General features: G+C 40.2%; 1 protein-coding gene across 10 annotated transcripts; it reads left to right on the top strand.

The window, feature by feature from the left end:
• Positions 1–35,595: 35,595 nt before the first annotated feature.
• Positions 35,596–113,407, top strand: KATNAL1 (katanin catalytic subunit A1 like 1). Of its 10 annotated transcripts, none has more exons than XM_045978398.1 (12): positions 37,218–37,334; positions 41,952–42,025; positions 56,537–56,712; positions 58,701–58,861; positions 79,428–79,596; positions 86,923–87,050; positions 87,645–87,750; positions 92,162–92,320; positions 93,472–93,598; positions 95,804–95,938; positions 110,990–111,116; positions 112,690–113,407. In XM_045978398.1, exons 3-12 carry the CDS (start codon positions 56,551–56,553, stop codon positions 112,886–112,888), a joined length of 1,473 nt encoding a protein of 490 aa, XP_045834354.1. In that variant the 5' UTR covers positions 37,218–37,334; positions 41,952–42,025; positions 56,537–56,550; the 3' UTR covers positions 112,889–113,407. The 10 variants fall into 10 exon arrangements, with proteins under 10 accessions (XP_045834361.1, XP_045834351.1, XP_045834354.1 ...); XM_045978402.1 differs by lacking the exon at positions 37,218–37,334 and adding an exon at positions 37,435–37,516; XM_045978403.1 differs by lacking the exon at positions 37,218–37,334 and adding an exon at positions 37,435–37,516 and having other exon boundaries at positions 41,952–42,038.
• Positions 113,408–144,179: the final 30,772 nt, after the last annotated feature.

The following is a 144,179-nucleotide window of genomic DNA, read 5'->3' as shown; positions in this document are numbered from 1 at the left end:
TGAAGTAGGAGCCCAACGAGCCGGGAGGGTCATGGAAGTGATGCTGCTCTTTTCCTGTATTTATCTTTTCATAATTATTGATCCTACAGCAGAGAGAAGGACATTCAGATAAGAGACAATATCCACAAGTGTGTTTCTCGCAAATGGAAACCACACGATTCTGTCCAGGACAGAAGGGAGTCGAGGGAACGAAGACTCTTTCCTCAGCTGGATGGTCATCCAGCCGACTTCATGGCATCTCTGCTGCCTCTCTGCTAAGTAATACATCTGGACAGCTGGACTGATGATGACACAGTGTAAAAAATATCCCAGCTGCAAAACTTCTGCCGCGCGTGGCAGAGACAAAATCGGACGTCAAAAGGTGATAGCCAGAAAAAAATTTTGGAAAATAGAGCATCTTCTATATGATCTGTCCCCATGTTATTTTTAAGAATTGGTGATACGGTGTAACTGGGGGCAAACATTTAGTGTTGGCTCTTATTAATCCAGTGATTTGAAATCAGCCCAGGAAGAGCAGACGGCCCTGAAATTTGCCCCCTGTAGCCACACCAACACAATTTGCCAATTACACATGGACGTGCGGATTCTCTAGCGCTAGGGAGAACTCAGGTGGAGAGAAAATGTCCTTACAGATCCTGAGCAGAGAGACTCCATGGCCGCCTGATGCAGAGAAAGCCTGTGACCTGAGAAAGTCTGTCTGTGTCTTCCCAGGGACTTCAGGCCAAGAGGATGGGGACAATTTTTCAATGGCACCCAACCCCTTTACAGGGGAAAACATCAGGACCTGGTTTGTACCCAGGCCTCTCGGCTTTTTCCTTTTTCCTGTTCAAAAATCTTTCAATAGTAATGGCAGCTCAAAAAACTGGAATTATTTCAGCATTAAAATGCAGGCTTTGTGGCTCTCTTCTGCTGGTAGATGTAATTTCAAAGGGAACTTCTTTTGCTGGGTATTCAGTGTTACACGGGGATTTGGAGAGTTAGTCTTCACTGTCTCTGCTACCAGGGAAAAGGAAAGAAGAGCTGCTCTTTCTATCCCCTCTTCCCTGTGGGCATCTGTCTCTTTTTGTACCCTGGAATTATGGCGACGGGGGAACCTCCGGGTGATTATCCCCCCTAGCCTCTGGAGGCAGGCTGGGCTCTCCTTCAAACCTCCGAAACAGATGCTTGTTGGTCGTGGTTGTAAAGTTCTCAGGATAGGCATTCTGCAGCCGCGCTTGTTAATGCATATCAGTGCTTAACCTTCTTTCATTTGAATACTTTAAAAAAAAAATTACACTAACAATAGTAGAAACTTAAAAATGAATACTTCAAAAACCCATGCAAAAGCTCTCCATCCCAATAAATCATCTGTAACCATGTTGCTACGTTTTAAGTTTACTGCAGACAGAGCTGGAATTTAGGAGATACCATTTTATAAAAATGGAGTGTTTTCGAGGGAGAGTTACAAGTAAAATCAGTTCTCTTCCTCTTGGGGCAGGTAAGGCTTCAGTAAGGGTCTTGCCTTCAGAAACCCCAGCTAAGAAGCAGGCCCAGCATTCTGCTCCTAGCTTCCAGAAGAAAATACCTCCATTGGCTCCTTCCCTTACTCTGTTCCACCCAGGACAGGCTTGCAGTCCACAGTTCATCAGCTGTGTCTTCTGGGGGGTGAGATGTTTCCTTCTGGCAGGTTCCCACAGTATCTGCAAATGTCTCTCTTGGGTTCAGGGTTGGCAAATCATGGAAAAGAGGCCAAACCTGGCACACTGCCTGTTTTTGTATAGCCTGTGAGCTAAGAATTTGTTGTCATTGTGTTTGTTACTTTCTAAGTGGTTGAAAAAAGTGAAAAGATGTGAAAAGCACATGGGTTTCAAATTTAAGTGTCCACAAATAGTTTTATTGGAAAACAGCCTTGCTCATTCATGTATGTCTCATTTGTCACTGTCCATGGCCACTTTCATGCCATAGATGACCGTTTTGAGTGTTTGGGACAGAGACCGGATGGCCAGCAAATCCTACAATATTTATGATCTGGCCGTTCACAGAGAAAGTTCACTGGCCTCTGTTGTAGAGCGTCCCATCACTTTGGAATCCATTTCCTCTCTTTCCCAAAGGGAGGGTCAGTAATCGCTCCTCACGGATATTTGCTGGCCTCACTCCCAAGGCAGTAGACACGGAAGACTGTCTTCTCTTCCCCAGTCATCTTGTTGTGGGGTTGATCAGGATAGGGCTGGTTCAGGCAAGGTCCTATTTGGAAGTCAGGAGTAAGGGACAGGAGAAGGCACGGGGCAGGAAGGAGGGAGGGGTCTGTTCTGGTTCTGGTCATTTGCAGTAGTCTTTAGGATGTGAAATAATTAGCTCCTGCTGTTTTTCAGCTGTGAGATCTAATTCTAATTCTGGAGAATTAGAAGCAATAGGGCATGGGATGCAGGAACCAAGGACAAGTCCTCTGTGTGAGCTGTTTGGTGCTGTGTACGCTGCTGAGAAAGACTGGAGAATAGGCAGTTCTGGGCAGGAGAAGACTCAAGATTTCACTTCACATGAACCAAGTTTGTGATTTGTTGAGGGAACAAGTAGACAACTGGTCACCCCAGTCTGGGATGGAAGTCTGAATTGTGAGTCACCAGCAGATGGGTGGTATGGAAAGTCTTAGTGATGGATGACATTGCCAAAGGAGTGAGTGTAGATAGAAAGAGAAGACATCTAACGACTTGTAGTAGGCTCTTCAACCTTTATAAGTCAGGCAGAAAAAGAACAATCTATGACGGCAGGACTCTGAATACAGTGCCTAGAACATACTCTGTGCTCTAGATAATTCCGATTAACTAGGATTTCCCATTCCTAATATGTAGCACAGCAATTTCAACATCACACTTACCTATCACTTCTCCCTTTCTCTCTTTCTCATCCTGCGTTTCCTTCTCTTTTCTTCTGCCTTATTGCCTTCTTCTGGTATGTGTTAAGCCCATCAGGGGCACCCAGGCACCCCTACCATGCTTCAGCATTGCTTACCTGCCTACAACTCTGGGTGAAACTGGTTGATAATCCTGTGAACTAGTCAATATCTATATCCTTCTTTCTGTCTATATAGTTGCTTTCAAAATACGTTATACTTGTTCCTATCGAAACTTGCCCGCATTATGAACTATTTCTTTAGTCAACTAATGGTATTGTGACTTCTAGTCCTCCTCTCTTACTCATACCTCGCAACCCGGTGTCATCCGTGATTTTTTTTAGGAAGTTCTCAGTTACATCACTGGAGTAAAGATAGAGAAGCTTAGCACCGGCTCCCGCTCTGACACGAGCAAGATCACACGGGATCCTTACAGGTTGAGGCTGAGTCATGGATACGCCACCTTTTGGGTGATATTATTCAGCTCTTGGTGCTTGCACCTACGAAATAAGTCTGTCTTCTTTCTTTCTAGCTCATTGGTTAAAAAAAAGTCACTGGCAATGGAATTCGAGGTCATACTGGAGTACAGAGAGATTGTATCTCTCACTCATTCTTTATCTACATGGTGTATCTCTTCATCAAAAAAAATTAAATTGGTCTGCCAAGATTTGATCTTCACATACCATTGAGGTGAGTGCAAATTGATCGTGTGCTCATTTCACTCATTCACTACCTGGGGAGCGGACTCGTGCTGTGACTTGTTTGGGAGCTGCGGGGAAAGGGGGAGGGGCTAGGGAAGTCAGAGACCTGCCGAGACTCCAGACTCGAGGCCATACTTAGCACCAGGCAGTACACCAGGAGCTTTACAAGGATGTTCTCGCTTCTTACTCGCAAGAGCTCAGAGAGATTGCTATGATACTTTCCGTTTTCCAGGTAAGGAAAGTGAGGCTCAGGAGGTAGATACCTCCTGCAAGGCCACACAGCTGGTGAGCGGCAGAGGTGGAACTTGAACTTCAAGTCGTTCGTGTGGACTTCCAACAGTTAGCAACGAGCCATACCCTGGGCAACATCACACTCTGGGAAAGACTTTTAAACTCCTAAGGCTCCAAACACCATCTGGGTACAAATGACTTCAAAATTTGTAACTCTGCCCTCTGAGACCCAGTCCCCATCTCCAGCTGCCGTCCCAGACATTCCCACTTGGACATGAGGCCAAAAACTGTAGCTCTATGCGTAAACTCAAACCATCTTCTTCCTCCGGGGACCCAGGACCCCGACTCTTCCCATCACTGCCCTGTGTTTCTCAGTGGCGCAATATTCTTTCAGCCTTCTCCAGATCTGAGTTCTGTTAAGATCCTCCCCAGAGATTTTTGCTCAAAAATAGTTCTTGCTTCATCTCCCATTTTCTAGCTTCACCACCTTTAGCCTGTCTCGCCCGGGGCGTAGATTATTGCAAAAGCTACATCCGTCTTTCCCCAACCGCTGCAGTTTAGACACTGCTTACTCAAGTCAGTTCCTTAAATGTATGGCCCTCAATTTTGTCTGTGCATGGGAATTACCCAGAAATGTACAAAGTACTATCTGAAGTTTGGGGTCTCATCTTTCCAGCATTATAGGGTTACTCATATCTCTGAGACCAGTGATGTTGTCCTAAGGCTCTGGGGATCAGAGGCAGTATCCAGGAATTAAGGGGGGGTGGATGACTCTAGCCCGACTCCCGTCTTTTTGGACCAGACGAAGGCAAGCAGACTTGACTGCCAATAGTCAGGTAGTGAAATTCAGCAACCTAGTACCCCCCCTGCCCCACCACATCCCCAAAATTCCCCCTGAAGGGATCTGCTCTGTTTTCCAGCACCTTATTCAGGTGAATGATGCTTCCATGAGGTCTTTGACTGCTTTGCTAAATGGCAATGCTTCAGTCTTGCCAGTTTCACAGTTTACATATTTTCTGACCAGCTTTCTCAAAATTCTCTTGAGGAGGACAGTTGGCTAGCAAATCTGATGAATTAATTCAGAATATAATGGTCTAATACAGTGTTTCCAAACGTATATTCCATGTTACACTAGTACTATAAGGTGCCATCCAAAAAAAAAAAGAATCCCATGGCCCCAACATTTTAGCAAATCTCTTAAGAAGCACTTTAGCATGTTAAAGGCTCTGAGAAGGCCATCATTAAAAACTTCTGTTTAATTTAGTTTATTTGATTGCGAAATTTCTAAACTTACTTGACTACCGAACTGTTTTATTTTCAAGCACCTATTCCAACAAAACTAAAATGCCAGGACCTTTAAGTCACATTACGATTTCAGAGACATTGAAGCAAGGGAAAAAATGGTCAAGGATGATTACAAGATACACTGACTGTAACAAACATCCCAATTTCTTGGAGACATTAAAACATGAAAGAACGTGCATCTTAGTCTTAATTAAATCCAGTAACTTCCTGTGAGACTAGGATTTTGTGTAGCACCCAGTGGGGGAATCCCAGGTCAAGATAGCTGGGTTTTAATAGGAATGTTCCGAGTGCTCTCCGCTGGTAGGAAATGAGCAATGTGGTAGAAAGGAGAGGAGAAGGGATATCCAGGAGCCGCCAATGGTCTCTGGAAAGGAAGGGGCAATGTCCTCACTGCCGGCAGCGTAGGCTCTGACTAGTCGAGGAATATGCTGACACAGTATTGGAGAGAAGACAGACAGACACTGGGAGAAGGGGAAAGTGCTCATTCTACCAGGCTTTCAAATGTTGAGGAAAAGGCTCTGGCTTGCCCGTTGAGAGGTATCATGGAAAAGCAAAAGATTTGTGTATTCTGTAATTAGGTGGCAGGTGACAGATAATAAGTGTCGAATGTCAGCTGTGCCCAATTTTGGCTGTGTGAGCCCGACCAAGTTTCTGAACCTACCTGAACTTCGGTATCTTAAGACATGAGTAGAATTACCATAGTAATAACAGCGACTATATGATAGATTATACTTGGGCGTCATGTAAGAGCTGATTATGGTGGTCTAACCATGTAAGGCTTTCTTTTCTCACACTTCTTGGGAATTCTAGAAGTAGGTATTGTGGGGAGGTGTAGTGACATCAGGAGGATAACCTCTTTGATCCTGCTGGGTGATTCCTCAGTGTGAGGCTTCTGTCCTCACCTGGGTCTCCTGGTGGTCCCAAGATGGCTGCTCTGCCTCCCACTGAGTTCTCCATTCCAGGCAGGAAGGTGAAGTAAGGAAAGGAAGAAAGAGAAGCCCCAAAAGCTTTCCCAGAGATCCCTAGCCAGCTTGCAGCTAGAACCCATTGGTGAGCATCATTCCACATGGTCATTCTTAGCTCTGAGTCTGAGTAGGCAAGTGTTAGTGGGCCCTTCGCCACCGTGATTAAAATTGGGAATCTGTCAGAGAGAAAGGAGGCAAATGTGGACACTGGGTGAGTATCTAGGTATTCAGTGCTGTGAGGGCTAGGAATGAGATAACACATGGGAATATGCCCAGCTCTGTGCCTGGAAGAGAGTAGGCATGCAACAAGTTGCCTTGTTTCTACACTTCCCAATGCAGAAAATGGCTCATCTCTTCCCCCTTCTTCAGTGGGAAAATATGTTGTAACTTGTGGTCATACCACCAGGTGGCATGGAACCAGGAGGGAGCCAGAAATCCGGCTATGAAAGCTTTGGCCCAACACACACAGTGGAGAAGAATGGACAGGATGTCTTGGGACAGGAAGCTCAGGTGGACACGGGTGGATGCCAGCTTGTAACCAGGACTGCGGAGCAGTCATCCATACAAGGTTCTACTTCAGCGGGAGAAAATCTGTGTTTGGATTAAAGTCCTTGCCTGACTCTCCCGGCTGATGGGTCTTGTCCCCTGGGCACTCCCAGGGGGGAACACTGCACAAGTCACTTGTAGCACTTAATGACGCTACACCTCTTTTATTGTTATTTTCATGTGTTTACAAAACCCAGACTATGAACTCCTTTAGGACAAGGCTTTGCGCTTTGTTTATCTTTGTGATGTTGCCAGGCCTAATATTTCCAATGGTTCAGGACCTTTGGGAGCCTACCAGGTCAGCCCAGGAAGTGTGGAGTGAGTGGGCCTGGGGTAAAGATAGAGCAGCACCCCTCAGGGTAGCCAACACCTGCCTCCAGGCACTCACTTTTAAATAACAACCAAGCAAACATTGGGAAACAAAGGATTTTATGGCCACGGCTACTGGCACTGTCAACTCACACACACACACACACACACACTCTCTCTCGCTTGCGCTTTATCTTGTGCCTCCTGATAAAGTACACACTCGGGAGGATTATTGTCAAAAAAGCAAACCCGAATCTGATCGTACTTCTAACTCTAACTAGCAGTTTACAGGAAAGAAGGAGAATAGGGGAACATGTGAAATGTTACCACAGGAATGCTCTTAGTGAGATCCAGACTGTGGGAAACCCTAGGGGTCCAAAGGACCCCGTTCTTTCAACAAATCAATTGTGAGGGGGAAGAAAACATGTGAAGGGCAAACCTGTACCTTAAAAGAGACCAGTTGCAATATATGCTTTATTTGGTTCCTTATTCAAGCAAACTATAAAAAAATATTTGGGACAATGAGAGAAATTTGAACTGACTTGTTAGGGAATTATTGTTTAAGGTGTGAGAATGATATTGTAGTTTGGTTTTTGAAAGGATCCTTATCTTTTAGAGATGCATACTGACATAATTTAGAGATAAAATGATACCAGAGATTTGCTTCAGGATAACACAGTCTGTATAGAGGGGAGTGGATGGGGCGGGGGTAAGACTCACTAAAGACAAATGGCTGTGGAAGCTGGGCGACGAGTGCAGAGAAGGTCTTTGAATCATCTCTGATTTTTGCTTATGTTTAAAATGTTCATAATAATATAATAAGGGGAAATCACTGGGCCAGCCAAATCTAACCTATGGCAGACAGAGAAGAGTTTACCATGCATCTGATGGAGTTCAAGCATGTGGACCTCTCACGACACAGGTCTCTTCCAAGAGAGTTTTGTATTCATGATTTTCTTTAAAAGGGCTCCCCCAGATTGTAAAAGTCAGGCATCACAAAAGTTGGATCTACTCCTAATGGCAGGCAGCCAGCTGACTCCCATTTTAGGCATTGAGTAAGTGTTCACCAATATAATTTTTAAAAACACTTATTTATTTATTTGAAAGAGAAGGAGAACACACAGAGGGAGAGGGAGAAGCAGATTTCCCACTGAGCAAGGAGCCCGATGTAGGACTCCATCCCAGGATCCTGAGACCATGACCTGAACTGAAGGCAGATGCTTAACCAACTGAACCACCCAGGCACCCTGAAAATACTTTCTTTCTTTCTTTTTTTTTTAAATAAAGATTTTATTTATTCAGAGAAGACAGAGAGAGAGAGAGAGAGCATGAGCAGGGGAAAGGGAGAAGCAGACTCCCTGCTGAGCCAGGAGCCCGATGTGGGACTCAGTCCTAGGACCTGGGATCATGACCTAAACCGAAGGCAGATGTTTAACCATCTGAGCCACCCAGATGTCCCCGAAAATACTTTCTAGTGAAGATTTCTCAAATTTTCACAGAAGTAGGCACGATGTATAATGAACCTCATGTACCCTTCTCCCAGTTCAAGTTATGAATGTTTTGCTACATGAGCTTCATATTTTCCTTTCTCTTTCCTCCTCCTCTTTCCCCTCCTCTTCCTCCTGCTTCTTTTTTAGCCTTAAGTCATTCTATATGTTTCTCCATTTTCTTTTGTAACCACGGTATCATTATCAGATTCAGTAAAATTAACAATAATTCTTCAACATTATCTAAGACACAACCAATTTCCCCCAATTGTTTCAGAATGACTGGTTCTTAAGGAAAGGTCTCTAATCAATGCCAGAAAGTGGAAATCAGAGCCATTAATGAATTCTGTGCCCTTTTGTGTTTAACATTAAAGCCCCATTTTCCCTCCCATCACAGGTGGTACTGAATGAAAATATTGACTGAGCCTGCCCTTTTTGTAAAATGGAGTTGTGCTTGTAAAATTTGTATCATTGTGTGTGGGGTGCCTGGGTGGCTCAGGTCATGATCTCAGGATCCTGGGATCCAGCCCCGCACCAGGGGGAAAAAAAAAATCTCTGCTCAGCAGGGAGCCTGCTTCTCCCTCTCCCTCTGCCGCTCCCCCTTGCTGGTATTCTCTCTCTCTCTCTCACACCCTTTTAAATAAGTAGATAAATAACTAAATAATCTTTTAAAAAAAATCATTGTCTTTAATGATGGCCACTGAGGGTGAGTGAACAAGGTATCAGTATATTGGCTAGAAGAAGAGCTTATTTAAAATATAAATAGAACAGGGACGGCTGGGTGGCTCAGTAGGTTGGACACGGACTCTTGATTTTGCCTCAGGTTATGATCTTGGGGTCATGGGATCCAGCCTTGCCTTGGATTCTGCGCTCACTGGGAGTCGGTTTGGGATTCTCTAATTTCCCCTCCCTCTACCCCTCCTCCTCAACTACCTCTCTAAAATAAGTAAGTAAGTAAATAAATAAATAAATAAATAAATAAGACCTGGTATTTGCTGTCTGTTCCTTGTTTCTACAGACAACAGCTAGCATTTTGCCTTGAGTTGTGACCTTTATTTTTTGCCTTGCCACTCTATTTATTTCATGTATCCTTTCTATCCTATTGTTATGGACAGAACTGTGTCTCTCCAAATTCATACTTTAAAGTCCTAAACCCAAACATGACTATATGTGAAGATGGGGCCTTGGAGGTAATTAAGGTTAAAAGAGGTCCCGAGGGTAGACCCCTAACTCTCATCAGACCCCAGCCTTGGTGGCACCTTGATCTTCAACTTCTTGGCCTCCAGAACTGTGAGCAAATAAATTTCTATTGTATAAGACTTCCAGGCTGTGGTTTTTTGAGCAGACTAATACTCTATGTAGACTATGCTATGTGGAATAGAATATATATGCTACTCAGTATACTAAACATACTTCATTTTAATAGTTTCCTAGGCATCACAAGGTTAAGGACCAATAAATGGCATGCGGGTGCATGTTTGTGTGCACACGCAGACACACACATCTTCCAGATAAAGGGCAATGAGGAAGAGGGAAGGGAAATAGCCATCAGATTTGAAATGAGTGGGTCTTTAGGGACCTTATTAAGAACACTGCTTCTGTGGCATACAGAAATAAAGTATATCTTGGAAATTATCTAGAAGCAAATTGACTTGTACTGGACACTTGAAGAGGTTGTATTAGAAGGGGAAGGACATGTAGAGTCAATGTCAATTTTGGGTGGTATGTGCCTATTTTAAGCAGAGGGAATAAATGAATGAGGAACATCGAATGATATAAAATGTTAAACGTGGAAGGAATCTCAGGAAATCATTTGTCCAAAGGTGGAAGATGAGAGTGAATGCTGATGAAAAGGAGGGTCACTGAGTTCACAGTAGAGAAGGGGACTGTTCCCCCCAGTGGGTGAAATGCTGGTCCTTCAGAGAAAGCTATAAGGGAAAGTCATGATTTGGGAGGTGGAGGAAATTCCCGTGACAATGCTAGTGTGTTGGGAGCACGCGCATGACTCCGATCATTTCCAAAGACAAGTTCAGTGAAGAAGTGAGGAGGAGGGGGTGACAGGTGGGCAGTGAGGGTTGGAGTTACAGAGGCGAAGAGTCTTCCTGCGTTCTTTGGCGAGGATGACGACTTTACTCTCCAAATGGGGAGCAACAGGTATAAACCTGGCAGGTTGGAAACAAGGGCACCTGTCTCTGACCCTTTCTAAAATAATGTTGAAGAGTTTTCTTAATATCTTGCTATCCGTGATGTTCTTGGACATCAGTATGAAGTCTCTGTACACCATTGTGTCTCATTTAACTGTTTCTAACCTCAGTATTTCAGAGTCTCTCTCACTTAAACATCTCTTTTTTATACCTCTGTCCAGACGACTGCCTGCCAGCACCTTTTCCCTACTCACTGGATTCATTCCGTGCTGTCTTCTCTCTTTCTGTTCCCAAGCTTTTAAATTCTGGCCATCCTGGGTTTCACCTCATTGACTTTTGCCTACAAGATAGATACAGAGAAGGCAAAACGACCTCACGTCTGAATGGCATGGCCATTTTCTCATTGCATAAAGCTAGGAGGAATCTGAAAATCTATCTAACCCTACCTGCTCCTTTTACAGATGTTGCGGGGTGTGCGTGTGTGTGTGTGTGTGTGTGTGTAAGGGGGCCGTGTTCTGTGGTCAGATGAATACAGAAAGCACCAAGTTGAAAAAGTCAAACAGGTGCAACCACTTTAGAGAACTGTCTGGCAGTTTTTATAAAGTTCAATATGTCTGCCCTCTGGCCCAACAGTTCACCTCTTAAACATTTACCCGAGAAAAATGAAAACATATGTCTACGAAAGAACGTGCACAAGAGCGTTCATACCTTCTTATTCACGGTAGTCAAAACTTGAAAACAACCCAAATGTCCATCGAAAGGATAATGGGTAAACAAATCATGAGATGTGTATATACACACACACACAAATGGAATATGGCTCAGCAATTAAAAAAATGAATGAACTGCTGATATACACAACAGCATTGATGAAACTCAAAACTCTCATACTGAAAAAAAAATATCATACTGAGCAAAAGAAGTCAGACAGCACTCCCTCCACTCACCACTAGAAAATCCATACATGATTCAGTTTTTTTGTTGTCTAAGACGTAGCGAAACCAGACTATAGTGATGAGAAGTCAGACACTAGCTGTTGCTCGATGGGGGAATTTGCAGGAATCGTGAAATTTCCTGGGGCGTTGAAAATGTTTTCTATATTTCGCTTTGGGTGGTGGTAGATTGAGTATTCAACTCTCAGCACTCACTGAACTGAACACTTCATGGACTGTGCATATGCTAATTATACCTCAATTAAATCTTTTAAAAAGCTAAGCATATTTCTTTACTATGGGACTTCTCAGAAGTGTTAATCAAGTAAATATACATGGTACATCTTTAAGAAGGAGACACGGTAGAGAGTGTTTCTTAAATGTATTTGAAGACAGGCAGCTCTTTGAAGGAACATGAGGGAACAGAAGATATTCTAAAGGTTGTTTTGGCTTGCCCATTGATCTTAGTGCATTTCACTGTGCTGTTTCCTGTTGCTTAATTCCTTCCTTCTGCTTAACGTAGGGATGGAAGGCTCATGCCAATCCATCCGGCAGCTGGTGAGCTGTGGTCCAATTCTCCTGACTTCCCATTGGATCACCACAGTCCATTGCCTTCAGTGGCAAGAGACCCAGCTGACCAGGGCAGAGCATGGCCATCTGATGGGTTTGCAGGAATTTTTGCCTTGAGCAGTCACCTAGATCATTTATTCAGCCATGTACGCATCCATTCACTAGTTTCCAACCCACATTTTTTTTTTAAGATTTCATTTATTTATTTGAGAGAGAGAGAGAGAGAGGAGTGAGCATGAGAGGTGAGAGGGTCAGAGGGAGAAGCAGACTCCCTGCTGAGCAGGGAGCCTGATGCTCACAACCCCAAGATCGAGAGTGGCACACTCCATGAACTGAACCAGCCAGGCATCCCTATTCAATAGAAGCTGTAAAATAAGTATTAGTAAATTTAAAATGGCTCCCAACTGAATCCATACATGGCAATAAAAATTTAAAAATACAATCCTAAACTAAATAAATATAACATGGCATATCATGGACATTTTGAATATTATGTTATGAGAAACTGGATCTTGTTTAAATCCATAGAGCATGTTGATTTTTTCTTTCTTTTTTTTTTTTTAAGCAGACAATTGACATCATCGTGCTTAGGCTGCAAGTTCTGACCAGATTTCTGTGGGTTGTGGTTCCAATGTCAGTTCCATTGGCAAAGTCTTTGCAGTGCTAATTTAGATTTTTCCTGAATGCTCACCATCTCATGGTTGGTCTGGGGTCCAGATGGTGATGTATGTGTTAGCTCAGTCCTCAAAGTCTTTGTCTGCTGTTTGTGGTCAAATTTAAGCACGCAGAGCGTGGGGTGAGACCCCCAAACTAGCAAAGAACTTCATGGGTTTGTTTTCCCAACCTCCTTTCCTTCCCTGATCGCGCCGGTATATTCCAGTTTTTCCTGGGTGTCCTCCTTTTTGTTCATCCATCCAGAAGTCTAGGGTCTCATGTATCCTGCTCTTCTGCGTGATTCCTGTGACTCTGCCCATGGCCCGGGCCAAGGGGTAAGGGCACCCAGGGAAGAAAAAAGCATGGTCTTGGGACCATCCCTTCTTTAACTAAAGAGGAAGATTCCCCTCCCTTAGCATTTTCTATGCTGTGGAAATTCCATGCTGCGGCCATCACCGCCTGAAGACGTCCTTCTCACGTCCTGACACTGACCTAGCAGGCTTCTGCTAGAGCTCTGTTCACAGTGGTTCTCGCTTCTGGGTTTCAGACGGCCTTGAGTCCTGTGCAGGGATCACCAAAGGAAAACAAGGTAAATCCACAGGCAATTTAAAGGTTCTTTGAATTCTTGTTTTCTTCCCCAATTGAGCTGCCACTTTTTACTCTTTAAAAAGTTCTCCGATAACAGCTCTGCATTACACACAGTTCTTACAGCTGTATTCAATGGGACAAACAGGATGGAGTGTGCTTACCCCATCTTACCTGAAATAGAACCCATGCACTGACTTCTGCTGAGCCATTTCTCCAATATCCTCTGGGCTCAGGACCGGGGACACTTTCCTAGCTACAAAAGTGGAATGGATATGTCATGATTGGCATTTACGCTGGTAATTGTCAAATACGTGAGTTTTTATGTTTGTGTGTTTATGGTGCTAATTAAGTGCTGAAAAAAGATGTGGCTGGCTATTCTAGGCAATACAAAAGGGGTCAAATCCTTGTCCTAGACTATGGTGGAGGTCACAAGGCTCTTATTCCTAGTCACTGCTGATGCGACCACAGCCCTCTCCCCGGTTCAGCAATTACGGTACTGCGGGTAACAGCGGGTCCTCAGCTCTATTCCTAATGGTCTTTGGACACATCAAATATTCTAGATGTGTTCTGTCAGCCCCAAATCTCTTTGTAGGTCCCTTTGAAACTTTCTTTTCTTCTCTCTTCCTTTTATCCATTTCTTCCACCAGCGCTTTTATGGAGTAATATGACTTTAGTAAAAAGTGATGGAGCCAAACAACAGAAGGGGACAGTGGAATGTCTATATGAAGAAATGAGGTTCTTACATGTTGCACGTGTGGTGATCTAGGCTGGGGCAGTCTCTGGTGCGAAAAAAAGCTGCAGTGCAGAAAAGTCTTAACTAATAAAGATATAGTTGTTCTTGCCAATGTCACCCAAGGGATAAACACCCTGGCAGCCATAAAATCTCATTAGTCCTGCCAAGGTGAATGAAGAAATGTAAAGATTTGTAGCCCTGGTCTAACTAAGCCATTATCCCGAGAATGTCTCAGCTATGCGTTATGGGTCTATTTGAGGATTTCAATTTACCTGTAGTAGGTTTGCTTCCTTTCTTCTACTGGAGGAAAAGCATTCAGTCGGGTTCATTGTTTTGAATTTATTTTCAGGGGACTGAAACCGTCATAGCACTCCCTCGAAAAAAGTAAAAATACCAACCACTTGCCTGTCATCCCCCAGGGCACGCAGCCGTAAAGGAGATTGCTGCTTACGGAGTGACAGGGGTCAGCCTGGTGGGTGCCCAAGCTGAGTCATTGGTGAATCCATCTGTGCTTGCAAAACATGCTGAGAATCTAAGAAAAAGTCAGAGTCTCTGATAAAGAGATGTTGTAAGTATTAGAATATTTCCCTTTTTTATATATTTGGTGAGTCTAAGAAACATTAATTCTCTCCACGAATGGTCACTCAGTACCTCTGAGTGACGAGCTGATGCGGCGCAAGGCACACACTAAGATCCGTGCTCTCTCAGAGCTCGTGAGGACATGATAGCTCTCTTGGGTGGCCGTGTCTGAGCCTCGGCTCAGCCACCAGGTCAGAAAGTTTAGCTCAGTCTTCAGCTGCGTGGGTTCCTCTCTTCCCACATTCAGCTGGTTGCCAAGTCCTCCTGATCCTATTTCCCAAATGCTTCTCAGATTTCCTTTGTTTTCTCTGTTCCACTGTTGCTGGGTTTTCTCAGGCTATTACTGTAATTTCCTGGACTGCAATGATTTCCTCCCAACCCAGCTCCCGTCAAGCCACATATCTGAGCGCATGCCTTCCCTATTCAGGGTTCCCTCACTGTTCTTCATTAGGTCCTGGAATAAGGTCTAAACTAACTCCTCAGCATGTTGCTCTGGTCCCAGCATCAACCCCGGCTTCTTCCCCCTTAACGTCTGTCTGCTACTGGACCTGTAGTATTAGCCGCTCTCCGGGAAGGCCATTGTATTTTCTCACCCCCACGACTTCGTTCCCGCCATTTTTCTGTTTTCAGTTCTTCTCTTCTCCTGCCTCATAAAATCAGATTTGTCCTTCAACACCCACCCCGAATGCTCTCTCTTCAGTGTGGCCAGTCAGTGGTTATAGCCATTTCTAAGCTCCTGTGCAACTTTGTTTAGATATAATTCATTCATGCACTCATCCATTCACTCATTTGATCGTTCATGTGATGTATTCATTAAATAAGACTTTGTTACAGGGCCATAAGCCAGCTGCTGAGAATGTAAAGGTAAGACATCATTCCTGTCCTTTCCGGATGTAGTCCAATGGAGAGTTGAATTTGAGTATAAACATATGCAATGAGAAAAATATAATGGCTATAAGGGATTTATGTACAAAGGTGTGTGTGTGTGTGTGTGTGTGTGTAGTCTAGGAGAAGAAGCCCCTAATCTGTCTGGGGGGTTCTGGAAGAGCTTCCAGAGTGCAAAGCATTTGAACTGAGACCCCACGGTGAGGGGGCAGAGGAGGGTTTGGCCTGGTAGACAAGTGGCAGGTGGGAATTTCGGGTAGAAGAATGGCACAAGCAGAGACACTGAGGTGTGACAGAGCAAGGCGGCCATGGGGCAGGAGAGCCCTCACGAACAGAATGCACGTGTGGGTGAGGTGGCCATAGGCTCTGTGGAAAACGGGCTGCACGTAAGCCCGCCTGCCTGACGACCACAGATACCACAGCAGAGGCTGCCGGACTCCTCCTGCAATGGGTGGGAGGTGAGAGTTTGCGCCGGGATGAGATTCCAGGAGCAAAGCATCTCGGGAAGATGTGTGCTTTTTGAGATGCAGCTAAAAATGCCAATTTATGGTAAAGTCAGTTTCAACCATTTTTAATCCGAAGCGTCCTCTCACTCCCCCAAGTGAGTGCAGTGTTAGTAAAAGAGCGAGGTGTATGTTTCTTGGTGCTTGGGCCAGTGTATAATTAGGTCTTCCCACTCGCTCTTGCTTCTTCCCTCTCTTCCTGGAAATTGCCAGAAGATAGTACTTGAGGTATGTAAGTGTTGTTGAACGTTGACTGGAAATAGTAAGTTCTAAAATTTAAAAATAATTAGAAGAATATTCTATCTTGTATATATATGGAGAGAGATATAACTAGAAAACATATATCTAAAACGGATCTATATATTTTATGGAACTATAAAAATATATCTATGAAACAACTACATTTATTTTATATTTAGCCACGTGGTTCTTCATTATGTTTCTGCTTCCCACCTGCTGTGTGGGCCATGGATTACACACACACACACACACACACACACACACACACACACAGCTTCTCCACTCCTGATGTAACACATGACTGCTGGATCTGGACACAGCAGTCTGGTCCCGCACTGGTTCAGAAGGTGTCAGGTGGGGCTTGAGCATCTGTACTTCTAGTCAGTTGCCACACAAGTCCCCAGATGACGCTGAGGCTGCCCAACAGGAGACCACCCACTCCGAGTGGGGCTGCTCTATGTGTCACTAGCCCCATCATTAAATTCAACACAGAAAACACTAATCCACGCGTTACTTGCTGAGTTGAAAGGCATTTCAAGGGATTATCAAGACTAATCATTGCTTTCAACTACTATCCAGGGCACAACTGTGTCTCCTTCAAAGAGGTGTTAAGCAAAAGCAGATGATTGCAATTTCGTGTCCTGATACTCACAGAAATAAGAAGGTGGATGCTCGGGGGCACCTGGGTGGCTCAGTGGGTTAAAGCGTCTGCCTTCGGCCCAGGTCATGGTCCCAGGGTCCTGGGATCGAGCCCTGCATCAGGCTCTCTGCTCAGCAGGGAGCCTGCTTCCCCTCCTCTATCTCTCTGGCTGCCTCTCTGCCTACCTATGATCTCTGTCTGTCAAATAAATAAGTAAAATCTTAAAAAAAAAAAAAGAAGTTGGATGCTCTGGTTTTTACATTTTGTTAATTTTGCATAAGAAATTATCCCTAATACAATGTAAGATATTTTATCCTACACATAATTAATGATGCAAACTTCTAAACCAATAGTGAATGCTGTGGGACTAAAGTAACAGTTAAACTTTTTTTTTTGTAAGATTTTATTTATTTATTGGACAGAGAGAGAGATCACAAGTAGGCGGAGAGGCAGGCAGAGAGAAAGAGGGGGAAGCAGGCTCCGTGCTGAGTAGAGAGAGAGTCTGATGCAGGGCTTGATCCCAAGACCCTGAGATCATGACCTGAGCCGAAGGCACAGGCTTAACCCACTGAGCCACACAGGTGCCCCAGTTAAGCTTTTTTTTTACTTGACCTTCAATCTGCAATTGTCACTGTTCTATATGTTCAACAAGACTGTTTTTTTCTTTTCAACTTTACCAAGGTATCATTAAGATAGAGTCAATTTCATTCATTTAAAAAGCATTCTATCCTAACCTTTAAACCTATGTACTAGGGTAAAATGAACTAGGGTAAAACCCTCTGTACAGGGTAAAATGAACTATGTATTAACTTACCAATGACTTATTAATTTAAAAATCTTCATTACTGCAAATAAAAAATAATTTAAAAAGCCCTACACAATTGGGAATACTATATGACCTTCGGAGGGAAGGAGAAACGAATATGATTTTATCTTACTGTCTGGAATCTATTGGACACAGGATGGAAAGGCAAGAGGGAGCAAATGGGAATTGGGATGAGATAGTCCACCAGGATATCAGAAGAGCTTCCTGGAAGCCTGTGGGGACTCTGTCCTCTAGCATCTAAGAAAGGGGGTGGGAGGAAGCAGCAGAGCCCAGACACCCTCAAAACCTCAGGAATGCATCCCGTGCTGAATTGGGCCCAATGTGCTCAGACATTAGAGGATTAGTCTAGGGAGAATTGGGGCTATGAGAACGGAGTGAGGGGGACAAATCTTTGTCATGCCTTTCCCGCCTGTCACTTCTTGTTCCCAATGTTCCCACCTTGGTCCAGGACCTCATCACCTCATACCTAGATTATTACTAAAAGCCATTTAACTGTTCTCCTTTCTTCTGGTCTCTGCCCACACGAAGCTGTCTTTTTTTGTTCGTTTGTTTTGTTTGTTTGTTTGTTTGTTTAAGATTTTTTATTTATTTCACACACAGAGAGGGATCACACGTAGGCAGAGAGGCAGGCAGAGAGAGAGGGGGAAGCAGGCTCCCCGCAGAGCACAAAGCCTGATGTGGGGCTCGATTCCAGGATCATGACCTGAGCCGAAGGCAGAAGCTTCAACACACTGAGCCACCCAGGCGCCCCCCCCACGAAGCTGTCTTGCACGAATCTGGGCTGGTGGCACTGCCCACCCACTAAACCTCCAGGAATCTCAGGATGAAATGACACTCTTCAGCCTGGTGTTAGAAGCCCTCAGCCACATCGCCCTGCCGGAGGAGCTTTGCTCATCCGTCTCATCTGATTTCAAACACAAATTGGCTGTTCCTGAGGAAGGGCTCTGTTTACTTACTGGTGCCTTCCCAGCTCTCCTTCCTGCTGGAACTTTCCTTCATTTTCTTCACCTGCATTTCACAGTCTATGTGCAGTTCTGTATCAACTTTACGTATACAGCAAAGACCTGATTTTCTCAGTTTTTGTAGCTCTTGTGGTCCGAACTACTTACTTTATACATAATTATGAAGCTTTGAATTTGTACTTAACGTTTCGTGAGTGTATATTCTGTATTTCAAATGCAGTATAAACTAATGGCAGTCTAGGGATGCCTGGGTGGCTCAGTGGGTTAAGGGGCTGCCTTCAGCTCAGGTCATGATCCCAGGGTCCTGGGATCGAGTTCCGCATCAGGCTCACTCCCCTGCTTCTCCCTCTGCCTGTTCTATCTGCCTCTCCCCCTCCTTGTGCTCTCAATCTCTCTCTGACAAATAAATAAAAATTTTTTAAAAAATCTTAAAAACAACAACAAAAAAATAATAAACTAGTTGAGACCAGGGACCACACTGTAGAAAGCTTCCTGGATGAGGGATTGCAATGTAATAAAAAAAATTCCCTAAGTGTGTAACTCGATGGCTTGTTGAGACTTTTCACATAAATCAACCCACCAATCTGCAAAAAATCCTTTGTTAGACCATGTGTCTTGTTTTTATTTATTTATTTATTTTAAAAAAGATTTTACTTATTTGACAGAAAGAGAGATCACAAGTAGGCAGAGAGGTAGGCAGAGAGAGGGGGAAGCAGGCTCCCTGCTGAGCAGAGAGCCTGATGTTTGGCTTGATCCCAGGACCTTGAGATCATGACCTGAGCCAAGGCAGAGGCTTAACCCACCGAGCCACCTAGGTGCCCGTTGTTTTTTTATTTTTAAAATATACTAAATATTTTTATAGACACTGAGGGAGATGCCATATGCAGTGATAATCATAGCGAATATTTTTGGAGTTCTTACTGTGTGTGCGTCAGGCACTGTGGCTTTGGCTGGTTAACTATGGTTATCCCCATTATCCAGCCTAGGAAGCCAAGGCACAAGAAGGTGAAGTCAGAGCCAAGGTCAGACAGCTGGGCCTGGTACCCAAGAGCTTACCCACAGCGCACACTATGTATCATTTGTAGAAGGAACATATGAGATGTAGACCCTGTTGAGAAATAAGTAGCAGAATTGTAATAATTAAAGGCCAGAGAAAGAGATCTTGAAGACCATGTCGGGATTTATGCCTGACAGATGGTGAGATGGAACCTATCTTCTGTATAATGAAGGTGTTACAGCCTAACGAACTCGGGAGAGACAAGAGTTCATTATCTGCAGGGCCTATTTTTAGATGCTGTTTCTTGTGTTATTATAAGGAAAATGGAAAGTCTCCAGTTTGATTATGATAGGTATGACCTTAATTATTATTTTTTTAAGATCCTTACCCAAAGTCTGTGCATTTTGCTGAGTTTTTCATTAAAAATCTCCTTTTTGGACTTAGCAAATGCTTAGTCTTTTCCCCTTCAATAGTTGGAAATTCTCCCTTGGGGGTCCTAAGCTCTTTAAATATTTTTAGGTTGCCAGCTTTCTTCTGTTGGCTCTCCGGGAAGCCAATTTGGTTACAAGCCCCTGAGAGTAGCCCAGCTCCATCTTTTGGAAACCCATTGCATCACAATAAAATGCCGCCTAATTATTGCCTTTGTGGGGTCCCAGAGGCTGGGTATTTGTCTCCAGGCTATGCTGTGGACTATAAACTCTTCTCAGATGAAAGATAAACCTCTTCATTACTTAACTCTCCAGGTCTTATAACAAGAGTTTACTCCCACCAAATTGTTTCCAGTCTTGGGAGCAAGCTGATCAAGTGAGACAATGTAATTCATCCCCAGATAATTTCTAATGGGACCAGTGTAAGAGAATTGTCCCTTTCTAGTGGTGCCCAGATCTAAAGAGGGATTCTGAAAAATCAATTCCTTTTACTTAGTTTGTTTCTTCATTTCTGGTATGAGAAGTTCAGAGGTGAGTAGTGCAGGAAGTGTTACTTTGTTTCCAATGAAGATGCAAAGTCAAAGGTCTGGATTTTTGCTGGATATTTTCTTCCAATAACGACTTCTTTAAGAAATTTCAGTCCATAGCTAAACCTATGTTTTTACTGGAAACTAAGTACTTTTGATAGACATGAAATATTGCACACCGGAAAGGTAAAGTATGCTCATTTGGTTAACCCTAAAATGAAACAAATGGAGCACTATTTGCAAGAGCACTGGAATTAAATGGAAGATTCTTTCCTTGCCATCAGCGGGAAAAATTACAGGATTGGCCGCTTACAGATTTCATGCTTCTGAGTTTGTTTGTTTGTTTGGTTTTTTTATAAAGGTATTCAATTTTGTAATCCTGATGATGTAGGAATTTACAGCAGAATGTTTTTGAGAAGCAGGTCTTCGTAGAGAAACAGTGACCAGGACGGGACTCGGTGCTGCTCAGGCTTCTCCAGGTTCACCATCTTTTCCATCATACACATACTGCCCGTGCTTTCCGCTGATACTAGCTCCAGAAAGGAGGTCAGCTATGGATGCAAACCAAGGACTTTAGGATCTTTGTGGTTTAGGGTCCAATGCCTGGACCTCTTTCCCAAGAGACCTCACACATAAGCTGCTTATGTACCTGCCAGTTCTGGAACAAACCTGAAGTCTCTACAGTGGGGATCCCCAATCTTAGCCTCAAATTAGAATCACTTGGGGAACATCAAAAAATATGGATGCCGAGGCCTTTCCCCATCTCCACCTACCCCCACTAAAATTTTAATTGGTCCCAGTGGGGTCTAGACATCTATGTATTTAAAGTAGTCCAGGTGAGGTTAACATGCTCTAACATTGAGAATGTGCTGCTCTAAGTTCACTGTGAGAAGAAAGAGCTTCCTTCTCCTTCACTGGCCTGCTGTAGAGATGGTAACAATGGGGGTATCACAAAGGAAAAATGTGCCGAAAAATTATTGAATGACTGCAGTGAAACACACCGTCAAAGTAAAAGATGCTAACAAGTCTTCTCATTATTTTGCTGAAAAAGATGGCTAAGATCAGACATCTGTGTATTAGCTTCCCAGTTACAAAGGACTTTCACACAGACCTGGGGTTCTGTCCCCATAAGCATCCTGTGAAGCAGTTAGGAAAGGTATTACTATGTTCATTTTTTATAGGTGAGGAGATACAGCTCAGAAAGGCTGAATGATAGGTCCAGGAGGACAGAGCTAAGTTGTTAGCAGCATTGGGGTTAGAATCCAGGTTTCTGATTGCTGTTCCCTTGCAATAAATCAATAGTATTATAAATTAGAATCCCATACAATTCTAGCTTCTTACTGTGTGACCCATAGGCAGTCACTTAACTACTCAGTAACCTCATCGGTAAAATGGGAATAATACTCGTACCTACCTTACAGGGCTGCTCTGGGATCAAACGACATAATGCTTCTTATAGACGATGAAACTCAAGGGCACCTGGGTGGTTCCATGGGTTAAGCCTCTGCCTTCAGCTCAGGTCATGATCTCAGAGTCCTGGGATAAAGCCCCACATGTGGCTCTCTGCTCAGCCGGGAGCCTGCTTCCCCCTCTCTCTCTGCCTGCTGCTCTGCCTACTTGTGATCTCTCTCTCTCTGTCAAATAAATAAATAAAGTCTTAAAAAGAAAAAAGAAGATAAAACTCAGTATCAATATAAGCCACTGCTATTATTACGAAAAGAGGGAGAAAGCATTAGTTTGAGAGAGGTCAGTTTATTTCTAATGCTGTTTTCTAGCATCTGGGATTTTATTTTATTTTTCAAGATTTTATTCATTTATTTGACAGAGAGAGAGAGATGGTAAGAGCAGGAACACAATGAGGAGGAGTGCGAGAGGGAGAAGCAGGCTCCCCACTGAGCAGGGAGCCCAAGGCGGAGCTCAATCCCAGCACCCCGGGGTGGGGGTGGGGGCGTCATGACCTGAGCCTAACGCAGACTCTTAATGACTGAGCCACCCAGGCGACCCAAGAATTTGGGATTTTAAATTAACACCATAGCATGTAAGTTGTTGCCTCATAGTATTTTATTCTTTCCAATATGGTCTGCATATATGTTTGGCCTGGTTTATTCATGAATTTTCCGGCCAGGATAGCAGAATTGACCTGAGAAGACTGGGTTTCCCAGAGTCAAAGAAGTGTCTGAAAGTGAGACACTGAATCCATTTTGAATTCACACTTCCCTTCCTGCTGAACTCCGGAATTTTCTGGCTCATGATGGCGTCTGCAGCAGCTGCTGCGTGTGTCCTTAACCACCCCTGAAATCTGTGACATGTCATATTACCTCATTTTGGCTCCCTGGGCCTGTTTCGGAAGGCCCTGAATGAATGAGTCACATGGGATACTTGATCAAAAATCAGTTGAACAGCTCTGTCCCTCTGCTCTACACTGGGCCTCACTGTTGGAGAGTAGACCCAGATTAGGAGAGAGACGTCTGAGGGATGTCTGAGGTTTCTCTCATCAGAGATGAAATAGGAATCAGTTAAGAGAAGGGATGCAAGAAATGAGTTCTTTCAATCCCACTTAACATCATTCAGTCCATTGTCAGTGAGACACCTGATGGCGCTTAGTTGTAGTTGTAAAGACGCTCCTTATTTATGAAAACAGGTCCTTTATACCTTTGTAGAAATGTATCACTGTCAACTTCTGCCTTTGTTTTCATGATTCTCTCTAGCATAACGCTCGACATACAATAGATTTTCAGTAAATGTTGTCAGGAACTTCTTTTCCTATGACACTCATTCATTTATTTATTCATAGGAGAAACATTTATTAGGTCTCGACTTTATGTCAGGTACTCTGCAAAGGCTGAGGATACACGACCTTAGTCAGAGTTCCCATTCTCAGGGGCACTGATTTCGGGGGAAGCAGAGATGAAAGTGGATGACTGGAAGGAGCAGAAGTGAGAGTTCTGTGGGGCTCAGGGAAAGGGACTGGGCCCAGGCAATGAGTTCCAGAGGGAAAGCTTGAGTTGATTCTTGAAAAGCAAGGAGGAACTGGTGAGGTGAGAAGGACAGTTGGTTATAGGCAGAAGCAGGAGGCAGATAGGCACCAAGATCTGGGACCATGGGGAGTTTGGAGTGAAGAGAGGAAGCAAAAACAGGCACTGTCAGGTCACCATAGACTCTGAACTATATCCTGTAGGCCAATGTTTTCCCACACTCATAAATAGTTCATGAATTCATATAAAAGAAATAGGGAATAGTAGAGAAGTAGTAAGAGTGAGTTTTATTTCAGAAACTTGCATGTGTTTGAGATCTACATTTGAGTGTGTGTGTGTGTGTGTGTGTGTGTGTGTGTCTGTGGTGTGTACATATATATGTATGCCTGTACTGACTACAGAGTTTTATGATGAAAAAAAAAAAAAGTTGGAGAACCTCTACTGGAGGCTGGAAGTGCCATTGGTATTTACTCAGAGGAGTGGCGTGACTAGATTTTCATCTTAGCACAATTATTCTGGCTGCAGTAGGTAGAATGGATTTCAGTGGCTGGAGTGCAGCATGGTGGCAAGTTCTAGAGCAGCTGTCCAGTAGGATGAGGTAGGAGCCACCAGTTGTGAATGGCAGATGAATGAGATAGAGGGAGCATGGGTCCCTGGTGATGATGAGGGACAGCGGTACCATCCCTGCACTGCCTATCCAGACTTCCAAATGAGAGAGAAATACATCTCTAGGCTAATTGAGCCCACTATCATTTGGGCCTGTAATGATGGGCCAACCAATATTCTTAATTCCTATGCCTGCCTATGCCAGATGGACTTTAAGATGGCCGGTAATTATCCCTACCTCCCGATAGTCACGCTTCTCGGTGATCCCTCTCCCTCGAGTATGCGTGGGATCTGTGACTTGCTTCTAACCAGTAGAATATACAAGATGAATAGATTACTAGATACTATCCATGAATATTATTATTCATAAATAGATTACTGAAGACTCTATCAAGTTTTGATTCTATCAAGTTTATTACTGAAGATTCTATCCTGAAGAATAGATTACTGAAGATTCTATCAATTCTATCAAGATTCTATCAAGTTTTGCTATCACAGTCTCACCTTTGCTGATGTTGATGAAGTGAGTTGGCATATTATGAGCTGACCTGTGAAGAGGTTCCGATAACAGAGAACCGAAGGTAGCTGACAACCAGCAAGGAGCGAAGGCCCTCCGTCCAACTGCTTGCAAAGAGCTGAATCCTGCCAACTACCATGGGAGCTTAGAAGTGGGTCCTTCCCAGTCAAGCTCTCAGATGAGACTCCAGCCCTGGCCAACACCTTGATTGCAGCTTCAGAGACACCTTGAAGTCAAGACCCCAGGTGAACTGTGCCTGGATTTCTGACCCACAAAAACTGAGATAAGAAAAGCCCGTTGTTGGGGCGCCTGGGTGGCTCAGTGGGTTAAAGCCTCTGTCTTCGGCTCATGTCATGATCCCAGGGTCCTGGGATCAAGCCGGAAAAAAAAAAAAAAAGGAAAGTCTGTTGTCTTGAGCCTGTAAGATTGAGGTAATTTATTATACTAGAGAACTAACATACTACCTAATTTATATCTGACTTCCTCTGCTTCCTTGGATCCTGCTTCATTTTCGTGACTTGACAATACTCGTATAGTGAAACCCACATTAAACTCAAATATACCTCGATACTTTCATACTTGTCAGGCCAGCAAAAACTAAAATGGTGGATAACTCCAAGATATGGTGAAGTAGAAATTCTCTTGTTCTGCTGTTTTGAATGTAAATGTATACAACCAGCTTAGGAAATCATTTGTAAAATCTAGGAAAATTGGAGATGAACATGCTTTGCTATCTGTCATTCTTCTTGGCATAAATCCTACTAAACCTTTTTTTTTTTAAGATTTTATTTATTTATTTGACAGAGAGATCACAAGTAGGCAGAGAGGCAGGCAGAGAGAGAGAGGGAAGCAGGCTCCCCACTGAGCAGAGATCCTGATGTGGGGCTTGATCCCAGGACCCTGAGATCATGATCCGAGCTGAAGGCAGAGGCTTAACCCACTGAGTCACTCAGGCACCCCCCTACTAAACATTTTATACATATGTACAAAGTAACCTCAAGAATATTCATTGTACAACCTTTAGATTAGTAAAGTACCAGGAGTATGGCATTGCTTTTAACAAACACTTAAAAAATGTGGAAAGGCCGAGCACCTGGGTGGCTTAGTTGGTTGAGTGTCTGACTCTTGGTTTTGGCTCAGGTCATGATCTCAGTGTTGTGAGATCAAGCCCCCCATTGGAGTCTGCATTCAGCTTGGAGTTTGCTTCAGATTCTCTCTCCCTCTCCTTCTCCCTCCCTCTCACTCTCTCTCAAATTAAAAAAAAAAGTCTTTTAAAAAAAATGTGGTGTGGTGGGGCACCTGGGTGGTTCAGTTGGTCAGGCATCTGGCTTTGGCTAGGTCATGATCCCAAGGTCCTGGGATGAGTGCCTCATATGGCTCCCTACTTAGCGGGGAGCCTGCCTGTTTCTCCCTCTTCCTCTGCTTGCCACTCCCTGTGCTTGTGCGCAAGCGCTCTCTCTGTCAAATAGAAAAAAAATGTGGAGTGGCTTTGGAACTGGGTAATGGGTAGAGGTTGGAAGAGTTTTGAGGTGCATGCTAGAAAAGGCTGACATTGCTATGAACAGACCATTAAGGGTGATTCTGGTGAGAGATCAGAAAGAGGAGAGTTGTAGGGAAAGCCTCAATCCTCTTAAGTAATCCTGAATGGAATGGTGGTGGAAACGAGATGGTAGAGGCCATTCTGATGAGGTCTTAGATGGAAATGAGGAATATTTTATTGGAGAACAGAAGGATGGCCATCCTTTATAAAGTGGAAAACAACCGAACTGTGTTCATATTCCAGTATTTTGTGGAAGTTAGAATGAGCAAATGTCAACTTAAATAAAGTGGTAAACTGAGGTAAGTTCAAATTACCTAAAATGGAGTTTATCCAGAAATAGCAGAAGAATACAACTTGGGAAATGGCAAGCTATGGGTCGGTCCATTCAGTGTCTGGGACGAATACTTATGGGCAGCAAGGAATGCAATGAAGGGGAATTTGAGCCAGATTCCAAGCAGTGAGATATTGGCTTAAGGATGGGGAGAGTTTCTTTTTGGATGTTCACTGGTCAGGCACAAAGTCTTGGTCTTGGGTAAATGAGGCATTTGGTGGAAATCAGTCTCTTGGTTCTTAAGTTCTGTTCTCCTGAGGATTCATTCTTTTTTTTTTTTTTTTAAGGCTTTATTTATTTATTTGAGAGAGAGCATGAGCAGGGGGAGGGGCAAAGGGAGAAGCAGACTCCCCACTGAGCAGGGAGTCTGAGGAGGGAGGCGAGGCTTGATTCCAGGATCCTGGGACCATGACTTGAGCAGAAGGCAGATGCTTAACCAACCAAGCTATCCAGGCACCCCTGAGGGCACATTCTTGAGATTCTCCATTTTATATCCTCTGGTTCCATTTGAGATTGAAATCCGTTCACACTGTCATTGGATATTTAGCAGAAGCACTTCCTGACTCCTTACAGTAAAATCCAAGAAGAAAGAAATGACTTAAAAATGGAATTGTTAAAAAAAAAAAAAAATGGAATTGTTAATCAAAAAGGAACCAGAACTTAAATATTTGGAAAAATCTCCGTCTGTCCCAATTGAAAGGAAGGAGAAAGCCTGTTTGGGAGAGCACACTAAGGGTGTAGCTAAGTGACCATTTGATGAGGAGATTGGAATGGATCAGCCTCATCATCAGAAGCCTATTGCTATTCCCCAAGACAATGGAGGAATGACCAAGGATTCCTCTCAGAGTGATTCAAAGATCATTAGGCCTACCATTCCCACAGAGGCCCAAGTGGGAGGGCAGGGAAGGGCAGTTGCAAAAGAGGGGTTGCTGGCACTTCTAGCTCAATGTGAGCTGCTGGGCACTGCTTCCCCTTACACTGCACAAGTGAAACCACACCTCCTATCCCTCCCCCTTCCGCACCCGCGCTCCTAGGCTGCCCCATAGGAGGAGCCAGTGGGCCCAGGTGCAATGCAGCTACAGTGGTTGCCCCACCCAAGAGAGTGCCTCCCAAGAGAATTCTGGTGGTATGTGCACAGCCTACAGAGAGTACAATCCCTGGGGACATGGCTGCCTTCTCTTAAATTTCAGAATATGGGACCCTGGAGCCATAAGAGTGGTGCCCAGGTGCGTCATGGCAGGTGAGAACACCCAAAGCCATGGGGCCAGGGCTGTTGGGAGATTTGGGGCCCAATTTCTGCTCAACAAAGCTGGGAGAGCAGGCCTGCCAGCCCAGGGTGTATGGACGGTGGGACTCTTACCCCAATGTACCTGGAGGGCAGAGCATCAAGTCAAAGAGGAATGTTCTCCAGTCTTAAGGTCTAGTAGAATTTGTCTCCTTGGGTTTTGAACTTAACTCTGGACCTCCCTCCTTTCTTCCTTCCTGTTTCTCCCTTTTGCAGTGGGAAAGTTAGTCCTGGGCCTGTCCCACCATTTTTGCTTTGGAAGCACATGGCACGTTTGGTTTCATGGGCTCACAGCTGGAGAGGAATTTGCCTCAAGATGAATATCGACTGTCACTCATAACTGATTTAGATGATATTTAGATGAGACTTTGGACATTAGAGTTGATGACATGTGAGATGGACATGGATTCTGGGGGGCCAAGGGTAGAATTCTGCAGACTGAATGCTTGTATCCCCTCCAGATTCTAATGTTCAAACCCTACCACCAAGAGTGATGGTATTTGGAGGTGGGACATCTGGGAGGTGATTAGGTCATGAGGGTGGAGCATTCATGAGTGGGATTCGTGTCCTTATAAAAGATCTCAGAGAGCTTCCTCTCCCCTTCTGCCAGGAGAGGACACAGAAGACCATTGTCAATGAACAAGGAAGATGGCTCTTACTAGACATCGAATCTGCCAGTGGCTTGATCTTGAACTATTCGGGCTCCAGAAAAGTCAGAAATAAATTACTGTTAATAGGCCATCCAGCCTATGATGTTTTTCTTACAGCAGCCCAGACATGAAAGTTGGAAAGAAATGAAATATCCATCAGTGGGAAATGGATGAACTGTATTATATGGGTGCAACAGTTAAAATGAATGAATTAGCTCTACAGGTATAAACATGAGGAAACCTCATTGTTGCTTTATTTTGAGAAATTGGCACAGCCACCCCAACCTTCAGCAATCACCACCCTGAGCGGTCAGCCACCATCAACAGCTGAAAACTCCTCCACCAGTTGAAAACTCATCTTTCAGCAATAAGGATCTTTGTATTAAGCTTTGTATTAAGGTATTTTATTTTCTAAATGTATTTTTATTTTTAAGATTTTCCTTTTCCTTTTTTTTAAATTTAAAGTAATCTTTACAACACAACACGGGGCTCGAACTTACAACCCTGAGATCAAAAATAGCACTTCAATAAGCCAGCCAGGTGCCCCAGTACATTGTTTTTTAGACATAATGCTGTTGCACACTTAAAAGATTACAGCAGAGTGTACACATAACTTTTATATGCACTGGGGAACCAAAAAATTCATTTGATTTGCTTTACTGTGATGTTCATTCTATTGTGATGTTCTGGAAACAGCCCACAGTATCTCTGAGGTATGAGTGGCCAACTCTAATTCTCATGTATAATGTAATGTTTAAAAAAACAACAACATGCCTGTTTGTCACAAAGGCATAAATCCAGGCACAGATCAAGAGGGAAGAAAGAGCAGAAAACTTACATGATTGCTGTCCTTTATTTCATTGTGATTTCACTGTCAGATGGTGAGAACAGGCAACCAGAGAGCTGGGGAAAAGGGACAGAGACGAGGATGAATAAGGGCTGTTAGAAGTCTTCATGGCTGCTGTCAGGGAGGGTTTTTTGGAAACGTGGAATTTGCAGTAGGATTTGAGAAAGGAGGGAGACAGCCTGGCAGACATAAGGTGAGGATGTCACAGAGAACTAGATGATGAAGAACAGTTTGCTCGAATAGTTACCAATTAGGAATGATTCATGTAATTAAATCCATCATCTACGCACACAAATCACAAAGAAGACCTAAAATCTAGCAGGAAAACAAGAGAGAAGAGAAGAAAAAGAATTTACCTCCCAAACCCATTGCCCCATCACTTTCAATTCCCTATAGGCCAAACTAAAACAGGACACAGGGGAGGGGGAAAAAAAAAAAGGCAGCAAGAGAAGGATTCCAGGACCAGGAACTATAGGTCTCTTGGTGGCTGGTACCTTCTTGGAGGGGGAGATGGGATCCCAGCTGCACCGCTCCTATCTTCATTCAGACTTAAAATGCTTTGTGGTTGGGTTGCTTGGCACAATCCTGCTTTCTACAAATAGAAAACCTGATCACAAGCTGCTTTTCCTCTGTGACACGCCACCTACATTGTAACGTGTTTCAGCGGCGAAATCACAAGGTGACATGATTTTCAGTTCGCTAGAAAGTGTTCTGCGCGTCACAAATGAAGTCATTTGCCAACATTCACCAGAGTAATTCGCATTTGGTTATGTATTCCTCTACTAAATGTAAGGTCCTAAAACAGGTGAAAGACGCGTTGCTAATGCATTAGCAGCTTGCAGAGTCTACCCAGTGACTGACTGCAGTTCTCAATGAAAATACGATTACTCCAGCTATCACAGAGGACTATACATTCATTCATTGAGTTACGTACTCACGACACTCCAGAGTGTTACAAATCCACTTAACAGCCTTGAGTCCTGGGTTTTCTGTCATATTTCTAAATTAGCATAAAGAAATACAAAAATCCTAAGCAGGGAGAATCCCCACAGGCGACTGCCAAGAGGTTCTGTGTTTATTTTGGCATACATAAGAAATATTTTGAATTCCCCAAATGTAGAGCAGTTCTTTTCATTAAGAATATGTGATTAAGTGAGGCCGGCTTAATAACTCTGGTCTTTAAAGAGTGTCTCCCTTTTAATGGGAGCACTGAAGCAGAAGTATGTAAGTAAGTTCATGAATAAAAGAGAGCAAAAGATTCATTTGGGCTGGATTTGGCGGAAACATCGGGATAAGGTTCTTCCTTTCCTTCTCTTGCCTATTACTTCTTCCTGTCACCTATGAGAAAAGGCGCCATCAGAGAGAAAAAGTGCACACTGGAAATCTATCTTTTTCATCCTTTTCTTCAACTCACTAAGTCCCACTTTATCAGGTCTCTGGTACACTTCCTTGCTTTTTTTTCACCAGTAACTTCTGCCTTCTGCCACTCGCAAAAAAGGGTAAAAGGGCAGCAAGTTAAAAAGCTGAGTTTCTACATATCCGAGAGGTCGGATTCCAGATGAAAGTCAGGGATCCTGCCAAACTGTGGGAGACAGCTGTCGGCTCATCGGCAATGATTTTTACAGGTCATGCTAGGTAGGCCTGGGGTCCAACGGTGACAGCCACTTCCTTGGCAGACTTGTGTCTCTGCTCTTTGCACACCTGAGATACAGAGCCCCCCCCCCCCCCCCCCCGGACAGGGTTGGGCTGGCCCCTTGGCACTTAAGGCATATTAAACCTTTTGGACTGAAAATTCACAGCAGGAAATGTTTCACTTCCCAATTCCTATTTGTCAGGGTCCACCAGTCAGGAGAAAAGAAACCAGAGAAGTAGGGACGCCTGGGCAGCTCAGTCGATTAAGCATCTGCCTTCAGCAGTCCCAGGGTCTTGGGATCCCCAGGTTGCGATCCCAGGGTCTTGAGATCCCACCAGTCAGGAGAAAAGAAAGCAGAGAAGTAGGGACGCCTGGGCCGCTCAGTCGATTAAGCATCTGCCTTCAGCAGTCCCAGGGTCTTGGGATCCCCAGGTTGCCGTCCCAGGCTCTTGGGATCGAGTCCTAAGTACTGCTCAGTGGGGAGCCCGCTTCTCCCTCTGCCTGCCACTCCCCCTGCTTGTGCTCAGGCACTCTCTCTGGCAAATAAATAAATAAAATCTTTAAAAAAAGAAACCAAGTATTTCAAGAGAAGGAATTTAGCAGAGGGAATTAAATAGATGTTGGAGGGCTGTAAAAATTGAAAAAGAATGCTGGAGTAACATGTCAGTAATGACTGCAAAGCAGCAACTGCCTCTGGGGCCAGAGATCAAAGAGTGGAGAGGAGGGTGGGGTTCTTAGAACCCAGCAGCCTAAGGAGAAGCACCAGGGATGTGGGCTCTAGACCTTTGAAGAAAGGCATGTGTGACTCATTGCAGGTAAATCTGGGTGGAGGGGGCAGAGGTATCCTGAGGCTGGTTCTGGAAGTGCCAGAAATCACTGCCTCCAGGCTAAAAGGCCATTGCTGGGGTGATGCTGATAGTAGGCTAACAGGAAGTGACCCTGGGAACTAGTGGCTTCCTCCTCTTCCAGCCTCGTGCTCTCCCCTAGTGTACCCAGGAGCCCGCAGACAAAGGAGAAATGTGGGTTGCTTAGTTCCAGCTCCACCAACACAAAGCAGTAGAGAGAGGGTTAGGTTTGAAGCTGGAAGTCCATTGACTGCTGTCTAGTACTTGGCCAGAACTATGTGCATACACTCTGCTTGTCGTTCGTAGGACTTCTGTTTGCTTCTACCCTACCGTACTCTATCTTACCCAAGCCCATTTTAGACGTTAAAAAGCTGGATAGGATGCATGAAATTGATTTCATGACCTAATAAACTTTGCTCTAGGACCTAGTAGTGACTTTGAGCATTGGAAATCAGTGCCATTCACCTCCTGAACTCCTTCCATACCAAAAGAGTCTTAGAGGAACTGCCTCTAAAGGTACCCATCCACTGAATACACATGGGGGCCCATACTTTTCCATAGCTTCAGGGATATTCATTGTAGGAGGCTATAAATGTCCTTCGTAGCACTAGAAGGGGGAGAGCTATGAGAGAGGAGGAGGTTTAATGCAAGAGAAAAGTTAAGGAGCCATCAGTCAAAAATATTGTGTCCTGGGACGCCTGGGTGGCTCAGTTGGTTAAGCAGCTGCCTTCGGCTCAGGTCATGATCCCAGCGTCTTGGGATCGAGTCCCACATCGGGCTCCTTGCTCGGCGGGGAGCCTGCTTCTCCCTCTGCCTCTGCCTGCCACTCTGTCTGCTTGTGCTCACTCTCGCTCCTCTCTCTCTCTGACAAATAAATAAAATAAAAAAAAATATTGTGTCCTTATATGAAAGGTATTATAAAGATGTGTTTGGAAATACCCAGAAATGTACATCAGGGAAGCTTGAAATCCAGTGAGGAGAAAAGACAAAAGCCAATGAGTAAACAATACAATAGCTGCCACTAGGCCGTACTGCTAGTTGTCTAAGCGGTGATAAAGGCAGGAAATTTTTTAAGTACAGAGCAAGATGATAGGATTGTGAGCAGGAATGACCAGGAGAGGTTTCCTGCCGAGGCCCGAGTTAGTTTTTGCAGATAGGTAGAATTTAGGGTAGGGGATAGCATCCCAGGTGAAGACAACATTCTGCAGAGCGAGGTTAAGGACCTGCCCAGCATGCTCGGGGCTGTACTGCAGTTTGGGGATCAGAACTAGAAAAGGGAAATCTGAGCGTCAGCCAAGGCTGAGAGATACAACCCAGTAAATGGAGAGGGTGTGTTGACTGAATGTTGGGAGCTATTTCCACAGGTAAGGAGCAGTAGAAGAGCTGATGAATAACACAGTGAAGCAGGCTTGGGGGAGAGCCAAGGTCAGGAACCAGGAGGAGGCCTGCAAAGTCAAATGCTGGAGCGGCCAAGCCTGAGAACTGAAGAAAAATGTCAAACTCTGGACCAGATGTGCTAAGTCTCTCTCTCTCTCTCTCTCTTTTAAAGATTTGAATTTACTTGAGAGAGAAAGAGTGTGAGCACAAGGTGGGGAAGGGGCAGAGGGAAAGGGAAGTGAGGCAGACTCCCCGCTGAGCAGGGAGCCCGATGTGGGACTCCATCCTAGGACACTGAGATCATGACCTGAGCTGAAGGCAGATGCTTAACCCACTGAGCCACCCAGGCGCCCCTAGATGTTCTAAGTCTCTTTAATGAGGGCAATGGCTCATAACCATATTGTCTATGTAGATGCACCTGGTATTACTTTCAGATTTGCACAGTGTATTTATTACTTGAACTGACCCAAAGTCTCCCGTGAAAACAAAAAACAATTGTCGGTCCTCATTCCTTCCCAAATGTCCATAGCCATGCTACGTTTCCTAAGGCCCTGCTTCCGTAGCTCACGGTCTTCCTTTGTGTGACCATCTTCCTTCGGCCTGCTTGGAGGCAGCTGTTGCCTTTCGCTGCTGTCATCATTCTCATTAAGTGGCTTGTCCTGCTGAGCTGCTTCTCTGGGATCCTGACTTCAAAACACAAGGAGGGTTATGCACTGGGGCCTTGAATTTGCAGACTTCTTCAAGGCTGTAGTCTGCACTACAACCCTGGCCAGCTGCCTTCTAAGTGCAAGTGACTGGTCACAAGGGAAATCAGATGAGGGCTAGATGGATCAGGTGAACCTATCAGCCGTACTACAAAAACATGTGTTCAGCTGATAGCAGATCAGTATCATCTTCTCCAGGAGTAAAGGAGACTATTTATATGCTCATTATGTATGCAGAGTTGTGATCAGATTGCTAGAGGTGACAAGTCCAGGTGTTGCTTCTTTAAGGATGTCATTATTGCTATTAAGTATTAACTCAGATTTTGTTCTGGATTTTATTGCTTGAATGCTGTGATTACTTCTGCACAGTATCACCTATGATCATGGAGACTTTAGTTTTTCTTTCTCTTAGACATCGGGTTCAGCTACTGTCGAATGCTTCCTCATTTATACTGAATAGTTTTCATAATTGAAACCATTGTGCAGGTAGCCTAAACAGGTCATATGCATAAGCTCAATATTTACTGAGTATACTTTGGGCTGAATCAAATACAATTTGCGGATATATACTGAGCTGAAACATATGATTTTAATAGGCAGCACTAGAGTTCCTTTTGGGGCAAGTACTTTGTGTAGGAAAATACTTTGATGAACAGTTTAAGAATGGAAAGTGGTCCTGAAGGTGTAGATTAGGAGACAGATAAAACTAAAAGTATTGTGTAAAGAGAGAAAAGAGGAGGAGAAAGAGATGGGACGGGGGAGATGGTGGTTAGTGCAGAGTTGCAGTTTTCTGCTGGAAAAAAAAAAAAAAAAGGGGAGTTGGTGGATACCTATGCCATTGGGATACTGAAGGCCTTCCAAGACCAGGGAGTCCTAGCGTTAGGTTATTGGCAGCCTTCATTTAAAACTCCAGTTGCTCCAAACCTTCGGAGGAGCCTGCTCTACAAACAACCAAAGAAAAGGGTTTGATTTCCAAACTGTGTGTAGCAGGAGAGAAAAGAGTTGCAGAAGGTGAGATATGAGAGAGTCCATGTGTTCAGAGAAAAACAAGAACTCAGAGCCATGACCCTGAGATTGTAACTGCCTCCCTCCCACTCTGGTGGTGGGGGGAATGTACAATCTTGGAGAGAACATTGGCCTTTCCACAGGAGGTGGAAAGGGACTTGAGTCTATTTCAACAAAATTTCTGTGGACAAGGTGACCCCGACTGAGAACTGGATGACATACACATAAGTAGCTTGCTATTTTCAGTCATAATTTCTCAAGAGGCATTTATTGGTAGAAAACGACAGAGTAATCCCCCCTCCCACTTCCTCTATTTACTTAAATCTCTAGGTCTCATTTTCCACATCTGCAAAATCTGGAGATTGGAAAACATCTCTGTGGTCTCTATTAGGGTCTACATTTCTAATTATAGTCTCACAGATGCAGAGAACAGATTGGTGGTTGCCAGAGGTGTGGGGTGGGAGTAGTGGAGTGAAATGGGTGATGATGGGAGTCAAAGGGTACACATTTTCTTTTTGAATATTTTATTTACTGATTTTGACAAAGAGAGAGACAGCTGAGACCTGGAACACAAGCAGGGACAGTGAGAGAGGGAGAAGCAGGCTTCCCTCCCCACCCGAGCAGGGAGCCAGATGAGGGTCTCCATCCCAGGACCCTGGGACCATGACCTGAGCCAAAGGCAGATGCTTAACAACGGAGCCACCCTGGTGCCCCGTACACATTTTCTGTTACAGAATAAATAAGTCCTGGGGGTGTATGTACAGCCTGGTGACTAAATTTAACAACGCCGTGCTGTTTATTTGAAAGTTGCTTAGACTGAAATTATTTTTTTGTTCTTTTCTAGAGGTTCATTTACTCACAGTGAAATGTACAGATTTTACACCTACCATTCCATGAGTTTTGGCAGCTGTACATACCTCTATAACTTAAACCCTAAGCAGGATGTAGAGCTTTTCCATCACTGCAGGAAACTCCCTCTTCAGTCACACCCACCCTCACCTCCAGGCTACCATTCCTGACTCTGATCACAAAGGAGTAAATAACTGAATGCCAGTCTTTGTTTCACAGCGCTCCCCCAGTCTCAGTGCCTTTATTTCTCACAAGCACGGCGCGCTAGACATCATCTCCACGTTGCAGGTTAAAATGTTCAGCATCAGAGCGTGTAAGTCAACTGCCCCTGGTTAACAGCTACCCAGTGTAAGGGCAGGACGTGAACCGAGAAGCGGCTTTTAGGCGCCCGCGCGCTCAACCTGTCTCTGCGGCACTGCATCTCTGAGACGGGTCTCGGGAAGAGTCCATAAACGGTTACCTCGGAAGTATGACACATCAAAAATTCAGCCGTAATCAGTGCCACTTACAAGTTCTCAAACGTCCTTAATAATCCTTTAGACCGTACGCATACGCCTTACTAAAGGATTCGTTTCCATCCCACTCCTCAGAAAGTGGTAGAAGGGTGTGAAAGATTGCAAATTCGGTCTTCCTGGTAAAAACCCCAGAAAGGGTGGTTCCGGTTCCAGAGCCGGCGGGGGATGCCCGCAGAGGCGGCGGGGGAGGGGCCGGACCGGACGACCTTTAAAGAGCCGGGCGCTGAGCCGCTCGGGCGCTCCTTCCTCTGACGCCATAGGCAACCTCTCAGAATAGAGCGGGCACCAACGCTCTCAGCCGATGGCACAGGACACGCGTCCTGCCAACGGGATTGGACGCTGCCGCGGCAGGGCTCAGTGGGCAGTACCCGAGTTCTGTTAGTCACTCGTCCTCAATGTCACCGTCTCCCTCTCCCAGACGCACCCTTATGCCTCCCTTCCCCCTCACCCGGGTGGGGTTCCCAGGCTCCTCCCCCGAGTGACTTGGAGCCTCCGCGGTCCCCCCACCGCTCGCTCGGCCTGAGGCTGCCATGGCAACTGTACGCCGCCGCCACCGCCTCTTCACGCACGTAGGGAACTAACGGACTCGGCGGCGGCGGCGGCCGGTGCCCCACCCCCACCCGGACGGCCTCACCAACGGCCGGCCGACCTGCGGCACGTAGGTAATGAATCAGAAGGAGACGGGCGCAAGCAGGAGAGCAGATGGTGGCGTGTTCAGGTTGACAGCCCCACCCGGTCTCCCGCTGCCACGGCAGTGCGGCGGCACGCGTCCTGGGGTGCCGTGAGGGGAAGTGGAGAACAGTGGGAGCGCGAGGCTCGCGGGGCATTATGGGGATTGTAGTTTAGCGGCTCCATAGGCTTGCGGCCTTGGCGGGATGGCCCGGACCGGCGAACTACAAAGCCCGGCGGCCCTGACCGCTGGGAAAGACCGATAAACTTTAAGCGGACCGGGAGAGAGAAAAATCTGTCTTTGTGGTGCAGGGGCTCTTGGGTGGTCGCGGAACTGGGCTCTGCGCTGGGAAAGGGAAGTGGAGGTGAGACTTGGGCTTCCCGCCCTGCCGTTTGGCCCGCCCCGGCTAACTGCGCTCAGCCCCACCCCGACGGGGCTGGGCCACCGCCCCGCCTGGTCTCAGGGATGAGCAGCCGCCCCAGCTGCAGGGCCTCGGGCCTGCGGCGTCTCTGACCCTCCCAGGTTGCTGCCTCTGGGTGCCGAACCGTATGTATGGCAGGCATTTGATGTGAGACCCGAGAAACTGTTTTTGTTTTTGTTTTTTTTTTTTTTAAACTGGCCTTTCTCCTTTCCCTAATACGTTTATTTCTAGGTATTTAATTATATTTATTCTTAAGTAGCTCAGAGGTGTTTGCATATTAAATCCATTAATAATTACTCAAAGGGCGTTAATGCTTAAAGATCAAGTGTAGAAGTAGAGATGCCATTATATAGTAGCATCTTTTTTTTTTAACCGTTTTGCCTTTTGCATTTTATTTATTGAGGGTCAAGATTGCAAAATGAGTACCCCTACACCCCTACTTACTAGCTTGAATATTGCCTTCACATACTTTGATTCTATTTTGAAGATTAGTTTAACTTTAACTTACTAGTTATTATTGTTATTTTTAGTAGTGATTTTTAAAGCACAGACTTTTTTTTTATTTTTAGCAGTGGGTAGTAGTAATTATTTTCTTTGGTATTTCATTGTTCTCAGAATTTCTCAGGAGCATATTTTCAAAATGAAAAATGCCATGTTCTACTTAAAAAAAAATTATTCTGCAGTACACCTTAGTCCTTAGAGTTTGCTCAGGTCCTGGTGGTAAGGAAGCCAACACAGATTTAGAAAACCTGCCTTAATTACCCTTTAAAATTTTTTCAACAGGGAGATGACCATCCTAGAAATTAGGTATTTTATATAATATCTAGAAAAATTGTTGATAGGACAGTGGGCTTATTTTGTGTGTGTTAGGTTTTTGTTTTTGTTGTTTTTTTTTTTGTTTGTTTGTTTTTTTTAAATTAGAGAGGGAGCAGGGGAAGGGGCAGAGAGAGAGGGCGGGAGAGAGACTCTTAAGCAGACTCCGGCTTTATCTCAGGACCCTGAAATCATAACCAGAGCTGAAACCAAGAGTCGGATGCTTAGCTGACTATACCACCCAGGCACCCCTGTTTGTGTTTTTTAAACAAGAAGACAACACAAGGCCACTACAAAATCCCCCTTTTCTCTATTACAATGAGGCTGACTTGTAAGTTTTACTTAAAGTACCATTTTTGTACAAGGAGTTGGAAAGTAAATTTTAAAAGACCCTTAGGAAAAAAAAATTGAGGCCTTAATGGCATATAGTACAGGGGTTGGAAGCATATTATTTGTTTATTCAAGATTTGTTAAGAACCTATGATATTGTAGGTGTTATACCTGGTAGTGGTAATAAAAATATAATAGAAGATAGTCTGTGTTCTGCCTGAGCAAATAGTCATGTTATCACAGTAGTATGAGAGGAATAGGTACAAGTTGCTAAAGGAGCCCAGAGTGGAAATAAACAGTAATATAACAGTAATATTTATTGAATACTTTATTTCAGTGAGGCACAGTACAGTATTTTGCATGTAGCCCATTATGTAATCCTCATAAAAATCCCTAGCTACTGTTACTTAGGTTGAAGAAACAGATTTAGAGATCTTGTTCAGAGTCATAGCTGATAAGGTTTGAACCTGGGATTTCAACCCAGGTGGGTCTAATTTAAGTCATGATCTCAACCACTGATGCCATTCTCTGTACCCATTGGTAGAAAGAACTTGACCTGTCTAAGGAGATTGAGGGAAGTTTATAGTATGATGTGACATTTGACTTCAGCTAAGTTAAGTTGACTAACCTTTCACTGGGAGAGAAGGTGAGGAAAGTGATTTTTTTTTTTTAAGATTTTCTTTATTTATTTGACAGAGATCATAAGTAGGCAGAGAGGCAGGCAGAGAGCAAGAGGGGGAAGCAGGCTCCCTGCTGAGCAGAGAGCCTGATGCGGGGCTTGATCAGAGGACCCTGAGATCATGACCTGAGCTGAAGGCAGAGGCTTAACCCACTGAGCCATCTAGGTGCCCCTGAAGAAAGTGATTTTAGGGACATGGCACAACAAAAGCAAAGGATAGATTCCAGAGTTTTGTGTTTGGAGAATCCTAGGTCATTCTGATGCCTGAATCCTAGAGTACTTGTAGTGTAGTTGGGGGAGAGGTTAGAAGAGAACTCGGTACCGTGACTTTTTTTTTTTTTTTTTTTTTTTTTGCCAACATAGGGCAACCATTGAAGAATTTCAAATGTAGTGTTAATTGGGTTTGTATTTTAGAATGGTAACTCCAGCTGAAGTTTGGAGAGGGGAGAATAGAGTGGTGTAGGGAAACCAGTTTTAGGGGAAAAAAATGTACAATAGGAAAATGAAGATACGTCTGAACTAAGCAGTTGAGGTTATGGTAGACAGGGATTGTAGAAACATTTAAGGGATAAAATTGATATCACTTTACTTGGGGGCTAGAAAGTTTTGGAACCCTAAAATAAATGATTTCTAATTTTCTGGCTGGGATGTTTGTGAGGATAGTGAAACCATTTATTTGAGAGGAGGAAGAGCAGGATTTTGTTGGAGTTAAAGATCCGTTCAGTTCTGAGCATTTATTCAAAGTTCCTGTGGGATATTGAGGGTAGGATGCATTTGGATCTGGAGCTCAGGAGAGAGCCCATTCACGGTTGGAGGTGGGGATTTGCATGTGTGGAAGTAGTTGAAATTACAGGAGAAAGTGGATCAGCTCACATTGGAGAAATGCGTAGAAATGAAAAAGGAAAAATTTTAATATGGAACTCTTGGGAAGGAACAGCATTTCGGGTGTGTGTGCATGTGTGCCCATGTGTGTGTGTTGGGGCGGGAGAGTGGGACCATGTTTGAAAGGAAGTGGGAAAAGTGCCTACAAATGAGACTGAGAGGTTGGGAGGCAGAGAATAATCAGAGTGAGCATGCATTAACAAATGACAAAGGAGAGGAAAGAAAGAAGCAGGAATGGACCAGAGTATCTTGTGTCTCAGAGAGGGCAAGTGAGGTAAAGATTGAAACATGTCCAGTGGATTTGGTGGCTGTAAAGTACTTCTAAACTTCTTTGCAAAAATGAAGAGGAATGTGAGCATAGGCTGCTTGAAAAACAAGTTCAAAAAGTTTAAAAATTTTCCTTGATAATACATATACAAGAGAAAATAAAATAATGAGCTCCCCATGTAGTTGTCACTTTCCTTGAAGAATGAACACATAACCAATTTTGTTTCATCTGTTACTCCTTCCTGCAAATGGATTATCTTAAAGCTAAACTCAGATATTACATCTTTTTATCTGTAATTATTTCAGTATGTATCTTGAAAATTAAGGGGTTCTTGGCTGGCTCAGTCAGTAGAGTGAGCAACTCTGGATCTTGGAGGTGTGAGTTCAAGCCCCACGATTGGGTCTAGAGATTACTTAAATGAATAAACTTTAAAAAAGAATTAAGGATTCTTAAAACCCTGTGATATTATGCTACTTACTTGACAGTACTTCCTTACTATGAAATTTCCAGGCACACTTCTCTTTTTAAAGAAGTTTGACTCTGAAGAAAAGAAACAGATGAGGCAGTAACTAAAAAGGGTTTGTAGGTTTTCTGTTTTCTGTTTTTGTTTTTTTAAAGACTGATAAACTATTAGGGAAAGAGCCAATAAAGAGGAAGTGTTTGCAGATGTAGAAAATAGAGGAGATAGCTGTTAGAGGACTCTGAAAATTCAGGCAAGGATGGGATGAGGAGGGTAAAAGAATGTCTAGAATTAGTTATATTGTGTAAGTATCAACTAAGTGCCCACTGTGATCCTAGGCAGTGTGCTGATGTAGACAGGAGGAGAGAGGCACTGAAAAGGAGAGAAGTGAGAATATAGATAATTTATAAGTTAGAGAGTTCAAACTTACGATCTCTAAGAGGTAGATAGGAATCAAGGTCAATTGATGAGAGGAGATTGGGTTTAGGAAAGGAGAATGGTGGAGATTTGGAAAAGCCACTGTAGAGAGCTAGAACGGGTTAAGAATGGTTTTGTCAAGCTGAGATTAGAATTCAGTAATTTTCAATGACAGCAAAACACAAGGTTGTGTGATTTCCGCGCCCCCCCCCCCCCTAAATTTCGATTTACTATGGGAGAGCTTAAAATACTGAGGAAACCAGTAGCTTAATGTGTTACTGAAGAGAAGAGAATCCAGGCCAAGAACTTACAATTGAGTATTCTTAAACAACTTTATATTTATTCATTTAACTGATAATTATTATCTATTTTGTATAAATATCACAGTGAAATTAGAAAACTCCTATGGATCCTTTGGATTAGTACTTTATACTTTATTTTCTCAACATGCACAGTGGTATTCTTTTTTTTACTGACTATGGTACAGTGGAAGGGGTCAGATATATCTGTTGTCAATTCTGGAACTACAGCTTCTTTTCTATGTAATCACAGGCAAGTTTCCCAACCTGTCTCCTTACTAAAAAAAAAAAAAAAAAAGAGAGAGAGAGTAATACTATTTATAAGATTTTTGGGAGGAAAAGACAGTTTAACGGAGGTAAACCCTAAGTGCCCAATGACTGAACACCTTTCTCTTCCCTCTTTCCCCCATAGCAACGATGTGCCAGGATTGTCAGTCCTGTTTGACGAGAGGCCTTGTTCTGTGACTACCTGATCATATTAAGCAGGTAGTTCAAAGCAGTAGGTATATTACAAAATAATGATTTGTTCTATAAAAGGATTCATCAATTACTCTTTTAAGTGAGGCTTCCTTAAATGCCATAAAATGTTTTTTTTGTGTAGACCATTAATAATATTAACATCTTTGCCTTGGTTTCATCTTCAGAGAAATTTGGAATTCTGCTGCATGATTTTCCAGTAGCTCTAAATTTCTTTGACTATATCTCATTTCTGGACTGATTTATATTATGATGTCACTAATTTTGAACCTCAGTTTATAATATGGAAATATATATATTTTAATGTACTCAGCATTATTTCAAACACTTTTTTCCTCCTAGATAATTATACTCATATATGGCAGGCCTAGTGAAATACTGCCTTAGAATACTTAGTAACTTAGGTGTATACAGGCATTAGCTAGAAAAATTAAGGCATAGATTGTGAGAGGAGTGAAAAAAAAAAAGTGTTTTCCAAGGCGAGTTGTTTAATGTCTTTAGATGTGTTTAGATGTCTTTGTTTCTTTTGCTATGGATGGTTTGATTATGGCCCTATTTGAAGGTATGGAGATGGAATAAATGACCTTTTAAGTCCCTTTCCAACTTTGTAATTCTTAATTACTGATTGTCCATTAATAATTGTTGACTAAAAGCTCCTGTTAAGCAGCCTGTTAAAAAGTGAGTTTTATTTATTTTTTAAGTTTTTAGTTAAATTCCAGTTAGTTAGGGGCACCTGGGTGGCTGAGTCTGTTAGGTGTCTGCAGTTGGCTCAGGTCATGATCCTGGAATCTTGGAATTGAGCCCCCTCATGAGGCTCCCTGCTCAGCAGGAATCTGCTTCTTCCTCAGCCGCTCACCTCGCTTGTGCTCTTTCTCTCTCTCAAATAAATAAAAATCTTAAAAAAAAATTACAGTAGTTAACATATAATGTGTTATGAGTTTCAGGTGTACAGTAGTGATTGGACACTTCCACACAACAACTGGTGCTTAGCACAAGTGCATTTCGTAATCTCCTTCACCTGTTTCCCCCGTCCTCCCGTCCATTTCTCCTCTGGTCGCCATCAGTTTGTTCTCTGTAGTAAGAGTCTGTTTCTTCCTTTGCCTCCCCCTCAGCTTTTTCCCCCTTTGCTTGTTTTTTGTTTCTTGAATTCCATCTATGAGTGAAGTCATGGTATTTGTCTTTGACTTATTTCGCTCAGCATGGTCATGTCATTTCAAATGGCAAGATTTCATTATTTTTTAAAAGTGAGCTTTAGTTTGAAATTTTTATTCTTTCTAATTTTTTTGGTATGAAGATATTTTTTGTAAATGCTTCTGTAACTTATAATCATGTCTGTGTAACTTCAACTTCATTTCATTTATTTCAATAGCATGTTCCTTCATTCTCTTTGATTTCTCTGTACCCATGAGTATCTTAAACTTAAGTATTTTTACCTTTCTGATGATTTTCCCTTCTTCCATTTTTCTTGGTGAATATGGGCCTTCTGTATACGTGGGTGTTTGCTAAATGGGGTAGGTGTTTACTGAATAGTATAGAATGGATGATGGATGTATGAGTGAATAGATATGATAATATTAATTGATTAATGACTACTTGGTAAAGTAATGTGATGCAGACAGTGTTTTGAAAGGTTTCATGTAATATCTTTCAAATACCTTGAAATTAAGGGCAGTAGTATTTAATTATATAGACAACTGGAATAAAATACATTATTTCATCTCTACTAGCTAGTCTTTTATTTTTTATTTTTGGATTAACTATATAACTTTGAAGGAGTTGATGTATTTTGAAGGAATTTGAGCGGTAGAGTATAATGACCCAACAGTACAGGCTCTGAGTTTAGACACATCCGGGTATAAATCCAGCTGGGTGTTTAAATTCTTTAAAGCCTCAGCCTCCTCTTCTATTAAATGGGGGGAACCATTTTTTTTTTAGTAGTGGGATGCGGATTAAAGGAGATAATGACTAGACAGCCATTTTTATCATATTTCCTCACACGGAATAAACATTCAGTGAATGTTATTTCTATGTTAAAAGGGTACTTAAGTACTTAAGATAAAATACATAGTTGAAGCTGCCATCTTGACACAGAATGACGGGTATAAACATTGTCGGTGCCTCAGTGTTGTAAAGAATTGAGTACCTGGGCAGAAATTACTGTTGAGGCTACTTTTTTAGAAACTTAAGCTCTTACAATGATCGCTTTAGATTCTTTTATTTTGTACGGACAGTCATTTTTCTATTCCCTGAGCATTTGAGAAGTGAGCTTAGGTAAGGAAACAAATGAAAAGACTTGGTTGCTACAGACACTTTTCCTGTTTTCTCTGAGTTTGTGATGAAGTCCTATTCTCCATTATTCACGGCAAGCTACAGTCCTTGAGCATATAGCCCATTATCAAGAAATGGGAGGTATTGTGGCTTTCAGAATAAACTGTTTTGGTGACTAGTATTCACATAGTGGATTAATTTATTGCTATGAAAACATAGTTCAAAATGCGGTAATTTGAGCTGTTGTGGTTATGTGTTTTTTTAATTACTTGAATTTATAGCTGTCATTGTGTGAAATAGACTGGACTTTGGCGATTTCAATAAACTTTTTATTTTTTTAAGTATGTAGAGGCTGAACATTGGTAGAATTCAACATGATACAAAATGCTTAAAATCAAGTTTGATTTGTTGTTTTGCTACCACAGTTCCAACTTGTATTATTTTGTTCACATTACTGTAGTTGAGGCTGCTTCAGTGTTTTTGAAATAAATATTTCAGGAATTTGCAACTCATAGAAGGAAAAGGAACATTCTGAGAGAATTATGGAAGTGTGAGAATGAAAATAGCTTAAAGCAATATTTTTTAAAGCTTCACACACATTATAAGTATAACTGAATTAGATATCACTCGCTCATCCTAAAAAATTAGTTTGAAAAAAATCTTTTCTTTCTCATTTTAAAACCACAACTGTGGAGACAAAAGAATTATTTGTGACATCTTAAGCAGTTTAGGCTTCTCAGTATAAGCTAGTTTTTTTTTTTCCCAAACATGTGCCTTAGTCTTGGTATGAGATAAAAATCCAAGTATGTTGGGAGAGAAAGCTCTGTGTGAGAGAGACAGAGAGAGAGAGAGAGAGAGAGTGTGTGTGTGTGTGTGTGTATGTATGTGTGTATTGTGGGAGAAGGTAGTTCAAAAGAGAAGAAAGTGTGGCTGTAGATGTAATGTAGCTGAAGAGAGATTGGAACCAGGATTTTATTTGATTTGTTAGCGTTAGATATGAGTCTTAAAGAGATAAGTCATAATTATGTAGGACCAAATGAAACAATATTCTTATTGGTCTGAGCATGAACTTGAAGAGTTCTTCTCATTCTGAGCATGGAACTCTCTTTGAACAAAGAACTCTCTTTGAAGATACTCGTTGGATCGTTCTGTATAGGACAATATTACTGGATCAGTTCAGTAAATACTGTAAGAAGATGCTGAATTCATTTTTGAATAAGTGATAATCTCAGAATAAGAGAAGTATTGTCAAGCATGACATTGCTTAAAGCAGTTCATGCTTTTTTTAGATGTTACCTGACATTTTAAGTCCTAGAAACTTCTGGGGCACCTGAGTGGCTCTGTTGAGCATCTGCCTTCCGGCCCAGGTCATGAGCTCAGGGTCCTGGGATCAGCCATGGCTCAGGCTTCTTGCTCAGCGTGGAAGCCTGCTTCGCCATCTGCCCCTCCCCACTGTTTGTGGTTTTTTTTTTTTTTCTCTCTCTCTCTCTGTCAAATAAATAAAATCTTTGGGAAAAAAAAGAAAGTCCTAGAAACTTCTAATTTATATTAAAGGAGATTTTTTAAAAACCCTCTTATTTCAAGATTATGGTTCAGAGTAACTAAAATTGTGGTACAGCTTCTAGGAATTTATTTCTTCTTATTTTTTAATATTTGAGAGAGAGAGAGCATGCTCTGAGAGAAAGTGTGAGTGGGGTGGGGGGAGGGGGAGAAGCAGGCACCCTGCTGAGCAATCATGACCTGAGCGGAAGGCAGCCACTTAACCTACTGAGCCACCCAGGCTCTCTGCTGGTAGGCGTTTATAATGAAAACTGGGTCAGTTGATTTCTTGTTGAGGAAAAATTAGCTGCTCTAAACCTCTGTATTAATGTTGAGTGTGGAGTAAAGATAATAGCTTACATTGATTCACTGCTCTTTATTTGCTAGGAAGGATGCTAACTTCACATTTAGTTTTTAACTTTATGATGATAAATATTGTTTTCCTATTGTATAGATACAGAACTAAGATCTAGAGAAATTACACGTTTGCCTGAGGTCACAACTAAAAATTTGTGGTGCCTACATTTATAATCAGTTTTTTCTGCTTGCAATTTTTATATTGACTTCACACTTGAATAGTTTAGTTTGGTATACTATTCAGTGTTGCAATTCCCTCACCCCCACCCGCCTTTAGCACTTGGAAGTTGTAATTTCACTGACTCTAGGTTTCCATTGAAACCTAACTTTTGAAAAGTTAGCTGTCTTTTTTTTTTTTTAAGGTATTGTAGTATTTCTTTTTATTGCTTTTAACATTCTTTAGTTTTATTACCTTGTCTCTAGGTGTGGACTTATTTTTATTTATTTAAATAGTTAGTATTGTCCCTAGATTTTGGAAATTTCTTAGTCATTATCGCCTGGATATTTTCTCTTTTTTTCCTTCTGGAATTCATAATAGACATATCATGGACCATCTCTTTCTATTCTCTGCATTTCTTATCTTTGCTTACTTACTTTGTCTCTAAAAGCTGAATTCTGGACAATTTCTTCAGCTCTGTCTTCTGTTTCTTGATTCTTTTTTTCATCTGTGTCCAATCTGCTATTTGCTTATTAGTTCATTGAGCTTTTAATTTCAATGACTATTTTTTTAAAATATTTTCTTTATTTATTTGACAGGCAGAGATCACAAGTAGGCAGAGAGGCAGGTAGAGAGAGAGGAGGGGAAGCAGGCTCCCTGCTGAGCAGAGAGCCTGATCATGACCTGAGTGGAAGGCAGAGGCTTTAACCCATTGAGCCACCCAGGTGCCCCTATTTTTTTTTAATGCTAGAAGTTTTGAATCTTTTTTGTATCTGTCTATTCATTTTTTAATGTGTTTTCTATGCTTTTAAATATACTTATTTTGTAGTAAATAAAAGGTTATCATGTGCTTTAGATAATAACATTAATTCTGCTATACGTTGTACCGTTTAACTCTGTCTTATGGTAGATTGTATCTTTTTTTTTGTATCTTGAAGTTTTAGATCTAACCTCCATGGAAATTCTGTGAGGCTTGGGAAAAGAATATGTGCTGTACTTTTTTTTTTTTCCCTTGAAAAGTGCCTATGGAGAACTGATGAATAAATAAATTTTAACATTTCCATATAATGAGGTACTGCTCAGCAGCAAAAACATGCAGCATTTTCTTAATGAAAGAAGCCAAACGCCAGAATACACACTGAGTGATCTATTCATGTCACATTCTAGAACAGACAAAAATATGTGAACAGAAGAATACATCATGGGGGTAGAGATTGACTGCAAAGTGGCAGGAAGGAATTTTCTGGGGTGATGGTAATGTCACAGTGGTGGTGGATATGCAACTGTATACATTTTTCAAAAGAAATCAAATCCTACAACTTAATAAAAGTTATAGCTCAATAAAACTGATTTTTAAAACTCAGGTAAGGGGTACCTGGGTGACATAGTCGGTTAAGCATCTGACTCTTGGTTTCAGCTCAGGTTGTGATATCAGGATTGTGAGATCTTGTCCTCTGTTGGGTTCTGCACTCAGCATGGAATCTGTTTGAAATTCTCTCTCCTTCTTCCTCTGCCCCTCCCACTTGTGCATGTGCTCTCTATCTCTCAGATAAATCAATAAATCTTAAAAAAAAATTTAAAAAGCAGGCAAAACTCATCAAGGATCCTTCTGGAGTACTGTAAATGTTCTGTGTTGTGATGTGGGTGTTACCTGGATGCCCCAGTATTAAAATTCATTGAGCTGTACATTTAAGACTTTTGTACTACTATATAAGTTATATACTTCAATAAGAAAATGCGGAAGGAAAAAATACTCTAGAGAAAAATCAGAATGTAAATTGGAGAAAATCTTGAAGAAAGTAGAGCCAGAGGACAAAGAGATGGAAAATAGGAGAGAAGGGGTAAGAAAATGGGAGGACCAACCTAGGGTCCAACATCTGAATAAAAGGTGTTCCAGAAAAAAAAGAAAAAATGGAAAGAAATCATCAATGGAATAATTCAGACATTTTCCTAAAATTAAAGACATTAATTTCTAGATTGAAAGAGTCCCAAATAGACCATTTCAAATACATCATCAACAGTTTTTGAAAGCCTGTGCAAAAGAGAAGATCCCACAGACTTTCAGAAAGGGGAACAAAACAGATGATGCATAAAGGATCAGTCTTTTGAACTTAATTGAAGCCTAGAAGGTAGTAGAGCAGTACCTTCAAAATTCTGAAGGAAAATTATTTGCAAACTAGCATTCAGTAGCCAAACTATCACTAAACTATGAAGGTAAAATAAAGGTAGAATAAAGGCTCAAAAACTGTACCTCCCATATATGGAAAATGTGTTCCATAAAAGTAAGGAAGCAAACCAAGGAAGAGAAAGACATAGACCAAAATAATTAAGTAAATAAAATCAATCAATCAATCAATCAATCAACACAGAAGAGGCAAAGGGACTCCACTCCCCAGCATGAAACTGATACCAAGTTAAACAGTTTTGAAAAGTAGATAGAGTGTCTTCCTTCAGAGCAAAGGTTAGGCTTGCTTATAGTCTTGGAAGAAAGTGATAGTATCTTCCTTTGGAACAAAGGATAGGTTCCGTATAATAGATTGGGTTCCCTAAACTGAGGATTCCTCTCCTGTAATGCAACCTACTGTATATGATGATATCAGCCAGTCCATTGTGCATTGCCTTATGGCAACTGGGGCTTGAGGAAATGGTGCCCCCTCCCTCCCTATGCCCTGGGTTGTCTTCTGAAAGTTTTATAGTTTTAACTTATGTTTTGGTCAATAATTCATTTTGAGATAATTTTTGTATCTGATGTTAAGAGTTGAGGTTCAGTTTCTTTTTGCATATGGATTTCTGGTTGTTTCAGCACCCTTTTTGGGGAAAAAAATTGTCCTTGTTGACTTGCCTTGACAACTTTGTGAGAAATTAATTGGCCATATATGTATGGATCTGTTTTGGACTGTCTAATTTGTTCCATTGGTCTGTGAGTCTTTCTGTATGCCAATACCTCACTGTCTTGATTGTTACAACTTTATAGTAAGTCTTGGGAATCAGATAATATAAGTTGTTTTACTTTGGCAAACTGTTTTGGCTATTCAGTGCCCTTTGTATTTCCATATAAATTGTGAAATCAGCTTGTCAGTTTTTACAAGAAAGGCTGCTGGAATTTTATTTGGGATTGTATTGACTCTATAGATCACTCTCAAGAGATTTGACATCTTACCCTATTGAATGTATCAGTTCATAAGCATGCTCACACCTGTATATCCACTAATTTAGGTCATCTTTAACTTCCCTTAGAAACTTTTGGTTGTTTTCAATATGCAGATCTTGCATGTATTTTGTGTAAACTTATCCCTGAGTATTTAATATTTTTTAGTGTTTTCATTTTTGATTTTTGTTTTCAATTATTCATTATTAATAAGTAGAAATGCAGTTGATTTTTTTGCAGTTGATTTTTTAAATATTGACTTTGTGTCCTACAACATAATAGCTTTTGAGTTACAAAATAAATTTTGAGTTACAAAACTCACTTACTAGTTCTAATAACTATTGTAGATTCCCTAGGATTTTCTCCACTAATAATCATGTTGTAGATGAATAAAAGCAATTTCTTTTCCCATCCGTATGCCTTTTTTTTTTTTTTTTTTTTTTTACTTGATTGCAGTAGTTAGAAATTCTAGTTCTAATGTTGAATAGAAGGGATAAGAGCAAATATACGGGCCTTGTTCTTTCTTGATATTGGGGAAGAGCATTCACTCTTTCACAGTGAATATGATTTTAGCTGTGGGTATTTCACTGATGCTCTTTACTGGGTTGAGGAAATTCTCTTCTTATTTTGCTGAGTTCTTATGAATGGTGTTGATTTTTTTGTCAAAGCTTTTTATGTATCTATTGAGATGATCATATATTTCATTTCTAGTCTTCTAAAATTCTATTGACTGTTTTTTAAATGTAAACCACTTTGAAAAAAAACCACCTTGAATTTTTGATATAAACCCCTCTTTGGACATAATGCATTATTCTTTTTATATATTACTGCATTTGACTACCTAACTTTTAAAGATTTTTCTGTTCCTGAGTGGTACTTGTGTGTAAATTTCTTTTATATAATGTCTGGTTTTGGTAGCTGGATAATATTGGCCCGAAAATACAACTTGGTGGTTTTTCTTCCTCTTCTTTTTTTTCTGAGAGTTTGTTTAGAAGTGGTTTTATTTTTTCCTTAAATGCTTTGGGAGAATTCACTAGTGAAACCATTTGAATCTGAAGGGTTTGTTTGTTTTGTTGGGACGATTTTAAATTATAAGTTTTGGGGCGCCTGGGTGGCTCAGTGGGTTAAGCCGCTGCCTTCGGCTCAGGTCATGATCTCAGGGTCCTGGAATCGAGTCCCGCATCAGGCTCTCTGCTCGGCAGGGAGCCTGCTTCCTCCTCTCTCTCCCTCTGCTTTCCTCTCTGCCTACTTGTGATCTCTCTCTGTCAAATAAATCTTTAAAAAAAATAAATTATAAGTTGCATATCATTGATTGATATAGAACTATTCAGATTAATCACTCTATTTCTTCTTGAGTAAGTTTTGGTATTTTGTGACCTTTATAGAATTTTCCCATTTCATTAAGTCCTCTTTTGCCTTTTAATATTTCTAATGCTAACCCCTCCTTCATTTCTGATTTTGTTAATTTGTGTTTTCTCTTTCCCTTTCCTGATCAATATTACTAGAGGTGTATTCATTTTAATGATATTTCTAAAGAACCAGCTTGGCTACATTGAAATTTTCTATTCTTCTGATTTCGGTTCTTAAATTTATTATGTTCTTCTTCTTTTGGGTTTAATTTGCTTGCATGTTCCCAGATTTTTTTTTTTTTTAATTTTTAAAAGAAATTTTATTTATTTGAGAGAGAGAGAGCATGAGCAAGAGGGGAGTGGAAAGGCAGAGTGGGAGGGAGAACCAGGCTCCCTGCTGAGTAGAGAGCCTGATGTGGGCCAGTTCCAGGACCTCGAGATCATGCTAAGTGGAAGGCACAGGCTCAACCATCTGAGCCACCTAGGCACCCCTTCCCAGATTCTTAAGATAGAAGCTGAAAGCAGGAGTCAGCAAATAACAATCTGGGTACCAAATCTAGCCAGCCACTTTTTTTGAACGGCCTATGAACTGAGAATGGTTTTTGCATTCTTTTAATGGCTAAAAAAGTCAAAAGAGGGGCGCCTGGGTGGCTCAATGGGTTAAGCCTCTGCCTTCGGCTCAGGTCATGATCCCGGGGTCCTGGAATCGAGCCCCACATCGGGCTCTCTCTTCAGCAGGGAGCTAGCTTGCTTCCCCCTCTCTCTGCCTACTTGTGACCTCACTCTCTGTCAAATAAAATTTAGGAAAAAAAAAGTCAATAAGTAACTTGCATATCACTATTCTGTGACCATTTACTGTGGTCTTTACCCATCACGTTGAAACAAGAAAAGATGAGAAAAAAATGGACTTGGCGTATTATACTTCTAGAGTACCTTAGAGTATGGATTGTCAAATTAGATGAAAGAGTATTGATTATTATGCAGTGATACCATAGCTGTGCTAAAAGATACACAGTATACACTGACATTACCAGACTAATCACTCATCACAGTATTCCCATCTCACAGGAAAGTAATGTTTGGAAAAATTAGAAAATTTAAAAAGGAATATCTTATCATAGGAGAATTTCTTCCCCAAATTATTAACAATGAAAATCAGGCTGCACTGAGGTTAGGTTTCTGAGTGTCTCATTTGTTAGCCAAGTAAGGAAGTTGTTTACTGATGGTGGCTTAACTAAATCCTGTTTGATTGCAGTGGCCAAAGAAATGTGTCTGGAGAAAATAAACTTGTTTAAAGCTATTAGCCTTTTGGTGAGAACAGTTGCTGGAAGAGTTGAGAACATTGATAATCAATTAAAAACCAAAGCAGAGGATTTTGAGTGGTTTTCCTTGGCTTTTCTGGATTGACAGAGGTTACCAGTACAGCTCAAGCGTTGTTATTCAAGAAGTCAATTCTAAGTTTGAAGTTTTTGAAGAACTAGCTTTAAAAACAGTATTCATGGAATAATTGCAAACAAAAATATTTACAGAAAGTTCAGAAAACACTAGTTGTGTACGACCTGAGGTGGATCTGCCAGGGTTGCCAACTGATGGTGGCAAAAATACATGTAGAGCAGAAAAAGGCTTAGGTGAATGAATTTACAAAACTGTAATTTACAAAATTGTAGAGTGATTAAAAATCTATGGCTTTTTATTGTTTTATTGATCAGCAGGTATTTTGCAGAGAATATATGAATATATTGTGCAACATAGAACTTGTCATGCCTCAAGACTCAAGAGTGTTGCTCTTGTGGACTTAATCCTTGTCAGCTCCATGAATTTTTATCAGAAATAGAAGCTGAGTAGCCTGACTTGCCCTACCACACTGCAGTTCAGTGGCTTGGTAGTGGTAAAGTTTTAATTTAGTCTTTTGAGCTTAGGGCTGAATTGAGGTTTTTCTGAATGAGAGGAATTGCTCTCAACCACTGTTACTGAACATTGAATGGCTTTGGAAATCAGTTTTTGCTGCAGACTTGATCATGTTTCTTAATGTACTCAACTTAAAATTACCAGCAAAACAGTGGTTATATGGAGCTGTTTTGTGTAGCTCCGTAAAGAAGTGATGTCACTCAGATTTGCTAGAGATCATTTCTGAGCTCCATTTCAGCAGCCTTCTGAGAGACTTCGATGCAAATGCAAAGGAAATTACCATTTTACAAAATCCATTGAATTTGCACCTTAACCTTTAATTGGAAGTGATTAATCTGCAATGTAAGGACATGCTGAAAGACAAATATTAAGAATAAAGTCTGTAGATATCTTCCAAACAATGAACATGCTGAATTGAAATCATATATATGCAGTGGCACCTTTCTAGGTAAAAAGACATTTTCAGGGGCACCTGGGTGGCTAAGTGGTAAAGCCTCTGTCTTCGGCTCAGGTCATGATCCCAGGGGTCCTGGGATGGAGCCCCGCGTCGGGCTCTCTCCTGCTCTGGAGGGAGCCTGCTTCCCTTCCAACTCTCTCTTTCTGCCTGCCTCTCTGCCTACTTGTGATCTCTGCCTGTCAAATAAATGAATAAAATCTTTAAAAAAAAGACATTTTCAAACATGAAATACATAAAATCTTATTTAAAAGTAGCACTACCATATGAATGTTTGCAATTAATTAAAAAAAAAGATTTTATTTATTTATTTGAGTAGAGCAAGAGTGCGAGAGAGAGAGAGAGAGAGAGAGAGAGAGAGCGCGAGCGCGACCAAGCGCACAAGGGTTCGGGGAGGGGCAAAAGGAGAGGGAGAAGCAGATTCCCTGCTGAGCAGGGAGCCCAGTGCTGGTTTCAGTCCCAGGACCCTGGGCTCCTGACCTGAGCTATAGGCAGCTGCTTAACTGACTGAGCCACCCAGGCGCCCCTGCAATTGATCTCGACGATAGGGAACACAAATTTTGAATCTCAACTAAGTGGAATATTATACGCCTCCACAAAAGAGCTTCATTCTTACCAGGAGATGGGTTTTACAAAAAGTTGTACTCAGCAGTTATTACTATAATGTTTTGAATTTTATCAATAAAAATTACGGAAAATTTTCGCATTATTTAAGTATTTATATAATGTCCTCAATTTTACCTGTTGGCCCTTAAAGCCTAAAATAATTACTGTCCGACCCTTTGTGGAAAGAATTTGCTGGGGTGCCTGTGTGGCTCAGAGTGTCTGCCTTGGCCTCACGTCATGATCCTGGGGTCCTGGGATCGAGTACTGCATCAGTCTCCTTGCTGAGTGGGAAGCATGCTTCACCCTCTCCTCCCTCTGCCTGCTGCTCCCTCAGCTTGTACTCTCACTCTCTGTCAAATAAAATCTTAAAAAAAAAAAGGTTTGCTCACCCCTTTATGTCAAGATATTTTTATCCTGCGTAGTTGTGTACCTGCACATATTAGCAGAATTAATGTTTTGTGTCACAGTGACTTTACAAGAAAATAATACATGGAGCATCTTTGTTTCTACTGGATTTATTAATTACAACTCATTCTCTGTAATAAGACTTTATTGCTTGGTGTTAGTGTTCTGATTTGAACAGGAGGTTTTCCATGATTTCCATGTGGGTAAATCTACTGAATGCTTTGGTTTCTAACTGCAAAAGTAGTGTACTCTTTGCTGCGGTTTGATTCTCAAATAACATAGTTGCATTCTTCCAGGAACTTATGCTGGGTGAAGACAAATAATATGTCAAAAAAACATAAAGGAAACAGCTTTATTTTTAAGAATATAGTGGAAATGCCTAGAACTGGATGTGCTTAATTTTGAGGAAGAGTTTTTGAACTACTTAAGAATAGAGAGGAGGTGGAGAGAAAGGGCTAAGTAACACCAAGCTATAATTCCCTCAGGAAGGCATGGAGAAATATTTTTAAAATTTTTTAAATTCAGTTAATTTATACATAGTGTATAGTTTTAGAGATAGAGTTCAGTAATTCCTCAGTTGTATATCACACCCAGTGCTCATTACATCATGTACCGTTCTTAATGTCCATCACCCTGTTCCCTCATCCTCCCACCCCCCTTCCCCTACCAGCAACCCTCCATTTGTTTCCTTTGGTTAAGAGCCTCTTCCGTTTGTCTCCCTCTCTGATTTCATCTTGATTTATTTTTCACTGTCTTCATCTATGCTCCTCTGTTTTGTTTGTTAAATTCCACATATGAGTGAATCCATAGAACTGTCTTTCTGTGATTGACTTACACTGCTTAGCATAATACCCTCTAGTTCCATCCACATCATTGCAGATGGCAAGGTTTCATTTTTTTGATGGTTGAGTAATACTCCATTGTGTATGTACACCACATCTTCTTTATCTGTTCATCTGTCAGTGGACGTCTGGGCCCTTTCCATAGTTTGGCTATTACAGACATTGCAGCTATAAACACTGGATGCATGTGCCCCTTTGTATCTCTACATGTCTATCTTTGGGGTATATACCTAGTAGTGCAATTGCTGGGTTGTAGGGTAGTTCTATTTTTAGCTTTTTGAGGAACCTCCATACTGTTTTCCAGAGTAGCTGTACCAGTTTGCATTCCCACCAGTAGTGTAAGAGGGTTTCCGTGTCTTTGCATTCTTGCCAACATTTATTGTTTCCTGACTTGCTAATTTTCACCATTCTGACAGGTGCAAAGTGATGTGTCATTGTGGTTTTGATTTGTATGTCCCTGATGCTGGGTGATGTTGAGCATTTTTTCATATGTCTCTTGTCCATTTGTATGTCTTTGGAGAAATATGTGTTCATTTCTTGACTGGGTTAGGCATGGAGAAATACTTTGATTTTCTCTACTAAGTGGATTCATTGGTTTACTGTTCTATACAATAAGAGTAGGGCAATTTGGACTCTTCCTGGATGTTATTCTACTGTATCTCTGAACTTCCTATTCTTTGTTGTCTTGGACAGAAAGTATCTTTGCATAGGAGCCTTGGATGATTCTTGGATGGGTTTGGGAAGTCAGGAAGAAAAGTCAGAATTACTGGGCTGGACAGCTTTGGTGGAAACCGGAGGTTCAGATGATAACTCTTCTTCCTAGCATCTGTCGAAGGGAAAAGATCAGTGATAGTTATTTGCACAGACAGAAATTATAGACAAAATCATAGAATATTACAAGTTGAGGAGCAAAAAGGGCTTAGCTAGTTTAATTCTTGTTTTTTTGCTTAGATTTAAGTTGTGTGGGACAATTAAATACATATAAATTGTGCATGGACAACTATAGGCTATTCCTTTAAAATGTATTCCTTAAGTAGGACTTCTGGTTTTGGGGGCCAAAATGTTTTAGGACTAATTTCTGCAGTTTTTTCAGTGGAAAAAATATGTGATATTCAAATATTTATTACTAAATTGTCAGGAATAAATTGAATATGATCAAGTTATTTTTATTGTTATTACAACTTATGGTAATTGTAAATGGGCAGGAGAACTAGTGTCCAATTTATGTACCTTTAACATAAGTCAATAGTTCAGAGCTGTGTAATTTCTCTCTGTGTAATCTCCTTAGGTGTTCTTTCATGATATCCTTTGTACTTCCAAAATTAGAAACTTTGTTCAGTATTATAAAATGCATTCAGATAACCTCAAAGAAAGAGAACCATTTTGACTTTGAAAGTAGTTTTAAGCAGATATTTTAAAGAATAAGAAAAAATGTTCTGAAGTTGGTGCCGAAAACTCAGTAAGAAGACATTATGTATTCTGTGTAGGTCTCTGGAGGAAGATGAATTTGGCTGAGATTTGTGACAATGCAAAGAAAGGAAGAGAATATGCACTTCTTGGAAACTATGACTCATCAATGGTGTATTACCAGGGGGTGATACAGCAGATTCAGAGACATTGCCTGTCAGTCAGAGACCCGGCTGTCAAAGGCAAATGGCAACAGGTAAGACACATTCCAGTATTCAGTGAGTGAGGGCAGTCCTTCATTGTACTTGAGAGACTAGAGTTGGAGAGTTAGTCGGAGGTTCTGTAAATAGTTCTTATTTGTCCAAATACTGAAATATATTAATATATATTTAAAATGTACTCTGAATAATTTTGTCTTACTCAGTTAATATTTTATATATTTTTCATAGCTTCATGAGACATATTTTGAAGGTATTTAATTCTAATTGAATCTACTTTCAGTTTTTTAAAATTTTCACGATCAGTCACTTAGTTTTGTACAATTACAAATTTTTGATATAAGGTATTTCTACTTGCCCTTTTCCCTTTCATTTTTACATGTAGTTTTGACCCATTTCATAAAACTTTTCCTTTAAGAGAGTTTCCTCTTCTTTTGAAAGTCTTCCTACAAATACAAAGGAGTCAATAATCTAATAAAACTAATATATTTGCTGTGTCTCTTGACTGTACAACTTGATTATATACTAGTACAGTTAATAAAAACTTGAATTAGAATTTCCCCACTTATTCTTAAAACTTAAAATCCTTTTAAAATTAAAAGTACAAAGTCAAGCATTTCTTTGAAGTTTCCACTTAATGTCCTAATGCCTTTCAAGCGTTTCTTTTAATTTTTCCATGTCAGAAATTGATGTTTCACTAAGTTTTCAGGGTAAATTTGGCTTATTTTCCAACTTAAGCACTACCAAATTATTTTGAGTGAGAACAATATACTTGCTTTAACTCGAGTCGAATTTTTAATTGTGTTTTTTTTCTGTCCTACATACTAGCCACAGGCAAGAGTGGTTTATTAGCTTGGAAATATTTTGGAGAGTTTCTCAATTGTGTTAAATAGTGACCATTTCTATTTGGATATTTCTACTATGTTTATTTCCATTAGGTTCTGTAATTTCATTTCTCCCAAGTATAAATTGCAAATATTAGCAGTTGAATTTTACCTAGATTTTTCTTTTCTCTGCTTTACAGTCAAGTGTGCTTTCTGGTTAAAAACAAATTAGAATTGTTAAAATGAATTTGTAAATGTAATTTTCAATCCATTATCTGTTTGCCTTTGAAAATTAGTTTCGTCTCAAAGTTTGAAAACACAAGAATTTCCACATAGTAGGTACTCAGTGAAGTTTCTTAAATATGGAAAAAATCTTGCCTGTGAACTCAAAATGAACTTTATCCAACACTTGAAAGAATTTAAACAAGTCCAGAAGAATTCAAATTTTAGATGAAGGAGAATTTAAATAAAAGTTGTAAATGGGTGATGCTTAGTATTCGAGCACCTAAGGTTTTCAGATGCTTATGACAGGCATTTCATACTTAATGATATTAGGAGTAGGAAATGCTGGTGAAAATTCTGGCTGATAATTTTTTGAAAGCTATTTATAAATATATTAAAAGGATTTAGCGTAACATTTTAGATTTCTGGGAATGGTTAACTTGTTACTGACCTAGTTGCTTGTTTTAAATTATATTAATGGTCATCACATTCATTTAGTAGAAATAAGAGTTCCATTTTGAAAAACATATACTTTGCCTGCAAAAAAGTATGTAATGTGTTTTTTCAATCCAATTCCTACCCTCCTATCTATATTACTTTAAATAGTTTTGTTTTTTAAATATGTTGTAATGACTCAATTTGCATAGTTTGAGTGACATTGAGAAAATGTGCATTCTTTTTTTTTTTTCTTTTAAAGATTTAGTTATGAGAGATGGAAAGAGAGTGTGCCGGTGTGTGCAGGTGGGAGGGGCAGAAGGAGAGGGAGAATCTCAAGCAGACTCTGCACTGAACACAGAGCCTGACAACGGGGCTCAGGCTCATGACCCTGAGATCAGAACCTGTGCCAAAACCAAGAGTGGGACACTCAAGTGATGGCACAACCCAGGCGCCCCAAGAAAACTGGCATTCTATAGCAATTTATTACTTGACATTCATATAAACTTTAAACAGTTTACAGCATAGAGGTTATTTTCTTTAAGGTTCGGCAGGAATTATTGGAAGAATACGAACAAGTTAAAAGTATTGTCAGCACTTTGGAAAGTTTTAAAATTGACAAGCCCCCAGATTTCCCTGTATCTTGTCAAGATGAACCATTTAGAGATCCTGCTGTTTGGCCGCCCCCTGTACCTGCAGAACACAGGTAAATGGGACTTTATATTCTCTTTAGGTACTTTATAGTTAATTTTGATATTCAGAGTGAAGAGAATGAAGCTTTATTTGAATGAAGTATGAAAAAATATTTGGGGGTATGCAAATTTAATACTTGTTCAGTTTTCACACTGATAGTTTGCAGAGTTTATTTTTGATACAGAAGTAAATCATTTGTCGTGTATCTTTTAGAATTTTTACTACTACAAATCATAACAATAGAAATCTGCTGCTAGTCCTAAAATTTATCAGTTATGTGAGGTCTTTTAAATTTTCTGTCAGCATCAAAACATGGATGGCTTTTTTGCTTTAAAACTTTTTGCTTTAAAAGATTCTGACAACTTTAGATGAAATGGTGGACAAATTGGATTCATCTGGTCGGGCCTACAGCCAGTTTCCAGAGTCCTAGTGTAGAAGGAACCTTTCCATTCCTTAAAAGTTAAAGGTCAGATTCCCCAGTGTGGCATATCAGGCTCTAAGTTTATTTCCCTGTAGTGCAGCCTACGTGTCATCTACATTAAACCTGCTTCTCGTTTTTTCCTGTCTTTTTGTTTTTGCACAGTCTGTTCTTTGTTAAGGGGATTCCCATGATCCCCATCTGGGCTACTCATATTCATATTCCTTGTTCCATTCTCAGCTGAACTGTATTTTCTCTCTGCAGCCTTTCTGAGTTTGCTCAAACACAGAGCTCCGTGCATAGCAGTTACCATGTTGCATTTCTTTGTTCACAAAACTAGGAGCTTTGCTAGGGCAAGGGCCATGTTTTTATTTTCTCAAAACAAAACAAATAACAAATAACAAATTTTATTGCTAACACAGTGTTTGGCGCATAGTAGGCGTTCAGTGAACATTGAGTGAATAATTCCATTATTTTCACAATGAGGAAACTGAGGCCTGAGTTAGGCCTCAGTTAGGGTAGGCCAGGATCCGACTTTAGGGCTTTCTGGCTTTCAGTCCCCTTGATTGTGAAGTGGTATTGTGGCCAGAGTGTTGCATCATAGAAAATAAATTTTCTTTGGTCAATAGCTGTGATCATGTATTTAACTTGTTGATTTCTTGAAGTTTTTAAAAAGCATTTAAAGAGCTGTGAAAAGTGGCTAATTTATTCCTTCAGGGTTTTTTCCATTGAGTTACGGATAATTTTATGATTCCCGTTATAAAAACACTAGATGATGATTCTGAGGTCTACAACAGTACAGCCCTTTTCACAGATGTAACCACTTTCAGGTGTTTTGCATTAAGGTAACCATTATCTTCTTAAAAGGCAACATTTCAGGAGTCAAAGGCTTGTTACCGTGGAAGTTCCAAAGTAAATACCAAGGAAAAGAAATAATGCCATTTTGATTTTTCAGAACTTGAAAATTTTGTGTGATAAAATACCTGTTTTTTTCTGGAAGTCATTACTTCAGAAATATACTTCTAGTGTACAGCTAAAAGCTTGCAATAACTTTAGCTATAGCTGAGATATAACATTATATGAGTTAAGGTGTAGAGTGTGTTGATTTGAGATATATATATATATATTTATTTATTTATTTATGGTAGTTTTGATTACCATGGTAGTATTAGCTAACACTTCCATCATGTCATGTAATTATCTCTTTTTTTTTTTCTTTTCCTGGTGGGAACAATTAAGATCTAGTCTCTTACCACCTTTGAAAGTTATAATACAGTATTGTTGTATATGATCTCTGTGCTGTGTGTTAGATTTCCAGGACTTATTTATCTACTAATTGCAACTTTGTACTCTTAAACATCTTCCCAATTCTCCTCAGCCCCTGGTATTTAACTCTGTTATTACAATTTTGGTTTTTTTAGATTCTGCTTATAAGTGAGATCCTATAAGTGATATCCTATAGTATTTGTCTCTGACTTATCTCACTTAGCATAATGCCATCAAGTCCATCCATGTTGTTGAATTGGAGGGAGGATTTCTTTCTTATGGGAGGAGGATTTCTTTCTTATGAGTGAATAGTATTCCATTACATATACATAAATGTATGTTCATTCATCTGTTGATAGACACTGTATGTTATGTTTTACCTCTTCATCCATCTGTTGGTAGACACTTAAAATTGTTTTCATATTTTGGCTATTGTGCATAATGCTGCAGTGAACATGGGAGTGCATGTATCTCTTCCATATCATGTTTTCATTTCCTTTGGATATATACCCAGCAGTGGAATTGATGAATCATTTGATAGTTCTGTTTTTAATTTTTTTGATAAACCTCCATACTGTTTTCCATAGTGGCTGAACCAGTTTACATTCCCAGTAAGAGTGAAAAAGGGTTCTCTTTTCCACATTCTTGCCAACACTTTCTTCTTGTCTTCTTGATGATAGCCATTCCAACAGGTGTGAGATGATATCTCATAGTGGTTTTTATTTGCATTTTCTTTTTCCTTTTTTTTTTTTCATTTCCTTGATGATTAATAATGTTGAGAATTTTTTTCTCTAACTGTGGGCCATTTTGGATGTCTCCTTTGGAAAAATACCTATTTGATTCCTCTGCCCATTTTTGGTTTTTTGTTTTCTTTTTTTTTTAAAAGATTTTATTTATTTATTTGACACATGGAGAGAGATCATAAGCAGGCTGAGAGGCAGGCAGAGAGAGAGGGGGAAGCAGGCTCCCTGCTGAGCAGAGAGCCCGATGTAGGGCTCGATCCCAGGACCCTGAGACCATGACCTGAGCCCAAGGCAGAGGCCCAACCCACTGAGCCACCCAGGTGCCCCCTCTGCCCATTTTTTAATTGGATTTTGTTGTTGTTGTTGAGTTGTATGGATTCTTTATATATTTTGTATATTAACTCCCTTATCTGATACATGTTTTGCAGATTATTTTTTTCTATTCATAAGGTTGCCTTTTCATTTTTTGATTTGTTTCTTTTGCTGTGCAGAAACTTTATTTTGATGTTAGACTCACTTGATTTTTGCTTTTGTTTCTTGTGCTTTTGATATCATATCCAAAATATCATTGCCAAGACCAATGTCAGGGAGTTTCTTTCCATTTTTTTTCTTCTAAGAGTTTTATGATATCAAGTCCTATGTTTAAGTCTTTTAAATTCAGTTCATTATTATGACTGGTGTAAGATAGGGATCCAATTTTATTTTTCTGCTGTGGGTATCCAATTTTCTCAGCACTATTTGTTGAAGAGACCATTCTTTTCCCATCGAGTATTCTTGGCTGTCTTGTCAACTATTAGTTGACCATAAACACAGGGGTTTATTTCTGCTTTCTCTGTTCTCTTCCACTGGTGTCCATGTGTGTATTTATGCTAGTACTATCTTGTTTTAATTACTAAAGCTTTGCAGTATAGTTTGAAATCAGGAAGTATGATGCCTCTGGCTTTGTTCTTCTGTTTTGGCTATTTGGGGTTTTGTGGATCCATACAAATTTTAGAGATTTTTTTGTTGTTGTTTTTGTTGTTGACTTCTGTGAAGAATGCCATTGGAATTTTGATAGGGATTGTTGTGTTAAATGTGTAGATGACATTTTACCAATATTAATCTTCTGATCCATGAACATGGGATATCTTTCCATTTTTGTTTTCTTTAATTTCTCTCATTAAAGTTTTGTAGTATTCAAAGTATTCTCTAACTTCTTTGGTTAGATGTATTCCTAAGTATTTTATTGTTTTTGATGCTGTTGTGAATGGGATTGTTGTCTTTCTTTTTAGAGGTTTCCCTGTTAGTGTATAGAAACACAACTGACATCTGTATGTTGATTTTATATCCTGCAACTTTTCTGAACTTGTTGATTAGTTCTAAGAGAATTTTGGTTGAGTCTCTAGGGCTTTTTATTTGTAAGATAATATCATCTGCAAATAATGACAACTTTTGCTTCTTCATTTCTGATTTGGATGCCTTTTATTTTTTTGTCTTGCCTAATTGTGCTAGCAGGAGCTTCCAATACTATGTTGAGTAAGAATGATGAGTGTTGGCAGCCTTGTCTTATTCCTGATCTTAGAGCAGAAGCTTTCCATTTTCACTTTTAAGTATGATGTTAGTTGTGAGTTTAATTGTGTGTGGCCTTTATTATGTTGAGGTATGTTTCTTCTATACCCAATTTGTGGAGGTTTTTTTTTTTTTTTTAAATCACAAAAGGCTGTTGTGTTTTGTCAGACTCTTTTTTTTTTATTGTACCTATTGAGATGTTGATATGATTTTTTTTTCATTCTGTTAATGTATTGTATCACATTTATTGATTTCTGTATGTTGAACTACCCTGATGTTCCAGACATAAATCCCATTTCGTCATGGTGTATAATCCTTTGAATGTATTGTTGAATTCATATTCAATGGGAATATTTTGCTAATACTTTGTTAAGAATTTTTGTATTCCTGGGGTATCTGGGTGGCTCAGTCGGGCTCCCTGCTCACTGAGGAGTCTGCTTCTCCGTAATTCTCTGCCCCTCATGCCCTCCCTCCCCTGTTCATCTGTTCTCTCTCAAATAAAGAAACAAAATCTTTATTTTTTTTTTTTGTATTCTTTGGGATATCAGTCTATAGTTTTCTTGACTTTGATATCAGGGTAATGCTGGCCTTGTAAAATGAGTTTAGAAGCGATCTCTTTTTTAAAAATTTTTTGAAAGAATTTGGGAAGGATTTGTGTTAACTCTTCTTTAAATGTTTGGTAGAATTTGCCAGTGAAGTCATTTAGTCCTGGGAATAATTTACAATATAGGAAATATCTGTTCTGAATTGCTAGAGCACCATGATGTATTTCAAAAAGCAGTGGCCACAGATAGTAACTCTAATATTTGTGGCTCAAACTGAATAAAAAAATATGGCTGGCATTTGCCCATTGATGAACACTTACCTGAAAACTTCTCTTATTAGAGAAACATTAACCCATTATTTCCTTTTATTTGTCCTCCCTTAGCTGCTTATAACACAGATCTTACTTATTTTTGTGCTTGTGTTTTTAATCCTTACTCTTAATGAAAGCAACAGATGAATGGACCAGAATGTATTTCTCTGAACCTCCTTTCTCCATACTAAATTAAAAAAAGTTTTCCCCGTATGTGGCCGTTACATACTATATATAGTATTTTTTTTTCTATGGATCAGAATAAAAAGCAAATCCAAGACTGTATATTGTCTGTTGAAGGGGAGGACAAAGATTCCCATTCCGACATGTATCATCAACAACCATGGAAAAACACCTAACAACTTCACATGGTTCTACTAGTGAAGGAATTCTGTATAATACCTTGAGTATTCATGGGCTAATAAAATAAATAAATACTAAGATTGTAAGTTCAGTGTTGAAAGTTTTGGGAGGTTAGAGTTGTATGACATTTTTCTTCTTTTACAAGTTTGTGTCTTCTATAGGTCACATAAAACAAAACATAATGAAATTTTCACCTAGAGATAGTGGATTAGTGGGTATATCCCTTAGTTCAATGGGAAGACACTTAAGTCTATGAGACTGAAGTTTGAATTCTGTTCTTGTCACTTACTTGCTTCTGGACCTTGAACGAGTTATTTAATCTCTCCAGATATTAGTTTTGTCATCTGTAAAATGGTAATCTGTACCTCATGGAATTAATTAGAAGAGTTTAATGTTTAAGACAGTAACTGACATGGGACGCCTGGGTGGCTCAGTGGGTTAAGCCTCTGCCTTTGGCTCAGGTCATGATCTCAGGGTCCTGGGATCGAGCCCCACATCGGGCTCCCTGCTCAGCAGGGAGCCTGCTTCCCCCTCTCTCTCTGCTTGCCTCTCTATCTACTTGGGATCTCTCTATATATACCAAATAAATAAAATCTTAAAAAAAAAAAAGACAGTAACTGACATGTAATGAATAATTAAAATGAATGGTCAACTCTGGAATAAAACACTACCATTTTTTTCAGATAAATAATAGGGGAATAACAGAATTTAAAAAGGATAACTTTCCTCTCTGCTCATTCTGCATAAATCCTTTGTTTTCTGAAATATTTGTAATAATTCTTGTAGAGAAGATAATTGTTTTTTAATTGTCCAGTTCTTGTGAAGTTGGTAGTCATTTTCAGGGAAGGGATGACAACTAATTATTGATCACTAACCATATGTTTTATAAGCATTATCTTATTTAAACTTCCAGTGATCCCACGAAATAGCTACTATTATTGTTTGCCCATATTACTATTGCTAACTTACTATTATGAACCCCATTTGCACCTGTGGTTCATTGAGATTGAAGCTTATAGAGTTTATTTTCCCAAAGTCATCTGAACAAATGGCAGAACCAGGATTTGAACCCAAATCTTCTCAAATTATTATTATTTTTTAAGATTTTTAAAAATTTATTTGACAGAGATCACAAGTAGGCAAAAGGCAGGCGGGGTAGGGGGGAAGCAGACTCCCTGCTGAGTAGAGAGCCTGATTGTGGGGTTCGATCCCAGGACCCTGGGATCATGACCCAAGCCGAAGGCAGAGGCTCCAGCCCACTGAGCCACCCAGGCGCCCCTCAACTTATTTATATCGATTTTACTGCATTACTTTCCTACATACATTCAGTGGTATCTGTGGGTTTTAATATATATATATATATGTCCTAATACATATATAGATCTGTAATCTACTTGGTTAAATTTTTGTTAGAGATTGGAAGAGAGTAAAGGAGCCGCAAATACTTAATGAAATAAGTATTGATATTTTAAATATACTTAATTTTTTTTTCCTTTGGAACACCACACTGAAATTACAGTGTGAATCAGTAGGAAAATGTAACTTAGGTTGTTTTATATTAAGTTTCTGGGATGCGTCTGATGTATTCAGCATTAGCTACTAACTTGGTAACCCTGTCCTTTTCACTTAATGGACTTTTTTTTTTTTTAAGATTTATTTATTTATTTGTTTGACAGAGATCACAAGTAGGCAGAGAGGTAGGCAGAGAGAGAGAGAAGGGGAAGCAGGCTCCCTGCTGAGCAGAGAGGCCCATGTGGGGCTCAATCCCAGGGCCCTGAACAGAAGGCAGAGGCTTTAAACCACTGAGCCACTCAAGCCCACCCCCACTTAATGTACTTTTAACACAAAACTTCTCTATCCCTGTTTCTGCACACCAAGGTAATCTGTAGACTGTGGTCTCCTGCAATGGTTTGCCACATTGTTTTAAGTTATACCTTATATGTTATGCCTCTGCTGAGTTTAATCACCATCCTGTTTTAAATCACCAGCCCCTGCTTGGATAAATCAAAACAGTCTTTGAAAATGAATTAGATTCATTGTCTTAAATGTGAGGAAATTGAGCTATAAGCGGTTTATGATGGGAGATAGTGGCAATATTAGAATTAAACTCCAGAGAGATGAAGCTTCCAGATCATTCTTAGTGTCCTAAGTTAAAGGGTACTTTGTGTTAATTAAATTACTTATGATATTTTCCATTAAGTTTATTAAGTGCATTCCCTTTATTTATTTTTTAAATTTTATTTATTTGAGAGAGAGAGAACAACAGTGGGGAGGGGCAGAGGGAAAGGAAGAAGCAGTCTTCCCGCTGAGCAGGAAGCCCCATGTGGGGGACTTGATCCTAGGATCATGACCTCAGCTGAGACAGATCCTTAACTGACTGAGCCACCCAGGCACGCAGTTGAATTCTCTTTAAAGGAGACCATTTGAAAGAGGTCTCTCCTCATGAGATCTGAAGCAGTGGAACAGATTTCCTGCATTGGAGCAATATTTGAAATAGCATATATTCAGTAAACCATTCTTTATTCGACTTAAAAAATAAATATGTTAGGTCTTTTTAAGTTACAGCTTTTGGGACAGATGGCAGTAAGAATAGGAGCCCTGAAATTAGTCATTCGGCTTATTATGTATAGGTAAAATAGAACTCTAATAGGCCCTCCAGTGTTCTTTTATCTGGAACCAAGGAAAATGGCATATTGTGTTTCTCTGTATATAGAAATAGTAAGATTGTTTTTTATCCAATTTGTGCTATTCTCTAGAATTTCAGCAAAGAGGAAATTCTTATTGACTTGGTATTAAAGTTGTTGCTTTGTTTCTTTGGGTACCCAAATAAATTACGTTACTGCTAGTATTTTAAGTCCCAGTTTGTAGTGGAAAAAGATCAAGTAAGGCCAGTGTCAAGTACCAATAGAGGGTAGGCTACCATCTCATTCTGACGGCATTTCATCCAGGCTCTTGCTGTTATTTTCTTGGGATTAAGAGGCAGGAGAGCAAGTTTTCTGTATGTGTTTTGTTTTTAGCAGTTCCACCACTACTTGAGTAGTCCTTCACATTAAATTCCCTTCTCCTTGCCTCATTGCTCTCCCTATAAAATGTATATTATGGTGAGATTGTTTTGTAAAATTGTTTTGAAGGCTTGGGAAGAAAAACACGATATCATTGATATAGCCAACATATATCTTTACGAACATTCATCATATGCTAGGCATGATCTTTGGCCTTGTGGAAAATATGAATGTAATAGACACTCCCCACAGACCTTGGCCTCCAGAAACCAGTAAGAGAGAATAATGCAGGCATCCTGGGAAGCTTTAGCTAGGATGCTGGCACCTATTATATGACAAGTACTGTGTCATATATTATGCTGGTACTATGCTGGGGATATGGTGGGATTCAGAATCAGACACAGCCCTTGCTCTCTTAGGCATACGGTATTGAAAATGAATGTGAACGCCATTAGTGAGATAGAATGGATAGGATTTTGTGATTAATGAAATATAGAGAATTGAGGGAAAAATTGGAGCAGATGATTAAATTTTTAGATCAAGCCGTTTAATAGGAACTAGAAATGAGAACCAGAACTTGGGAGAGATTGGAGTTAGTGTTAGTTACTTAGGAATCATCAGCAAGTAAGAAATTTTAAGAAGGACATTTTAATGTCTTTCTTTATATGGTGAAATAGGTTATTTGTCTAATATGATTGGCAGGTTGAGATTATACTCATTTTTTAAAAACGTTCTAGAGTCCTTTCTCTTCCAAAATTCTGTTTCTGGAGGATAAAGTGGGCTTTATTTTTAGACTGTGGGTAGAATGCAGCTAGCAGTGTTGATTAACCACACTGACATTTATTGAGTTCCTAATTGTAAATCAGGTACTGTGCTCACAAATTCTTTACATGCTTTATTTCTTAATTCTCACAACCATCCTTTAAAATAGATACTATAATTATCTCTGTTTTTTTTTTTAAGAAGAAATTGAGGTTCTTATTCTATTAAGCAACTATCGAATTCTGAATGTAGGTAAAGATAAGAATTTGAAAATTGTATTGAATCTGGCAACATGGAGCTCATTAGTGCCTGTGATAAATAGTTTTCATGGAATGGTGGTGAATAGTGGAGTGGGTTCAGAGAATGGGAAGAGACAGATTGAAAACAATGAGTACATGTAACGCTTCACTGAATATTACTGACAAGGGGGGGCGCCTGGGTGGCTCAGTGGATTAGGCCGCTGCCTTCGGCTCAGGTCATGATCTCGGGGTCCTGGGATCGAGCCCTGCATCGGGCTCTCTGCTCCGCGGGGAGCCTGCTTCCTCCTCTCTCTCTGCCTGCCTCTCTGCCTACTTGTGATCTCTCTCTCTGTCAAATAAATAAATAAAATCTTTACTCCCCTTGTCAGTAATATTTTTTTTTTTTAGAGACATTGAGTGGTAGTTGGGGAAGACACAGAGTCAAGATTTGTTATTTTAGAGAGGAGAGGACTGGTAGGGTGATTGTAGGCTGGCGAACATCCAGCAGGGAAGGGGAAAACTGTTGATGCCAGGGATGGAGGGGAAGACATCAAGGGCAGTGTGCTGGAGTGGACAGGGAAGAGCCGGTCTAGTGTACAAAAGCATCTGATTCAAAGTAACTGCAGGGAAGGCCCCTAGTTACACAGTGTGTGGGTGTAGAGAAGTGGCTACATACAGAGTGGGGAGCGTTTGTGGAAGTTTTCTTCTGGTTATTTCATTGAGGGGGAAAAAAGCAAGCAGATCATTTGAGAGTGAGGACAGGGGAGCAGATGTTTTCCAGGGTCTAAATCCTAAGAGTGGGAAGTCCTTTCATTATTTTGTTTCTTTTGTGTAAGTTTTCTCTAGTGAGCATTTGTCTTATTTTGTAGAACTCAGTCACTCATCTGAAATCTTTATTTTGGAATTCTAGACTTTTATTACAACAAGTGCCTAAAAACTTGGTATTTCTACTATTTTTTTTTATGTTACAGAACGGACAACTGAAAGATAGAAATTTTAATTCATTAGAGATAAACTAAGGAATGGGAACAAGGTAGTGGTAAGTTAGTCCCTATCCCTCTGCTCTGTCTGTATTCAGTTCAACTCAACATACCCAGCACCCACTGTATACTAGGCCCTATGAATGCAAAAAGTAGGGGGAAGATTCCTGCCCTCCAGGAGCTCAGATTCTAGGAAGGCTGTTTCCTTTGCCAGGAGCTTGATAATTAGCCAGACTTTGAGGGTTCATCCTAAATTTGTCACTTAGTGTCTGTGAGGACAAGCCATTCAGTCTCTCTCTCATTTTCTTCCTCTGTAAATTGGGGATCAATGCTACAGTTACCTCATGGGTTTGTTTTGAGAATGTATGACTGAATACAGTATACTGAATACAAGTAAAGTGTAAAGAACTGCCAGGCACATAGGATGTGCTCAAAAAATATCTCTAGTTTTCATTGCCCATTCCCCTAGCCCTCACCCCATCCCCACTAGGTATTTAGACGACTGATGTCCTCACCTTATTTAGGTCTTTGTTCACATGTCACCTAGAAAATCTTACCTGACCACCTTATTTATAATATGTATCCCCCTAGGGGGATGGGAAAAATGGGGAAAGGGGAGTTGGAGGTACAGGCTTCCATTTATAGAGTGAGTAAGTCATAAGGATGAAGTGTAATGAAGCATCAGGAATAGAGTCGGTGGTGTTGTAATGGCTTTGACAGATGGAAGCTACACCTGTGAGCACAGCATTATGTATAGAGATGTTGAATCACAGTGTTGTACCTGTGAAACTAATGTAATGTTATATGTCAGCTATACTCAGAAAATTAAAAAATAATTTACCCCCTCACTTGTCATCACTCTGTTCCCTTACTCTGCTTTATTTTTCTTCATAGTACTTGCTGCTGCCTGATTTTAATCTGTGTTTATTGTTTACTTACTACATTGGAAGCTTGGTAAGATCAGGGCCTTTGACTTTTTTACTGCTGTATCCTCAACACCAAGAATAGTGCTCAGCACAGTGTAGGCATTCAATAAATACTTGTTGAGTGAATGAATGAATAAAATACTTTTTTAGATTTATTCATGTGTTTACGAATTTTGTTCACCATTTCTTTATATTTCACTCTTTCTAGATTCAGTTTCATCTTTGCTGAAGTCTATCCTTTAGTAGTTCTTACACACATCTCTCGGTAAACCCTCAATTTTTGTCTCAAAATACCATTATTTTCCTTTCACTTTTAAATGATAATTTAATCTAGAACACCAGCTTGGCAGTTATTTGTTCTCTATGTTATGAAGAGATGACCCTAGTAATAGTATTATTATGGTCTTCTGGCTTATATCATCAGTCTAACTCTATATAGGTTACTGGTCTTTTCTCTCTCATCGTTTTCCTGATTGTGTTTTTGTCTTTGGTGTTAAACAGTTTTATGATGAGTTATCTAACTGTGGATTTATTTTTATTTATACTACTTAAGACTTGTGCTTCTTTTGTTTCAAATTCTTCATGCTTTTAAAAACCATCTTAAGCGTTCATTTTATATTCTATAGCTAATAGTTCTATTATCAGAAATTATTGGGAGTTATCTTTTTTTATTTTTTTAAAATTTCTGCTGGTTCTTGTTTGTGGTAAAGTTAAGAATGTCTCTTCAAGGTTTTAGTCATTCTAAGGTCTTATTAGAGGGATGTCACTTCAGAGAGGGTCTGTGTTGCTTCAGCCAGGTGCCCTGGGATGTCACTTGCCCAGGACCACTGTTAGGTAAGTTTCTTTGCCTAAGGTGGTATAAAATCGAATCTCCTATCACATGACAGCAAGCCCTTGGTTACTATTTTAAGGGAGGACATGGGTCTAACTCTGCAAATAATGGATGATAGGCCCACCTAAACAGAGGTACTTGTTTCTTCTACATGTGTGTTTTAAATTCAACCCTGTCAGTGAGGTTGTAGTCCTTTGACAGTGCTGGCTGTGTGTGACAGTTTAGTTCCAACTTCTTTGGTATGGGCCTAAGGCTAAGGTCTTGTCTCAGGTCTTCCCGTGTGGTCATTAAATCTCAAGCCCTTAGGTGTGTGAGGCCTGGAAATCCCAAAGGACTGGCATGCCATCAGCTTGCTTTTATTTATTTTTTGGCCATTGGGTATTTCTCTTACTCTCTGGTAAGATCACCTGTGTATATAGAAGGATATTTGTTACATTTTATCCAGAATTCCTACTTTTTATAATATTTCTATTATCCTAAGTTCTTGAAGGTCTTATCTTACAGTTTGTTGACTTTGAGGACTCTTGTTTCTAGCTGAGTGAGGAACTTCTCAGCAAGGCTTTAGTTGTAGGGTTTATGTGTGGACAGAAAGGGTTGTCCAATATAATTCTTTTAAACTATGGATATATTTTTAGCTAAATTTTAAGCTTCTTGGATGCAGGGGCTATCTCATTTGTTTTTGTGTCTGTATGTTTGCAGAATAAGAATGATCTTAGAACTTGAGGGAAGCCTGGGTGGCTCAGTTGGTTAAGCGACCGCTTCCAGCTCAGGTCATGATCTCCGGGTTCTGAGTGTGGGGAGTCTGCTGCTTCCTCTGCCTCTGCTGCTCCCCCTGTGTGTGCTTGCTTTTCTCTATCTTTCTGAAAAATAAATAAAATCTTAAAAAAAAAAAGGAATAATCTTAGAACTTGACTATATGCTAGACAAAGAACTATGAGATATGGAAAGTTCAACTGGTATTTTAATATTTGTAGAAGTTGAGTGGCCCGTTGACCCTATAAGAATGCCATTGTCTGTTCTAGTTTTAAGGTCTTTAGAGTTAGGCAGAAAATACATATTTTATGGTTTTCAAGTTTAAAAGTCTTTAGAGTTACATGGAAAACACAAGACTTGTCTATCTTTAGATAAAGAAGAGCAGGTTACAATCAAGTAATTAACCTTCCTGAGAGTGATGGAATTCTACCATTAGACTAATGACTTAGTAATGTTATCATCCCCACTCCCCCGCCTTTGATGTGGCGTAGCAGCTTTAAATAAGGATTAGTGTGTCCCGTCAAAATTGCTGACAGTTTCATTACTATGCTAGCTATCTGGTTGTAGAGAATACCAATATGTTAAGAAGGCAACCCCCATCATATTAAATGGGATTGTATAATATCTGGTGTGAGAATGTCCGTAGCTCCAGATCTCACACCAGCTGAAATTTCTGGTTAAATGTTACCTTGGTTAACTTGGATGATAATTGTCTTCTGCAGTGGCTAAGCATCTTTCAACTCCTGGAAGATTTAGAGCTAAGAATATAATGTCTAAGAGAATCAAAGCTGCAATAATAATATTTTCCTGTTAAGGAATATGTGCATATTTGTTGTGGCTAGTGAGGATGATAAGCATGCAATTCCAGTTTAGAATGTATTATGGAATAATGGAGATCTGTGATTTTTGTTGTTGTTACCTAATTTATGTTAAGTATTTTTGGGAAATGTTAGGAGTTTAGGCTTATATTACTTGTAAGGCCAATTTACTAGGTTTATAAAAGTATTTATATGTAAGTTAATATGCTTTATTGAGCAAGACAGTTGAGGAAATAAGAAGGAAATAAAATATATTACATTTATAAATGTAGGTAAAAATTTTGGTGGCATTTAATTAACCAGGTATGAAATGGGATTAAACATTATGCAAAAGCACCTTAAAAATGGCTTCTAAAATCTGCCACTTCTGTGCATAGGAAAAGTTTTATAAGCTGAATTTAAAAGTTTTAAGAAATAACTGAATTTTTGCATTTTTTAACTTTAACAAGTTGAACATTTTAAAAATTAAAGTAAGCTTCTAAAGAGTACAGAATACAAAACAACTCATATCAGCATGACCTATAACATTCAATGTATTTCTGGATGTGATTGATTTGTTTGTTAGATAATGAGGGAAGGTTTAATGTGGACTTCATACTGGGTAGCATACAGTCTTGCATTCATTAAGATTTCAGGAATTTATTGAAAAAAATCAGTATTTTGAACAGACTTCTGGATATATCATAATAAAATATTTGTTTTTAGTCTGATCACAAAAAACTAAAATTTCTAAAGTTCTTTTTTGGAACTAGAACTTATCATTAAAGGTTAGCTTTTCTGAAGTCTCTTGATTTATGGAGAAGATGTCCTATTCAATAGGGAAAGGTGAGTCCTGTCACTAAATGCTTCTGGGTTAATTGAATATTTATGGGGGGGGGTCATGATCCCTCCTACCTCACACCATATAGAAAAATTAATTTGAAATAGAGCATTACCTAAAATGTAAAAGGTAGGAAGGATATGTTTCTAGAAGAAAACATGGAAGGATATTATCATGATCTGGGGGTAGCAAAAATTTATTGAACTGGACACTAAGGTGTTAAATACAAAAGATTGATAAACCAGAATTCTAAAACTATGAACTTCTCTTCTTGAGGGGACACACCATTAAGAGAATGAAAAGGCAAGCCATATACTAGAAGAAGATATTTGCAATGCATATATCTGACAAAGGATTTGTATCTAGAATATATAAAGAATGACAGTCAATAAGAAAAGTCGGACAACTGATTGAAAAAAAAAAAAAAAGAAGTGGACTAGGGACTGGAAAGTTACTCTGCAAAAGACCATGTTTATGTGGCCAGTAAGTGTATTGTTGAGAAGGTGCCCAGCATCCATAGTCATTCAAGAAAGACAAAGTACAGGCACAATAAGATACCATGACATCCCCATCAGAATGGCTAGGATGGAACAACTGGTACTCCCAAACACTGTGGATGCGAGTGTGGAATGGCATCACCACTTTGGAAAACTGTGGCTTTATTTACTAAAGCTAATCTTACATATACCCTGTGATCCAGCACTTCTGTTCCTGAGAACATAACTCCAAAGAAATGAATGCTTATGTTTACCATGAACATAATCCCCATATTCATAGAAGCTTTAATAATACCTTCAAATGGAAAACAGCTCAAATGCTCATCAACAGTAGAATAGATAAGTTGGCATTATATTTAAACAATAGACTACTGCCTGTCATTGAAGAAAGATAAACTCATGCTACATGCAGGAACATGGATGCATTTCGAAGATAATGTTGAAAGAAAGAAACCAAGCACAAAGGATTCCATTTTTTCTGAAACTGAAATAGGCAAACCTAATATATGGTAATGTCAGAATAGTGTTGACCTTACTGGCTGATACTGGCTAAGAGGAACCATGAAAAAGCTTTCAGGGATATTGGGAAATGTTCTACATCTTTATCTACAGGTGGTTATATGGTATTAAACCTTATTAAGTTGTGTAATATATGTACATTTTACTGAACATATGTTATTATATCAGTGAAAAATAGATTTACAAATTTTATGAAGTATTGTCATCGACCTACAAAGGAAGAATAGAATGTGAGGCTTATAGATGTTAAGTGACAGGCTTATATAATCAGTAATTGGTGGATCTGGGAGTAAAAAGGCATCCAGGTTTTTGGATTGTAAGTCTAATGCTGACTTCAGATGGAATAGTGTTTTCAATCTTTTTATGTCAATATAACATCCAGCACAGTTCCTGTACTTATTAGATAAATAATAACTTTACTGATTTGAAAAAATAGCAGTCATGTATTTGATGAGAGTGGACATTAAAATTCTTAATCATTAATGTTTAACTTCAAATCCTAGGTCCTCTCATTTCTATTTAAGCTTTGTTTTTTGCCTCCTGATTTCTTAACAAATAACCTCTCTTAGACTTAGAAGTCTCATATATTTATTCCAAGTTCTTACAGCAAAAGTATTACTAAGAACTAATTGGAACTTATGTTTTTTATCTTTTTATTAGACAGGGAAGGACATGTTTCTCTGTTTATTTAATCCTGGAGTTATAGGTTATAGATTAATATAATAGCAGAATAAGATTTTTTTCCTCTCTTTTCCAGAAGTTAACTTCAAGCAATCTGGCTTATGTTCTTGGACATACCTAGGATCTGTTCTAAATTACTTATATAGAATTCTAACAATGTATGAAAAAAAAAGAGAATAATCATTAAACAGAATGCTAGAAGAAATAGAACTCAATAGATAGGAATCTTAAGAAGGAGCCTATATAAAAATTGGAGAAAATTGTGTTAGTGTCTTAGACCCTGTTTCTTTTTTTTTTCATATTTATTTTTTATTTTTTTATAAACATATAATGTATTTTTATCCCCAGGGGTACAGGTCTGTGAATTGCCAGGTTTACACACTTAACAGTATTCACCATAGCACATACCCTTCCCAATGTCCATAACCCCACCCCCCTCTTCCAGCCCCCCTCCCCCAACCCCCCTCCCCCCAGCAACCCTCAGTTTGTTTTGTGAGATTAAGAGTCACTTATGGTTTGTCTCCCTCCCAATCCCATCTTGTTTCATTTATTCTTCTCCTACCCCCTAACCGCCCATGTTGCATCTCCACTTCCTCATATCAGGGAGATCATATGATAGTTGTCTTTCTCCGACTGACTTATTTCACTAAGCATGATACCCTCTAGTTCCATCCATGTCGTTAGACCCTGTTTCTTAACATGGTGTGGTATGAAGGGCCTCTTTGAAAGAGGTCTTTTTCCCTTTTATTTCTGGAACCACAGAGGAGTGGTGCTATAATACAGATAGTTCTCTCTCTGTTGCCTGATGTTTTATGCAGTAATCTAGTAGGTCAACTAAGGATGGGGACTCTGAGCCCATGTCACTAGGACATATGTATTTCTGAAACATGCCAAAAACTTTATAGAATTCTGTAATTCCACTTTTTTTTTTTTTTAAAGATTTTTATTTATTTGTTTGACACAGAGAGACACAGGCAGAGAGGGAACACAAGCAGAGCGGGTGGGAGAGGGAGAAGCACGTTTCCTGCAAAGCAGGGAGCCTGATGGCGGGGCTGGATCCCAGGGCCCTGGGATCATGACCTGAGCGGAAGGTAGACGCTTAAGGACTGAGCCACCCAGGCGCCCATGTAATTTCACTTTTTAGGTGCTCAGATCTTTTACTTAAGGGTGTTGTAGTATAATCACATTTAAAGTTTTATTAACTGCTGAGTAGATAATGTGAATAATTAAAATTTATGTAAGGTATAAGGAATCACACAGTGCAGTAGCTTCTATGTACCTACCAGAGAGTGTAAGATAAAGAGCTGTACTCCTATCTCTGAAGACCCTTGATGAGCTTTTCTGCATCCTATTCCACTCTCCTTTCAGAGTAAGACACTGTGCTGAACTTGGGATTTATAGTTTCCTTGCCTCTCTCTACTTTTAGTACATATATTTGTGTCCCCAAATGGTATCCTATGTTGCTTACTGTCTGTGTCCTTTGAACTTACATTTCCGTTAACACTAGGGTTGGAATGTTCAACTGTTGTTGTTACATGTAGCTATAAGTCATGTTGGCATGTATATTGTATCCATTATGGGAATATATAATAATATATGTATCTGTTCTGATATTGGACATTGGGTTATTTTCAGGTACTGGCTATTACAAGCAGTGCTGATAAGAACATTTACATATAATAGTGATAGTTAATATGGCTTTGAAAGGGGAAATACTGGATTTTGGAGGAAATTAGGATAGAAAAAGGCCTATTTCTTCCCATTCCTAGAGGGAAATAGCAGAGAACTGGGCACAGTGTAGATCACCCCGTGTTGGATCTGTGTATCCACCAGCTGTTTTCTACATTTGGAATACTGGGAGCCAGTACAGTGTCGTCTTCTCTTTGACCTTCAGGGCAGAGGCTGATGAGGCTGTATAACCCTACTGACGTCTCTCTTTCAAAAGAGGCCAGTAAAAGAAGCCGTGAGACGTATTTTTTTACCCAGCCTGGAAGCTGTCACTGAGTCCTTAAATTGAAGCATGACATTGTGCAGTGACGCGCTAATGGGGGAAGTACAGAGCAGAATCAAGGATGTCCTTTGGGAATTGACAGAGTCTGTTACAAATACAATGTCAACCTGCAGTGAGATGGAACTGAAGACTCACAGAGCAGGTGCACTTTCGTGAGATGTGTAACTTGCCACTAGGCTCACCTGGCTTCTGGAGCAATGCAGACCACTTATGAGCCGATCAGAACGTTGAGTGGCAGGACAAGGGCAGCAGCAGCAAGCACTTGGAATGCCGCCAGTGCAAGAGCTTTGAAATAATTCTCCCAGCACCGCTTTCCTGAGCGCGATGCATGTGCAAAATGGCTACAGCAGGACTCGAAGCAACTGTTAAAAAGCAGGCCCGGGTGGGGAAAGCGCAAGCTGAGGTGGCGGAAGAAGCATTTCGGGATTCTCCACCCTTCTGCCCTAAGCAGTGAGGCCTAGTGGGGCAAGCCCAGCGGCTCACGAGCTGTCTGGCATGCAGCTGGAAGGGACTTGCTTGCTGTCGTGGAGCAGAAGCTTCAGGCCGGCTGTGTGGCGAGAAAGCAGGCCCACAGACAGTGACAGAGTATTTGAACAGCAGGCGCAGCTGCTAACAGAAGGGTAAACTTGACGTGCGTTCTGCGTGCAGGAGATCGTTGCTCTCATTTTATTGTCTTTGGCCTTACCGGTGGGTCTGATTCAGGAAAGTCATGTATGTCTGCACAAATATATAAAAATAAAAGTAAAGTTCTGCTCTACTACTTTCCACACCTTCATCAAAATGGAACAGAAGTTCAGTCGAAAAATAGTGGTTGCAGTGAAATAGTAGGAACAGAGCATGTAACATTTTCGTTTTGTTTTTTAGTCAGTCTCATCACATTTTTATTTTATTGGCAGATGCTTAAGAGACTAATCATGCACTAGAATTAATACCATGATAATATCTTTATATTTGAAAATGCCTTGTAGCCGTTGTACTGTATACTCTTCTCCAGTTCCTTTTCTGTGATTTCTTTCACAAGATTGCTTATTCATCTTGGTCTCCTCCCAGGGCCTAGCAAACCAGTGGCCATATACCTCCTGATAGGTGGTCAGTAAATGTTTAGCTGAACTGAACTCCAAGGGCTCTGATGTCAGCGTGTAATAACTTAGTAGACATCCAGTTTTCACCAGCTTCCCTTACCCTTAGCCATTTCACGTAGTGGTCTAATTCCAACAGCTTGAAGATGCTTTACTAGACCCGCAGTGAGTGGCCTTTCACCTTTGTGGCCTCGAGTTTGCATCCTTCCTGGCTTTTCATCTTCTTTTCCTGTTTTGCTGGATTCCGAGGTACATACTGGTGTCGCTTCTGCTATCAGGAAGAGAGACTCCATGTTGAATTAGATGAATTAAAAGCATGGACTTGGAAAGGGATAATAATAGGTATGGCATATGGGTAAAAAAAGGACTACGTGTATGGGACCTGAAGGGCTACAGATATAAAGGCAGAACGGTAGAGAGAGTAAAAATAGGAAAACAGAGGCAGAGACAGTCTAAGGAAGAACAAGGGTTAGGCACAGAGTGTATAGTGTCCCCCCCCCCCCACCAATACCCAAAGCAAGACCTGAAGTACTGTGCTCAGAAATCTCAGAATTTTGCTGTTAACATATTTCATATTACATGAAATAAAATGTACCACTTTGTGTGCATTGTTACACTTATGTATTTATCGTAACTTCTTAAAAAATTGAGTTATATTTGGCATACAACATTATATTAGTTTCAGGTATACAGCTTGATGATTCAGGGTTTTTATATATTGTGAAAACCACCACAAATCTAGTTAATATCCTTCACTATACGTAGTCCTCAAAGTTCTTAAATCACATGTAAGAGCATATGTAATTTGAATGATCCTGTGATTTTTTATTTTTGACACCGTCAAAGCATGAAGAACATTTTTACACATAAATTCATTTGTATATAACAAGATTTCATTGTTTAGCCCTACCACTTACAATTTGATGATTGAAATGTTGGATTTTCCAATACAGAAGCAGAGGAAATCATTTTGATTGTAAATAAATTAGTAAACTATGCAAATAGATGTATTTTGAATTCTTGTCCTTTCAGCTTTTAATGCTTTTGTAAGAACTGAAGTGTAATCAACATTTAATATTATTTTCAAAAGCTTTTTTTTTTTAAGTTTTGGCCTAGGACAGTAATGAATAAGTAATTTGGCTTTCCATTGTGCTATTATTAGTTGGAAATAATCTGTATTGCCCTCTATTGGTGATTTGTAGTTATTTTTGACCAAGTAATTGCTGTTATACATATTTATATGTGTTTAAAAATTGTGTGAACTGGTATATTTTACAGAAGAGCATTTTGGTTTTATTTTTTTTTTGGAAAAACCCTTTTAAAAACTGACCTAATAGTTGTAGCCATGAATTGGCAAAAGGGGAACAACTGACATTTGGGGCTTCTTGATTTAATAGTTCTATTGACTAAAGTATTTGAAATACTTTTGCCTTTGATTAATTTTGATTTTAATTTTTTCTTGTCAGAGCTCCACCTCAGATAAGGCGTCCCAATCGAGAAGTAAGACCTCTGAGGAAAGAAATGCCAGGAGTAGGAGCCCGGGGACCTGTAGGCCGAGCACATCCTATATCCAAGGGTGAAAAACCCTCTACAAGTAGAGACAAGGATTGTAGAGCAAGAGGAAGAGATGATAAGGCAAGACTTTCTTTGTTAACTCATTCCCTTGAAGCCCATGACTTTTGGTGCATATTATAATTTTTTTGGCTTTTCGGAGTACCCCGGTTTTGACATGGAAGATATTAAAAAATCCACCTGCCTCAAAAACCTAAGCAGTCTTTGCATTTTGAAGGCCATTCTGCAATGCTGATAACCTCAGAAGTATATTTAGAAAAACAAATGCACAGATTAGTAAAATGGTTCTTGAAAGAAATATTTAAAATAAAGTTTTAAAACTTAAAATATATTTTAACAAGTATTCTAAATTCAAATGAGCAATAAATGAAAAATATTGTAGGGGAAACTCTTCCAAGGATGTAGATTTTTTTCTCTTAATGAGAGAATTTTCCTTGGTCGGGGTTCACTGTGTACATTTCCTTTATTTGGAAAATTGATAGGTGAGTGAACATAGTGCTAGGTGGAAATTCTGTCCTGCCCTTAAAATGGACTTTAGATAATCTTACAGAGGAGGGAGCCAGCCGGGATGACCCAACCCATCTTTTAGCCTTAATTTTAGTGAAAAGACAAAATTGGATGTTTAGTGATAGCATTTCCCATTTTCATTGTGACCATCATCATGAATGATGATGATTATTGAATTGCCACCAAGAAGTTTTAAATTTTCCCAGCCAGAGGTTCAGGATATGTCCTCATGTTGATGCCATGACACTTGTAATGAAAATACAACAACACTAATAGCAAGTTGTTATCCAAAATTAGACACTATGTTTGAATATTTTTACCCTGTATAATTCCAGTCATTAGATCAGGACTCTGCATAGACTACCTTCCTAGGCCTTGTGCATATTTAATCTGTGGTAAATAAAAGTGGTGTTTTTTGAGTATTTCTATTCATGAGCTAGATTCAAAGGTAGGTTCTACTTGTTTTGATAGATTCTACTTTTTTTTTTTTGTAATTTGCCAGAGCTATTATACCATAAAACAGTGAGTGATTCCATCTCTGATACTTGTTGGGATTCGTGAGGGGCCACGAATGAATGAATGAATGAATGATTCCTGCTGGTGAAATTGAACTGGTTTTCTACCATTATCAAAACCCACTGAATAGATACTTAAAAAGTATCACCTTTGTTTCTTCCCTTGTTCTTCATTTTTGTCAGCTGACCTTGGTTTGCATTTTAAAGCATAAAGTAGGGGCTGAAGTTCAGCCCTCATTCTGCTAGGAGCTTTTAGGTAAATTTTAGAACAAGGTTGGGAACTTTTAGTCTTTACCTTAATTTAACATAACACAATAGAATAATCTTGGTCATGGTTTATTGGATGCTTCCCTGCTGAGCACCATTCGGAGTGATTAGACAGTAATTCGGGAATAGTCCCATGAAGTAGGTAGTCATCTTATAAATGAAGAAACTGAGGTAGAGAGCTGAAGTACCTGGCCCAAGGTCAGAGAGTAAGGAATGGAGCTTGGAATGGAATTTGAATTTGTGCACAGATCTTTTCTCTCTTTATTTTAGGTTTTTTTTTTTCATATTATGTAGTTATCCCTGCCAAACTAGATTAAAAATATGGATTGGATTAGAAAGGAGTCCCAGAACAATTAACTAAATATTGAGTGATTCGTAAGCAAAGAACAAAGCAATGAGGCAGCATTTGTTGAATGTCACATTTTTCTGGAGATTGCAAATTGTCTCTTAAAAAGTTCCAAGTAATTTTCCAGCTCTTATTCTTTCGTTGACATCTAAGTACTGAGAATGTCACTGGAAAGTAAGTCCTTTATTTGAGAAAAAACAACAACAACAACAACAACAACAACAAAAAACCCAAGTCTGCAGTTGTTTGAAGATAAAAGATGTTTTCTGAGTCACTCTGGACACAAAAGGGACTACAATTTAGAAAAACAAACTCATGCAATGTTTATTAGATTTTGAAAAGTGTACTTGGTTCAGTTATTATTGTTGTAAGCACTCAAATGCCCATTAGAATACTAGTGCCCTTAAAATTCACTGAAGGCTGTGATGGGGCTTGAGGGGGTTTAGGTGAAACTGCTAGATATCCATGGCCTTTGAATAATAATTTGAAAGTAAGAACCTTGTATTGGCAGGCTCCTCAGAGATACTATAGTCCCCAGTGTTGTGTTTTAAAAATTAGTTTTGTGTATTGCAACCAGCTTAAAAAAAAAAAGAATAGACTAGAAAATTCAGAATGCTCTAGTGATAGTAAGGACACTGTTACGTTGAGAAAAAAAATACTGAGTTATATGAATATATATAAAAAACTTGGGGCACCTGGGTGGCTCAGTGGATTAAGCTGCTGCCTTCGGCTCAGGTCATGATCTCAGGGTCATGGGATGGAGCCCCGCATTGGGCTCTCTGCTCCACAGGGAGCCTGCTTCCTCCTCTCTCTCTGCCTGCCTCTCTGCCTACTTGTGATCTCTCTCTCTGTCAAATAAATAAATAAAATCTTAAAAAAAAAAAAGAAAAAGAAAAAGAAAAAACTTAATCATAATTATATTAGTATATAGTAGCTCATCATCTCGAGAATTTATTATTTTGTGTCATGGTCAAATGTTTGAAAGTTGCTGCTGTATTCAAACCGCTTAACTTTATAGGTGTTAAAAAAATATATATAAGGACAGGAGAAATTACATACCTTGCCCAAGAGTCTCAGTATCTTTGGGTTTTTTAGTTCAGTGTTGCCAACTATGTGATGGGGCCACTCATAACAGCAGTAGCCGATGTTACTCTTTGTTGAGTACACTTAACCTGTACTAGCCCCATTTTGAAGTTGTATGTGTATATCAGCTTATTTAATTTCCATAAAGTCCTGTGACCTCAACATTATTTTCCCTGTTCTACGTTTGAAGAAATTGAGGCACAGAGTCATACCTACAAGTAGGTGGGGGAACTAGGAGTTGAATTCTTTAACACCTGAGCTTTTAATCAGTCTGCTAGTCTCTTATTTGAAAATGCATACTATCTTATTTTAATGCATCAGGAGTACCTGTTTCTTGTAAGAGTTCTAGTTCATTTTCTGGGAGTGATTAAATCTTTTTTTCCTTTTTTTTAAAACTGTTGACAAGCTTCGGGTTGGGTCCAAGCTTAAAAACAGTGTTTTTCAATAAGTAACAATCACTTTATATAGTGATCTGTTGTTCAGCCCTTACAGTTTTTCTCTCTGAGGTTCACAGGGTCATCAAAAAGCCAGTTTGTTACCTTGTTTACTTAACACACCTTGTGCGTATTTAGTGTTAGTCATACTTGCAGATACTGGGAACACAGACTTCAAAAAAATGTGACTCTAGCTTTATGTTGGTTATTTTCTTATTGATGAGAGGGAGTGAGATGAATCATGACTTTGACTGCTGTATTTTTCAGTCTTATTTGAATGTACCTGAGAAAATTTGATGTATTACTATTTAACTATTTAAGCCTCTAGTCAGTATAGAAATACACATAGAAATAACAAATGTATTTTTTATATTGAAAAGGGATGGTCTAAAAATAAAAAAAATACTAGGTAGCAGAGGAAATGTTTCTGTGTTACCACCAAAAATAAATTTAATTCCTAAAACTCTGATTCTCAAGTATTTTTAAGTCTATGACTTTATGGTTAATTAACTCTTAGCGAAATGAGCAGTGCTTCTATTATGGTCTCATGATTAAAGCTACATATGCTTTTAAATAGAATTCAGATTAAAGGATGGTAAATTATAATAATAGAATTGATTTAAAGTTATTAAACTTAAAAGACTTCATTGAATTGCACGTAACAAATGGCTTTTTGAATACTTTGCTTCTCATCGCTGAGTTAAGTCTAGGGATGTCTATTGTGAAGAGATGTTGTAAACTGGATTGAGAACTGTTGATAAGTGATTATACAAATGAATAGTGAAGTTCATTGTTAAATGTTCAGTAACTAGTTTTCTGAAAAAAGTATGTGCATATACACATTCACACACTATAGATCTGATACAAAGGATGTGTAGCACATAATTTACAAATAATTAAATATATAGTACTCTTTACTGTAAATTCTATAGAGTGAATGGACTCTCACAGAATGCTTTTGCTGACTTTTGCTCAGCTCTATTATCTGTAGCCAGCCTCTGGTTGCAGTTAACAAATGAATAAAAACGTAGTTCTGACATGAATGTTGGTTGGTGTTTTTTTTCCGTTAATGAGTAAGATGAAAGTAAAACAGTAGAAATGCATGTTGGTAGTTCACTCATTCACCAATTATTTGGGCAACTTTGATGAAGCAGTTAATAGTTTTCAAATACTGGAAAAATATTTCCTTAATTTTTATGCTATTTAAAATGTAACAGCTGTAGAAATGGCATACTTTTAAGTTTCATTTGCATTATTAACATTTCCCCCATTATTTTCTTAAGTCTAGACTGTTAATAAAATGATAAATCAAGCCCTGATTTGTAGTATCAGCTGATTTCTGTGATACAAATATTTTTGTGACCCATTTCAAGCTATCAACGTGATGTTGCGGAGCTCAGAGTTAAGATGAGCTTGGATATCCCTGTGATTGTGAGCCAGTGTTTCTGTTTTTTGTTTTTAATTACTAATTAGTAATTCTGATGTTGGGTAGCTCACAACCTAACAAGAGCAATGATCCCTTTGTTAGAACTCATTGTTAGAAAATTATTTTGCTGATCTGAAATTTCTATCTTTTGTTACTTTCAATTGGTCCTGGTTCTGTCTTTTGGACTAATACAGAGGAAATAGAGGTAAATAGGTCAGTTGGTCATGTGGCTCCATTAGATGTCTCTAGTGTCCCTGATCCTCCTCTATATGATGTGGTTTTTGAATTTTTCATTGCTCTGGATATTCTTTTGGGGTGCAATTCATTTGTCACTTGAAATGCAAGACCCAGAGCTAGTAACTGACTGTCTTCTACTTAATCTGCCAATGTGAGAAGACATGTCGTAAAATGTAAAAACCATTATTAGCGCTTTAGGCCAAATTGTGTCATTAATTGACTTTATATAATGTGTTAGTCACTAATTTTAGTCTCATTTTTTTCACATAGTACTATTAGCCAATACTAATGAAAGACCATTAATAAAGCTTTCTTGATAAGGGTAATTTAGATGTTGGTAAAAAGATGCTAAAATATTTGCTTTAATGAGGAAAAAGGTCTGTTAGACTTCATGCTAAATATCAAATTCTTGCTACGTTGACCTTTGTCAATTAATGTGAAAATCTAAGCAAAGATTTTTTTCTAAGATCATTTCAGTGTTATTGTAGCTATCATTATTATTATTACTAGAAACTGTTCAGGTAATAATCTTGGGTGAGGTTATCTTTATTGCTTGAAAACTAAGTCTCTTTTAGGTATTACAGTTAATCTAGCTCATTAACTGAAACCACAATTACCTGTATTTGTTATGCCTATTCTAGTTTGAGTATTTGTTAGGAAAGATAATGATCACCCATTTTATTGATTTCCCAATGTCACCAAATTACTTATTTTTAGTTTATCTAAATTTGTTTTTTAATAACCTCACCATTTTGACTTGGAAGAGTTCCTAGAATCTTTTTTGGAGTACTTAATTTGTATTCAAATCTCACCTCTACCTATAATAAACTTAAGATTCTAGGGCAAGTCATTTGACTGGCTTACCCCACATTTCCTCTTCTGTGTCTTGAAAGGCTTGACCTTGAGTACTGTAGCACAGGTTTTTCTTTCTCTGCTTCTGCCTCTATTCCATCGTTTTTCCACATGGTCATGACCTGAGCCGAAAGCAGAGGCTTTAACCCACTGAGCCACCCAGGCGCCCCAGTTTCTGTTGCATTCTTTAGTTGATTTACTTCTAGAAGAGTTTTTAAAATGATTACAGGGAATTGCCAGTGATTTGTTTGAATGTGACTTTGCAGCCTTGTCCTACCTGTGTTATAAAGTGTGATTCTAGGCTGAGCTTATTTTAAATATGTAGATATTGTGTTTGTCGTGTTAAGTATGCCACAAATGTACTCTTTTTATAGTGTCACTATTGGTATCTATCATCTGAAATATAAGAATCTTTATGAAAACTTAGCTTAATATTGTCACCATGCTACCCAGAAACAGTAAATTATTCATTTTTCGGGTCAAGTCACCAAGAGTACTGTTTGGTCATTTACCTAGTGGCTTAATGAACTCAAGCATTTGCCCAAGGGGCGCCATTTAGTCCCCTGTCAGCACTTACGATCAAGCTTATGCTTAATCTCAGATGAAGTGTGGTAGGAGAGGTTCATTCTGTTCTCTCTTCAGATTTAAGCTTAGGAAATTCACACATTTTTTGACCACTTTTCCTTTCATTTTTGTATTAGACAGTAACTATGGGGCTGAAGCTCTAGAGGGGTATTTGGCTCTGTCCCCTGAAGTAGTTCCAGTGGTTGAACTATCTCTAGCAACTGAGCGCATTTCATTTAAAGCTCTTCAAAGCTGAGTAAATCTTGGCAGAACCCCACAGAAACCAGAGCATGTAACTCTTTTTTAAAGCCACCATATTATTAAATAAAGAATTTGGGGTAAAGTATATTGCTTTAGTGGTCTTAATAATACTACTGAAAAAGGTCTTTTTACCATTATCATTACAGTGGCTTTGTGATGTGGTCCAAGGACTTTACTGGGAGGAAATCCTGGGAGGTGCTAAGAGTAACAGGGAAAAAAGGCTTTGTAAGATGCAAATCAGAGTCCCAAGGCTTTCCTCATCTGTAGCCTCTTTCTTGGCTTTCATAGTTTCATAAGATTCATAGTTTGTAAAGCTCTTAAGCTTTAAGCTGACTCAGGCGTGAGGTGGTCTGATGTTGTGCAAAGGGCATATGTTCGAGGAGTCCGAAAGAGCTGCATTAAAATCTCTACTCATTTAATAATTTTAAACTTGATTAAGGTATTTTACCTGAGTTCCAGTTCCTTATTTGTAAAAAATAAGGATAATAATACCTACCTTGTTGTGAGTATTAAATGAGATAATATATTTGTGATTTATTGCCATGTAGTAGGTTCTCAGTAAGTTAATGTTGTTTCTTCCTCTGCGTTAATATTTTGTATATTCTTTGGTGGTACTGGAAATTACCTGCATCCACAAACTTAGAAGAATCTAGCAAGGATCATTTTAGTTTTACTTGAAACTGTACCCCCAAGGATGTAAATGTAAAGAAGTGTGTAATAAAGTTCATCTGTTTCTGATGAAATAAACAGATATGGCATTTGGGTAATCATAAAACAGTATCTTAAAATAATGAAAAGTTACTTTGAAATTATTACATTATAATATCTTGAAAGCTCAATGATGTTAATTAAAATTATCTTCTTATTAACCAGTACTTTTTTCATATCTGTGTCCAGGGAAGGAAGAATATGCAAGATGGTGCGAGTGATGGTGAAATTCCTAAATTTGATGGTGCTGGGTATGATAAGGATCTGGTGGAAGCTCTTGAGAGAGACATTGTATCCAGGAATCCTAGCATTCATTGGTAAGTCTTTTAAGTTCTTGAATTAAAGCAGCAGAGAAAACAAGTTATTGGTTGGGCTAATGTCAGTCTTTTCTTATTATCCATGACTGTGCCTTCATCCATAATAAATGCATGTGTAGAATTGACAGGACAGTTCTTCTTTCAAAGGCTAACCAAGTCATTTTACATGTTAACTTGATGTTGACGTAACTGACAAAGGTGGTTAATTCAATAACATGTCCTAATTAGGGACGCCTGGGTGGCTCAGTGGGTTAAGTGTCTGCCTTCAGCTCAGGTCATGTCCTGGGCTCGAGTCCTATATCGGGGCTCCTTGCTCAGCAGGGAGCCTGCTTCTCCCGTTTACAGGCCTTTGCTGGCTCTGACTGCTGCTCTCCCTACTTGTGCTCTCTTCTCTCTCTATGACGAATGAAATCTTAAAAACAAACAAGCATGTCCTAATTAATAACTACAATATGTTTTCACTGATCATTTTATGCAGTATTAAAATAGTGTTCTTAATATACTAATTTCATAAAAAATTATTTTAAAAAATTAGTATTGACCGTAAGTCAAAGGTGTCCATGAATAAACATGAAGCTTTGCTCTCTTGCAAAGGGATGACATAGCAGATCTGGAAGAAGCTAAGAAGTTGCTGAGGGAAGCTGTTGTTCTTCCTATGTGGATGCCTGACTTTTTCAAAGGGATTAGACGGCCATGGAAGGTGAGCATTTATTAAAATAAAATAGGTTCAAAGATGATGCTTGCGTGATAATGAATGACAGCACTGTGGTTTCTTTATGTGTTTGTTAACCAGGCTGGTAAAGGTTGGAGGAGGTTTGTGTACCCTCTTAACACCTGGATTTGAATTTGTAGTTGAGGTGTGTTGCTTCTCAGAGGAACAGAGTGTTGAAACTACAGTCTTTAGTTAAGTCATTGCCCTCAGGTTTGCCTGGCTAGGGATTAGCTTTAAAAATTTTCTAGATGTCTGTTTCTGCAAATAAGTTAACAAGCAAATTAAATAGTAGATAGTCTTATAGAATAAGTATTTGATCAAATAAATACCTTTTTGAAAGTTGGCATATTTCTCACTAATTAATTGTTTTGATCACTTCCTTTAGGCTTGGTATTATTCTTAGACCTGCCCTCTACTTTAGAGTAAAAAGCCGGCTCAGGGCTAGTTCCTAAATCCATTGTTTTTATTTTAGCATATTAAAATACCCTTCTAACAATGGCTGCCTGGAACTTTTTTGGTCTTAGTGAAAGGCAAAGGCTTCCTTTAGTCTGCTCAGTAGAGTGAAGTAAAACCATGATCTTACTCTGCCCTTCTGAATTAGCTAGGAAGGTTTGTTTCTCTTCTCAGTATCTCTTCCTCTTTTGACACGCCTAAAAGTAAAGAGGAGGAGAGATTTTATATTTACACAAATAGCTTGGAATACTCATGGCATTTTGATTGTCTTCTACAACTTAAACACTTTTATAGACTGGTATAGATTTATCTAATTTTGGTAATATGTTACCATACATTCCCTCTGTATTATAACTTTTAAAACAATACTTAAAAGAGAGAAAAGTCTTAAAATAGCTATTTATAGGAGTTTTAAGACAGCATGGTAGGTGTAATCCCCCTATCATGATGAGCCCTGTAAGTCTTTACCTGGAAGGTGATTTGCACATGTAGAAAATCACGTTGGCCGACAGTAGTTGAGCTGAATAACAGGACCTGCACAAAGGCATTTGTTACTTGATTATGAAAAATGGGTGGACTTGTGAGGGATGTTTAAAAGGTAAATGATAACATTATGACTGAATGTTTATAGAGAGAGGGCACGAGTTGTATGACTCTCAAATTCCAGTCTTTGAATTGAAGGAGTATGCAATTACTTCTGACACCAGCGACCCCAGACTGAGCCAAACCTTACACATTGAAGGCACTTTTCTGTGGGACTACCCTCCTTTCAGATGCCACATGGAAACTTGGGCATATCCAGGTCACCCTCACTTCTGGCCAGCTGGCTATAAATTTGGGGACCCCCTTAGGTTTGGTAATTTTCTGGAATGACTCACAGAACTTAAGAAAGCATTGTACTTAGAATAACAGGTTTAACGTAGCAAAAGGAGGCAAATCAGAACTAGCCCAAGGAAGAAATGTATAGGGTAAGATCTGCAAGGAGGCTGAAAGTGAAGCTTCTGTTTTCTGCCCATAGAATTAGGATGCTGTGGGTGGGCGACAGTACATAGAATAGTGCTAACAGGGAAGCCCACTCCAGCTCCAGTGTCCAGGGTTTTTATTGACGTTTCACCACATAGTCATGATTGATTGAATCACTGCCCATGTGTCTCAGTCTCCAGTCTCCCTTCTTTCTCTTGGTCTAGTTGATACTGTACAGCTCAAGGTCCCAGCCCTCTAATCCTATGGTTGGTTTTTCTGGCAAGGCCAGCTACCATCTTGAATCCTCTCATTAGCATAAACTGTACAGGGGCCCACCGTGAGTCACCTCAGCATAAAATTCATGGTTCAAGTGAACAACAGAGCACTCCCGTCACTTTGGAAAATTCCAAGGATTTATAGTCTACCTCCAGGAACTGGGGGAAAAGACCAGCCAAATTCTTTATTATACAGTACTGTGAACTGATACTGGAAATTGAGAAGATGAGCAGGTTTAAATAGAAACAAAATGTGTTTATGTAAATACTCAGCAAGTAATTGGAAATAGAGTTCTGGAGCTTAGGATAGAATTTGAATTTAAATTAAAATAATAATATGGGCGTGGATAAGGTTGTTCAAGGAGGTCCATAAAGGAAAAAGAGCAAGAAGCTTGGTTGCTTTGAGAATATAGAGGTGGGGAAGGAGGAAAGCTGAAAGGCACTGAAGAGAGTCATAAGTAGGAGGAGTGTCAGGGAAGAACAGTGTCCTAGAACTAACCGAGTGTGAAGACCTTCAGGAAGAAGGGAATGAACCTCAGGTATCAGCACCATCAGAGGTCAGGGGGAAGGACAGAAGATATAAGTTGAAAACTGACCATTGGATTAGTAAGTTAGGTTATTTTAGTGAATTAGTAGAGGCAGAAGTCAGATTGTAGCTCATAAGAAAAAATAGTGAGCATGAACCATTTCTTTAAGAAGATTGGCTGAGAAGGGAAGAAATAGATAGTAGCTAAAGGGTTTGTAAGGTCAAGCAAAGGATTTTTTCTTTTTTAAACAGGACAGATTTAAGTATTTTTATATACTGAGGGAAGGAGCCAGTAGAGAAGTAGATACAGGAAATAGAGGAGATGTTGGAAATTAACTCTTACTGGAGGGGGCCACATGAAAGACATTACAGGAACTGAGAGGGCATTCAAAAGAGACATTAGAGAAATAATGAATTTTGCTATAGCTGTGCTTATACCGTTAGTTGTTTGTACAGTTTTCAAAATATCCATCTCATGCACAGCTACAAGTTCCTTGGAAAGCAAAAAAATTTTTATATAAGTAGTGTTTCAGATCCTCTTTCTAGGTATCAGAATTCTATACCTAGTGTTAACTTTAAGAATAAAGCTGTTGGTTATTTTATCACCAAAAAATGGGTTTATTTAGGAATAGCAGAGAATTGCAATTTGGGACACACAGGCTATGGCAGAACCATACGCAAGTCTGGAGAGCAAAGGAGAAGAACATTTTTATAGAGTAAAGGGGAAATTGGGAGGGATGTAATAAAAGAAAAAGTCTGTTGGAGTAAAGCGTGAGGTTAAAGTATAGTGGTTTTTCATTGGCTGGGTTTTGACACTCTCCCATTGGTTTTGACACTCTCTCATTGTTGCCAGGGGGAGGAGAAAAACCTTTCTTCCTCATGCCTGGCTGGTAAAGTATCTAATGTAGTGTTTGTAGACTTGTAAGGCTGGTCTCTTGCAGTAGGGTTTGCAATTGACTAAGAGTTGTAGGGCACAAGAGCTCCCCCTTCTGGCCTTGCAGCTCTATCTTAAAGGCATTTTCCTTTCTTTAATTTTCACAGTAGGAAAGGGTTTGGACAGTTTCTGAATTTGGAAAATTTATGTGTGCATAGTTTTCAAAGTTTAAATCCCCAGAAGCTTATTAAACTAAATAAATGGGACAGAATTCTTTTAAAGATAACCAACCAATATACAAAAGAAATGTAGTGTTAACTATGTAATTGAATTTCCATTGGAAGAAGAAAATACTGAGTATTGAATATACAGTAGTCTTCAACACCAGAGGATTGGTGTTCTTGAATAACTTTTACTCCTTATTGATTTATTTTTACAGAAGAATTTTGTTTTTTGTCAAAGGTAAGAAGTAACTAAGATTTAGCTTTTAGTTTGTGTTTAATAGCCCTTTTATCAGTAACTATTTTATATGAACTGTTAATTGTCTAGCAATTAAGCTGATAACATGCTAGCTGAATTGATTATGCTTGAATTGCCACTGGATTTTATTTACCTTATTAAGTAATAAGTGGATCTCTACCTTTTTTTTTTAAGATTTTATTTATTTATTTATTGGTCAGAGAGAGAGAGAGAGAGGGAGGGCACAAGCGGGCAGAGTGGCAGGCAGAGGGGGGAGAGAGAAGCAGGCTCCCTGCCCAGCAAGGAGCCCAATGTGGGACTCGATCTCAGGACCCTGGGATCATGACCTGAGCGGAAGGCAGCAGTTTAACCAACTGAGCCACCCAGGCAACCCAGATCTCTATTTTTGATTAAAAACTGTGTATTATGTGTTGTGGAAGACAGGTTTTGTCCCTTAGGAGGACAAGGAATATGTGGTAGAAAATACCTTATTTTCATTATGTTTAAATAGAGTAGTCACTCTTAAGCCATGCTCAAGACTACACATACCATGTTCTTCCAAGTTTAAGAAAATTGGGTAGGTTCTTTCTCAGTGTATCAGGAGATTTCTTATTGCCTGGGCCTTTTGTTAGCCCACCTCTAAGTGCCTCTGATTTGAGATATTTTGTGAAATCAGTCATTTTTTTAAATCTATGAAATGATACTTATGTCAAATACACTGTGATTTTACTGTGACAGTTGAGTTAATCTTTTGATGGGAAAATTTTTGTGTACATCAATAGCTGAGGATACCTTATAAGAATGCATTTTAATCTGCTAAAACATTTAATACATCTTTTGAAATTTCAGGGTGTACTGATGGTTGGACCCCCAGGCACTGGTAAGACTATGCTAGCTAAAGCTGTTGCCACTGAATGTGGCACAACATTCTTCAATGTTTCCTCTTCTACACTGACATCTAAATATAGAGGTGAATCTGAGAAGTTAGTCCGTCTGTTGTTTGAAATGGTGAGTGATGATATATTCAGATTCAAAGAACTGATTGTGTAGGCAAATGATACCCCTTTTACATCCATTCATCTAGGGAATCTGTTTTTAAAGATTTTTATTTATTTATTTGACAGAGAGAGATCACAAGTAGGCAGAGAGGCAGGCAGAGGGTGGGGTGGGGGGAGCAGGCTCCCTGCTGAGCAGAAAGCCCAGCGACTCCGGGCCTGATCCCAGGACCCTGAGACCATGACTTGAGCTGAAGGCAGAGGCTTAACCCACTGAGCCACCCAGGCGCCCCGGGAATCTGTTTTTAAAAGGGCAAATGGAGATGTAGTTGAACAGTTCTATCTTGACTCATGAGTAAGGTATGGGGTGATGGGTTTTGTGGAGTAGTTGATGCGTTTTCAGTGTATCTTTCTCTTTGAGGTAAGAGAAGGCCCTTTGGCATCCTATCCAGTAAGGGTGGAAAACACTTTAGAAATGTGTGTGGTTTGATTTTTCTGGATTTCTTTCTTTCTTTCTTTCTTTCTTTTTTTTAGATTTTATTTATTCATTTGACAGAGAGAGACACAGTGAGAGAGGAAACATAAGCAGGGGCAGTGGGAGAAGGTGAAGCAGGCTTCCTACTGAGCAGGGAGCCGGATGCAGGGCTTGATCCCAGGACCCTGGGCAGAAGCTTAACAATTGAGCCACCCAGGCTTCCTGATATTTCTGGATTTCTAATGAGCTGGTTGAGCAGAGTATATTTTAGTATTTATTTTAAAAATCAGAAATTGATCTGTCATAAAAGTTTGTTCTTTTTTGGGAAGGGACTTGCAGTAGTTATTTAAGAATATATATTTGAATATGGAGATTGATAATTTATCTTTAAGAAGATTTATATTATGAACATTTTCAAACACAAAAGTTAGTACAAAAATAGTACTATGAATCCCCATGTATCTGTCACCCACCTTCACCAACCGTCTAACTTTTATTTTTAGAAATTTCCCTTTTCTGATATAAATGATTTAATCTCTGTCAGTAGCCAAACGGTGGCAATAAAGCAGTAAGAAATTTCTGCTCTTTTTTTAAAGCATTGTTTTAGGAGGAGGAAATGGCATTAAAAAATTCAGATTATTTTATGAGTTCATTGAATGGTTGCTTTAAAATGTTTTTTTTTTACAAAGGCTAGATTTTATGCGCCGACCACGATCTTCATCGATGAGATAGATTCTATCTGTAGTCGAAGAGGAACCTCTGATGAACATGAGGCAAGTCGCAGAGTCAAGTCTGAACTACTCATTCAGATGGATGGTAATTGATATTTCATTACTGTCCCCAAACTGTTATATTTTCTTTGTGAATTTTGGGTCGATTCATACTGTGGAAATTCTCAGTGAGTGGACTGGAAGGCAGCCTGAATTTATTTGTAATCATTTGTTCATCCACCTGCTTGTTCAGTTTGCTCATGCACTCGGATAGCATTTACTGCAAGTGTTATGAATCACATGCCATTTCAGGTTCCGAGGTTACAAAGAAAAGGAATGTCATGGCGGGTAAGGATCTTACTAGGACTGCAGAGGTTTCAGAGATGTGGTCCGGGGCCCCAGGGGTCTTTACGGCCCTTTTAAAAGGTTTGCGAAGGCTAAACCATTTTCATGATAAAATCAAGACGTTATTTGCCCTTTTTCACTCTCAGCCTCTCACGAGAATACAGTGGAGTGTTTCAGAGACTGGAAGATATTTGGGATGTCACAATAGATGGAAAGCAGCAGCAGATAGGAGAATCCAGCTGTTCTCTGTTGAGTCAGACATTAAGGAGATTTAAAAATGTAAGAAGATGCCACTCTTCTTACTAAATTTGTTTTTTTTGGTTTTGAAAATCATAGTTATTTTTCATAAAATGTTATTTATATTAACAAAGAATAGATTTGTCACTTTAAAATGGATTAATACTTTAAAAAATTCTCAGTTTTAATTTCTAATGGTAAATATTGATAGATGTATTGTTCCACACACACACAGAAGCTCTTTGGAGCTCAATAAATTTTTTTTAAGAGTACAAACAGATCCTGAAGCCAAAAAGTAGAACCACTGATCTAGTTGGGAAGCAGGCAACTTAACAAAAATGCATTTTAAAACTGTGTGGTAGAACTAATCGTGGTGTGGTGAAAACACAGGCGGAGACGTACCACCCAGACTAAGGGAGTCATGGAAGGAAACCGCGGAGTTGGGCTTTGAAACTTTGGTAGAAGTTATTCAGACCAAGAAATGGCGATGAAGGAAGAGAGTGGTGGGTCAGAACTGCCTTTAGAGGTTTATTACTCTGGTGGTGTGTGGCAAATGTAAAATGTGTTTAAAAAAAAAAAAAATCCAGAATGTGTTGTTGGGAAATAGCTATGGTTCTAGAGCAACTATGGATACTTACTGAATACTTAGCCTGTGTGTTGTGTACATTGCCAGGCACTGTAGGCATGTGTGAAACAGAGTAGTGTGAGTCCTTGCCCTCCACGAGTTTATCATTTTAGTTTCTGCTAAAGTATGAGAGAAAGAAGTGACTATGTTATACTTTGGGGGAGGGATCTAGAGGAGAAACACATTAGATGTTTTAAAAATATCACTGACTATAAATTTAGTCAGCTGAATTTCATCAAGGGGTGTTTGTGACTGTTTATTAATGGGATAGCTTGATTTTTTTTGCGATAACGACTGAAACAGGAGTGTAGTAATAATTTGTCAAGGAAATACGGTATTGAACGAGATTGCTTTAAATTCACTACCTCGTTAAGCCAGGCCACAACTAGAAACTCTTAGCAATAAAGTTTTTGAATATTTTATGTGTCTGTTGTTGTTGTTGTTGTTACTGCACATTTTCTGGAGTTCCCATTGTGTAACCTGAAACTTTTTATTCTAAAACTTTAATTCTAAAAAAGTAGACTCAAGGTATTTGTGTTTGGTTTGGCATAAAAAGAAAAGATATTTTCAGTAGTGACTGATTATTAGGTTCTTTCTCAGATTTTTTGTTTATTTTTTCCAAGTCACTTAGAAGTATGAAGGATAAAATTCTTGTAGGATGTCCTGCCGTATTATGACTGCATGCTAGTACATTAGCAAATGTGAACCTTCTTCTGTTCTTCCTTCTTGAGAAAATAAATTAGACTAACACCTAAAATAAAAATTTTTTGAGGGACTGTATGATTTGAAAAAGGAATAAAACAGCATGATCGCCCATGCCTTTTCTTTTCAAAGCAACTATACACTCATTTTCTTACAGGAAAAAAGAAGGTTTTTCGTACTGGATTAGACTCCTGTAATAGATGTTATGAATTCTATTACCTCCTTGTTTTATAGTCATCTGTTGATGTGTCTGGTTCTGCCACCGTACAGAGGTCAGAAGGACTGCATTATTTTCATCATTGAGCATATGACAAAGCCTCTGGCAGATGTTTAGAAATGTTGTTGAATGACAGAATAAAGGACTGTAAGAAAAATGCCTTCTTTCCCCTTTATTGTGTATAGGAGTTGGAGGAGCTTTAGAGAATGATGATCCTTCCAAAATGGTTATGGTATTGGCTGCTACTAATTTCCCATGGGACATTGATGAAGCTCTGAGAAGGAGACTAGAAAAAAGGATATATATACCTCTCCCAACAGGTATGATGCCTTCCTTTTACTATATCTGTATGTTGGGTTTTTTCTTTTACTTCCTGTTAACCTTTTTCTGTTTCTGTAAGTTTTTAATCCTTTGGCATTCTGCTTAAAGTTTATGGCATCACAAAACAGTTTGTAGTAGATGGAAAGAGAGGCCACAGTAGTACTCCACTGAAGTTCCTTACATTTCAGAGCAGTTCCTACATTCAGAGCAGTATTCGCGTTAATAAATTTGATAGGATATCCAAAGTTTTACTTTTAAATTTAAAGTCGTCATTAAATTTTTATTTATTTATTTATTTTTTTTAATCAGAAAGTGAGCACAAGCCAGGGGGGAAGTGGCAGGCAGAGGGAGAAGCAGACTCCCTGCTGAGCAAGGAGCCTGATATGGGACTTGATCCCAGGACGTTAGGATCATGACCTGAGCTGAGGGCAGCCTCTTAACCGGCTGAACCACCCAGGTGTCCCATAAAGTCCTCCTTAAATTTTAAGTGACTAAAAATAAAGATCTCTTGGGATTTTCTTAAAAATATGCTGTCTTGAAAAATATAACTTCATCCTATTGATGACTTGAAATTTTCATAAGTGACTACTTTTCTTTTCATATTAAAATATACATGGAATTGAATGGATAAATCTTAAGTGTGTAATTTGGTGAGTTTTGACAAGTGAATACCCCTGTTTAATCAATACCTTACTCAAGATGTAAGATAGTCTGACCCAAGGAAGTTTCTATGTGCCTCCTACCAGTTAATTCAAACCCTCAGTAGATATTACCTTTCCTGATTTTTATCACCATAGATTAGTTTTACCTATTATTAAATTTCATATAAATGGAATCATAACATGTGTACTCTCATGTGTCTGTTACTTTCACTCAACATAATGTTTTGAGACTCATCCATATGGTTACATGTATTGGTGGTTTATTCTTGATAGGATTATGTCACAATTTATTCCTTTTTTGATGGACATTGGAGTTATTTCTAGTTTGGGGCTATTATGAATGAAGCTATAAATATTTTTGTACAAATCTTTTTATGGATGAATGTTTTCTATTCTTTTGGGTAATATGGCTGAGAATAGAATGGGTGGGTCCTCGGGTACCCAAACTGTTTTCCTAAGTGGTTATACCATTTTACACTTTCACCATAAATCAGTGAGAATTCCAGTATTTTCATATCTTTGCCAACATTCGGTATGGTCAATACTACTAAGTCTGAAATACTATCTCATTGCATTTCTCTGGTGACTGATGGTGTGGAGTGCCTTTTTGTGTACCTCTTGGTCATTGGTATATCTTTTGTGCAGTGTCTTTTCAAGTCCTTTGCTCAGTTTTCAATTGGTTTATTTGTTGTTTTATTAATGCTGTATAGTTCTTCATCAGGTACATGCATTGTGAATATTTTCCTCCAGTTTGGTTTGCCTTTCAATTTTCTTTATGATGTCTATTGATAAGCAAAAGTTTTAATTTTGGTGATGTTCTCTTGTCAAGTTTTTCTTTTATGTATAGATTAGGAAATCTTTGCTTACCCCAAAGGGCAAAGGTTTTCTCCTGTTTTTCTTTTAGAAACTATAGTTAAATCTCTGATCCATCTTGAAGTAATTTTGTGTATATAATATCAGAGATTGAGCTTCATTTTTTTCATACACACACACTCACACACATACACATACACATACAAATATGTAGAGAGAGAGAGGGAGAGTTGTTCTAGCACTTCTTGTTAAAAGGAGTTTTCTTTTCCCATTGAGTTATTTTGGCACCTTTGTTGAAAATTATTTTGCTGTGTTTGTGTGTTATCTATTTCTCAGTTCTCTGTTCTGTTCCATTGATTTAAAAAAATATATAGGGCTATCTAATCAGGTTATCTATTTTTTCTTCCTCTTTTTTTTTTTTTTCAAGATTTTTTCATTTGTTTGTTTGGCAGAGAGAGAGACAGTGAGAGAGGGAACACAAGCAGGTGGAGTGGGGAGTGGGAGAGGGAGAAGCAGCCTTCCCACTGAGCAGGGACCTGATGCAAGGCTTGATCCCAAGACCCTGGGGTCATGACCTGAGCCAAAGGCAGATGCTTAATGACTGAGCTACCCAAGGCGCCCCTATTTTTTCTCTTTTTTAAAGATTTATTTATTTGATTTAGAGAGAGAGCGCGCACGCACATGAGCGGGGTGGGAGGGGCAGAGGGAGACAGAAACTCCAAGCAGACTCCCTGCTGAGTGCAGAGCCTGATGTGTGGCTCAGCTTCATGACCCTGAGATCAGGACCTGAGCCAAAACCACGAATTGGGTACTTAACCAACTGCACTGTCCAAGTGTCACTCTATTTTTCCTTAAGTAAGCTTTGTCTTTCAAAGAATTTGTCCATTTCTTCTAAGTTTCAAATTGGGATTTGATCTAATAGAAACGTACAAGCTGGACCAAAGGGTTTATATGAGGCTGTTGATTTCCTGTCTGGTTCTGGAGCCTGAAGCCCATAGTGAGGGCAATCAGGAAGAGAAGATGAAGTGGTGGAAACAAGGACAAATTATTTAACCTGTGGGGATGAGCCAGAATCCCATGAAGATAGACTGGAACTCATATTGGGCTCTCATTGCTTCTGAGACTCCCAACTTTGAGGATTGGGGTGTCCGATTATAACAGTATTAAATATACACATGGCTAAGGAGTCAAAAAAGTTGAAGGAGGAGATCTGGCAGAACCTTCTCCATACTAGCAGTCTGAGCCAGAAGATAAGTGACAGTGTGCTTGAGCTGCAAATGCACTTCATGTGCTGAACTTTCTGAGTTGATTCATTTCTGCTGTTCAGATTTCACCCATAATGACTCATGTGGTCCACACTGAACCTGAGCTATGCAATGTGAGTGCTGGGAAACGAAATTACAGCTTAAGCTGACATACTACAAATCTACATACCTTATTTTCTTCTTGTCTGTAGAATCTACAGTAATGTCTCCGTTTTCATTCCTAAAATTAGTCATTTGTATTTTATCTCTATTATTCTTGATCATCTTGCTAGAGATTTATCAATATTATTAATCTTTTAAAAAATCCAATTTTTTGCTCTGTAATTTTTCTGTTGCCTATTTCTTTTCTTTTTTTTTTAAGATTTTATTTATTATTTGACAGAGCAAGAGAGCACAAGCTGGGGTAGTAGTAGAAGGAGAGGGAGAAACAGGCTCTCCTCTGAGCAGGGAGCCCCATGTGGGGTTCAGTCCCAGGATCCTGGGATCACGACCTGATGCTTAAACATCTGAGCCACTCAGGTGCCCCATCTGTTGCCTATTTCATTGACATTTTTTTCTCTTATTTTTATTATTTCTCTGTTATACTTTGAGTATAATCTTTTCTTTTTCTGATGTTAGAAGCTTACACTATTGATTTTAAAGCTTTCTTTTTTTTTTTTAAATATAAACATCTAAACCTGTAAATTTCTCTTTATGCTCTGCTTTGGCTTTATCCCATAGATTTTGCTATAGCATATTTTCTTTACTATTCAATTAGAAATCTAATTTTCCTTTTTTTATTTCTAACTTAATTCCATTCTAGTCAGGGAATGTCAGTTTTTAAATTTTATTGAATTTATTATTCAGCATATAGTCTTTTTTGGTGCATGTTTATTCTGTACTTGTTGATTATAATATTCTATGGTTGTTGGTCAGATCAAGTTAGTGTGATAGTATTGTTCAAATCTTTCAGATTCTTATTTTACTGTTGTTTTTTTTAACCAGTTACAGAAAGTGGGTTGTTAAACTCTTCCAGTATTATTGTGAATTTGTTTATTGTTTACTTTAATTCTGTCAGTGTTTGCTTTATGCATTTTGAAGTTCATTAGGAACATAAAAAGTTACTGGCATATCTTCTTTGCACTTCTGCCGTTATGAAATGTCTTTATGTCTGGTTAGACCCTTTGACTTGATGTTTACTTTTGATGTTACCATAGCCTCACCATCTTTCTTTTGCTTATCGTTTGCTTTGATATATCTGCTTTCTTCCTTGAGTTTTCACCCTGTCCTTAAATTTGCAGTGCAGTTCTTGTAGATAGTATACAATTGGGTCTGGTTATTTATCTGTTTATTTCTTCTTTTTAATTGGGGTATTTAGTCCATTTAAATACAATGTGATCATTGATATGGGTGTGTTTAAATGTGCCATCTTCTTATTTTCCCTTTTGTTTCTCTGGACCTCTTTTCCTAATTTCTTTTGATAATTCACTATTTTTTAGTATCCACTTTAATTCCTTTAATGAATTTTTACCTATACCTGTTTTTTTTTTAAGCAGTTGATCTAGGAATTAACAGTATGCAACTTATGTAACTTTTCACAGTTGACTTGAAGTGTACTATTTCATGTAAAATTTAAGAACTGTTTGCCTCCCCCCACCAAGCCTTTGTGCTATTTTGTCATGTGTTTTATACCTACATTCATAAAGATCCCACAATATAATGAGATTTAAATTGTCAGTTTAAACTTCAACCAAGAGAACACAAAAAAGTATTTTCTGTTTGCCTACGTATTTACTATCCCCACTGCTCTGCTTTTCTATCTTAAGGCACAGATTTCCATCTGAGTTCATCTCCCATTTGTCTAGAAGAGTTCCTTTAATATTTCTTCTAGTTAAGATCTGCCGGCATCAAGTTCAGTTTTTGTTATCTGCAGTGTCTTTCTTACACCTTTATTTCTGAAGGATATTTTTAATAAATAATTCTGCGTTAGAAAAAGTTTTTTGTTTTGTTTTTTCTTTCATTACTTATAAAGATGTCACTTTGTCATCTGGCCTCCACTGGTTTCTGATGGGAGGTCCACTGTCATTCACACCATTGTATGTAATGTATCTCTTCCTTTTCTGGCTATTGTTTTTTAAAATCAACTTCATTGAAAAATGATTTATCTATAGTAAGCTTTGTCCACTTAAAATTTGATGATATTGACATACAAGCCATGAAACCATACCACAGTCAGAATGCAGGATATATGTTTCATCCTGAAATGATTTCTTGTGTCCCTTTGCAGCCCATTCTTCTTTGGGGCATTCTTTGGGACTGTTTTAAATCTGCTGTCAACATTCATGTTCAATTCCTTGTGTGAACATATGTTTTCAGTTCTCCTGGATAAATACCTAGGAGTGAGATAACTGGGTCATGTGGTAGTGTATGTTTATAGAAAGTAGGTTGGAATTTTCTTGAGTGGTTGTCCTCTGTGGGTTTGTTTTTTGGGCTTTTTGTTTGTTTGTTTGCTTTTATTTTAGGAAGGGAGGGGCAGAGGGAGAAGAAGAGAGAGAATCTTAAGCACACTCCACAGCCATTGTGGAACCCAATGAGGGGCTTGATCTCATGACCCTGAGATCATGACCTAAGCTGAAATCAAGAGTTGGATGGTTAACTGACTGAGCCACCCAGGCACCCCCCTCTGTGGTTGTTAAGATACTCTGTTTATCTTTTTTTTTCAGCAATTTTACTATGATGTACTCTATAAAATTTTCCTTTTTTATTTATCCTGCATGTATGTTGGACGTTGATATTGTTGCACAGGTCACTGGACTCTATTACATTTTTTTCAGTCTTTTTTCTAATTCTTCAGGTTGGATAATTTCTGTTCATTTATCTTCATGTTCATTGACACTTTCTTCTGCCATTTCTTAATCTGCTTTTAATCTCAACCATTGTATTTTTCATTTCAAACATATTTTGCAAATCTAGCATTTCCATTTGGCAATTTAATATAGTTTCTGTTGCTTTGCTGGGGTTCCCCAGTTCTTTATCCGTTTTGTCTATCTTTTCCTGTAATTCTTGGAGATTTTTCCCATCAAAAGTTGGAGCTTAGTTCCTCTCCCCCTGACAATGTACTGGACTTAGGGATTTGTTTCTAAGGAATAGAATATAGGAGAATGATGCTATAAGTGACTTCCGAGGCTAAATCATAAAAAGGATAGTTCCTGCCTGGCTCTCCCTCTCTCAGATTACATGCTTTTGAGGTAGCCAGCTGCCATACCATGAGGACAAATAGCCTATGGAGAAGCCCAGATGGGAAGAAACAAAAGTCTCCCACTAGCAGCCAATGGAACCAGCTTACCTGTTATGCGAGTTATATACTTTTGGAGGACTATAGGCCTGGCCTGTACATTGACTAAAATTTCATGACAGACCCTGCATTAGTGAGGGTTCTCCAGAGAAACAGAACTCGTAGAGCATGTATATAGAGACAGATTTATTTTAATGGATTAGCTCATGGAATTACAGAGACTGGTAGGTCTAAAGTCTGCAGGGTAGGCTGGCAGGCTGGAGACCCAGGGAGGCATTGATGTCACAATGCAAGTCCAAGGGCCCTCTTGGGCAGAATTCCCTCTTGTTCTGGGTAGATCTGGCTTTCGTTCTGCTTTGGCCTCCAGCTGATCAGATGAGGCCTCCCACATTATGGAGAGCTGTTTGCTTTACTGAGTCTATGGATTTAAATATTAATCTCATACAAAAACATCCTTATAGAAACATCTAGAATAATGTGTGACCAAATGTATGGGTACTGTGCCCAGCCAAGTTCACATAAAATTAACCATCAAAAACCCAAGTGAGAGCATTCTAGCTAAGCTTCTCCCAAATTCCTGATGCACACAGTAACTATGAAGGTAATAAATTATTATGTTAAGCCAATAAGTTTTAGTGTAATATCATATTCAGAAATAGATAATTGATATATGACTTTATAGTTTATTTCAGCTGATTCTTAAATCTGGAACATCAATTTCCATTGGCTGCTTTTTAATTTTCTTAATTATGGGTCACATTTTTCTGTTTCTTATGTGTCCAGTAGTTTTTATTACATGCTCCACATTGTAGGCAGTCTGGATTATGTTGTTTTCCTCTGAAGGGTATTGAATTTTGTTCTGGCAGGCACTCATATTATTGGTAGAGCTTAAGAAAAAGCTACTTTACATTTATTTTCTGTCTATTGGCTAATGCATGAAAACAGTTGCCTCTTTTATGTGTTTACCATAGAAAGACAAGTCTGGTTCCAATTTTTTTGTGATGGCCGGAAATGGAAGCCTCACCTGCGACTTTTTTTCTTTTTTTTAAAGATGTTTCTTTATTTGACAGAGAGAGCACAAGCAGGGGGAGCAGCAGAGGAAAAGGGAGAAGACTCCCCACTGAGCAGGGAGCCTGATGCGGGTCTCAAACCCAGGGTCATGAGATCATGACCTGAGCCGACGGCAGATGGTCAACCGACTGAGCCCCCAAAGACCCCAAAACTTAATTTTTAAAACATATTCCTTAGTCACTTTCATGACTAAATCTCAAGGCTCTGTGATAAAATTAATTGGTAGATTTCTAGCTCATAGGTCTTCTTGTATTATCTTTCCATTAATTCTAATAATCTCATTACTTGAAAAATGTTATTTTTCTTAAAACAGTGCTGAAATTTTGATTGACCTTACAATAATAATAAACTTATTTATTTATTTATTTATTTTTTTAAAGATTTATTTATTTGACAGATAGAGATTACAAGTAGGCAGAGAGGCTGGCAGAGAGAGAGAGAGGAGGAAGCAGGCTCCCCGCTAAGCAGAGAGCCCGATGCGGGGCTCGATCCCAGGACCCTGGGATCATGACCTGAGCTGAAGGCAGAGGCTTTAACCCGCTGAGCCACCCAGGCGCCCCAATAATAAACTTATTTAAAGCAGTAATGAAAGTCATTCAGTTTAGAAGCTTTAAGCTATCCTGGAATATTCTAACCCGCAGAAGCAGCTCCTTATTGCCTGGCTTGCTCTCATATTAGCCACATGAAGGTTTGAAGGGTGGTTTGTTACCACTTCTGATTTAATGTTTCTTTCCTTTTCTCTTTTTTCCCCCTCCTTTTTTTCTTCCTTGTTTTCTAAACCAAATATCTGTATTCTATCTGGTATATTTCTATGAAATCGGTTTTAATTTTACTACTGTGTACAATGATTATAAATAAGAAATTAATACTAATGGGGGAAAATAAAAGTTTTACTACTTGAACTGACATCATTTAAACTTTGGTACTGTGAACTTTAATTCACCATAACGGAGAAAAAAAAGTAACTGGAAAAATAGTCGATGATAGCAATTTTATAAACTGCTGAGGAGAGCTTAGGTATTGGGGGAAAGACATGCTTTGTGATACAAAGGTAGGAATTTAGCTTTCTTTGAAATATTGGAGAAGAAAATAGATTTGGCTGACTGAAGGGCTTTCTTCTAAACTTGTTTTCCCTTATGAAAACGTTATGTCCTTTATAGGTAATCACTTTGGGTGCTTCTCTTTGCTCATTATTAGTCTGAAGGTGTGTACCTTGTGACCATGGAACTTGAGAAATTGCTTTCTCCTAATGTGTATCCAAACAGGTAATCATAATTAGAACTCTGTCTAGCTTTTTCTTTCATCTGTATTAGTTCAATAGGTGTTTATCTAGCTCTTTGCTGTTAGGCACTTATTAGGCACTGTGGGAATATAAGCAATGTATAAGCCTTGTCCTTAGAGAACTCCAGGTGCAGTTAGTTGGAAGGTAGGCATACACTTAACCTAACTGTAGGGAAAACAGTGTCATGGGATCTTAGTGTTCTCCATGGTACTTTTTCAAGTTTTTTAATTTAAAATTCCAGTTAGTTTATTCTAGTGCAGCATAAACTCCAGTGCAGTGTAATACTACTTCCAGGTGTACAACATAGTGATTCAACGCTTACATACAACGCCCAGTGCTCATCACAAGTACACTCCTTAATCCCCATCACCTGTTTAACACAACCCCCCCCCCACCCCGTCCATGGTATTTTGGAGTGGAGAATGAGGAATAATAAATTCTGACCAAAGTGCTTTGGGAAGACTTCATGGGAGAAGTTAGATTTTCACTAATTTTCAGAGAAGAAACAGAAACAAAGGTGTGGTTACTTGAAAATGAACAGACAGCTCTTGTGGCTGGAGCATCTGGTAAAACAGAAGGGTCTGGAATAGATAAAACAATAACCTTTGGAAAAATGAGAGGCCTGAAGGAATGATTTAGAAATCTAGGGTAAAATTAATGTAAAGAAAGATTATATGAAAGTAAAAAAAAAAAAGTTTGAAGGACATTTTATGAACTAAAGGAACCCATGAAAATAAATTTTTAGTTGGAAAAGGAAGGAGGTATAAAAATGAGAATAGATAAGGGGCGCCTGGGTGGCTCAGGGGGTTAAAGCCTCTGCCTTCGGTTCAGGTCATGATCCCAGGGTCTTGGGATCGAGCCCCACATCAGGCTCTCTGCTCAGCAGGGAGCCTGCTTCCTCCTCTCTCTCTGCCTGCCTCTCTGCCTACTTGTGATCTCTGTCGGTCAAATAAATAAATTTAAAAAAAAATGAGAATAGATAAAACTAAAGGCACCCCTGACACCTCAGCTAGAGCTCGTCTTTCTGGAACACTTTCTTCCTTGTGGCCATTCCATGAGGCCTTGGCTGCTCCAGGCGTGGTGGGTTTCCAGATAGTCAGAGTTCATACATACGTAGTAGCTCAGGGCGCCAGGTGTTCCCTGGAATAGGTGGTAGGGGCATCCCTTTTTATAACCTAGCCGCAGAGGCTGTGTAGTATCACTTCTGCTGTACCCTGGGTTGCAACATTTACAGTCCCACCATTTTCAAGAGACTACCTCTGGGTGGCGAGTGGCGAGACCCCATTGTAGAAGCACGTGTGGGATGAGAGAGGCTGTTGCAGCCGTCCTGGTAAATACAATCTGCCGTAGTTAACAAAAGGCAAAATAACAGGCGCAGCTAGAGCCTGGCCTCACACTAAGTCTCTTCTTCCTTTATGCATCTAAATTATAGCAGCAGGCACCTGGTCAGCTTAATGTAGTCCTTTTCCAGCCCCTTTCATTGAATTATATTTTGCTTTTAGAATAACCTCCCTAAATCACTGAAGTGTCATAGAGTCTCTTAGACTCATTTCCTATCCCATCAGGGTCAGAGCGCTTTTTTTTTTTTTTCTTTAAGTTGTAGGTCTTATCCTTCTTAATTGTGTCTATTTGCCTTTCTCAGGCCTCCTTCATACTCTCCTACTTACTCCTGCCACCACTCTGGTACATGCATGCTGCTTCTTACTTCCATGTACTTATTTATGGTACTCCCATTTCCCAGATTGTTCTCTCTCTGCCTCTATTTAAACTTTACTGGGGCCCCTGCCTGGCTCAGTCAGTAGAACATGTGGCTCTTGATCTTCGGATGTGTGTTTGAGCCCCATCTTGGGCCGTGGAGCTTACTTAAAAAGAAGAAAAAGAACAAAAAATCCAGTGGGGTGCCTGGCTGGCTCAGTGAGAAGAAGATATGACCCTTGATCTTGGGGTTGTGAGTTTGAGCCCCACATTGGGTGTAGAGATTCCTTAAATAAATAAAAATTTATGAAAAGTTTATTGATATTTCAAAGTTGACATTAAAGCATGCTAATTCTGAGAAGGCTTCTTTGGCCTGGCCTATCTCCCTTGTGTCTCCCAGCGGTGTCTCACATGGTCCTTAATAAAAGGGATCTGGGTTTTCTATGTCTCCCTTTAATCTTGTTTGTTGGCTAACCACTGGTGATGCTGGCGTGGGGTGAGGAGGCACCGCAATGAACACTTTTGAGTGCTGTGGGCCAGACCTTACATGTATTAACTTATTTAACCCACGCAACAGTCTTAAGCAGTAGATGCTCTTCGTTTCTTTATCTGACATGTGAGGAAACTGAGGCACTGAGGGGTTAAGTATCCCACCAGTGAGGCAGAGCAGGGCTGTGAGCCCAGACAGCCTGGCCCCAGAGCACATACCCGCTATCTTCTTCACTGGCCTGCCAAGTGTGCTTAAGAAGAATTGTTAGTATAAGAAGTGTGTGATCCTTTTAACAATGTCTATTTAAATTTAGAATGTGTACTGACTTGGTTATGTGGCATTTGCAGTTCTTTATTAACATATTAATTTCAAGTTAAATCCTTCAACAATATCATTCAGTTTTATGGAGTCAATAAATCCTACTTGGAATCTTCTAACAAACCACTGATACAACCAGAATTACAAGTTATTTTCCCTCAAATTATAGTGACTGAAGCCTACTAGGCTTCAGTAGCACTAGGCCCTCACTCTGAGCAGGCGTATGCTCCAAAGTTCACTTAAGGTGACAGACTGGAACTTTGTTTCTGTGGGATGATACATTATGTTGAACTTGGTGTTTGAGTTCTTAGGGCGGGCTGCAGTAAAACATTTTGATTTACAAATACAGCGATACTCTTGACATTAGGACTAAGAGCAAAGTGATATTTGTTGGCTAACATTCACCTGCTGTGTGTGGAGCACTATGAAGTCGCACTTGGGTTACGTTCGGAGTTCTTACTGAGGCATCAGGAGCACAGCCACTTTCTGTAACAGCAGACCTAGGGTCTTCCTGTCCTCCCCTTGTTTTTCCCACACCCCTCTTGCTGACCATCTGAGTGCAGGACTTCTATGTCTCTATACCATAGTGAACTCTAAGGTGGGCCTCTTGGCTGGGGATGATCAAAGATAAGGAGCTCCCAAGATTAAGGAATTCTAGAGGTAAAGATTTCTGACTCATGCTCTTTCTTTTTTTTCCTGGCAATCTCAGATAATGCCTGCTTGCTTCTCTTCCCACTGTGGCTTCTCGGCTTCTCTTTGCATTGCTTTGCTTTGTCTTTGCGTGTGTGAGTGAGAACTATAACTTGTTATAGAACCATGTATTAAAATTTAGTTCAGTCTATCCAATAATTGGCAAATAACCATGTAACTACTTTCTAGGACCAGAAATAGAGCATTATCTGACCTTAGAAGCTCCCAGTATATTCTTCCCTAGCATAGCTCCCTTCCTCTGCCCCCTGGTGGTAATCACTGTTATTCCTTTTTTGGAAATAATTTATTTTTTCTTATAATTTTCTCACCTAATAATATCCCCTATTATACCCTAATATACCTAATAGTATCCCCAAACACAGTTTTATCTTTTTTAAAACTTAAATTGAATCACACTAATTGTATTTATTTGTATTTCGCTTCTTTTGTTCAAGTACATTTTTAAGATTCATCCGTATTATGAAATCTAGGTGGGGTTCATTTTTGTTGCTGTATAGCATTCCATTGTATTGGTCAGCTAGGGCTGCCATTACAGAGTACCACAGACTGGGTGGCTTAAACAACAGCAATTTATTTTCTCAGTCTAGAAGTCCAAGATCGAGCAAGGTGTTGTTTCATTCTGGGGTCTCTTTCCTTGGCTTATAGAAGGCCATTTTCTCCCAGTGTCTTTATGTAGTCGTCTTTTGTGTATGTGTCCTAACCTCCTGCTCTTGTAAAGATACCAGTCAGACTGGATTAGGGCCCACCCATATGACCTCATTTTACTTTAATCACCTCTTAAAGGCCCTGTCTTCAAATACAGTTACATTCTGAAGTATTGGAAGTTAGAACTTAACATAAAACTTCAGGGGGGTTGGAGGAGACAGTTTAGCCTATAACATCCATTATGTCATTATACCACAGTTACCCATCATATTATTTGGTAGACAGTTTAACTGTTTCAATTCTAGGCAATTATGAATAGTACTGCTATGAATATTTTTATACTTGTATAATGATAAAAATGCCTGAGTTTCTTTAGGGAGATGGAGCATTCCGTCCATGCAGTGAGTCGCTGGTCAAGTTGCACAGCTGGAACAATAAGAGACAAATCCAGTCTGTCTTCCCACGTGGTGGTTCCGAAGTGGCTGTTACACACCGTACTGCAGCCAGCAAGATAGGAGAGTTCGCGTTGCTTCACATTTTTCCAAAACCTTAGACTTTTTAATTCATATACCAGTCTCTTGGTGTGCAGTGCTCTCTCATTGTGGTTTAATTTTTATTTCCTTCTTTATTAAATAATTTGAGTATCTTTTCCTATGGTAGCCATTTGGATTGTAACAAAATCAAACGGCTAATAAAGGAAGGGATACATAACAAATATCTGTTCATATCTTTTGCCCATTTTTCTGTTAGGTAGTCTGACCTTTAATATTTGTAGGAGTTCTTTAAATATTCTGGATTAAGTAGTTTGCAATATATGTTGTAAATATCTTCTCAAATGCCAGCTTTTGTGTTGCACTCTTTACAGTCTTGGTGAATGGGGGTTCCTAATTTTATGTGCTAGGTTTGTCAGTCTTTTCCTTTGTGGGCAGCTTCTTGAATATATATATAGATATTTATCTATTTATCTATATATCTTAAGAATATTCACTCTGAATTCATTAATATATTTCTTGTTTTATCTTCTAAAATGTTTCTAATTTTGCATCTTATATTTAGAGTGGTAATACATCTGGCACCGATTTTTTTAAAAAAGATTTTTGATTTATTTATTTGACAGAGGGGTGGGGAGCACAAGCAGGGGAGAGGGAAAGGGAGAAACAGGCTTCCCCCTGAGCAGGGAGCCCGATGTGGGCCTTGATCCCAGGACCCTGGGATCACAACCTGAGCCAAAGGCAGACGCTTAACGACTGACCTACCCAGGCGCCCCTGGCACCGATTTTTATGTATGGTATGAGGCAGGATGCAATTTCATTTTTTTCCCAGTAGACAGTAGTTGTTCTGGCATTTTCTCCTACTGCTTGAACCACATGGCTTAAATAGGTGCCATAGTATACGCTTTGATCTGCTTCTGGGCTCCCTGTTCTGTATCATCGATCTATTTGTTTATCTCTGCAAGAGTATTACATTGATTTGAATCTTATTACTTTGTAATAAGTCTTAAATCCTGATAGGGCAGTTCCTCCCACCTTATTGTTGTTTTTCCAGTGTGTCTTGGTTGTCCTTGATTCTTTCCATTTCCATAAACATTTTAATATCTGCCTGTTCAGATCCACAAACAGACCTTTGGGATCTTTACTAGAACGCTTTGAACTCTGTATGATCATTTGGGGGAATTGTCAGTGTCAGAAAAGATAAAGCAAACTTTGGGGAACTGCTTTAGATTAAAGAATACTAAAGAGATATGATAACTAAATGCAATGGGTGATAGATTTTAAGAAAGTTTCCTGGGGAAAATGGGGACATGTTTGTTAATCTGGATTGTGTGTTAGGTGATTCTAATGTACCAGGGTTGAATTTGCTGGTAAGTGTAATAATTGTATGGCCGTCTTTGTTCTTAGAAGGTACACGCTGAAGAATTCAAGGTGAAGTGTTGCAGTGCCTATAGTTAGCTCTAAATTCAAAAAAGGGAGGAGGGAGGAGAGGCGAAGGGAGTGATAATGGCAAAATATTGACAAATGATGAGTCTAGATGGAAGGTAAATGGTTGTTGACTTTTTTTTTTTAACATGTAGATTTAAGGTTTTTCAAAATAAGTTGGGGAAAATTACATTTCATTTTACATATCAGAAAATAATAGAAAGCCAGATGCAACCTAAGTGTGCATTATCTTAGTATGCTGTATTCAATAGAAATGTGACGTTAACACTGATAGTGAGGCAGCAAGCGTAGTTGGTTATTTTAAATAAGTCTGTGATTCATTGAGCTTACACAGTACAATACACATTTCAGTCGTATCGGAACAGCAAATGTCTGTGGGCGGGCTCTCCAAGTAAAAAAAAACCACATTAATATGTGTTTTGTACTAAGTGCTGATTTCCTGTATCCTAAGAAATCTTTTTTCTATATCACTTTTAAAGGTGAGCAAATTGATTCATAGGAGTTATACTCCACACAATCTAATTTTATAAAACTAGACTAAATGTTGCTTTTTACTAAAAGCACATTTGATGCTTGAATATTAATGATTTTCTTTTTCATAAAGGACTACAGACCCTTTGTTTTCACAGCAAGTATCTTCACAATCTATAAGGAAAACTCTTTGAGTTTTGTTTCAATTTCTAGTTATTGCAGCCAAGGTACTTAGGAAATTCAGTAATTCTGAGTCATGCCATGAGTTGGAAATATTAGGTGGACTCACTGGAGTCCACTTAGGAGTCACTTACTGACTCATACTTTAAAAGAAAGTATGATGAGAAAATACATATTTCTCATCTAGATGATTTGTAAAGTAAAACCTCCAACACTAACAAAAAAATCTTCTACAGCAAAAGGAAGAACTGAGCTGCTGAAGATCAATCTTCGTGAGGTTGAACTGGATCCTGACATTGAATTGGAAGATATAGCAGAGAAGATTGAGGGCTATTCTGGTGCTGATATAACTAATGTTTGCAGGTATTTTTTTTTTTTTTTTTAATGATCTGTGACCTTAGATCTTAGGTATAGATTTGGCAGGAGGATTGATCTTAAAGTTAGTATCATTCCTAGCTCTTGCATGAAAGCAGTGACCCATTTCCTTGAAATGATTTCTCATTTGTCTTGTTTCTTTTCTACATAACTTCATGGGTCATTGTTAGATGAATGATTGTATAACAATATGGTCACCTTTTATTTTTTTTTTAATTTAAATTCAATTAGCCAACATATAGTACTAACTAAAGATATACATCTTTAGTTCAGATACAGAGTTTAACAATTCATCAGTTGCGTATAACACCCAGTGCTCATCACATCATGTGCCCTCCTTAATGCCTATCACTGATTACCCCATCCTCCCACCGCCTCCCCTCCAGCAACCCTCAGTTTGCTGGATTGTCTCCTGGGTTGTCTCCCTCTGTATTACTTACCATTCAGTTTTCCCTCCCTTCCGCTGTGATCCTCTGCATTGTTTTTTATATTCCACATATGAGTGACACCAAAGATAAATTTTGTCTTTCTCTGATCTATCCTTTGACTTTGACAAGCTAAGGTCAGTTTAGCCCTAAATTGGAGCCTAGTTGTATCAACATAAAATAATATTAGTTTTGGTTATTATTTTACCACATGCAGATGAGCAAGCAAAGTTGTATCAGTTGAAGCTGGGAAATACATATTTTATGTGTATAAAATATATTCTATATTTCCCTTTCAATGTAGTGACATCATATTTGTAGACAATTCACCTCACTCAATAAGGATTTCCTTTTTTCCCATCTTAACTGTACTTCAGTTGACAGCAGTAGCCTTTCTTTAAAACTGTAGTATCTGTTGTTTCTCACTTTTTGTACTAGTATTTTTCTTACATACATGTAAGTTTAGTGGCACACAAGCTCCCAATAGTTCCACTGTGTAAAATACATATAAAATTTGAAGTTTTGGTTGGGTTGGCTTCCTAGTAGCTTTTTGGTGAGCATTCATTGTCCAGTTCTTGCAGACCTTCATAACTATGTGCAGCTGCAAATAGGATCCGGAGAAGCCTGGTTTAATCCCTTCAGTTGTCCACCAGAGCCCCATGTGGGGCCTCCCCATCTACCCCATGCAGATACATTCGTGTTCCGGAGAAGGAGTTTCCTGGCTTTACCTCCTCTAATTAGATCGTAGACAAACTGTTACAAGATTTGAATTATCTTAATATTAGCCATGTGTTCGTTTTCAGGTGTGTAATTCCATATTTCAAAACTCTACTTCTGCTTCCTAACTTTCTTGGCTGCCTTTGAAAAGCAAGTGGGGAAAAGAAAATTCAGTACTATTGGAGTCCAACCTCGACTAAATTTTAGGAGTCGTTAATAGTACATTGTATGTTTAAGTCATTTGCATCCTGTTTTAACCTTTCCTGAGCCCTCAGACTATCTCTAAAATGGGAAATTCTGCACAGCACCATAAAAACACATAAAATGATCTTTCGAATGTTTTCTCTTAACTTTGTTACAATTGACAGTGTTTAAAACATTTGTATCAGTGTGGATTCATGGATTTTGTATGTTTTTAGGGATGCCTCTTTAATGGCAATGAGACGGCGAATCAATGGCTTAGGTCCGGAAGAGATCCGTGCGCTTTCTAAAGAGGAGCTTCAGATGCCTGTCACCAAAGGAGACTTTGAGTTGGCTCTTAAGAAAATTGCCAAGTCTGTCTCTGCTGCAGACTTGGAGAAGTATGAAAAATGGATGGTTGAATTTGGATCTGCTTGAATTTCTGTCAGTTCTTTCATTTCTGGTATTTTTTATTTATAAAATGTGAAGAAATTCCCTGCAGTTTTTTTTTTTTTTTTTAAACAGGTTTAGAACTTTTCATTGGAGAGGTGCTTCCCTTAAAGGCAAAAAACCTAAAACCACAAAGAATATATATATATATAGTTGGGAAAGAAGAAAAGCTAACAACACAGGGAGCCTGATAGTCTCCCTCACCTGGCTTTGTGCTGGTAATGCCACGTTTTCACGCATTAATTTTGCACGTGCAAAGCAGTGTGTCAGGAGACTAAAGAGCCATCAGTGTGCTCACGTAGAAGCTTGTTTACAAAAGGGTTAGAAGGACTTCTCTTTCTCAGTTGCATTTGTTGGTTTTTTGTTTTGTTTTGTTTTGTTTTCTATTCTTCGCTCTGAGCGTGAGGGACCCATGTATGTTGACTTTTAACATTAGAACTGGATTCATGTCAAATTCATTATTGTTAAAAATGGTGGTTTTGAATTAAATAATTTGTTAAACCTTTAGAATTCAACTGTTACTGTCACAGTCTATCATATAGTCAAATTTTTACCTTCTGTTCTCCCACTGTTTCTTCTATTGACTATCTAATCCTTTATTCAGCTTCATGATGTCCTCATGGCTTGTGGTCTTTGAAGTGTTTTGTCAGGTTGTTTCTCTGGTCTTTAGTATTCGTTGCTGGCCCTTATGTTGGAAGGGTGGGGAGAATAGTATGATTGCATAAGAAGCACTTCTTCATTCTTGAACTCTAGATTTGTTTTCACTTTTCGTTCAGTATGTTCAAATAGATAAGCCTTTTATTTTCCTCAGCTCTAACAATGTTTGATTTTTGCTGAACTTGACTTTCATATTCTAAATAAATACTTTGGTCTTCTAAGGAAGTCCACTCTCTTGTGGCTAATGCAAAACAAACAAAATCTTTATAGTTTTCCGGACAGCTGGTTTAACAAAATAGCATTATACATAATGAGTGATGTTCATTTTAAAATTTTAAAATTATTCCTTGTCTAGGTTGAGAACTTGTACACTACAGGAAGATTAGGATAGGAGTCTGACATGCACATTGAGTTCAACAGGAATTAGACACTAAAAAGAGGCCAGAAAAAGTAGATGGCTTATATCTAATCACAAGTAGAGCTTCCTCGTGTTTGTTTTTTTAAATTATATTTATCCCATTTGGATTGGGCAACCTTTGCTTTAATGGTGATGCTTTTTTAAAATTTGTATTCGATGCTGTCTTGAATTCTCAGTTTTGGAGAGCGCCCACTGATTTCAAACTAAAAATGATAGACTGTTTTAGACACTTAACAAAAAAACTCTTAGTATCTTGCTTTAAGACATTTGTTTCCCCTGTTAGGAATTGTATAATTTTCAGATAACTGAAGTCTGATTCTAAACTCCAATATTTTATATAATGTGATAAATCACCCCTCCTTCCCTCTGGGGCATAGTTTATAAGAGTTAAAATCACAGGACATCATGATTTTTATTTTAATTGAATGAATTCATTTAAAAAATTGAAGTAAGTTTTCTTTTATTCATTAACTTTTAAATAAAGAAATAAATGATCACACTAAGATAATCTTAGACTGTTACCATCCAGTAACATTTTTTTTTTCCCTGAAGTCCTAAGGGCAGCTATTAAAACATGTGTGTTTTGATCGCTAAAACTTGTTAGACTCTTTTTCTAGGTCTTGTGTTACTTGTGTTGGCATGTATTTCTTCTTTTAACACTCTTCATGGATAATAATATGGTAATTGTGATTTTTAAAAAATTACCAGTTAAGTAGTATTTGGACACTCAAGCTTCCTAGAGGCTTATCTTTGGTATGATGGTGAACCAGGAGCACTTTTAAAATTTTTGATTTCTGTTGTTTCTCATTTTGCTCTGTCAGTGGGTGGTGAATGCTTTGTGTTTCTTAACCCCCTTGAAGGATCCTGAGGAGATTGCTTGGGTGTTCTGTCCAGCCTTTACTGTATACTGTACGTACGCTATCTTTATCGCAAGACAGTGTGTTGCCTTACCCAGAATGAGAAAATTGTTGTCTTCTTCTTCTTTTTTTTTTTCTATGTTGCATTATCAGATTAGAAAGATTCAGTTCCTTTACTTCATCTGAAACCTTGAGTGTTTTGGGCTCTGCAGCACAGTGAGGTTAGGACCGAGTTTTGTACAATTCTGTCTTGCAAATATCTCATCGGAAGTTCCTTTGTTTAGCAGGCTTGCATTGGTTGCTTACGGTGTACGAGAGCCTCGGGTGGGAGCTCTGTGGCTTACAGAGTTGGACTAAGCTGGGCAATTCTGACTGGGCACTTTCTATAATTACACTGTGTGGCTTCTGGCTCCAACTAATGAAACGAGTTCAGATTTTAAAAGGAGAGGCACGGTAATCTGTGTTTGCTTTGGAAGATAATATATATAGGTTTTTTTCTCTTTCTCCTTTAAATCTGTTTTAAAATAAGTTTGTTTGAACAATGGAATTATTATAGATCTGGCGATTTTCACAAACCATTTCCCAAACTTCATGTTTATTGTAAACGTGTACACGTGTAATTATGGTAGACATTTTGTTCTTGTTATTACTATTTTTTTAAAGGTACTTAGTGTTGATGAAATGTACTAGACAAATGGCTTTTAAATGTAGGCTGAAACCTTCTAGAAATCCAAGCAGGAAACTAGATGATGGCATCACAGACTTTCCTCTTCCAGTTAGTAGCACTGTAGACATTCTAGCATGATCAAAACACACTTTGGGCTTGGACCTCTGTCTCCAGAAAAAGCAAGACAGCTTGGAAGAGGAAATGTGTTGAGGTCTAGCTGCATAATTAGGGCTTCAGTTGAGCTCCTGAGATAGCAGTTTTTCTGATGTGATATTTGATTGTCAGGGTATAGGGTGAAACCACTAATTACTCAAAAAGTGAGCGTACATATATCTGGTAAATCTGTATCAACAAACATACAGGTTCTTCAAGTAAAAATGTGTGTCTGCAGCACCAGTGTACAACGTAAATGTACACTGTACTCTTGCACTTGGCTATATGTAGCCTGACTCTGTTGAACACGAAATTACTGATAATCCTGAGGTTTTGTACAGCTTGAGTTCACGTGACCTCCTGCGTTGGAAGTTCTTTATAGTTTATACTGTTGAATCTATGATGAGAATTGTAAAATGGTAGCCAGTTGGCATAGTTAGGTTTCTCTCTCCTCCAGCTAGGGTGGAGGATATATATATACTTAGGCAGGTATTTCGTATTGTGTGGGCTTCGGCTCCTTCAGTATTATCTTGATTATTGAGTCCTTTTGGTGTAATAGTAGATTCCCAGTCTTTCTTTTATCTCAGTGATAAATCATCTTAATCCTGTGTGATAGGCCTAAAATGTTAAGGATATTTGCTGGCCTTTTCCAAGAAACGGCCACATTAACTTGAATGAAACATTTTTTAAAAACATTATTTTGTGTCTTTTGTTTCTTAACTGTTTTGATTGTATGATTTTTTTTTCACGTATCACTTAATCTGTGATGCACATAATATTTATGTGAATCTAAAAATCTGTCACAATAGAGAAGAATAGGAATTATAGTTGGAGGGCTTATTAGGGAATAAAAATATTTGAACCCTGAATGTTATAGTCTCATCTCCACTAATTATTTTGCAGAAAAAGCTAAAAACTCTATTATGATTACGATATTTACTTATTTATACTTTCAAATTGGACTTTATTTATTTATTTCTTAAAGGACGTTTGCTTTTAATATTGTTTCTTAATGCAGGAATGGTATGAGTACTTTAAAAATAAAATCCCTTAGATAATAGGTACATTTTTAAGCAAATGCAAATTAACAGTAATTCTTGAAATGTTTACTAGGTTTTTTGGCTCTAAACAGCTCTTTAACTCTGGTATTTCTGAATTTCCAAGTGACTTGTTAATAAAAAAAAAAAAAGGAAAACTAATAAGGTAATGTCATTTATTCTTTTTATTTTACCGTTCTCACTTCTTGATCAGACTTATTTCCTGTATATCTGTAAATAACCCGGATACTGCTTTGTCACCAGCAGTGTGTAGGTTTTATATGTTTGGAAGTCCAGCACAACAAATAAGGAATTCATATAGAAGTATTTTTCCTGTAAAAAACCTCCCACTTGTTTTTGTGCTCATAAAATGCACTTTCGTTTTACAACCTCTGAAATGACTAAATATTGCCCTTTGGGCAACTTGAATCTTTGTGCCTGTTTTTTCCAGAGTCTACCTCAGTTAACCAGGCACAGTTTTGGAGGAAGTGAACTGAAACCATATTTAAATTCCGTTCAGCATCTATGCAGATTTGTTCAAGCACTTTCTTCTCTCTCTTCTTGCCCTCCCTACACTACCTTTTTTTTAAATCTTGAGATTTAAAATATTTGCCTTTGCAAAGCTATATATTCCAGATTAAGCCTCTGTGAACTCTCTGGATGATTCTTTCTCTTTTTGGTATGACTTTGTTATTTGGATCTGTTTCGTTTCAAGGAGCAATTTCAGACATGACACATGTCCCCTTCTTTCCTGTAGCTTCATAAATGCAGACTATTTTGATAACAGTAAAAACCTTGGAATGTAACTGTTCCAGTGTCCATTCTCTAAGAACCTGTGTGTTTTATAAAAACACACAGAAATGGATGCAGGTCTGTTCATGTGTTGGTACGGCAACAGGGAGTCGCCTTGAGTTACCATTTTATGGATGGTTTCCAGCAGATCATTACATGTTAGGATGGTTTGTATATGGCTAAGATTTTTGTTTCAGTGTTTGTCTCTCAGTATTTTGAACCTAATTCAAAGAAAAAGACGTTTCTAAATTGTATTTCTTCAATGTGCTTTTGCGCTGCTACTTTGCTAGTCTCCTGAGCTTAGTTGTCTTTGTGCATAGGTTTTGATTTGATAATAAGTTTCTGGAGTGTTGCTTGTTGCTGTTTTCTTTGTGGTTCCTATTTGATCGACAGTCACTGGTCCACTTACTGCCACCAGTGAGAGTAACAAACCCCTCACTGGTAAGGAATGATGTCTCCCAGAGTTTCCGTTCTTAAAAAAAATCACATATTGTAAACTTGACCTTTTGTGTTTGCCATGATAATTTCAAGTTTGATGGAGGTAATCTAAGAGTGGCTTTTTAATTAATTCTAACGGGTTTAGTAAATACACTTGCCTTATTTATATAACACCATTGCAAAACGGATGTTCTATGTGGTGAATTTTCCAGATGACTGTATCTTATTTTATGAATCACACAGAACTATTTTTTTTAATTCATAGACTTTATTTTTTGAGCAGTTTATATTTACAGAAAAATTCAACAATGAGGAGAGTTCTTCCTCCCTCGACTGCTCCCCTCCACAATGCTTCAAGCCCCTTTTATTAACATCTTGCTTTAGTGTAGTATACTTGTTATACTTGAATCACTGTTGGTACATTATTATTACAAAGTACATAGTTTACATTAAGGTTCACTCTGTGTTGTAAAGTTCAGAGGGTTTTGATAAAAGGACTGTGTCCTTTATGTACCATTACAGGATCATACAGAATAGTTCTGGTGCCCTAAAAATCCTCCTGGCTCTGACTCTTCATCTTTCCCCCTCTCCCAAACCCTCGACAAGCAGTGAACACTCTCTCTGTAGTTGCCATTTAAAGAATGTTATATAGTTGGAATCCTACTGTTACTTAACAGTTTGCACGTAAGTTTCCTCCATGTCTTTTTGAGGCTTAATAGTTCATTTCTTTTTGTCTGTTACATGATGTTGAAGTCTGTTTGAAGGACATCTTGGTTGCTTGCAAGTTTTAGAAATTGCTATGTAGTGCTGTAAACGTTCATGTGCAGTTTTTGTATGGTCATAAGTTTGCAGCTCATTTGAGTAAATATCTAGGAATGTGATTGCTAGAATATATTGGAAGAGTGTGTTTAATTTTGTAAGAAACTGCGAACCATATTCCACAGTAGCTGTACCATTTTGCATTCCCACCAGCAATGAATGAGTGTTCCTCTTGCCCCACATCCTCTCCAGCATTTGGTGTTGTCAGGGTTCTGATTTTGCCACTCTAATAAGTGTGTACTACTGGCATAAAATTGCTTTTTTAATTTCCAGTTCTGTAATGACATGTTGAGCATCTTTTCATATGCTCATTTATTTTTAGTTGGCTTTTATTGAAACCTTGCTAGAATGTGTCATACTTCTTCTCTGACTTGGTAAAATAGAGAATTTGAGCTTACCCTTTTCTTCATGATTCAGGGTTATTCTTAAAATATGCTACCCTCAGCTAGTGGGGTTGGGGGGTGGGAAGGTGGGGAACGGGGCTTTTCTGCCTGTCTTTGAGTTTTGGTGTTTGCTCTTATAGCATCTTTACTATTTGGTTATCAGGCTGACCACCTTTATTCCTCTTCCAGTTCCTACCTCCAGCCTGTAGTGAACCCAGTGAAACAGTCATTGAACGGCTTATTAGAATACAGATAAATTAGGAGTACAGCCCTATGGGGATAAGGAGTAGTAGGGAGCTGTACAGTCTTTAAGCTTTAGTGCTCTGTGTCCTTTCTCTAGGCTGTGGCCTTCTTAGCTTTATCTTTGGTTCCCAGAAGTGTTCTTGGTAGACCCAAGTGTGAAGTCAATGTTTGTACTTGATTATATTGTCGTGTCATCATATAATATTTATAGCCGGAAAGCACCTAGCATCAATTTAATTCCATGTGTCAGCCCCTGCCTTGCAAATGGATAGCCAGAAAGGACAAGCGTGAACTACCAACTCAGGCTCAGATCCTGGAGGCGAGGGCCAGCGTGCTTCCCTCCCTCCCTGGCTGGACGTGACCTCAGGCCACTGCAACGGGTGCAGACAGACACAGGGATTTACCCTGCATGTGCCCGCTCCTTACTCGCCACCGCTGCTCCTGCCAAACCAGGACATGTGGGAAAGGAATCAAGGGACAGGAGCAGTGTCTTCAGTGGCTACTTCTTTTCCTCTTTCTGATCAGAGAAGTTTATGGTGAGCTCTTCTCTAATTCTAATTTTTCCAAGGTCTTCTTTGGACCTTTCATATAAGTTTTGAGAGGTGCTCAGCAGCAACCCAGAGCAAAGGAAATTGGGAGCAAATGACACGGTGCAGTCCTCTTATCTTCTAGGTGAAAGAGCCAGGGAAATTTTATGATGTGTTTTCAAGATCACATTTTGAACTGAGAAATGAGACTTGTATCTATTTTTGATCTTGAAGAATGCTGCACATAGGCTTTAAAGAAAGTAAGCCAGACAGCAAAAACATATCTTAAGGGCCTTTCATCCTCTGATGCCAATAAAGCCTATTCACCCCAGATGGTGACTGTTAATAAGATATATAAGATAAATTGACGTCATGGGTTGAAACTAACATTTGTAATGTTTGCTGTATGCTAGATACTTTATCTTTATTGTTTTATTAAATCTGTACATTAGCTGTAAGCTATACCATTACTGTCTTATTGCAGAAGAGGAGATTGAGGTCTATAAAGTGACTTGTTGCAGTCATTTGTCCCCGAAGCAGTGGAAGGAAGCGTGGAATTAGGTCAGTTTAGTGCCAAAGCCTCTTCCTTTGCTGTATTCCAAGATTACTTTTAAACAATATAAATGCAAGAGGACTCAGATCTTGAAATAAAAGTCCTATTTACTCATTTTTCTGAGGTTATTAATGATTCTTACCTTTTCTTTCCTGAATGCTTTTTTTGGGGAAAGATTTATTTATTTACTTTAGAGAGAGAGAGTTGGGGGGGAGGGGCAGAAGGAGAGAGAGAACCGTCCTCCCCCCGCAGACTCCCCACTAAGCACAGAGCCCAGTGTGGGGCTCCATCCCAGGACCCTGACATCATGGCCCAAGCTGAAACCAGAACCCAGCTGCTCAATGACTGAGCCACCCAGGTGCCCAAACTGTAATGCCCTTTTTTTTTTTTTTTTTTAAACCAGGAGACTTACAGGCTCTTGTGTTGTAGAACTAAAATGAATTGGGGAATGTCACTGTCAGAGCTATATCAGACTGTAAATACACACCTGTTTTGCAGGACAGACTTTATTACAGGAACCAGTCATTCTGAAAGTTTCCATGAATTGTATTTAGACCACCAGCTTAAGTGACATAAAGCTCTATCAGTTATTTTTATTAAGAATATACCCGACAGCGCTCTGCCCACTGGATGACAGCTCCAGAGTCATTAGCTGTATGTATGGTCACTGTCAATTACCAGGAGAGCCACCCACCATGAACTTGGCCCCGGGTTCATTGTCTGTATTTGAAGTGTTACCCTAGAGCTGAGTTTAGTTCTGAATGTTCAAAATGCTTTCAGTTAGCACATCTTTAATAACTTTTTTAGACAAATAACTAATCATGGTATGACTACTGTATTACAGAACATAAATCCTAAACTATAGTGTTAGTAATTATTATGTAATTAGATGGATGAATCAAGCTTCGTTTGCAATTTGTAAAATACCTCAAGCTGTTTTTCAAACATTTTGTAATATGTTTTGTAACATTTCTCAAATGTACTTTACCAAGCATATTTCCTCTAATTTTTAAACCCTTGTGTATTTTAAGGGAAATTTAATCCATATGTTTCTGATTCATTTGCACTTAACTCATCAAAGTTATTTTTTTAAGAACAATTTGATTTCCAAGCAGCCTTCAGAACCCTTGTCATGAATTCCATCAGCCTTTTTTAAAAGCTTTTCCCCAGTCTAAACTTCTTTCCTCCAAAGATAAATGTGGATGAAATATTTTAGTTCGGTTTACAATGCAGAGCCCATATTTCAAAATCTAAGCTAGTTCTGAATTTAGTGTAATAAATTATTCTGCTTTTACTGAAAGAACTTGCTTCATTTGTTTCTCTTCAAAGCAGGTCTCTGCAAAGAGCTTGTAATAAATAACAGTGTGATCTCTCAAACACAGTGAACTGTACTACCTTTCCAAATTTATGAATTATGGCACCAGTGACAAAAGGGGGTTGATCAGAAATCAAACGAAGTTAACTGTTTTGGGGGAACATCTGTCCCGTACATTATGAATATGCACCCATACTCGAATATGCATGTATACATTCATAAAATACTTAAATTCTTACAGATTATCTTTTTTACCTGTGCTTACAAATTGCAGCAAGACATTACTGTACTCTGGATTAAATTAATAATTTATTGGGAAACGCCTGTAATTGTTCTCATCTCTCTTCAAAAATGTTTCTCACTGGAGATTTAGTTCAACAGGTTTGTGTTGCCTAGCAGTAGGTCTCTGCAAGCACAGCTTTTTGTGTAGTTTTAATTCAGCAGGGTGATTGTATGAAATCTTCTTAGAAAAAGTAAGGTCATTGCAGTGAGGTAAAAGGAAATACATTGCCAGCTAATTGGACAGCATGTCATATACCAGAGTGACTCTGGAAGAGATTTGCTGCAACATAGCAACGAAGGGATGGATGGAAGGTTGCTCAAGGCAGCTAGAGGCCGCGTTCAGAAATACATGAAAAGAAAGGCACCGTTTTCTTGGGTTCTCATTAGAGAATTGTGCGCAGTACACATTTGCTAATCACAAGAAATAACCTCTTTAGTTCCTGTGCTTCATGGAGACTATTCATTTTTTCCCCTGAATTGTTTAATGTGGGATGAAATCAAAATATCTTTCTGTACTTTCAAAGCACACTGATTTCTTATACATTTTGCTAGTTTGTGCTGTAAATGAACTCTTAAATACTTTAGGAAAAATTTTTATGACTGATGAATTCCTTTTAAGAATTAACACTTAACCAGTTTTTTAAAAATTCAAACCCAAATATAAAACCTCTTGCATGAGAGGATGCTTTTACCTTTTACCTTGTATTTTTCCATATGATAATTGTTTTACTTTACAAAGGAAATACACTTACAAGATTTTTAAGGTAGTTTAAGGTAGTTTTAAAAAACTTTCTATTTATAGAAATCAAGTTAGCACCTGCTCTTCTATCTCCCAAAAGCCCTTGGCCTATAAGTCAGTCAGGACTCGACCTCATTTCATTTGGCTCCTAGGGCAAGATTGTGCTGGTCATCGTCACTGGTAACCTGCAGCAGTGTTCTGCAAACTTCTGGGATGATACCTCTCCATCAGTAAGATGTTTGGGAGTTTTCCACTCTGATGCTATTGATATTTTGTAGAATATTTGTAATTTACAGTAGTATTTATATATAATTTATAACCATATTCACAAAGTTAGAAAATTTAGAGACTATAAATATGAAAACACTGACAGATGATTTTATTGGTACAAAATGCCCTCTAAAAATTATGAAGAATATTTGTACTGAGAGCCATGAGGTTAAATATTATCTGGTCTTTTTTTGAGCCAGGGCCTCCTCACTGGGCACAGTGATTCAGTGTATTTCAGTGCTTAGTTTCATGACTGTTGTGGTGAAAAAGTCACTTTACAAAAGCGTATATAGATCCAAATGGAAGAAATAAATCACTGGCTGCAGCTGTAAGTCTTGACCTCCATTAAAAATGATTAAAAAATCATGCTCACTAATTATGCAGATGTTTTCATTTACCTTTGGCTAAGCCTGTGAACTGCTTTATTTGGAAGGTTTTTAAAGAAATAGGAAATTTATTTCAAGGTTAAGTTGCAGATATTAGAGTTTTTAGTAAGAGACTCACAGTTTTTGGCAACAAAATCCTGGAACAGTGGAAACCCCTAGTTGAGGTCAGGAACTGGGTCTTCCACCGGCCTGCCTCCCTGACCCACAGGTGCCCAGGAGTTCCAGTTCTCAGCCAGTCCCACCGACAGTTCCTGATTCTGCACAATCTGGTCATGATGGTCCTCGAATGCCTTGAGACAGGTGTAATTTCTGTTGTGAGTTTTCCTCTTCTCAGTCTTAAAGTAATTCCTGACTTGTAGATACGATGTGAATGTCACTGTCATTTCTTCCTTTTCACTTGTCAGGGATCCCTGTGCTGACATCCACAACCATTTCTGCAGCTTCTGTTAAAATCTTCTGCAGACATGCCTATTGTCACCCTTCTCTTTTCATTGGCTCGGTGACGCCTAAGGCCCTGCCGCTCCTGGCTGGCCTCTCCTCGCTCATGAAGGAGGAGAAGGATTCTTCAGTTAAATGTGAACAGAACTGTTGAAGGGAGAAGCGAGAGTCAAGCAGCCGTAGTTACTAACAGCAAAGTGTTAAGGTCTGAGAGGCAGACTAGAAGGGAGACTCGAGGAAGGAGGGTATGGAGTTTTCAAAGGGAAGGAATCCTCATGTATTCTGTGACTAGCTGAAGGCTGTCATGAACCACAAATGTTTGGTCTTATTTGCACTGTGTATACTCTGGTCCAAGCCTCACTCCTGCTGTCTGGCTGGAGATCTAGTAGCCGTTTACACAAGAGGTCTGTTGGTTGGATCACAAGAGGCATTAATGGTACTGTGAGAACGTCAGCTCTGGCGCCAGAAACCTGGGTTCTAGCCCCAGCTCCGTCACTTCCAAACTGCTGGACCGTGGGCAGGTTACTTATCCTCTCTCTGCCTCTGCTATCCCACCTGAAAATGGAGATGATAATAAGATAGGACCACTAGGGAGATGAAACGAGATACTGAATTTCAAGTGCTTGTCAGTTTCAGGCACTGCAATGAATCCTCGGTAACTGTGAGCTAAGGTGGCATGTAACAGGCTTTCCCAGAGCCAGCTGGCTTGGAATCGGCCTCAGTGGGCATCTTTATACAGCGAACACTACAGATCGAGTCTTCCTTGGCACACCCCCTGAGAGAGCCAGTTTACCAGCACAGCACTGGTTAGTTTTTAATTTGTGTGAGTTTTTTGTTTTTTTGTTTTTTTTTCTTTTTTCTCGGTAAGTAAAGCAGCTCTGGATGCCTGGTCTAGCTCTCGTCAGTCCCTCTGAAATAGGGAGATGGAGTGATGAATCCTATTCCTAACCCTTGCTAGTCATAATGAACGGGGCAGATTGATTTGCATTGAGCCATTTTTGACTCGCGGTGAATGGCTGTTGGGGATCTGTCAAAATTAGAGCCACTGTCTTTTCTGAGCTAGACTTTCCTCCAGTACTTTTACTGCAGGTAGTAGAAATCTGCGGACACCGGACTAGACCAAAGTGTTGCACCACGCTTTTACTCCCTGACAAATGCAGCCTGAGCTCTGTCTAGGCAGTGCCCACACTGCTTTCAGCCTTTTGCCAAAAGCGAGATTCCTTAATTGTCCAGAGGGTTCTGATCCCCAGAATTGGCATGGCCTACCTAGTGCCTGTAGACGTGTACATGGAAGTGTTTGCCAGGCATTTGTGAGAACTGTTCAGCTATTTTCTAGCAAATGTGGTAGGGGCAAGAGGAAGCGAGGGTTCTGTTCTCACTTCTTTTAATACCTTTCCTGATCCAAAATCCGGGGTTTAGTGGCAGCACCCAATTAGAGCTCTCTTGCCTCCGCACATGATCGCATTTCTCCCATCCACGATAGAAACAGAAAAGCAAGCGTGATTTCTCAACAAAGAGGCTCTTTAGATCGGGAATTTACAAGCTACATGCTCTTTGTCTGATTGCAAACACATGCATACCTTCTAGAGGATCACACAGATCCTTGTGTACCTTGCTTAAGAATCGCAGACCGGGGGCGCCTGGGTGGCTCAGTGGGTTAAAGCCTCTGCCTTCGGCTCAGTCATGGTCCCAGGGCCCTGGGATCGAGCCCTGCATTGGGCTCTCTGCTCAGCAGGGAGCCTGCTTCCTCCTCCCTCTCTGCCTACTTGTGATCTCTGTCTGTCCAATAAATAAATAAAAATCTTAAAAAAAAAAAAAAAAAGAATTGCAGACTGGAGATACCGTATGGTAGCCCCAATTGCTTTTCACCAGGAGGAAAAGTGTTACATGATGTCAGAGGGTCTCAGGTTCCATAGAGTGGAACTTTCCAAGGTTTTCTTTGTAATGCATGAGGCATTATTCAGGAGGGGACTCTGGAGGATCTAGCCAAGACTTACTTTTTCCATCTATTCTAATTTGAATCTTAGGCAAAGCTTATTTTTGTAGGTCTATTTAGACCTTTATTAAGTCATTCCGCTTACTGAATGCCCAGCAGATTCTGGTTAGAACGCCTGCTTTAAGGCATTTGTCCCGCTAGAGAAAGCCTGGAAACAAAGCATCACACAATACTGTGCGGCAGTAACAGTGAGTATGTGCCTGAGAAGTGGTGTGGAGGAGGAAAAGGACAAAGAAGGCTTCCCAGAGGACATGATGTCAGCCATGTTCTGAAGCATGAAGAGGAGTTTGGCAGGGGGCAAGGGCAGGAACACGAACCAGGTAGACATAGCCGTCATCTCCTTCCTGGTGACCTGTATCTGAGTGATGGTTTGCCTTTTATTAGAGCAAGTTCTTTAACACCACTGGTTCCTCACTCACGGTGAGCTCTGTGAGAGTAGGGAGCGGTGTAATCGTTGCTTCCTGTACTTGCTATGTTGTAGGTTCTCCCATCCGCAGTGGGCCAGGAGAACCTGTAATCATATCAGAATCGTTCCTCATGTGACCCTGTAAGCAAAACCGCCCTGAGGAACCCGGATGTGAACAAACGTGTTCACTGCAGGATGGTGGCAAAGCTTGGATTTGAAATCCACTCCTAAGCAGAAAGCCTAGAGCAAAACTAGTCTATGGACACGGCCTTGGTAAACACAAATTTCATTTTCTTTTATTTCCATGTGGCTTCAAAGCATCTGATTGTGATTCCCAGTTATTGTGGTGTTGATAAACAGTGTTGCCTGCGTTCTCTACCGGGATGGTGGCTGCCCTGGCCACAGCCGGCTGTGGAGACCCAGCAACAGATCTCCTCTCCCAGCTGTCTGATGCGGGTGTGTCACGGCTGTGCACAGCTCTGCGGTCCCGGTGGCTTCCCAGGGCTATAGAATTCCCCCCTTGTTTTTCCAGGTTTACGTGCTGTCTGTTAGTCTGTCTTGGAGGTGTCTGTAGGATAGCATTTTTTCTACATATGAACGAAGCCTACTTTGTAAATCAAAAGGCACTTCTTAATTTACAGTTGTATATTAAATTCACACATTTCAGATTGAAATTCGCACACAATCTATTTTGCATTACTCACACTTAATAGTAATTTCTTTTGGCTATTGCCCTCAGGCTACATAGGAATGAAAAAAAATAGATTTGAGCTCTTTATTTTGACTATATTCACAGATTGTAAATCTAATTAGTTCTGATTTTTTTCTCTTCTTAAAGTAACAAACACATTACTTTCTGAACAAAGTCTGATTTAGTAAGGACAGGTTTCCCTTACAACCATGTTCATTTTACCTAAATTATGCTGTCTGTTCATTTGGAAAATTCACCTGTTTTTCTGCCCTAATTTGCTGCATCAAGTTGATGTGTGCCACTAATAGATATGATGTTCACCTGTGAAATGGTGAGGAAAATTATGTCCGGATTAGTTAATGTTTTAAGATTGACCTGTTTCAGAGTTGGAAGGGACCTTACAGATCATTGAATCCGGTGTTTCTCATACTGAGCTAGAGAATCCATTTGTTCTTTGAGAAATTTTTAAAGACCGTGTTTTCATTAGATGAACAACCACAGAAAATATAAGCACAGACCTCTGTGAATGGAGAACTACCAAGAGATATCACAGGTTCCATGACTTGTCCAGGATCAAGGTTTCCCATAGACCTAAAGGAATTTAGCAATCAGGCAGTAATGGTAAGACCAGGGTCTCTGTCCGTCACATTGGACTCCAGCCAGATATGTAGTGAGTTGAGGGCGTAGCCGTGATGGCAGTGTCTTGCCATCCCCAGAATCCTACGGGAGGTAGCTGGCGTTACATATTTGGATTGTTTTCTCTCTCCAGCATCCCTGGTGCTGCCTGAGTTATAAAGCTTCTGTGGCCAGGAGCTTCCATTCTCACAGTATGTGATAGCCAAGCAATACTTGTCATTCCTTGAGTCTTTATCAGATATGTCCAGTGGTGGGTGGTGGATCAGTCAGCTCTCTCTAGGTAAGACAGATAATGAAGCAACCCAACATTCTGGTGGCTTGTATTTCTTATCCATGTAGCTATGCCATCTGCAGCTCTTCTTTGGCTGTGATTCTGCTCCCTGCATGGTCTTCATTTTGACATCCGTGATGCCTTCAGTAGCTGCCCCCCACCCCCCATTCTCATGACAGGGGAAAGAGCAAGAGGGCTCAGAAGCATTCAGAAGTTCTTAACTTTTGACGGCGTGCGCATTACTTCTGTGTTCCATTGGTCACCAAGCCATTGTCAGTGAAACTGGCAAATACTATTCTCTTCCCAAGGTGTCCCATGGCAGTAGGTAGAGATGTACAATCCTCTTCCAGGGAAGAGGTTGAGTAATTGGGAACAGTGATAGACTCTGCCACCGGTGATGTCCATCCACCCATGCAACTGTCCACCTCACATTTCCTCAGCATGGTGGGTGACTGGACCTTTCAGTGTGGCTTCCTGCTTTTAATTCTCATTTTTTCTTATTTGGAAACTTTGGAATTGGGAAGCCAGACAGCTTTAGGGTGGAGTGGACATTTAGAGACCTTGTCTTGTGCTCTTATTTTTCTTGTCAAAGGCCGGAGGCTTGCTGAGGTGATTTGCCCAAGATCACATGGCAGGACTTGACCACAGTACTCTCTTCGCAACATCCACTTGTGAAAAATGTTAGACAGGAATTGCCGCTTTGCTAATTGTAAAAGAAAACACCTTCATTGTTCCTAAAATCGTACCCCATCTGAGAGACCCAGAAATGAAACAGAACCTGAGTGGTCAATCTTGGAACGAAAACTAATTCAGTTTTCTATCCGTTTTCCTTCCAGCCACCTTTGTGCTGGAGGCAACCTATTTAAATTTACTGTGTAGCCTCAGCAGAGCACCAGGAGCCCTTCAGCACTATAGTAAGTCACGGTTCCTGCCAAGGCAGATCGTGTCTCTGTTTTATAAATAGTCTGCACCCTGTGCTTATTTGATTTAAAATAAAACCTGTATGTAGTACGCGGTATGTTTCCTTCCAGCCTTTGTGCGAGGGGACAGTAGGTGGGTGACTCCTGATGCTGGAGACATGAAACAGGGCGAGCTGTGCTGTGGGTATTCCGCGGCCTTCTGATGTCCTCGTGGCGCTCACCTGATAAAAATAACCCAGCACTGCCTGTGGGAACTGCGGACTTTTCTTCAGCCACTGACTTTCCCAGCACCCCTCTTCTGCGCTTCAGAGAGTTCACGTTCCGAGGTCAGTGACCAATGAGAACGTGATAAAATGGTTGGCAGTGACTGGAAGAGCTCCCGGGCAGAGGACCGTAGTTGGGAGACAACAGAAAGAGGCAAAATAGATGTTTGCAGTCCTCTGGGGCTGGGGTGGTCATGGGGGAGACAAAGGTGCTTGTTTCACGAGCGGCTGACGAATAGGATGACAAATAAGTGGGATGATGGCTTGTGTGCCCCAGGGAGCCTTTCATGTAAGGTGTACTCCTTTCCCTGAGGGGAAGCCGGCAGGCAAGCACCTACAGGTGAATGACTGTACAAACCTCAGTCAGCCCTTCTAAAATCTCTCAGAACCGTGACCAGAACAATTTAAGTGTGTTTGCATTTGTCGGCGACTTAGACAACACAGGTCACAAAGCGCCGGGTAGGGTGGAGGTTAAATGGCACGGCACACCGCACGTGAGGTGGAAAGAGCGCCCCCTCCCCAGTCTCAGTTTCCACCTGTATGACAGTGAAGGGGGGGAGGAGGAAGGGACCGACTGAAAGGGAGTTAATTGGGAACTGCTGTGGCACGTGGCGACTGGAGGCAAGGTTAGTCTGATTAGATTTTGAAAAGGCCCATTTCTGTTTTAGCTCTTCCTTTCACCTCCTACAACATTGTATCCCTGTGACTCAAGTGCCCAGTGCTCTCGGGTTTTCTAAAACCTCCTGTTTTGACATCCCACTCCGCCCGTTCGTGTTGCATCAAAACCATCACCACTTCCGCCCTGTCGGTCCGAGTGCCCTTTCTGTGGGAGGTAGGTGGTAGAAAAGCAGTCTGACTACGTTTTATTACGTGTATTGACGTTGTGGCGCTTGGTGTAATTTACGTCCTCAGCTTGCCCTCCCCAATCTTTCCTCTCCTTCGGCTGCACTTCGGAATCATCCCTAGGTGTAAAACTGTTATACATCAAAGTTCCAGATAAGCAATTAGGGTGATTGTCAGAACCGTTTGGGGAGCTTTTAAAAATACACGTGCCTGAACACCCTCCCTTGAGATCCTGATTTTGTGGACTTTGGGGTGATCTAGGTGTATGAATTTTTAAAAAGCTTCCTGGATGATTTTAATTGAATCACCTATTTCTTCGCTTCGCGGGTGAAGAACTCTTGCACAGGAAAGCCTGTTTTTCTCCTGTTGCTTGCCATTCTTGAAGGAAGCACGATCTTTCACCTTCGTATCTTATAATCCTCCTAGAATCAGCTTTGGTTGATTTTAGTTGATTTGGTTTTTTAAATTCTTTGGTTTCTTTTTGAAGAACCGAACAGATATTCTTAGACTCTGCTCTCCCTGTCCAAATTCCTAGCTTGTAAATTCAGCCACCTCCAGGGACTGGAAGCACTATAGTGCTTGGAATTGCTTGATTTAAAGAAGGGCAAAACCCACTCTTATGCCTCATCTTACTAGGTCCTAATTCCCTTTCCCTTTTCCTGTCTTCCTTTTTTAGGGCCTCTCTTTACCTACCTCTCACCCCAGGGATTTTTTTTATTGTGGAAGAAAGTTATTTCAATTTTTGTGGATGTCTTACCACTCCTATTTAATTACCAGTCAGTACAATCATGGCTGTGCATTTCATTAAAATGTGTTAGATTTGCTTTGCTTTAAGTTTTATTTAATGCTAACACTGAACTTTGTTTATGTGTTGCTCTGATACCATGCCTGTCTACTCAGAAATTAATAAAACAAAATGGGACAGTTGTCTGGTAACATTTCATTTGTGTTTGACTGACAGTTTGGCACCATTGCAACAAAACCCAAGTGTAAACAACAGGCCTGAGTTTACTAGGCTGGCTAGAGCCAGATAGTTGGGTATTCTCATCTTTCATTTGGAATTTTAAAGCAATTGCAATGTCCCCAACCTTCTATCAAGGTAGAGGTGTGTGTGTGTGTGTGTGTGTGTGTGGGTGTGGGTGGGTGGGTGTGTGTAATGTGCCTTTGGGGGTGGAAGAAGGATCTTTTCCAAGACTTTTGGCAACATCTCCAACCATGTCTTTATGGACAAGGTAGAAAAAGTGAACCTGAATGATAGTTACATGGGTTCTTGGCTAATGGAATGACTGTGTCAAAGGGCATTAATTAGTAGATCTGTGCTGGACTGGAAAGAAGGTTTAATATCATGCCAAAGGACCTTGTACATGACTTTGTTCTCCAATGTTTTGGTAGAAGCTGAAACTGAAGATATCAAATTTCTAGATGTCCCAAAGCTGGGAAGGACAGGTTGTATTGAAGATTATTGAAACATTTAAAAAGAGCTTAGTAAGTGGAAGGAAGAGCTGGAATGAGCAAAATGAAATGTAAAGAAATGAAATGAGGTAGAAGCAGCTGTAAAATTCTATACTTAATCAATTGCTTGTTGCACAACTTAGGGAGACCTGGTATAAAGATCACTACATGACAAAGGCCTTTGCCAGTAGGTGTTACCTGAGGGGGTTCCGACTTCCTAGAAGTTGTCATGAGGCCCCCAGAGAACCTCCAGGCAGGTCAGTGGATCTGGGATCTCTTGAGGGCCTCAGTCATCTAAGCTAGTGAGGAAAAAACCGTGGAGCCACCCACATCCCCCGCTCACAGCACGTTGTACCTCTCTCCATACCTACCGCAGTGCATTACACTTCAGTTCTTGCACATCTGTCTTGGCTTCTTAAACGTCAGCGTAAGGACCGTGGTTTACCCCTTTCCAAGTTCCCAGGGCCAAATGCCTGACACAGACACAGACTGGGGAGCCCAGGGAGTCCCCCCAAGCAGGGATTTTTGTCCATTTGTTTTGCTCACTGCTGTATCCTCGGGACTCAGAACAGTGCTTGGAATAAGGTAGGGCTTCATATGTATTTAATGGAAGAATGAATGACGCATACAGATGTTCCGTAAGTCTTAGCTATTCGTTCCCATTGTGGCTGTGGCATGTCCTGTTGGTAAGTCACTACTTGGCTATTCTAAAACCCTCAGGAGCTTCATATCCTTTTTCTTTTGCTTCTCAGCTCTTCGTCTCTTCCCATCGCTGAGTACATTGGGCATTTACTTAGAAAAGTCCAGCCAGGGCAAAAAAGTTTGAGGATTCTTTGAAAACGTATACTCCAGATGGAATGAATTCATCCCTGGCAGGAAGTTAAGTGCACAGGGTGAAGTCAGATGGATCTGGGTTCACGTTCTATCTTGGACAGCTTATTTATGAGATTTAAGACTTCGGTATAAAAATCTTCTATTCTCTTGAAGCCTTGGTTTTCTCTTCTAAAAGGGCAGATATTATACGTATAACACAAAGTACTGTCTTAACAAATATCACTATTGTTACTATTTTGCCAAGGCCTTGGGCTCAAGTAGGAGCCATGAGTAGAGAGGGAGAAAACTCTAGGAAGAATCAAGGAAAAAGAAGTCAGCAATTGCTAAAGGCTTGCTTTCAAGGTTTACTTCTTTTGTATGTCAGAGCACCTGCTTCTGTTGGACACGTAAGCTCCTGGTGGGGGGCGGGGAGGGTTGGGTGGGAACAGAGGCCCTGCATTGCAGAGGGAGCTAACGTCTCCATGGTAACAGCACATCAGATTCTGATGCGGGCACACCTGGTATTCTCAGGTTGCTCTACCATATGGCACTTCATATATTTCATCAAGGAAAAAAACCGCTACCTTGACCCCCCTCCCCCCACGCCCCGACCCTCCCCCGCCAACGGCACAGGCAAACACAAGCACACATACCCACACACCTTCTCTGTCTAATCCACGGCCGCTGAAGCGATATAAGCCACTGTCACGGAGACTGGAAGCGCAGTTCCAAAAGCCATTCATTCAAACAAAGGGCCAGAACAGTCATTCTCGCTTCAAAGGGGTGCCCAGAAGAGAGGTACCTGACAAATAACGGTTGCAATTTGCCTTTTCTGCAACACTGACACAGAATCGGGTGGTCCGTCCTGCCCTGGCTTGCTAAGAAAGCAGCCCCATTCATAACCCTGCCAGAAGCAGAACCGCATCCTTGACCATGACTCACCTCATGACACCATTTGTAAAAGTGGCCTCTCAAACTGTCCCTACATCTAAATGCCCGTTACGTGCTCTGCTTTGAACTCGTTTAAAAGGAAACAGATTTCCTGGTAGGATTAAAAAAAAATGCAGACAGCCTGTAGTTGCCATGTGACACAACCAAAGAATTATGGCTGCTTGGAGATTTCCTGCTCAGCTTCAGAAGCAGATGTTTTAAAACTTCATGTTAAAAGAGATGTCAGAAATTGGGGACAAAAGTCGCTGTTCCTTGCAGCATATCAAAGTCTTCCTTTTCAATGGACAGCTTCTCGATTTGGTTTCTTCCACCACATTCCCCGGAAAGCCCATTTAAATTAACCACGCATGGTGCTCCAGCACGCCTGGGCACAACCACAGAGCCTTGTGTATGTTACGCTTCATAAAGGGCTTTTGAAGACAATGTCTTAAAAGCCACAGTTAAGAAATGTTAGAATTTAGGGTCTAGAAATGTTGGCTTCCTTATTTTTTTTTTTTTTTAAAGTACTTTGGGTAGCCTAGTGGATAATAAATAACAGTAACCAAATGTATCCATCCAACATGGGAAAGTGAGCTGTGCTCTGTATGTTTGGAAACTGGTTCTACGTGCAGGGCTCTTGGGTCATTACTTAGTTTTAATTTGTGGGAAAGGCTTTATGTTTAAAGCAATAGAAGCTTGTCCTTCCTTGTCACAGCAACCTTTTGGCCATCTCACTGGCTTCTTTTCCTTTCCCACCACACTTGGTCATGAAGGAACCCTGATTGCCTGTAACCCAAAAGGGAACTGTAGGCCTCTTGCAGCCTATCTGACCTCTCCCAAACATGCCAAGTATAGTCCAACTTCCTGTTACAGCCAAGATGAAGTAGCCCATTCCTCCCAGCTCCTCGCTCACACAACTAAAGGGCCATGGACATAACACAACAAACAAGCATAAGAAGATTCTGAAAGAGAGTAGAAGGCAGACTTCCAGGGGCCCTGGGACTTGCGGAACAGCACAGTGGTGGGTCCCCTGGGTTGTTTTTTTTTTTTTTTTTTTATTGCTTTCTATATATTTTGGACAGGGCTCTACAGAAGCTTCCAACCTGGAATCTCCCAACAGGCACAGAGCAAAAGAATCTTAAAGAAAAGCTTCTTGCCCATAGCTAAAAGACCAAGAAAGGGGTCACCTAGCAACAGAAATCCTTTTTGGCAATACTCGCCCTGCTCCAGCCAAACACCAGTAGAAGAACCCTGCCGCCAGAGTCTCAGCAGGGCTGAACAGGGAGCTGATCTTCCACAGCACCTTGCTCCACAGAAGCGGGCAGTAGCGCTCCAGCCCCCTGCTCAGCAGGGCTAAGCAGGCGTCTTTGTAATCTTCCACCTCCAACTTGGTAGAAGCAGGGAGTGCCACAATTCCGCATAGGAAGTGATCTGTGGGCCAGGTGAGTAGCTGGTCTTCTAGTCTGTGTTCAGGGAAAGCAGGCAGTGCTCCCGTTTCTCTGGGTGATATCAGTAGAGTCCAGTAGGTAGTTGGGCCTGACGCTCACCTGGAATTAGAGAGGCAGAGTGACAGAGGAGGCTAGTGATCATGCTGAGTCCCTCTTCCTTTCCCCAGTGTCAGGACGTCCAGCAAGGTGCTGAGCTGCTACCCCAGTCCTGCAGCAAAGAAGCAGTGGGAAGGAGCCCTCAACGTCCCCACTGTCAGAGGTCTGTGGGGCTCTTGGAGGCAACGGGCCCGTGGGAGTTCGTGCCCCACTTTTGCTGGGAAGGCAGTGGGGTCAAGCCATAAATCTACAGTTTCAAGACTCTGAATGATATCTAAATGGGATAAACCCAAGTGGTGTGAAACCCATGATAAGACACATCATTGTTAAACTTTTATAAACTAGAGACCAAAAAAAAAAACACAAAAAACCCAAAAACAAAAACCAGGATCGTGAAAGCAGCCAGAGAGAAACAATGCATCATGTATAGGAGAACACTAACTCAAATAACAGCAGATTCCTCATCTGAAACCATGAAGGCCAAAAGAAAATGACACAACATTTTTTAAGAACTGAAAGAAAAGAACTGTCATACATAAAGGAAATGATAACAAGAAAGTTTGGATCAGGAAAGGGAGAAAGAACATTAGAATGAGTTAAAAAAAAAGGGGGGGGGGATAAATAGACTATTTCACTTCTCCTGAGTTTCTTAAACATATAAGAAGTTTCAAGCAGAAATTCTAACACCATCTGTTGTAGTGTTCAATATATGTGGAGAAAATTCTTAAGAAAAGTGTATTTTAGGGGTACCTGGGTGGCTCAGTCAGTTAAATGTCTGACTCTTGATCTCAGCTCAGGTCTTGGTCTTGAGGTCATGAGTTCAAGCCCTCTGTGGGGCTCCCGCTGGATGGAGAGCCTACTTTAAAAAATAGAGAAAAAAAGAGAAAAGTTTATTTTAAAAATGGGGAGTATAGAGGGACCAAAATGGAAAGAAGGTTTCTACCCATGACTCACAAGTAGTTGATGCTGATACCGTAAACTGCAGTAAGTTCTGTGTGTGTATGGTAACATCTATAGTGACCACTAGAAAATGATGCAGAACAGGATACTTAAAAATGTTACAAATATATCAAGGTGGAATCCTCCAACATACTCAAGTGATGCAGGGGAAGGTAAGAAAAGAGAAATAGTGGAATTAGAAACAGAGGAAACAAACAAAATAATGAGATGACTGATTTAAGCTCAGATGCATGAACAGTTAACCTAAATGTAAATGGTCTAAATATAACACTTAAAAGACAGAAATTGAAGGAGTGAATTTAAAAAATGGCCCAACATATGTTGTTTACAAGAAACATACTTCAAATATGACTGGTAGGTAAGTTGAAAGTAAAAGAATAGAAACAGATACCATGCAAACATTAATAATAATAATAGTAGTAATAACACAAAAACAGGAGTGGCTATATTAACGTCTGGTTAAAGTAGACTTCAAAGCAAAGAAAATTACTAGAGACAAAAGGGTAATCACATAATGATGGAAGGCTCCAGCCACCAGGAAGACAGAAAGCAGGAAGATAAAAGATAAACCATGGCACACTCTCTTCCTCACTGGACCATAAGAGCCTTTAAAGACAAGAATCACACCTACTGGTGTTGCCTTCCCACCTCTCCCTCCCCCGCCCCAGGAGGTGCTTAAGAAATGTTTAGTGGAAGTCTGGCTCACAAGAACACCCCCATCTCGAGGAAGGGCCTCAGAGGAACTGAGAGCCTGTGGCTATTTGTGCTTCGGTGGTAGATTGTACCTACGGAGATGCCCCCCTGAGGCAGAGCGAATGTTGGCTGGCTCACTCTTGCCTTGGGGTGGTGTGAGAGCTTGCTTTCCCAAAGTGCTCCCTTTGGGGTTTTTGCTAGAGTCTCCCCTTGGGTAGCTGGGTCCTAAATGTCCTCTTTGTAGACCCTGCCAAGAAACCTAGGGGTTCTTATGCAAATAACTTCCCAGCTCTCCTGAGAGACATATGTAGATTAGACCCCACAGTGACCTTACACCAGAAACCATAAATAATAAATAAACCATAAACCATAAATAATCCCAACTTTAAGACACACTGGGGTCAACCAGCATACTGTTTGATTAGGTAATGCATTGAAATGCAGTGACAGGTCCCATCTCATGATTGGAATGTAAATCTGAGGGAGACTGGCCAGGAATAAATAGACATCTTTCTTGGTTGTATCATTATGATGCTCGGTAGTTGGAAAGGAAATTATGTACTTAGCAAATCTCCACAATAACATTATGAGATCACTGGTAGGTTGCTAATGTTTTATAGCTTAGAATCTGCTTGGTGGCCAGAATTTATAGAACGTGACATGGTGGCAGGTTTGCCCTAAGTCATCAGCACCCTCAGCAAGTAAGGCCAGAGCAAGCAAGACTGACTGCAGAAGGGAGATTATCCCTTGGGGCCGTTAAGGGAAAAGCCCAGAACCATGGCCTCCCAACCCAGTGGAAGTCAGAGGTCCAGCCCAGTCCTTTCCTGCTCCTGAGGTGCCAATCCTAGTTCTTTCTGTGGGCCCATTTTCACTACTGGTGGCCAGACTTCAAGTGCCAATGGTCATTTTATCAATCATGGCACTCCCTGAGCCAGGCTGCCTCCTCACAGCCTGACCCTGTGGCCTTCGGGTGATGGCATCAACCACACACCAGGTGGCTCCCACTGGGCCACCCCAGGGCCTGTCCACATGGGACCTCATCTCCTTGTCTGTTATCCATGATGGTCTCTTGACCTCTCATTGGCTTTTTACACTCATTGATATCCTCAGTGTTAGGGCTCATCTCAGCTTTTGCTTGTGTTTTGGATTTCTCTAGTTTTGACCTTGACATTCTCTCAGACCATCCATGTGGATCCCACTCACCCACCCAGACAATAGCTTCTTTGGCCAGAGACTGTGCTGGGTGCTTCAGCTTCTCATTCCTTCCTCCTCGTTCATCCCCATCCATGAATTGTCATGCCCCAAATCCAACTTGGCCTCTCCATAGCCCTCCTGTGATAGGGGCAACCCTCCTATGTGTCCTGCCCACCTCACTCTGTGGCTTTTATGCTAAGGGTGGGATATCACATCCTGGGGTATGCATCCTGGGGTCTTGCAGAAAATACCAACCTTCTCTCTCCTGGCTCAGAGACCTGAAGCAAGTCTGTGACCTCTCTCTGCCTCAGGTTCCTTATCTGGAAAATAGACATCGTCAGAGTAGCTAACTTACAGGATAGCTGGGAAGACTCAATGAATTCATCTAAAGCATTTAGAAGAGGGCCTAGCACATTGTCAGGACAATGTATCTGCTCTTTTGCTAAGTTAATCTTTCAAAGCGAAGCCAGCTTTGGAAAACCAGCTGCAATTGTAGGCGTGCCGCTATTGCATTGTGCTTAGTGTGCCGGCCACCCAGCCTGAACCGGAAGGCTAAAATCAAAACCAGGTTCAAGGGAGGAGGAGGGCATTAGGGACACTTTTCTGTCTGTGATTTTTAAAAAGAGTTCTCTTTTCTAAAAAATGTGAACTTAATATTAACTCCCGAAGCAGATGCCTCTTGATGAACAGTGATGGAAGAAATGCCTACAAAGTTGGTACCCTTTTCTCTAGTTCTTAATCCTGTTTGTCAACTGACCCAAGATCTTAGCTCCAAAGCTCTTTTGAACGGTGTCTCTGTGCCACAGGCTAGCCGGTCACAGCGCTGGGCTCCGGATCTCTTCTGCATGTCCCCGGCCGAGTGTTATCACTCTCTCTCAACCACTGGTAACCTCTCCATGCTGCCAAGGATGCCTGCGTTCCTTGCAGGAAGACCTCGATTATTCTGCGGTGTTCCTGAGATCCAAGTTGTGTTTTTTCCTGTAGCAGAAAGGGAAGAAAGAAGTGCTCCCAGGCTGCATACCGCCATTGACAGCAGATCCCGAGTGTGACCTGAAAGCCACATTCCGTGGCCACCTTGCCTGGAGAGCACTGCTCCCCACCCCCTTCCCGGGCCTCACTTGCCGGCTTGCACGCCAGGTCAGCACCCAGCAGGACCGCACCGCGCCCCTTCCCAAGTCTGCAGGGCCACACGCACGTGCCTGTCTGTGCGGCCTCTGGGTCTGCTGTCTGCAACTGTCGCCGATGATGATGAGAGGGCCCAGCTCTTTGTCCCTACCTGTCCTGGCCTCCCAGCTGGGATCTGTGCAGACTCAGTCCCAGAAATAGCATGATCAAGGGACAGGTGCTGTGAGAGACAGAGGGAGGGGCCAGTGCTGCGTGGCGCCTGGCAGCGGTGGGGGCCGGGAGGGATCAAAGGAGTGTCCTTGGGAAGATGATGCCTCAGCTCAGTTTTAAAAGGCAGGTAGGTTTGAGGGTGAGTGGGAGTGGGATGGAGAATTCCAGGTGGAAGAAGCCCCTGGAGAAGGTGAAGAAGCATAGGGGAGGTGATCGAGGAGCTCGCAGAGGGTGCCTGGAGTCCTGGGCTGCCTCTGCATGAAGCCCCAGCCCCCAGAAGCTCAGTTTTATATGGAAATCTTACATTTTGGATGGTCCAACAGCCCAACTTTTTTTTTTTCCCCCTGCCCTCAGAATATGACGTCTCCCTCCACAGGACAAAGTCATCCTTTGGGTCTAGGAGGAAATTCAAAAAGCATATCTTTAGCGTCTGACACGTTCACTGCTTGACACTGGCCAGCACTGCTAGGCAGGCAGTCTCGGTGCCAAGGAGGAGACCAAGGGACCCTTTGGGGGAAAGCCTCGGTCTGGAGAGCAGGCAGGTGTTTGGAGGGAGGCATAACAAGCCTCTGTAATTAAATCATGCTGACCCACCTCCAGGATAAGCCAGACTAAATGAATTTTACCCTCCCTCCAGGCAGGAATTCCAAAGAACCACCCTGGACAGATCCTTGTAATATACAATTATCCACAATAACTAATTAGCTAGTTAGACGCTTACATTTAATTAATTAATTATGCATTTATTAAATGGTATTTATGTGACAGGCATTGCGCATTCCCACAGGGGATGCAAAGAAAAGCAAAACATGGTCTCTGTCCTCTAGGAGCTCTCCGCTGGGGAGAAAGATCAGTAGACTAATACGACCAGTACCATGTGATACGAGCCTGTAATCAACAGCCTCGGCGTGGAGAAGGCGAGGTGCCAGCCGTCCTGGCAAGGGCCTGGGGTCTGGAAGGGGAAAACAGATGATGCTAAGAAAGATTACTCTTTAGTTGAGTCTTGAAGGACGAGTAGGAGTTTAATTGGTGGGCAGAGTGGGAAAGAACCTTCTAGGCAGTTCCAGCAGCATTTTGAAAGGCAAGCAATTATGAGAAGCCATGGTCTTCATGGAGAACATCCCGGGAAGGCTCATTCAATCACAACTGTCCCGCCATCGCCCACCTCCTGGGCCCATGACAGTCAAGCGAATCACCCACAGCGGGCTCTCCCCGGTTCCCTCTCCCGAGGGTTCCATGCAGTAATAACAGATCCACAGGACCGGTGCTAGAGAAGCGGCCTCTTTGCCATCCTGGGATGAACATTTTTGTGTTGTTAAATCATAAGGCATTTAAAGAAGAATGGCAGGAGACGAAACTGGGAAGGTAGTTTGGGGCCGGGATGTACAGAGCCTTGTATGTCATTCTGAATTCCTTCGGTTGATGATAGAAAGCCACTGAAAATTTTTAGTGAACGCAGACCTGTGTAGACACGGTTCCGCACCTCAGTGTGCAATGCACAGTGTGTAGCTATCGATGGTAAGAAGGGTGGCAAAGAGCTAATTCTTCAAAGTGAGTGTCGAGGGGGAGCAATGGACATCCTTAAATCGGGAACGGTAGATTTCACATCATCCCCCAAATTCCTGTCACTCACACTGAGGAGGTAGCACAGGGCACCCGAATTCCTACTGCTGTCCTGAGAGTCTCTCTGGGCCTTGGAATCACTCCCTGCCCCCTTCCAGATGTCAGGCACCAAAGGCTGCTCCGTGCTTCCTGTTCAATAACTTCTTGTTCCTGGCTCAGCTGATTTCTATACTCCTTTGGCCTGGGAGCTCATATTTCTCTGAGACTAGTAGCTTCCCTTTCTGGTAGTGCGTGTGAGGGAGAAGCCAAAAATCAGGCCCTCACGCGTGCTCCTCCCAGTGAGCTTAAGCTGAGAGAAGGGAAGGAGTCCCACGTGGAGAGAAGCCACAAATCCACTGTGGCCTCCGATGTTCCCTGTTTGCTGCCACCTGCCACCGACAGCCCTCCCCAGGCCTGTGTCTGTAGGCCCTCAGGCAGACGCAGCCCTGGGAAGAGGCCGGGCCCCCAGGTTGCGAGGTTCTAGTGCTGGGGTTGGGCCCCCTGTCCCCTTTCATCTGCTCCTCAGGTTGGCGGGGTTGGGGAGCAGACATTCCTGAGACCAGGGCTGTGGCTGTCTATTTCTGTGGCAGTGGGTGAGCTCTGACCATGCCAAGGCAGTGTGGGAGAACGGCGACAGCTGAGCCTCAAACTTCCAGAATGTCCCCCTGCTCGGGTCCCACACCACCCACAGCAGCATGCTGCCGGGCCCACACCCAGTCCGGCCCACGGTTAGCAACAGCCCTCTGCCTCCCCAGGGTTTTCTCGCCATTGCTTGTTACTGCTTCAGGTCCGTGCACGCTCCCCTCCCACAACTCCAGGTTCTGCAGAATTGAGGGTGGATTGGGGAGAGGGGGGATGTTCATGCTTTTGTCAACGGCCCTAGCTCTCTTCTCCGTCAGCGACAGGCTGGGGCCTCCTGATTTCATACAGTCCAGGAGAAGCAGGTGCTCTAACTATTCTAAAATCAACTATTGCTACACTTAGTTTAACTTATTTAAGAAAGCTGAGGAATAATTTCAGGCTTTTGGCAACATTACAACTTTGGCAACTTACTATTCATCAACCACCTATTTTTTTTTAAAGTTTTCAAATAGAAATGTTACTTATTTTTTGGTGTAGATAATACATTTTCTTTTGTTCAAAACTTAAAAGGCGCAGAAAGGTTTATGGTACAATAAAAAATTTCCCTCCTTCCCCAGCCACCCAGTTACCCTCAGGCAACTAGTGTAACCAATGTCTTGCGGAGTGAACCTGAGACCCCACCACACCTTTTGTATCATAAGAACTTTCAAACCCACAGAGAAGCTGGAAGCCTACAGTGAACCCATTCACCCAGATTCACCACTCGTTTTCAACATTTGCTTTATCTGTGTGTGTATGTACGCGTCTCTATGCACACACATACACGCATGCTTTTTTTTGAACTATTTGGAAGTTGCAAACATCAGGACGATCAGTTGTCTTGTGGAGGGGCCCTCGGTTAGGACTTGTCTGATTATTTCCTCGTAATTGGGTTCAGGCTAAAAAGGATTTTGACAAGGCACAGAATGTTGTCAACCGCTTATCCTTAATTCTACAGGAGCAGTTCCCTCAGGAACTATCTCTGGAAGGATGTATGATGTTCCTCTTGAAAATTTGTAGAAGAACTACCTGATAAGTCTAGAATCACTTGAAGGCACAAAATGAGAGGGCAAATTTCAACTCTAATTGGCATCACACGGTGTTACAGTCCTCCTTTTAAACTTCTGATCTGATGACATTTTTAAATGTCCTGTCACCTTCAGATGAGGGTAAGTTCTGCTAGGGTGAAAGAGTTACAATGGCACCATTCTCAGGAAGCCCCTGAGTCCAGCTGTCGTCAGAAAGAGGCGCCCGGTGTTCGGGTCCTGCGGCCATTTTGCCACACGCGCTCGGTTCTTCTGGCAACACTCCCCAGCATCCAGATGCACGTACTAAACTAGTGAGCAGGTCAACCTCCTGGAGTGTTATTTGATGACCCACTCATCTTGGTGGGTCAGCAGGTGACATTCAAGGTCATACATTTGACAGAAATCATGTTAAAACTTGTTGAGACCTTTTATTTGTAAGGCTAACCCTTACACCTGTGGAGTTTCAACTGTGCGCTTTAGTGTGTGGATGCATCGAAGAAACTATTTCCTGAGGAAAGTCTCGGTCCTGCTTCCTGATTCTCTTCTAATCTACCTGGGAGGACATGATCTTTCATCCAAGCAAGGATAATTTTAATAGGAAATTTGAAGCTTTGCTTCCTTCAATCATGGCCACCCAAACTTCTGAGCCTTCCTTTAAACAAGCTAGTCAGAATACCTACCTGACTGTGTTGAGTGACTAAACAAATGAATAAACAAAATGAGTTTCAAAAAAGAGCCTAAGGGCCTACTAACCTTCCCTTCTTCTTATGTGGTTTTTGGAGGTGAAGGTGCCTCTCCCTGCCCCACACGGGAGTCTGAGCGAGGTGTGGCTTGAAAAAGAAGACTCAAATTTGTAATATAATTTTATTTTTGCAAAATGAAAAATGACCCCTCATTTTTTAAATTAAGATGACAGAATGTGAAGCTCTCCACCTTCTTCTGGGGGATGGGGGTAAAGGAAGGGCAGTGCTCATCTCTTTTCTCTCTTCCACAAGTGAGGACATAGGTTCAAAGGATTACCAGAGATGGCTCTCAACTCTCTAGTTAAACTGTGCTCCTAAATGCTGAGCCCAGGCAACACGTGGGTAACATCGGAAACTTCTTTCCACTTTGGGCGACCTTTGTGCCAACTAGTACAGGAATAAAAGGCCAGTGTACCCCACCAGCTAAGAGGCTGTAGTAGAAAGTGTCAAGAAAGAAGGTGACAGAAATTCACAGGAAGGAGCATTAAAAGCAATTGCTGAAGCCAGACACCAAGGAGGGTGCTGTGACTGGAGGCCAGTGAGCGCAGTGAGCTGTCCGCAGCACCCAACAGACACTACCAAAACATTTGTACTCCCCTCACATTCTCTCATTTGGTCAGCCTTATTTATAAATATCTTACATGTCACGTCAACTCCATCACCGGAAAGCCGATGTCGTTCAGGCTATATTGTATTAGCTCCCCAGAGAAATGCCACCAAAGAGCCATAAATCCATTGTATCCTTGACTTCTGAAGATGATCCGTGTAAGAAACTATTACATCAAATCACTATTACATAAAGGCTTGTCTATGATCAGTTCCTTCCAGTCCTTAAACACCGATGGACTTCCTTCTGCTAAATAACGAAAGCTATGCGGCTCATGTGAGACTTATTTTACTTTAGTTCTTTTTTTTTTTTTAAAGATTTTATTTTATTTATTTGACAGTGAGAGAGAGAGATCACAAGTAGGCAGAGAGGCAGGCAGAGAGAGAGGAGGAAGCAGGCTCCCTGCAGAGCAGAGAGCCCGATGCAGGGCTCGATCCCAGGACCCTGAGATCATGACCTGAGCCGAAGGCAGCGGCTTAATCCACTGAGCCACCCAGGCGCCCCTTACCTTAGTTCTTAGCTAACTTTTGTCCTTTAGTTCTGTGAGCTTGTGTCGATCTAGGGTTTTGGACCAAACTCTCTTCCAGTCTCCATTGCTTTGTAGTTGGTCTTTTTAAAACAAGCAAACAAAAAAACTTCTAAAAAGGATTCCTATATATTTTCTATCATTTTATTTTTGGCATAAGTGCATAGCATGTTGACATTTCTTTAGAAATAATTTCGTACTGTGGCTTTTATTATAAACTGTCTTACAAAA

Source organism: Meles meles, chromosome 14 (assembly GCF_922984935.1).
Source record: "Meles meles chromosome 14, mMelMel3.1 paternal haplotype, whole genome shotgun sequence".
Classification (NCBI taxonomy): Eukaryota; Metazoa; Chordata; class Mammalia; order Carnivora; family Mustelidae; genus Meles; species Meles meles.
This window is presented reverse-complemented; position numbering and strand designations above follow the sequence as displayed.

Bases quoted from the DNA above. Each gene is read 5' to 3' on its own strand.
- KATNAL1 (XM_045978405.1), top strand. From the start codon at position 56,551: ATGAATTTGGCTGAGATTTGTGACAATGCAAAGAAAGGAAGAGAATAT. The intron at 93,599-95,803 runs GTAATTGATATT...TATTGTGTATAG, and splicing joins ACTACTCATTCAGATGGATG to GAGTTGGAGGAGCTTTAGAG. The intron at 95,939-110,989 runs GTATGATGCCTT...AATCTTCTACAG, and splicing joins ATATATACCTCTCCCAACAG to CAAAAGGAAGAACTGAGCTG.